Source organism: Phocoena sinus, chromosome 8 (assembly GCF_008692025.1).
Source record: "Phocoena sinus isolate mPhoSin1 chromosome 8, mPhoSin1.pri, whole genome shotgun sequence".
Lineage (NCBI taxonomy): Eukaryota > Metazoa > Chordata > Mammalia > Artiodactyla > Phocoenidae > Phocoena > Phocoena sinus.
Window position 1 is genome coordinate 39,604,847 of NC_045770.1, and position 144,179 is coordinate 39,749,025.

The 144,179-nt window shown below is 40.5% G+C and overlaps 3 protein-coding genes and 1 pseudogene across 4 annotated transcripts; 2 read left to right on the top strand and 2 right to left on the bottom strand.

Annotated features, from left to right (window-relative positions):
* Positions 1–25,352: 25,352 nt before the first annotated feature.
* On the bottom strand, positions 25,353–31,475 carry ANKRD49 (ankyrin repeat domain 49). 2 transcript variants are annotated; one of them, XM_032641994.1, is made up of 3 exons: positions 31,404–31,475; positions 28,585–28,939; positions 25,353–27,204 (listed from the first exon to the last, which is right to left on the bottom strand). In XM_032641994.1, the coding sequence occupies exons 2-3, from the start codon at positions 28,840–28,842 to the stop codon at positions 26,743–26,745; spliced, it is 720 nt and encodes a 239-aa protein (XP_032497885.1). In that variant the 5' UTR covers positions 28,843–28,939; positions 31,404–31,475; the 3' UTR covers positions 25,353–26,742. The 2 variants fall into 2 exon arrangements, with proteins under 2 accessions (XP_032497885.1, XP_032497887.1); XM_032641996.1 differs by lacking the exon at positions 31,404–31,475 and adding an exon at positions 30,796–31,168.
* Positions 31,476–31,581: 106 nt separating this feature from the next.
* On the top strand, positions 31,582–104,297 carry MRE11 (MRE11 homolog, double strand break repair nuclease). Its single transcript, XM_032640991.1, has 20 exons — positions 31,582–31,687; positions 32,419–32,536; positions 35,270–35,402; positions 39,575–39,735; positions 46,953–47,040; positions 48,358–48,499; positions 51,109–51,223; positions 55,226–55,411; positions 55,899–56,070; positions 65,570–65,650; positions 68,771–68,897; positions 71,453–71,553; positions 72,790–72,963; positions 78,728–78,784; positions 85,801–86,020; positions 86,934–87,017; positions 95,121–95,179; positions 97,034–97,102; positions 101,352–101,430; positions 103,535–104,297. Exons 2-18 carry the CDS (start codon positions 32,517–32,519, stop codon positions 97,094–97,096), a joined length of 1,983 nt encoding a protein of 660 aa, XP_032496882.1. The 5' UTR covers positions 31,582–31,687; positions 32,419–32,516; the 3' UTR covers positions 97,097–97,102; positions 101,352–101,430; positions 103,535–104,297.
* Positions 104,298–114,122: 9,825 nt separating this feature from the next.
* On the bottom strand, positions 114,123–114,601 carry LOC116758635 (annotated as a pseudogene).
* A 12,102-nt stretch (positions 114,602–126,703) lies between these two features.
* On the top strand, positions 126,704–138,576 carry GPR83 (G protein-coupled receptor 83). Its single transcript, XM_032641104.1, has 4 exons — positions 126,704–127,087; positions 131,802–131,927; positions 134,268–134,401; positions 137,896–138,576. The coding sequence occupies exons 1-4, from the start codon at positions 126,722–126,724 to the stop codon at positions 138,518–138,520; spliced, it is 1,251 nt and encodes a 416-aa protein (XP_032496995.1). The 5' UTR covers positions 126,704–126,721; the 3' UTR covers positions 138,521–138,576.
* The last annotated feature ends 5,603 nt before the right edge of the window (positions 138,577–144,179 follow it).

The following is a 144,179-nucleotide window of genomic DNA, read 5'->3' on the forward strand; positions in this document are numbered from 1 at the left end:
ATCTAGGCACACTTACAATAGAAGGACCACAAATCTCACTGTTAAAGAATCTGAAGCCGTAAATCTTTTTACGCGCAGGCTCAGCGGCCATGGCTCAGCGGCCATGGCTCACGGGCCCAGCCACTCCGCGGCATGTGGGATCTTCCCGGACCGGGGCACGAACCCGTGTCCCCTGCATCGGCAGGTGGACTCTCAACCACTGTGCCACCACGGAAGCCCCGTAAATCTTTTTTGAAACTCCCCAGAGTATAAAGAAATAAAGGGTTGCTGGGGAAGGAAGAAAGTAAGGCAGACAGGCAGTCAGAAAGAAAAGAACGAAGGAAGGAAGGAAAGATGAGAAGGAAGAGAGGAAAATGAGAGGGAGTAAGAGAGGGGTGGAGAAGAGAGAGAGAAACAGAGACAGAGAGAGAGAAAGAGAGAGATTAGGAGCTAATCCAAATCTACATTGTTGGGACACAACTAAATCTTAGGCCCAATGACGCTGCACCCTACCCCCATGTCCCTGGATAATTAGTTGGGGTATATTTTTCTTTTTCATTTTCTCTTTACATATTGTAATATTATTTCTTAGGAAATAGATAATACTATTAAATAAGAATATAGAAAGCCCAGTTAGAGTTTCAACACAATCCCAGCTGCAGGGGAAATCCTAATCTCTTTGCCTTTTAGCATTCCGAGAAGCAGTCCTTTCTTTCCCGAGATAATTTTCCTATGTTCTGTTTTGTTTTGAAGATATACATAAAGAACACAAAACTTGGGGGCTTCCCTGGTGGCGCAGTGGTTGAGAGTCCGCCTGCTGATTCAGGAGACACGGGTTCGTGTCCCGGTCTGGGAAGATCCCACATGCCGCGGAGCGGCTGGGCGCGTGAGTCATGGCCACTCAGCCTGCGCAGACGGAGCCTGTGCTCCGCAACGGGAGAGGCCACAACAGTGAGAGGCCCGCGTACCGCAAAAAAAAAAAAAAAAAGAAAGAAAAAAGAACACAAAACTTAAGCACACAGCTCAGTGCTTTTTACATGCAACACACACATACTCTTACTTGTGTAACAACTACCCAGATAAAGATATAAAACACAACAGGATCCTTCATGCTTGTTTCTAGTCAATAGTTCCCAAAGGAAACCACTATTTTTCATAGTTAAATTTATCATTTCTATTGTTTCTGACTTTCATATCATACTTAGAAAATCATACTTCTCCACCCCAATATTTTCTTTAAAATCTGCCCATATTGTCTTCTGTTACTTTTATTGTTTTATTTTATTTATTTTTAAATTGAAGTATAGTTGATTTACAATGTTTCAGTTGTACAGCAAAGTGATTCAGTTATAAAGATATGTGTATATATATGTATATATATATATATACACATATATGTATTTTTTTTCAGGTTCTTCGGAAGCTACTATTTTGACTTCTGTCTCTCTAGGTTAGTTTTACCTGTTTTTCAAAATCTGTACATGGATTCCTCCAGTATGTTCTCTTTTGTGCCTGGCTTCTTTTTGTCATCGTAATGACTGTGAGAGTCATTGGTCTCATATGGTTTATTCTTTTTTGTTTTCTTGTATCTTTCCACTGTATAAATATATTACAATTTATCTAGTCTCCTGTTGATAGACATTTGGGTTGTTTCCATTTTTAGGCTATTTTGAATAAAGCCGTCATAAACATTTTTTTACTGTCCTTTTAAGTGGCATCATCTATTGTACAGGCACCATAAAAAAATATGGGTTTGTATTTAAGAGATATCATTACCATTTACCATCAACAGGGTATCTAAAGAGTAAGAAAACAAAGCTAAAAGTAACTGAGACATGGCAAGAAATAAAATATATAAAATTACCTTGGTGCAGTCAGGGAAGATTATTTCATAGCATTTATTGTGTTTGTCTCATATATACAGCACATATTTACTATATTAAAAAAATTTAATATAGAAAATATAAAAATGAAGATAAAGAAAATATTGCTCCTCCCCCAACTCCATCCCCAGATAACCACTGTTTGTATTTGGGTATTTAACAAATATACAGTATAATATAGTTTATATATATATAGTTTATATATATTGTGTATTGGGCAGAAGTAGAGTAGAAATGAGGAAGGAAATCCTTGAGCACGTGTTTGTAAAGTAACCCTGAAAGCCCAAGTGCAAACAGGGCATCGTTTCTAACGGGTGAATTCTCAGCCATACCCCAGCCACTGCTCCTTTTGTGTGGCATCCTAGTATACATGCAGAAAGGTTGATGGTAAGAATCTGGGGGAGGTTAAGCGTTTAGATTCGTAAGCATTGTAAGTGTTTTACCCCATTTTCAGGTAGTTTGGGGTGTTATATTTCTTGACTAATTGAAGATGTAATCTCTCCAATTTTAGCCACTGGCTCACAACACTGTTTTTTAAGTAGCCAATGATGAGAGAGTTCCATTAACATGGTGATGGCTGGAACTGGCTTACATGTAGGATCTCTTAATGTGTATTAACTAAATGGAAGTTTTTGTATTAAATCTGGAAAAGTTTGGGTTTTGACTCAAGAGATTATTGACTGTTTCACAGTGTAAATATTTTTAAGTAGGGAAGAGACATACCCAGTCAACAAATCTTTGTTGAGCTGACTTGATTTATTTCATTAAATCTGAGAAATAAACTTGAGAACCACGAACTGGAGGAAGTTTTCAGATGAGCTTAAGAGAGGAAGGAGAATGAAACGTGTATAACCAGAATACTAGGAAAAAGAACTTTATAAGTGGGTGAGGGGGTGTAAGTAAATCACAACAGTTATGTATAAAATGAAAAATTTGAAAAATCCAAAGGTCCAAAACATAGAGTAATAAATGCAAAAAAAAATAGTACAAACATATAAAGATTTTTAATATAATTATTCAGTTATATTTTAATGAGTGGGAAATTATATGTTGTGTTATATATATCATACAACGTGATTCAAATATTTCCTATGTATGTAAAGTAAAACATGCATAGGAAAAAAGAATAAAAATATATCAGCATGTTATCAGTGGTTATTTCTAGGAATTGAATTACAGATGGGTTTTTTCCTTTATTTTCCAATTTTTCTATACAGTACATATGTTACTTTTGACAATGGGGGGGAAAGGAAGGTTAGGGGTTTTTTCTCCTTTTTAACCTCTTTTTACCCCAGTAGTATTATAGTACTTGTAAAATGGCCCCCTCCCTTTAAAATCTCTTCATAAATTTCCTGGCTCCTTACTATTTAGTGGACAAATTCTAGAGAAAGGATGAGCTCTACCAAGGCTAGCGTTAAAATGGTTGCCTCTGAGTCAGAGACTTTTCACCTCTGCCATTCATTTACTAACCTTTACTATACCTGTAATTTTTTTAAATGGATGACCAGAATTATATTACAGTGAAAGGTTAACATCTCTAATGTTTTCCTTGAAGTAGACTCAATAAACATGCCTTTGTTTTATCATATTTGACATACTTAATAAAATAAGCTGAAATAGAAGCCCAGTGTACCCTACCTGTGACAACTAAAAATAAGTATATTTTCCTCCATTGTTTTCAGGTGCTTAGCAAACTTTACCAATAGTCTTTCATCGCTTTAGATTAATTTATAGATAGGAACTAATACCAATAATAGGAATTACAGGCTAATATAAGTATTTTTAAACACATCTAAACCGTGAAACAAGCATGGGTTTCTTCTGTTTTTTCAGACCTCAGGAGAAAGTGGTTTCTTCTCAATGGAAAAATTGTTCATCTTATCCTAGAGTAAAGAAATAAGTGAACAAACAAGTAAGTTTTTACTTCGGGGAAATGCTCTTTAATTCCAACCCCGTTTTCATCTAAAATTGATTTAATTTTCTTAACAGTGCTTCATTTCGTAGAGCAGAATATAAAAGCCATACCCATGTGATTCAAGTAACTGGAGAAACCTCGGTCTTCTAGACCCTCATTACTCAGAGTATAGTGTCTGAACGTGCAGCGTCAGCATCACCAGGGAGCTGGTTAGAAATGCAAAATCTCAAATCCCAGCCCAGATCGACGGTATCAGAAACTGCTTTTTGATAAGATACCTATGTGATTTGTAGTCACATTAAAGCCTGAGAAGGGCTGGGCTGGACAGCTTTATTATTATTATTTTGTTGTTGTTACACGCCACAGAATAAGAAGAAAATGATCAAAGTAAATGACTCAATCTTGTTAGCATAATGAAAGCAGGAGATGCCTCATGGTCTCTAACCAAAAACTGTTTTAGAATTTAGAACTACAATTAGATGATCATCTTGTGACTGATAGCGATTGAGCACCTACCGTGCCAGGTACTGTGCTAAGTGCCAGACAAACAGTGGTGAGTAAAAGAGACATGGGTCCTGCCTTCATTGGGTTTCTGACAGTGTTTGAATTAATACTGACCAACTTTTGAGAGTTATCTGTGGGTTTTGTTCATCTGTGATATTGCTGTCTTGCATCTAACTTTCCTAATTGATAATGAGAAATATCTAATTCTCAGTTATCAGCTAATTCTTATGGATTCATCAGTCGCGATTTGTATAGCAGATAGTAGCAGTTTATATGGCAAAATGCAGCTGGTAACTTACAGAGATGAAGCTAAAACATACAACGTCAGTTACATACTATAACATGACCACTGTAAGGGCTTGATGCAGGCTGGAGATAGAGGGCTGAGGGCCGCTAGGAAGGTAGTGTGGATGAGTATCAATGAGTGGGAGCTGTGAATAAGTTTCTCCTAAACCGTATGGGTGAAAGTAATGTAATTATGCTCAAAATCAAACATGTATTTTTTATTATATGCCCCCAATTGATAAATCGGGTAATCTGTTGCACTTCTGTGTCTTCAAATGAAGGTAATTTGTTCTTCAAACCAGTCTTATATTACGGCATTTAGAAAATCATCTCTAAAATAAATTGCTTTGTGAGTTTTCTTGGAATGATGGATTTGCCCACTAGAGTTGGGACCTGACAAATTGGGTGGAAAGCTGAAATAAACAGCCCCCACTGGGCAAGTGTCCCAGACTTGGGTGGAACAACCATTACTTCAGGTCACATCTCTGTGGATTTTGCATGTAGTTGACTCCCAGGTTCCTAACCCTGAATTCCCATGGCCCTGGCATTTGTGCCTGTTTAACCACTACTATTCCACCCTTGTTTTCTGATGAGCGAATTCTCTGCCATGATGGCCCAAAGGTTGAAGCATAGTCTTGGAGTCAGATGGAAACAGGTCTGTAGTTCTGGCCTCACTACCCCCTAGACATGGTATCTTGTGTAATGTAATGTCTCCAAGCCTCAGTTTTCTCACGTGAAAAATGAAGATTGAAACTCTCATCTTATATGACCCTGTGGATTACATAACTACAAAAGACTGCCATGCCTGGCACATGATAAATGGTGGCTACTACTTTATTATTATTAAACCCAGGTCTCTATTACTGGTTCCTTTTTGCTACACGAATCCCCTTAAGTAACAAGTTTTTTGTTTGTTTATTTTTTCACCTTGTGTCCCAGTCTTTAGTGGCTGTATTTTCCTCCTACTGAATCCATATTCTGGAGGCTTCCTCCCTGGGGACCCCCCTCTTTTGAGGCACTTGGGCTGAGCCCTCACGCCATTCCAGATTCACCAGACAGCCCAGTTCCTGTGTACCGTTGGCTCACAGAGTTGGTGGTGCCTCGTGACTTCTACTCACTAGCTGAGTGACTTGGGTAAATTATTCAAACCTTTCTGTGCCTCAGTTCCCTCATCTGTGAAATGAACTGTACTTGTTTCATGTGATTGTTGTAAAGGTTTAATATATAAATATATATGAAGAATCTAGAATATGAAGTGCTATATAGCATTTGCCAGTATGACTAATATCTTGGTTAAGAGGACCCAAGCTTGGCACCTACCCACTTCTTTCCTCTCAGCCCAGGGTTCCCTCCCAATTGTAGAGCTGTTTTCAGGACTTATAGACCCAGTTGTATGTCCGTACACTATCTGGACACTGCTTGTGCTTCCATGTCAGAACCCCTGCCTTCTCCACATCCTACCACAAATATTGCTGGCAGACATCGGCTGGGACAGCGAGGAATGAGTAATAGCTTTTCCCCAAACATAATGTCTGTGAGGAACAGTCTACTGGGGCCAGCCTGGTGGCCTCCTACCTAAAATAGGGTAAAACTAATGGAACCTAGCAAAGTAGTTGCCTTATTCTTCCTGAATTCCCTCGTCTCCCTTTCCTCATTTCCACTAGTAAATGCAGATCATCTGTCTAGAAGAAAGGACAGTGCAAGATTCCTCCCCACTGAGCCTGTGTGCTGGAAGGTCTTCTGTGGATAAAAAGGAAAGGAAAGAGTCAGGAGTATAACTCAAGACTGTGAACTTCTATTGTATCTGTGGGGTAAATTGGTTACTTAAACTATTACTATTTAATAGTAATACAATGAGGCAATGTAGCTAAACTACAAGTAACCTGAGAGAAGCAAGTCAAAAGAAGATTGGCTTTTGACTGAGAGCTGTAAATAAAGCATATACCACTGGTTTATAAACCACTCAGTATCCTCCATGCTTGGGGTGGAAGTCAAGGGTATCCAGGTCTTACTTCGTAGCCCTCCGTGCCTCGAATAGTACTTGGCTTGTGGCAGTAAACTGTTTCTGCTCGGCAATCCTGGCTTCAAGCCTCACACAGGGAGATTCCTTTTAATGCTCCAAATCCCTTCCAGGGCCACTGCCAATATTTTCAAAAGCAAGATAATGATTATTAGCTTCTTCTCTTCTCAGCACAAAATGTTCGTAAAGTATTTACTTGGTGACTATTTTCTTTAGCCATTTGGGTGGAGGTTTATTTGGTTTGATTGATTAAACCACCCAAGGTCTTTAGCCTTTGTTTAATCTGTAATTCTAGCTCATTCATTGAATTATTCCCTATGCAATTTAACCTCTACAGTGTTATTAATTTAACCTGCCCTTAAAGAAATAGATGAAAAGTCAATTAAGAAATACAAATAGCAAGATGCAGAGAAATCAGGAATAAATAATCATTAATATATGGACTTCATCAGGCAACCTTATCTGATTCTGCTTTAACTCCTAGAAGCACAAATATTTCCAAAGATAACATAACCCAAAGTTACCAGAGTAATTCATCCAATAGATCCAACAATCTTCTAAACTAGATGTTGTTTAATCTCCCCCTTGAAAGAAACAGTAAACTCACTGGAAAACAGCATAACAAAATATTTGTAACGTGATGTCTATGCACTGTGCGAGGCAAATTATAGTCCTAAGTCCTGATACCATCAATAAGTATTGGTTTAGTAATGATTTGCACTGGGCTTTTCTCCATATCCTAAAATCACATGTTTAGATTCTGCGAATCAGTTAACAAGCATTTAGTGAAAATCTACTATGTAGAAAACTGTGACCCAAGTCAAACAAAGAAGTGAATTCAGGTAAATGCCATAAGTTGTTTTTCCCATTTCTGAAGCTGCAAATGTCAATGCCCAATATTCTCCACAGATCCAAGTCGGCCCACTGGCATACACACTGACATGATCCCTCCCTAAAGGAGTCTGTACCATGCAATGGGTGGGGGCACAGTCTTTGAGTTCAGAGGAGATCTGGGTTTCAGTCTCTGCTCTACCACCTACCAATTCTATGACTTTGGGCAAGTTATTTAATCCACGATGTCTCAGTTCCCTCATGGGGATGACAATAATATCTACCTTGAAGGATTATTATAGGATTTGGATGAAATGAAATGCTTTGTACTCAATAAATAGTAGCTTTTTTTTTTTTACAGGGACGATGATTTTCCTGTACGAGCATGGACTCAGATTCTATTTCCAGAGGCACAGTCACTGAGCTGACTCACCCGGCTGAATGTCAGTCCTTCCCCCTCCTTCCCGGCTCCTGAACGGAGTGGCTGGAGCTATCTGTCAAGATTTGATACAAATAGATGGAGAGATATACCATGTTCTTGGATGGGAAGAATCAACATTGTGAAAATGACTCTACTACCCAAAGCAATCTACAGATTCAATGCAATCCCTATCAAACTACCACTGGCATTTTTCACAGAACTAGAACAAAAAATTTCGCAATTTGTATGGAAACACAAAAGACCCCGAATAGCCAAAGCAATCTTGAGAACGAAAAAAGGAGCTGGAGGAATCAGGCTCCCTGACTTCAGACTATACTACAAAGCTACAGTAATCAAGACAGTATGGTACTGGCACAAAAACAGAAAGATAGATCAATGGAACAGGATAGAAAGCCCAGAGATAAACCCATGCACATATGGACACCTTATCTTTAATAAAGGTGGCAGGAATGTACAGTGGAGAAAGGACAGCCTCTTCAATAAATGGTGCTGGGAAAACTGGACAGGTACATGTAAAAGTATGAGATTAGATCACTCCCTAACACCATACACAAAAATAAGCTCAAAATGGATTAAAGACCTAAATGTAAGGCCAGAAACTATTAAACTCTTAGAGGAAAACATAGGCAGAACACTCTATGACATAAATCACAGCAAGATCCTTTCTGACCCACCTCCTAGAGTAATGGAAATAAAAACAAAAATAAACAAATGGGACCTAATGAAACTTCAAAGCTTTTGCACAGCAAAGGAAACCATAATCAAGACCAAAAGACAACCCTCAGAATGGGAGAAAATATTTGCAGATGAAGCAACTGACAAAGGATTAATCTCCAAAATTTACAAGCAGCTCATGCAGCTCAATAACAAAAAAACAAACAACCCAATCCAAAAATGGGCAGAAGACCTAAATAGACATTTCTCCAAAGAAGATACACAGAATGCCAACAAACACATGAAAGAATGCTCAACATCATTAATCATTAGAGAAATGCAAATCAAAACTACAATGAGATATCATCTCACACCAGTCAGAATGGCCATCATCAAAAAATCTAGAAACAATAAATGCTGGAGAGGGTGTGGAGAAAAGGGAACACTCTTGCACTGCTGGTGGGAATGTGAATTGGTTCAGCCACTATGGAGAACAGTATGGAGGTTCCTTAAAAAACTACAAATAGAATTACCATATGACCCAGCAATCCCACTACTGGGCATATACCCTGAGAAAACCAAAATTCAAAAAGAGTCATGTACCAAAATGTTCATTGCAGCTCTATTTACAACAGCCCGGAGATGGAAACAACCTAAGCGCCCATCATCGGATGAATGGATAAAGAAGATGTGGCACGTATATACAATGGAATATTACTCAGCCTTAAAAAGAAATGAAATTGAGCTATTTGTAATGAGATGGATAGACCTACAGTCTGTCATTCAGAGTGAAGTAAGTCAGAAAGAAAAAGACAAATACCGTATGCTAACACATATATATGGAATTTAAGGGAAAAAAAAATGTCATGAAGAACCTAGGGGTAAGACAGGAATAAAGACGCAGACCTACTGGAGAACGGACTTGAGGATATGGGGAGGGGGAAGGGTGAGCTGTGACAGGGCGAGAGAGAGTCATGGACATGTACACACTAACAAACGTAGTAAGGTAGATAGCTGGGGGGAAGCAGCCGCAAGGCACAGGATATTAGCTCAGTGCTTTGTGACAGTCTGGAGGGGTGGGATGGGGAGAGTGGGAGGGAGGGAGATGCAAGAGGGAAGACGTATGGGAACATATGTATATATATAACTGATTCACTTTGTTATAAAGCAGAAACTAACACACCATTGTAAAGCAATTATACCCCAATAAAGATGTTTAAAAAATAAAAAAATTAAAAAAAAATAAGATTTGTTTCCTCTCTCTTCTTCAAAGACCTTCAAGGAAGACTCCAAGACTCCTTCTGCCAAGACCTTAGAAAGTTCAAGCTTTTCCTTATATCTAACCCAAATCTTCCCTTACTGATCAAGCCAGTTTCCTTTCCTGCCCCGTCTAGAGATAGAAAAGGGTAACAAACTCTCAGATGTAGGAGTCCACGAACACTTATTCAATACCCCCCGTGTCACCCTGTGAGAAACCAAGTAAATAGATTTAGCTTTGTTCCGCATTGTGGGAAGGTCTGGTAAATGGAAAATGGTTAAAAATCCAGAGGTAGAAAACCCACATCAAATTAAATAGAAGAATTGTACTAGTCTAATCCATTTGGCTCTTTCAGATGCAATCACATTTATGGCTTAATAGAGAAAATACCTGAAATGTAAATGCATATGCCTAGAAATGCATGGAAAAAAAACCCTCAAAGCAAAATGTTGTTATACATAAGTGTTTACTGTACTTGGGGATAGAGGGTGCTGGGAAAAGTAGCATGACTTTGATTTGACAGGATATTTGGATGAAGACATTACGGAAAGTGATATATTCAACTGGAGGAAAAGAGGACCAAAAAGAAGCGTGAATATCCTTTGAAGCAGAGGCTTCTTTAAAGGGAAATTCAACTCTCTCAGCTCTGGGCCAACGCTTTCCAGGAGGAAAAGAAGACAAAGGAGGAAGGGTGTGCAGAATGGGGCCAGAGAGACCTCAATGTTGGCAGCTTAACCTGAAAAGGAAAAGGGCAGCAGGCATAAGAGAGACGCTAAGAGAAAGGAATCAAATCCTTTCTTGAAGCTCGGAATCTTAGAGATTCTTCTTCTCTCTCCACTTCTCATGCCCCCAAACCTCTCCTACTCAAACACCTTTTTAGGTGTGTCTTTATCCTGAATTTGAAAGTTACAAAACCAAGTCTTTACGCTGAAAATTTTAGCCAATGGGATCTGACCTGGTCTATCAGAAGGTCGCCCTTTGAAAATATTTTTGTTTCCCCAGCTGTCTCAGGACTGTGAATAAGGAACATGGGAGCTTGAAAAGCCAGTTTAGAAACATATTGTCTATGCTTCCTTTGTATAAACATGGTCAGGAAGAAAATTTTAAGTAATTAAAATTTATGTTTGGTGACTTCTAAGCTCAGTAATTATCTTTTTTGGGGGAATTATCTTGACATGTCTTTGGTGTCTAGTAAGTTCCTTGTATATTGTAGGTACAAAAACATTTTCGTTGAATGAATTAATGAATAGCAAAAATATCGACACTTGCTGGGAAATATTTCACATTTCTTAAATTTGTACTAAACATAATAAACAAACCAGACTCAATGTTAAGTGTGCATGTGTTCAGGCACATATAGACACAAATGAATGCATCTGAGAGTACACCCTTGAAATTCACTGGGAAAGGAAATGTATAAGAGAACACTAGTGAGCTTCATTAATCAAATTTTTCATGACTACTATAAACTCTGCAGGTTTTAGCCTGAAAAATACAAAAGCCTTTGCAATTCGAAAACATTAAAGTAGTACATTAATGTATTTCCACATGGTCCTCTCTAGAAAATTTTCAAAATGTAGAAATAGCCTTAAACTAAATGGCAAAATGAATGCAATAGTCCCATAATGCATGTCTCATAAACCTACCTCTTCTTTTTAAAAAAGTTGTAAGGAGGGGGAAATCTTCAGGGAACCACTAAGAATATATGAATTGTGATGTTAGCTAAATTCTTACTTATCCAGAAGGCTCCATAGGTGGCCCCAATTCCATTTACACCTGGCAGCAGATCTGATCAGAAAATTGCATTTTTTCCTTTCATCATTTCAGGATGATGAGACCCTGTAGATCCAGGCCCCTGTGCTTGGGGCAGGAATGTGTAAAGCCTCTGAAACCTCTTCTACCTCAAGTTTGAACTTAAACCTGGAGAAGATCGTGACAACTTTGTTGTCACTGAAGAGAATACTATTTGCTACCAGTACAGTTTCAAATCTTTTTTCCTCTAAGAAAACATAATCTTATATTTTAAAGTATATCCCAATGGCTAAGAGCAAAGACATCAGCTTCTGATGAGCCTACGTTCAAGTATCAGTTATTCCACTGGGTGACCTCCCCCAAGCCTCAGCTTCCAGAGCTGCAAAATGGGAATAATAATGACAGGGACAGAGTAGGTGATTAAATAGTTAATCCCACGAAGGGATCATAAGTAAAAAAAAAATGTACGGGAGACCCCTCTAAGTTAAATGATCACGCAAGAAAGCAGGCTTGCTTAACAACAAAACCAAGTGGGCTTGCTTAGCACCAAAACCATGCAACAGAAGCATTAGACGGGTCCCAAAACAATAAAACAGTGGTGGAATGAGACCCACATCCTGTCCAGTGAGGTCAGTAAGTTAATGATTCCTAGGACATGCTTCTCTGTGCACGCTAAAGACAAAAATACAAGGAAAAGGTGACATTAAACTGAAACCTGAGATGATTTGCCATATTTTAGTCTATGTAACTGCCTTTTCGCTTATTTCCCTGTTTGACCACTTGGGGACAAGGAAACTCCTGCCCAGTGTGGAGGAGGAACTGACGATGGAAGCTTGATGTCTACCCTCCCCACTGTTCCTTTGATTATAAAACTGCAGCCCACTAAGTTCTTGGCATGCCACCCCTCTTGCCCACCCACTTGTAAATCTCACAAGTGTCCTATACTAATAAACGCTTTCCTTACCTGTCACTCTGTCTCTCACTGAATTCTTTCTGCACGGAGACAGAAGCTCTACCAAGCTCTATGCTCTACTAAGTCCCAAAACGCATTCTGCAGCTTCAGTAAGAGCACGGGGCTGTTGCAAAGATTGAAAGAGGTAATTTGTAAAAACTTTCATGTCCAGGAGACACGCTGTGAGTGATGGCCAATATAATAAATAAATAAATAAAATTATTAATGATTTCCTCCATCATCATCATCATCGTCATCATTAGAGAGACTCCCTTCACCCACCTACCCCTCCCCTTCTCACTGAACCCATATAGCTCTACGTCAGGAGCCTGGAAGGACTCAAAAACCCAGAGGAGGGAAGCCTTAGAGGCCTGGCAGCCCATTTTCCTTGTTGTCACTGATGCCATTCCCCAGACCCAAGTATGGGGTGCACAGTAACAGTCAGCTGGGACATGTTGGCCATTGCAAGGTCCTCACAGCTCTTATTAACTGTTGTCATACAAGAACAGGTGGGATAGCTCAATCACCTGAGGGTCCCTCACTGAACGGCTTTCTCCTGAGTCCCTTCTTGCTACCCAAATAACAATAGTCTAAAATAAATGTAATGTTCACTGTTAAACATCCTTAAAACCTAACTTCTGGATCTTTTGACATTTGGTTGATATTGTTCAACCCAAACCGAAGAAACTTTTGACCTTTTACCAATTTCATTCAACCAAAGGAGAAGAAAGAGGACGGAAATAAGACCACTGCTCTGGGGTACTTCCATTATTGTCATCATTAGCTCCATCGGAAGTAAAACATGCTATCTTTTAAGTTACTTAACTTCAGAACAAATGCCCCTCAATAGACGGTACGACTGAAACCAGGAGATTGAATTTGACCTTCAAGATCACTGCATTTGACCTTCAAGAAAAAGGTCATTTGCAATCCGGAGAAGAACAATTTCCCTGCACGCATGGAAGCAAAAGCCTATTTGGGATGGGTGAAGGAGCAAACGATAAGTAAAGAAGTGAAGACAATGAATGGGTCAAGCATACTTCCTCCTAACATCTGGGAATAGCTACTATATAAGTCATACAAGCCCCTCAGAGTTTTATGCAGAATTATGGGTGTATGTGACAAGGTGTGTTTTCCAGCAAGAGAGGCCATAGCTTTCTTCTGATATTTAAAAGAGTGTGTCACTGAAAACCTCCTTCTAGAAGGTCCAGTGGCTGACCCGAGCTGCCAGCCCTCTGGGCTAGGCTGGAAGAATGCGGCACCCTCCTTGGGTGCTAGTTTCCTATTTTGGCCAAGGACGTGGGGATTCCAGCCATTAAAAGAAGGAGAAGAAGAAAATGAAAAGAAAAAATATAGTAAGTTTTTGTTTTTCATCAATAGAGCCCTTTAAGACTTAACCTTACAGAATCAATCCTCAGCTTTGAAAGATTTTTCTAGGCTAAAATAGCACCTCCGTGCGACCTCTGGTGGATGTTATTAAAAATGCAGCCCCCCATGCCCCCCAAGCATTCTCCATTTTATATGAAGAATATTTGAAAACACTGCTTAGAAAAATGAATTTTTATATCCATTAAGAATAATACAACATCCAACTAGTGTATAAATCAGCTTTTATGTAATCTCTGAAAACAATGAAGGTGGCCCAAAATATAATAGTATTAACTTAAATATTTTTTTTAATCACCAGGGAAGTAGTATATGTAGATTGTGGTTCAGAGAAGTAATTTAGTAGGTCATTTTGCATCCGTCCATAAAGTTCAAGCTCTAAGACTTTAAACTTTCCTTCAAGACACTATATGATCATATGTATATGTATAACTGATTCACTTTGTTATAAAGCAGAAACTAACATGCCATTGTAAAGCAATTATACTCTAATAAATATGTAAAAAATAAAGGCACTACATGAACAGAATGAGCCGTTTTGTTGGTCTCTCTTTCCGTGAGAATGGGTGACACACGAAGCCCTAAAAGGTGTTTCTATGCTGGTTTTAAAACATAAAGTGGGAAAACATTTTTTAAAAAAGAAAAAAAAAGACTTATTATAAAGCTATAGTAACAAAGACAATGTGGCACCGGTATTGAGATCAGTAAATAGATCAAGAGGACCAAATGAAGAGTGAAGAAATACGAAAAAAAAAAAAAAAAAGTGGGAAAATACACCATGGAGTCTGAAAAGATGTACCTCTGGGCCTGCAGCATCTTCTCTTAGGAATCCTTAGTGAATTGGGGTCCCACCAGACTGTTGTTCAACAGTCCTCCTCAGAAAATGTCAACTTCTCTGAGTATAGGAGTTGTGCCTTACAGTTCTTTTATATCTTCAAGCAACTGCTGGTACCCAAGAGGGTTGCAGTAAAAACCTGATGGTTTGAAAAGCATGAAATAATGCACCTAGCAATCAGAGAAGGAACTATGAAAATGAGGGGCTCCAGCAGTTTCAAAATAACATCTATGAGGGATTCTTGAGAGCACATCTTTTTTCAAATGAACCATCAGTGCAAGCTATCAATGCCCAGGCCATGTAACTCATATACCATGTGTATGTGGGATAAAATCCGTGGCTGCTTTGACCCATTTAAATGACTTAGATTCTTCTGGGTCAGTGATTTGCAAAGTGGGGTCCCTGGACCAGCATCTTCAACATCACCCGGGAACCTGGTAGAAATGCAAATTCTTGGACTCCACCCCAGACCTTTTCCTTTTCTTTTTAAAAATGTATTTATTTATGTTTGGCTGCATTGGGTCTTTGCTGCTGCGTGCAGGTGAGAGGGGGCTACTCTTCATTGTGGTGCGCAGGCTTCCCATGGCGGTGGCTTCTCTTGTTGTGGAGCACAGGCTCTAGGCGTGTGGGCTTCAGTAGTTGTGGCACGCGGGCTCAGTAGTTGTGGCTCATGGGCTCTAGAGCGCAGGCTCAGTAGTTGTGGCGCACGGGCTTAGTTGCTTCGTGGTATGTGGGATCTTCCCGGACCAGGGATCGAACCCGTGTCCCCTGCATTAGCAGGTGGACTCTCAACCACTGCACCACCAGGGAAGCCCCCTCATCATCTTTTAAAGAATAAACCTGAATTGTAGTAGTGAGCCACTAATGGACATAGGACTTTTTCCTGTCCTCTAAACCTGCCCCCACAAGACAACACTGCTATAGTTGAGGATGGATTATTTGTTCTAAGTACTTTAGCTACATTTCTTCTGCTCAACCCAGGGAGCGCTGCATCATTTGAGCCCTTCCATCTCTCTAATCTCTCCTGTCAGCTTCTCTCTCTTGCTCTCTGAGCTCCAGCCACATGGCCCTTCTGTCCATCCCCACATGGAAGCCTTTGAACATTCTATTTTCTCTGCCTGAACTGCCTTTCTCCTAATTTTTTTTCCCCGGGTAACTTCTACCTGAATTTCAGGTCTATGCTGAAATGTCAGTTCTTTAAAGAAACCTTCCTTGGCTCCACAATCTTGAAATGCCCCTGGTTACTTTTTCTCATAGTACTCTCCTCTTTTCTTTCATTTGATTTATTGCAATGTGTGTGCAGTCTCATTTCCTTTATATACAATTATTTGTGTAACTGTTAGTTTACCATATGTCTCCCTTACCAGGCCATACATACCATAAGAGCAGGGATGTTGTCTGTTCAGTTCATTAGAGTCCTAGAACAGAGTTTGACATAATAATGGATGCTCAACAAACGTGTGTTCAAGTGGAACTAAGCATTGTTCAATTAGTGAAAGATTCTTCTATAGGCATGTCTGCGCACGCAGCCTTGTGAACAACAGGGAACCAGTATTTCTAGTCCTAGTGCCCAAAAGCCCAATCCAAGGAGCCATGGAAAACCTAACTAACCAACACAAAGATATGGCAGGTGTCAACTTTTCCTGACTAACCGATAGGGAACACAAGTAAATAAATTTGACTTGTGTGCAGACTGACCCAAATAGGGCAAAAGACCTGCTGCGTATGGCTGTGGGGCTGGTTCGTTCCTGGTCGTGAGACCCAAACACACCCTCAGACGTGAACAAGGCAGAGTTAGATACTTTCTGCATCTTGTTTCCCCTAAATTAGGAGTCATATGAATAAGAGATGAATGAGGGTCAGAATTACTCTAGCTTAACTTTGGTTTACACTTTTTTGGTTAAATCATGATCTTCAGGCAGAAAAAGGGTTTAAGAAATGTGGCTAAGAAAGAAGAAAAGGCTGTAATAGTTCAGAAGAGAGGAAGAGATCACTTGCTCTAAGTTCAAGTCTCTTGACAAATTTCAGCCCTTCTGTTATGAGAATTTACAGAGGAAATCACCAAAGGTTTTGAGGAACTATGAAAAATGAGAGAGTAGTAAAGAGCTAGCATAGGCAAATATTCCCTGCTCCAAGAAAGACAGAAAGAAAGAAAGCAAACAAGCTGGCTAATGACAATTGCTACAATTTATCGAATGCTACCATGCCCTAGGCATCTTACATATATTATCTCTCTTCCTGACAATCAACCTATGGGCAGGTATAATTATTCCTATTTTATAAACGAAAAAGTAACTTCCAGAAATCATAAAAATTAAAAGCATGCCTACCTAACTCTCTCAAATCAAGTTACTAAACTAGACAGATTAGGGAGATGCTGTAACCACAGTGTAGTATGTGCAATTTAGCAAGGCATTTGATAAAGTGCATTTCTCTTTGGCAGAGAGTGCCCATGCCAAAGATGCTGACTGACAGATCAGGGGCTTCTAGAGACTCTACTTGGAACTGTTGGGATCACCATTTAATTTGTTAATTTGAATATAGGAACTTTCAGCAAACTCACCAAATGTGAGAATGGCACAAACCTGGTGAATGGTTTATGTGCTGAATGGCAAACTCAGGACTCAAAGGGCCTTCTACACCTAGAATGAAGTGCTAAAATTCATAGGACGGTATTGTTGGGGATACATATAACGACCTTTATTAGGACCAAACAAGGAATTGCATAAGCATAGGACAGAAAAGGCCTGGGTCAAATGTTTTCAGTTGGACGTGGGGGGGGGGGGGGGGGGGGGGGGGGGGGGGCGCGGGGAAGAGAAACTAAGGATGTCATAGACTGCGTTTGTTATGTGTGTTAATAATATAATGTGTCTGTCTAAACAGCTCATGTAGTTTTAGATCCACCTAATAGAAGTATAATTTTCAGATCAAGGGAGGTTTTAGTCCCACCACATACACTAACCTGATTGTACTGGATTCAGTGATTTAATAAAATGGAGAATACTGGGATAGTTCAGCCAGTGTGGTGAAAGCACTACAAATTATTTTAAAGGTAACACTGAAAAAAGAAAAAAAGAAAGGTAACACGGAGTCTATGAAAGATTTGGTGGGTGCTCAAATAGCCACCACTATATAATTCAAACATGTTTCAGTGGGAAAGCACCACATTTTATCTGTGTATATTTGGGAGCAGATGTGTGATTAGGGAGTAGAAGCTGTACAGAGACTGGGGACCCTTCCAAAAAATAGAGATTGAAGACCTTTCCAAAAAAAAGTTTTGAAAATTGAATGGGTACTTTGTGCAGGTGTAAATATTCTGTCTCTACTTCAGCTGAGGCCAGGAACTCAGGAAGGCTGAGGCAGGAACTCTTTATATGCCCCCCATCCTGACTTTGTGAGCTCCTGAAAGTCTGGACACCTGCCTTAATTCATTACTCATTTCCCAGCAACCAGCCCAATGCCTGACATGCAAAAAGGACTCCATAGCTGTCAAATTGGTGAGCGAATGGTTAATTCCACCTTTTACTCCTACAGTCACAGGGAATACAGAACCTTTAAATTATAGCATCTTTAACAGGAAAATTCCCAGATAGATAGAATTTTAAGTCGGAGTAAGGAATTACTTAAGTATACTGAATACTTATATATAGTGAATTTAGCTGCTCTAGATAAGGTCTCTGCGTGCTGTTGACAATAACAGGAATGAGGTACCATAATCAGGCACGTTGTGGCTGATGCTGAGGGAAGAGGTCCTTTTACCAGGTGGCAGCAGTTCTGTGGCTCCTCGGGGGGTCTCCGTCTCCCAAAAGGAGGGTGCGTGGTCGCTCGAGGAGCGGAAGCTGAGCGGCTTCAGAACAACCCTCGCTCTTCTGTTGTCCTGGCGCAGAGGGAGCCACGGTGCTCTAGAGAGGCAATCAGGGAGGTGCTGCAAAAGGGCTGGGAACGCTTGCCTTCCTCTTTGGCCTATTATTTTCATCTTCATCATTCCTTACCAACTACTGAAGACATGTGGGGCACAAAGGGCTGTGAAACATCTGTAAATTTACGGAACAGTATGGAAGAGCACTTGGACCTAGCGTGGACTCAACCATGTTGGCTGTGACTGTGAACCAGAACTGCTTTTACTTATTTGAATGTTGTTTGTGTGTTTGGCAGGGCAGGGAGGAGACAACAGCAGTGTGTTAAAACGTGGCCCATAATTGTGAGATTCTAAAAGGATCAGGTAATCATAATTTATGAACTGATAATCCAAGAGATGGGGGTTTAAGTGTTTGAAGGATTTCTCCAGCACTGAGTGACGGTAGGCAAGTCACTTCCTTTCCTCTAGAGCAGACCTCAGTTGCCTGGTCTGTAAAATGAAGGAATTGACAAAAATGATCTGCATATTTCCGTGTGTGTATAAAATTTATGTATTTAAAATATAAACTTCATAGTTTTATGATGTGTAAAATTTAAATTTATATATTACATTTTACACATTTTTATAATTTAAACATATTTTTAAATATATTTAAAACTTAAATATATATTATATTTTACACATTTTTATAATTAAGATATAGTTTATAATTTAATATTTTTAGTATCATATGTATGTATATATACACACAAACAGTTTTTTTCAATACCTTCCAGGCCAATGCCACTACCAATTAAGTTGGAGGATACCAGGACTCAGGTAGCCTTTTATGAAGGAGGGCTTGGGGAAATGGACCAGATGCCTTCGGCCACAAAACCATCACCCCTGCCTTTGCCAAAACAGCAGCTCCGCCCCCTCCCTCCAAAACCTTTGCGGCTTCAGCTAGTCTTAGTGCGGTTTCCCCCAGTTCACCTTTCACCGCTTCTCCTCGCCCACGTACCTCCCGCGGGGTCCGAGGCTGAAAGGGAACTCACACTGCTTCCGGGACTCCTGGGGGCCGCGGCCTCCGGTCTCCCCGCGCGCCCCGCATCCCAAGCCTGCGGGCGGCAGAGGCTGCTCGCCGTCGCGGCCCGCCTCGGGCAACGCCACCGCGGTCACCGCCTCCTCCCCCCTCATGCCGCGGGGGTCTTCTTCGCGGCGCGCGGCCGGCTGGCCTTCTCTGCTCCGCCGCAGGCTGCTGGAGAAGGCAAGGAGTCTCCGGTTGCCATGGTGACTGTGGATCCTCCCCGCCCCCGGCCGCCCCCAGCCGCTCCCAGTGGGCTTGTACAGGTGACCCGCGCGCCCAGGAAGGCGCTGGAGTTGGGGAGCTGCAATTACTTACTGACCAAAGCAAAGGACTTTCTTTCCATTTATCTCTCGTTTGTTTGCGACACCAGTTTCGCAAGAGGGGGTTTACTATTCCTTGGTAGGGAAACTGAGATTAAGAAAAGCAGAGGATATCGTCTGAGGTTACACAACTAGAAGTGCCACAGCCGGAATCCGAATTCCGAAAAGTTTGGCCCCAAAGGCTAAAGAATAAATCACCACCTGGAACAAGTAGGGGCGGGAGGAGGGACTGGACAGTGAGTTCAAGGAAAGGTCTCTGGTTTCACGCAGTGCTTTGCTTGTCGTGTCCCGCTCCCTGCTACACTCACATGATCGAATAAATCAATGTTGAGGATTCCCAACTTTTGGATTGTAAGTTGTTGTTGTTCTTATTAATAAACAACTCTTGTAGTGTCTAAGCACTTTTTTTTTTTTTTTTTTTTGCAGTATGTGGGCCTCTCACTGTTGTGGCCTATCCCGTTGCGGAGCACAGGCTCTGGACGCGCAGGCTCAGCGGCCATGGCTCACGGGCCCAGCTGGTCCACGGCATGTGGGATCTTCCCGGACCGGGGCACGAACCCGTGTCCCCTGCATCGGCAGGCGGACTCTCAACCACTGTGCCACCAGGGAAGCCCTAAGCACTTTTGTATTCACAATCTATTTGAATCCATATAAAAACTAATTTTACACATGAGAAAATCAAACTCAGAAAAGTTTAATTTGAATAGCAAATGGGAAAATCTAGGGCTTTATTTGGAGCAAGAGGTTGCTTTTGTTTTGTTTTTGCAGTCTCTTTTTTTGTATAACACTTTGGCCTTATACCATGGATGCAGTATCTTATCTGTCTAAGGATATTAATGATACACTTCATTTCCAATGTTACTTTCTTCTTGTATAATTGTTGCTTCCCCCAAGTTACCTGTTCTGGTTTGTTTTGTTCTCTTAGTAGCTTTCCTCTACCTTCAGGTGATCTTTGACTGTCTTGCCCTATCTAGTAGTGGACATATGACTCTGTGCATACAGGTGGGCTTATCAACTGGGGGTTTCACTGATGGGTGATCTGTCTCGGCTGTTCAGTTGGGGAAGCCCTCATGTTGGTATTTTAAGGTCTTATCTCGTGAACTGCTCTGATTCTCCATGGAGTGACTCCTCCGGTCTCCCTGCTGGAGGGAATTAGTCTGGTACCAGCACCCTGGGAAGTGAGGGGGAAAGGAGAACTGAAGGCTTAATATGTAGAATGTAAGTATTCATGAAATTCCCGTTCCACTATCTGCCTTCAACTGTGCTTTGTACCTTCCATCCAGAGAGCCTGTTTGACTTCCTTCAGTGAATTACCTCCAATTTTCTGCTGGAGTGGAGGGGGGGTCATCCATCTAGCTGCTAGGAATGGGGGATCTGGAAGTATAACTGCTTTATTTTTATTGTGATAAAATGTACATAAAATTTACTCTTTTAACCATTTTTAAGTATACAATTCAGTGGCATTAAGTACATTCATAGTGTTGTACAGCCATCACCACTATCCATTTCCAGAATTTTTTCATTATTCCAAACAGAAATTGTACCCATTAAACAATAATTCTCAATTTCCCCCTCTCTCTGCCCTCTGGTAACCTCTGTTCTATCTTCTGTCTCTGTGAATTTGACTACTTTAGGTACTTCATATAAGTGGAATCATACAATCTTTTCCTTTTGTGTCTGGGTTATTTCATTTAGCATAATGTTTTTAAAGTTCATCCATGTTGTAGCATGAATCAGAATTGCATTCCTTTTTTAAGATTGAATAATATTCCATTGTATGTACATACAGCATCGTGTATATCTGTTCATCTGTTGATGGACGTTTGGGTTGTTTCCACCTTTAGGCAGTTGCAAGTAATGCTGCAATGAACACTGGTGTACAAGTATCAGTTTTGAGTTCCTGCTTTCAGTTCTTTTGAGTATATACCTAGAAATGGAATTACTGGATCATATGGTAGTTCTGTGTTTAATTTTGTGGGGAACCATTAAACTTTTTCAAGTGGCTGCACCACTTTACATTCCCACCAGCAATGCACAAAGGTTCCAATTTCTCTATATCCTTGCCAACACTTGTTACTTTCCTTTTTAAAAATATAACAGCTAGCTATCCTAATGAATGTGAAGTGGTATCTCTTTGTGATTTTGCTTTGCATTTTCCTAATGACTAGTGATTTGAGTATCTTTTCATGTGTTTACGGGTTGTTTGTATATCTTCTTTGGAGAAATGTTTATTCAAGTATTTTATCCATTTTTGAATTGGGTTTTTTGTTGAGTTTTAAGAGTTCTTTGTATATTCTGGATATTAATCCCTTATCAGATATATGATTTATAAATATTTTCTCCCATTTAATGAGTTGCCTTTTCACTTTGTTGATAGTGTCCTTTGATTTTAAAAATGTTTTAATTTTGATGTAGTCCCAGTTATCTAAATTTTTCCTTTAATGCGGTGTTTTTGGTGACATATCCAAGAAATCATTGCCAAATCTAATATCATGAAGATTTTTTCCATTTGTTTTCTTCTAAAAGTTTTATAGTTTTAGCTCTTACATTTAAGTATTTGATCATTTTAATTTTTGTATTAACATTATAGTGTGATGTAGAAGTCCAATTTCATTCTTTTGCACGTGGATACCCAGTTTTCCCAGAACCATTTATTGAAAAAGGCTATTTTTTCCTCCATTGAATTTTCTTGACACTATTGTCAAAAGTATTCAGTGCTCCATAAATGTGAGGGTTTATTTCTGGATTCAAAATTCTGTTCCATTGATATATATGTTTATCCTTATGCCAGTACCACAAGCTTTCTAGTAAGTTTTGAAATAAAAAAGTGTGAGTTCTCCAACTTTGTTTTTTTTTTTCGAGATTGTTTGACGCTTCTGGCTTCTTTGCATTTCCATATGAATTTTAGGTTCAGCTTGTCAATTTTTGTGAAGAAGTTAGCTGGAATTTTGATAGAATTGCATTGAATCTATAGATCAATGTGGGGGGTAGTGCCATCTTAACAATAATAAGTGTTTTGATCCATGAAAATGGGATGTCATTCTGTTTATTTTGTGCTTCTTTAGTTTCTTTCAACAATCTTTTATAGTTCGCAGAGCAAAAGTTTCGTACTTCTTTTGTTAAGTTTATTCCAAAGTACGTTTTTTCTTGTCAATGCTATTATAAATGAAATTGTTTTCTTAGTTTAATTTTCAGTTTGCTCATTGATACTATATAAAACTAAAGTTGATTTTTGTATATTGATCTGGTATCCTGGAGCATTGCTGAACCCATTTATTAGTTCTTATAGTTTTTTCCCAGTGGATTCCTTATGATTTCTCATATACAAGATCATATCACCTGCATATAGAGATACTTTTAGTTCTTTTCCAATCTGGATGTCTTTTCTTTTCTTTTCTTGCCTAATTGCCCTGACTAGAATCTGCAGTAAAATGTTTAATAGAAGTGGTGAGAGCAGACATCCTTGTCTTATTATTATTATTTTTTTGAAAATGTGGCCTGTTTTATTTACTAGGGGAGCATTTGAAACTTTGAAAAAGAACATCCATTTTTTAAAATTAATTTTTATTGGAGTATTGTTGCTTTACAATGTTGTGTTAGCCTCTACTGCACAACAAAATAAATCAGCCATACACATAGAGATATCCCCTCCCTTTTGGACTTCCCTCCCATTTAGGTTACCACAGTGAATTAGGTAGAGTCCCCTGTGCTATACAGTATGTTCCCATCAGTTGTCTATTTTGTACATAGTATCAATATACATAGTATACATAGTATCAATACACAGTATATATGTCAATCCCAGTCTCCCAATTCCTCCCACCCAACCCCTTTCCCCCTTGGTATCCATACATTTGTTCTCTACCTCAGTATCTCTATTTCTGCTTTGCAAATAAGATCATCTACACCATTTTTCTAGATTCCACATATATGTTATTATACAATATTTGCTTTTCTCTTTCTGACTTACTTCACTCTGTATGACACTCTCTAGGTCCATCCACCTCTCTACAAATGACCCAATTTCATTCCTTTTCATGGCTGAGTAATATCCCATTGTATATATGTACCACAGCTCCTTTATCCATTCCTCTGTTGATGGATCCTTGTCTTATTCTTAATCTTAGAGTGAAAGCACTCAGTCTTTCACCACTAAGTATGATGTCAAGTTTTGGGGTTTTTTTAGATGTCCTTTATCAGGCTGAGGAACTTCCTTTCTATTCCTAGTCTGTTGAGAGTTTTTATCATGAAGTTTAGCTGTAACTCTTTGCTTTGTTATTTTAGTGGTTGCATTAGTGTTTATGGTATACAACTTTAACTTTTCATGGGCTACCTTCAAGAGATATTATACCACTTCAGGCGTATTTTAAGAGCATTCCAAGGACTTCCCTGGTGGCACAGTGGTTAAGAATCTGCCTGCCAATGCAGGGGACACGGGTACGATCCCTGGTCCCAGAAGATCCCATGTGCCGTGGAGCAACTAAGCCCATGTGCCACAACTACTGAGCCTGCACGCCACAACTACTGAAGCCTGCATGCCTAGAGCCCGTGCTCCGCAACAAGAGAAGCCACTGCAGTGAGAAGCCTATGCACTGCAATGAAGAGCAGTCCCTGCTCACCGCAACTAGAGAAAGCCCTCACGCATCAACAAAGACTCAATGCCGCCAAAAAAAGAAATTCCATTTCTCTCCTTCCAGCCATTATATAACTGTTGACATATATTTTACTTTTAGATATGTTATAAACTCTGTAAAAATTGTTAATATTTTTCTTTAAACAGTCAATTATCTTTTAAAGATACTAATTTTCCAAATCTGTATCATAATATTTACTTGTAAAATTAATGAGGCCATTTAAGGTACTTTGACAATCACAAACATTTGCAATTATCTTTTCCGTATGACTAATAGTTTTTTTAAACCATCTTAACCATTTTAAAGTGTTGAGTATATTTACATTGCTGTGTAATGGATCTCTAGAACTTTTTCATCTTGCAAAACAGAAACTCTATACCCATGGAACACCAGCTCCCTATTTCTCCCTTCCCCCAGACCCTGGCAACAACCATTCTACTTTCTGTTTCTATGAATTTGAAAATTTTATTTATTTTTTTATTATTATTTTTTAATAGATTTATTTATTTTTGGCTGTGTTGGGTCTTCTGTGCTGCACACGAGCTTTCTGTAGTTGTGGCGAGCGGGGGCTACTCTTCGTTGCAGTGCACGGGCTTCCCATTGCAGTGGCCTCTCTTGTTGTGGAGCATGGGCTCTAGGCGCGTGGGCTTCAGTAGTTGTGGCACACGGGCTCAGTAGTTGTGGCTCACAGGCTCTAGAGCGCAGGCTCAGTAGTTGTGGTGCACGGGCTTAGTTGCTCCGTGGTATGTGGGAATCTTCCCCGGACCAGGGCTTGAACCCGTGTCCCCTGCATCGGCAGGCGGATTCTTAACCACTGCGCCACCAGGGAAGTCCCTATGAATTTGAATATTTTAGATGTCTCATATGAGTGGACTCATACATAATTTGTCTTTTTGTGATTGGCTTATTTTATTTAGCATAATGTTCTCAAGGTTAATCCCTGTTGCAGCATGTGTTAGGATTTCCTTCTTTTTTAAGGCTTAATAATATTCAATTTTCTGTATATACTACATTTTCTCCATTCATCTGTCAGTGGGCTTTTGGGTTGCTTCCATCTCTTAGCTGGAATGAATAAACATGTTATGGATCCAAGGAAGATACACAGGTAAAAAAAGAATTCATGCTTTTTTTTTTTGGTTGTTCAAAATTTTTATTTTTTTTGGAATATTTATATTTATGCTTTTGTCACTATCCACAATGTGGCTTTTAAAAAAGGCCTGAGCCACTTTGCGGTTCTCACCCCAATATAATCATCATCCCCTCATTCTTAGAATCCCTTTTCCCTGTCACTTTGTCTTTGTGTGGCTTGTATAAAATGAGGACCCTGGAAAAGAACATTTCCTGTGAACTTGAGAGTCTAGATGAGCAGTGCCCAGCTCAGCAGGACCAGGGAGGTAAAACTAGCTGGAGAGCAGATACGTTATGATCTGAACCAAGGTATAGTTGTGCGCATGTCTGAAGGGTCGTGCTGACTCACCAGCAGCATAAGGAATATGCAGGTTGACCAGGGTGAGGTAGGATGGTCCACAGGATTGTGTGGATTGTGGGAGGGGGCAGTATATAAAATTCGTGGATTAAACACCTAGCTACTTCCTGAAAATGGCCTAGGTTCTAGAAAACAAAGATCTAGGTGTCTTGATTTTTTTTTAATTTACGGAGATTCAAGACACTAATATGTTCATTCTTACGGTTTACAATGAAAGCAAATGGCTATGGTGATGCAGAGAAGACAGCTGAACTGCACCAGTATATTAAGAGTTTTAAATGAAATTCTGAGTTACCTGACCTTATAAAAATACACATTAATATACTAAATACTGCACAAAGATCTAGGATGGGGGAATATTTAAAAATACATTTCTCTTGGATCAGCACCAAAAATATCATTAGTTTTCTGTACAGCTTGTGACAAGTTTTTCAGTATAGGTAAGTTAAAATGATTTGATAAAAATCACAAACACCACGGAAATCGTTAAAGATATATCCAATCAACTTCCAAATACATTTTGACATCAAGGTCAGGCAATCACTTGGAAGGATATTATCGTGAGTACCACTGAATTACTGTCCTAAGACTTTTGATGTCAACTTTGTATGATGGGGACATTTCACATCTCACACAAAGGAGGCACTGGGACTTAGAAACTTAAGAAAATTATTAGAACCATTAAGACTGAGGTGAAGAATTTGTGCAGCCTTCCACAATTTCAAAGAGGTAGTGATAGATGCTTGTCCTCCTGGCGATGTCAAACGCAGTTTCTTCCAGGTTGTTCTTCAGACCTGCTTTGATGTAGCGGTTCATCAGGAGGAGTTCAAGGGTATCTTTGCTGTCTCTGTTCCCAGCAGCTAGATGTAAGGGGGTCAAGAGGCCTTTTGTTTGGGCGTTGATATCGGCATCATGCTGCAGTAAGAAAGAAGCCACTCTAGTGTTATTCCACTTACAGGCACTGTGCAGGGGTGTCCAGCCATCCACAGTCACCGCATGAACATCTGCCCTGTGTGCAATCAACTCCCGGACCACGTCTAAGTGTCCGCTGTAGGCTGCTCGATGGAGCGGGGTGTACCCATCTTCATCTCGAGTGTTCACGTGGGTGGCCTTTTCTGAAAGCAGTCTTCGCACTGTGGTCAGCTGAGAAGAAAATAGATCTTTTACAAACCCAACTCGAAATGAAACAATAAGCAAAGAAAATTAAACCATCTAGTGTTCGATTTAATTAAGTTAAATAAAAACTTCTTTGTTAGCAGATGACTGTAAAATAAAAAATACGATTTTTTTTGGGGGGGTGGGGAACTGATTTAACAATGAACAAGTCAGTGTTAACTGTAAACTGTTGATTCTAAGAGCATGATTCTCTGAATACCAAACCATACATTTATTCCTCGTCCAATGAAGGCTTATTGTATAAAAGCTATAGTCCTAGATGAATAATACAGGCTAGAATTGTATTAATATTTTATATTTCATCTGTGAAGAAAACATAGTAATGGAACAGACTGATCTTTCTGTAGTAGGATTACCACACCAATATACATACTGTATAAAACTTTAAAAAATACCTACTGTATAGCACAGGGAACTCTACTCAATATTCTGTGATAACCTAAATGAGAAAACAATCTAAAAAAGAATATATGTATAACTGAATCACTCTGCTGTACATCTGAAACCAACACAACATTGTAAATCAACTACACTCCAATTAAAAAAAAAAACTTCTTTTAACAGTAGAATACAATGGTAACAAGGAAGTCGAGATTAAGGAGCGCAATTCCTTCTAACTAAAACAACCTCAGATACATGTTTTCAGGAAGTGATTTTCAGTTTGGTCTGAGGACCTCTGGTGGGATGCAGTCTGCTCTTGGCTTAAAAAGTTATACAAAAATATAAGACCATTTATTAGTTTATTAACAGAGGCATGGGGGAACTTAGTAAAACAAGATACAAATGGCTAAGTGGGAAGAACAGACTTTGGCTGTTAAGCAGGGTCATCCTACTATGGATGATTCTGGGCAAATTAATGTTCCTGAATCTCAACTTCTTAATCTGTAAAAGGGAAGAATATGACATATCTTATAGGGATATATGAGGATTAAATCAATAATGTAGTAAGGCACATGGTACAGTTGGTATTTAATAAATGTTAATTCCCATCCTCTCTTTACTAAATACTTGTCTTTAGGATGACCCTAATGACTTAATATAAATGATTTAAAGATACAGATGATTGCTTGCTCTCTTTATAATTATTCTTAAAGCTCCCCAAAATACCCATGTGACACTTTGTAGCTTACTATGTGTTTTCACATACATTGCCTCTGTATAAAACCCTGTATGAAAGAGGCAGGTATTATGGTGGCCATTTTTACAGATAAGAAAATAGAGGTTCAGAAACAGTAGGCTTTGCCCAAAGTTACAGACTAAAGCAAGATTCAGGACAGGTCTTCTGGCTTCCAGTCTAATACGTTTCCTACTAAATTAAGGTTTCCTCTTTAACTGTTCTTTTTTTACCCGATTTTTTTCAGCAGCCCAAAGAAGCAATTTGCTTGGATCTTTTTCCATTTTTTTTTCTTGCAATTGATACCACTCTTCAGTTTTTTCATCTTGCTCTTCATCTTCATCAGAATTCCCTACCCAGAGACTTTGGGTGCCAGTGGGAATAAGGTGTCCATGTGTTTCTAATAATTCAAGTTGGTTAAAGTGTTCAGAAAAGTCCAAGGAGTTCTCTGGGTCTGGTTTTCCATCATCATTTACTTTCTGTTTTTCCATTTTTACTACTATTCTAAATACAAAGCATTTCAAATGCCACAGTATAAATACTCTTTCCAGAGATGAATTATGTCTGCTTTATTTTATTCATCAAGATCTGAAACACAAACACAAAAATTAGGAGCAAAGTGGTTATTGAGGCTTTATCAATAGCATAGATAAGTCTTGCAAATATACACAAATAAGCCCTGTCTAAACTTTTTTGGTGTTTATTAATACCCTTCACATTCATAAAATATTGGAACTGATAGATTTCAGTTATCTTTATTTTTAATATTGTTTTTCTACCAAGTCAGTGGTTATAACACTATTTTGAATCTATTGGTTCACATACTATATTGTATTATGCTAACAGTGATTAATGCTTGAAGCTTTTAAATTATACCTAATAAAGATAACCACATTCACGATTTTTATAGACTAGACACACAGAAGCTATAAAGCAGGAGCAAAAATTTTTAGTTCCTAAAAAATCTACTTCCAAGAATCAGAGATTCTTAGAGATGGAATAGCCCCCAGAGGACATGTGTCCCAATCTCTCATCAATGCAGATATCTTTATCATGACATCTGTAATAATCAACCTATTTCTACTTTAACAATTTCAGGCTTAGGAAAATTCACTGCTTTAAAACGTAGTCCTATTCATTGACAGATAACTATAGTTCTTAGTTGGGTTCTTGTTTTGAAACGGAACTTTGGCTGTCATTTACTCCTTCATTCAACAAAGATGAATAGAATGCCTGGTATGTGCCAGTCTCTGGGTACTGGGATTCAATAATGAACAAGATCCACGTCTTAACCTCAAGAAGCTTCCTGTCTCGTCAGGGAGATTGGCAAAGACAGTGTTTAAGTGCTATAATAAGACCATATCTAGATATGATGAATATACAGGAAGGTCATAATTAACCCAGTCCTCAGGGAGTAGAGAAGGCTTCCTGAAGGAAATGATATTTATTCTGCTAGGCTGCCATAACAATTTATAAACCAGTATCAGCTTAAAGAGTTATGCAGCAGATTAAACTTTAAACAAAATGAGAATAATAGATATTTTAAAAATATTTCTCAGCTTCCCAACTATACTTGTCGAAATCTTATCAGTCTTTCATGACTCTTCTCAGATGTTGCCTCCTTCATTGTCTTTCTTGAGCCTCCAAATTAGATCTCTCTCTAGTTTCTACTTTTTTTGTGCTACATACCGTTTTATTTCACCACTAATTTTGTTCTTGTTTTAGTCTCTTAAAAGATTGTAATCTTAAGGATAGGGACTATATTTAACTTACATTTATGTCCCACTTATATAAAGCAAACATTAAGAAATATTTGTAGAATTAAAGCCCTATCACTTGATTTTGCTTGGAATGGATTCTGAGAAATTTGAGAGTTAGTCGTGTACCCCTAAGATACTGATTTCTTTCTACCTAATTTTCACGAGCTTTAATTGATACAATCCTAATGCATCAGTAGATTTTATTACTACTGCCAAGAGCATTAAAGTCAAGTTTAAATTTATCCCGCATGACCAGTACCTTCTCTGGACCTGTTACTTTGTTGCACAATGAAAGGATTGTACTAAAGGATTTCCAAAGACTGTCCAACTTTACAGAGTCAATCGAGAGACCCTATCAGAAAGGCTTTATGTTCTAATATTTTCACTTTCCTCAAACTGTTCTCTGAACTTTGCAATACAAAAGTCATCACAAATCTACTCATTAAACACTTTATTAAATACCTTACTGTATAGTTCACCTGTCATTTGTATCAACCACAGTAACATTATAGCACAGATCTTATACCCCCCTTTCCTTTTCATAAAAACTCTTTTTATAATTTAAATTTACTGTTCCAGGTACAATAAATTACATATAAAAATTTCTTAATGGATTTAATTTAGAAAGTCAACCCCAGGTGCATCTCCCTGATTCAGGGCTTAAAAGCCGATCAAGATACCTACTTGATGATACTCCACCAAGAAGAACTAGGGTATGTTTTTTAAAGATCACATTCCATAAGAGATCTAAACTATGTTAACTCTTAACAATTCAGTGACAGGTGGGGCCGTAAACCCCATTTTACAAGTGAAGGCGCTGAGGTTCTGATAGATTAAAACAACTTTCAATGGAACTAAAAGCCCAAATTTTCTAATTCAAAAGTTTCACATTGTTTTTTAATGTACTCTATTTTACTGCTGTCAGCACAAAGCAATGCAGATGTGCTGAACCCGAGATCCAGGCAGACAATAAGGGGACGCAGGGAAAGTCTTGTAAACTGGAGTCCGAATGCTCAATCTCTGGGGAGTGGAGGTGAGGGAGAAGACCACCAGTCCCGGCCCTCCAGCACCGGCTGGTCACTTCCCAGGCCCAGGAGTCGCGTCTGAGGCCTTCCGAACTTCTACGAGCGAAGAAGCCGCTCCAGCCCTACTCAGGACTCACGACGCGGCCCGATTTGCAGGGCTCGGAGGGGTCGACAGGGCACCCGCCCCTTTGGGCCCAGGAGTTCTTAGGTGGCGCCAGGCGACCAGGAAGCGTAGCCCCTGGCCCCGGACGAGAAAGACCTACCCACCTTAGAGAGGGGAAAATCGCCGCCGGAAAGCTCGCTTCCGGGGTTCGTCCCCCGGGCTACTCAGGATTGGCTCCTGTATGAGGGCGGGTCCTCGCTGCAACTTTTCCTGCTACCTTACGGCAGTCGGCAGCCAATGAGAGGAGTTGAAGCACCTACGTCATTTATGAGGTATCGCGAGAGAAGGAGGTGCTTTTTCTCTCCCGCTTAATTCATGTTTATGGCCAAGCTGCTTCTCAGGCGGTGCTGTTGCTTTTCTTCTCAAGAATCTCCCTCCTTCTTCCCGGGTAAAAGACAGCCTCGGGTTCCAGGGTGGGGCTTTGGAGAGTCCAGATGTGGGGTAGTTTAGGAGTCGCTTTCTGTATCTGCAGGATCGCGAGCGGAAGCCCAGAGAGGATTGACTCTGGGCCGGGTAGGCTCGGGAGGAGCCTGGGAGGTTTCCGCGTTCTGGTTTCTGAGGGTCCGGTGGTGCGGGACTGCTGAGGCTTAGAATCCCCACCGAACCAGGAATCCGGACGTGGGAGGGGTCGTTCCGCGGTGGCAGCCGCTCCTCCCCAAAGATCCTGGCCATTTTCCTTAAACCACGTGTTTCTGCTTATTTACACTAGCTTTAAACGTGGACCCCCTATCTTTTCAAAACAAGCCCATTCCTTAAAAAAAAATTTTTGTGTTTAAGCAGGAAATACGGGGTCGCCTCATGCTCCAGAGTAGCCCATGCATGCAACTTAAACATTTCTGCACATCCAGAGTTCGTGTGCTAAACCAGAACTATTGGATGTGACCCTTTTTGCCCGTTCATTTAACAAGCATTAGCTTCCCATGGGGCATAGAAAGGGAAACAGGAGAGGAGCTTAATCATAATGGTGAAACTAGAGTATCACTGGAGATATGTTTTTCTGTTTTGTTTTTAAGCTCTGAAAATAAAAGTATAGTAGGTGCTTAATTGAAAATGAGACACTTCCAAAATTGTCAGTCTGCTTTTTAAAAATGTGTTTTAAATAATATAATTTTGTTTTAGAATTTGGAATCGAGTGAGTTTTCTGACGTGTTTGAGCACAGGACCCAGGGGTACTTCGAGAGAGAAGTGGTCCTGGAGGAGCTGGACTGATCATAGAAATGAGTCCTGCAGATGCTCTGTAAGCACCTGTCTTCCGAAGTCGTCTTTGTTGCTTTAGGTTTCTACAGTCTATCAACTATGATCACCATAAAAGAAAACTTATTTAATAAATTATGAGTAAATAAAGACCTTGCCTCTGAATACAAGTGTTAGTCATCAAAATGAATATTTGGAATGGTTAACATTTCATGCTATATGTTTATTAACTAAAGATAATATGCAGCTATAGATTGGGGTTTTGCAGTAGGTTGGCATATTGCTATATAAGTTTATGTTCTTATGTTTTGTCTTAAACTATTGAAGCTATAAATATGCTTGGACTAAGTCTTACTAGCTAATGCAAGTCTTTTTTTTTCTTAATTAATTTATTTTTGGCTGCGTTGGGTCTTCATTGTTGCGGCGGGCTTTCTCTACCTGCGGTGAGCGGGGTTGCGGTGTGCAGGCTTCTCATTGCGGTGGCTTCTCTTGTTGCAGAGCTCGGGGCTCTAGGCGCGCGGGCTTCAGTAGTTGTGGCTCACGGGCTTAGTTGCTCCGCAGCATGTGGGACCTTCCCGGACCAGGGATCAAACCCGTGTCCCCTGCATTGGCAAGGGGATTCTTAATCACTGAGCCACCAGGGAGGTCCTAATGCAAGTCTTTTAAAGCAGATTTTTTTTTTTTTTTGGTATGCGGGCCTCTCACTGTTGTGGCCTCTTCCGTTGTGAAGCACAGCATGGCTCACGGGCCCAGCTGCTCCACGGCATGTGGGATCTTCCTGGACTGGGGCACGAACCCGTGTCCCCTGCATCAGCAGGCGGACTCTCAACCACTGCGCCACCAGGGAAGCCCTAAAGCAGATTTTTAAAGAAGTAAATTGCTTTATTACTGAATAAATTGCAAATGAATCTGACTAAAATGAAAATAAATAAAAGGACTAGAAAAAGTTATGTGGAAAAAGCTTCAAACTTGGAATCTTTCACCCTTGTTTTAATTTCTTTTTATCTATCTGTCTGTCTATCTATCTATCTAATCTATCTAGGCTGCACTGGGTCTTCGTGGCAGCACGCCCCGTCTTCCTTGCAGTGCACGGGCTTCTCTAGTTGCGGGCTCTAGAGCGCGTGGGTTTAGTAGTTCCGGTATGTGGGCTTAGTTGCGGCATGTGTGGCCTTAGTTCCCCAACCAGGGATTGAAGCCGGGCCCCCTGCATTGGAAGCACAGAGTCTTAACCACTGGACTACCAGAGAAGTCCCCTTAATTTCTTAATTAGCATTGTGTAACCTTGGACAAGTTAGCAAGCCTCTAAACTTTGTCTCCATTTCTTCATTTGTATAATTGGATTACAAATGACTCTCACGGCTTCCCTGGTGGTCGCGCAGTGGTTAGGAATCCGCCTGCCAATGCAGGAGACACGGGTTCGAGCCCTGGTTGGGGAAGATCCCACATGCCACCGAGCAACTAAGCCCGTGCGCCACAACTACTGAGCCTGTGCTCTAGAGCCCGTGAGCCACAACTCCTGAGTGCACGTGCCACAACTACCGAAGCCCCCGTGCCTACACCCCGTGCTCTGCAACAAGAGAAGCCAACGCAATGAGAAGCCCGTGCACCGCAACGAAGAGTAGTCCCTGCTCTCCGCAACTAGAGAAAGCTGGCGCACAGCAACGAAGACCCAACGTGGCCAAAAAAAAAAAAAAAAAAAGACTCTCAGATTAATTCTCATATTTAAGTGAGAGACCTCAAGGGAAAATACCTTACAAATTGCTATGGAAGTCTGGGTAGTAATCTGAAAGTATTCTGACTTACCCGTATGTATATAGCAATCAGAACTGTTCATATCATTTTGAAGTTTATGAAGAGAAATCTTTTCTGGAAAATTCTCTTATGTATAAAGATTTGAATTTTGGAGATATATATATAAATTTTTTTTGAAGTTCGTATGGTTTAGTGAAAACAGCCTGAGTGTTAATACCGGGTTTTAGTTCCATTTCTACCATTTTGTTTCATGATAAATCAGTTAATTTCCCTGTATATAGCTTTCTAGTTTTTCAGAGATAACAATACTTAACCTGTTTACGTGTGGGAGTTGAGATGAGATCAGGGATACCAAAATATTTTAAAGACAATTAAAAGTTATATTAAGTTTAAGAGAGAATTAATAACTATCATATTGCTGCTTCACACGAAAGTACTTTTGAATACTACCAAATTTAAATGGCATTGTAAATTAGTTTTGTTACTTGGCCAAAGTCATTAGTGAAAAACTAACTTTGTATGGAGAGCAAACTTCTTCAGGGGCCTGGATGTAAGTTACTAGTTTATTAGGATAAAAATCTACTTATAAAGTAAGGGGAAGGGCTTTTAAAATTAACCAGTTAATTCTAATTTTCGTGGGAAAGTGCAAAGTAGATAAATAGCAAGTTTAGATACTGGGATCAAATCCTCTTGGATTTTTGCTGTAGAACAGAGCAGGAAAACAACCAAGCTTTCAAATCCAGGTTACATATCAGTTTATGAAACTGGTTGTAATGAGGTTATACATTTCTGAAGCAGTTACAAAACCTTTTAAAAATGTGTGTACATTTGTTCTGCTTTGTATTAGTGGTAAGAAAACTGTGACATTAATGGTCTGTTGAATGCTTCAAATTTTTGGACCTAGTTTAGGGCTAGAAAAATGATTTTACGTCATAACTGCTATTATTTTATAGATTTAGGTTTCAGTTTGCTTGAACATCCTTTTAATGAATTATATTGACATGTTTCTTCTTTTTAAATACAGCGATGATGAAAATACATTTAAAGTCTTAGTTGCAACAGATATTCATCTGGGATTTATGGAAAAAGATGCCGTCAGAGGAAATGATACGTTTGTAACACTTGATGAAATTTTAAGACTTGCCCAGGAAAATGATGTGAGTTTAGTTTGCATTTTTGCGATTTCTACCAAGTTCCCTTACTCAACTTGCTCTTTTTCCTTTTAAAGATAGAGGTTTGTTTTATAGGCCCATGTGCTCACACTGCCTGCTTAAATATCAGTATACTGAAAGCCCAAAGCAGATTTTGTGTGCTTTATTCCCTGAATTCAAGTAGGAGCTACTTTTGTAAATAGTCTGTAAAAATTTACAAATATTTACAGTGTTTACTGAGTGCAGTATCCCGTGGCAGTTTCTATTTGAAATGTAAAGATGACTGTCATAGTTTCTGCTTTCAAAGAACATGCAGCAAGCAAGTCAGTATGTGAGATACGATAAATGTCAAAGATGCTCAGATGCGAGAGCCATAAGATTATAAACAGCATTTCCTGGGAGTTTGGAGGTAGAAGAGATCACATTTAGATGAGGATAGCAAGATGAGGTGAATGAAGTGGCATTTAACTTGGGCTTAGAAGGATGGTAGGCTTTTAATGAGTGAAGAGCAAAGAGAGTGTACACCTCCCGTGAAGCAGTAGGAAGGGCACAGAGGCAAGATGATTGGTCCATTAGGGGTACAGCAGCTGTTTGGCTCACTGGTAGGTCGCGTGTTAGAAAGCGCACTGAAAGACTAGAAATGTGGTTTGAGCTGCATCAAGAGCTTCAATACCAGATTGAGGAGTTTGTACCCCGTTTAATAGAAAGTCTTCTGGCAACAGAGTCCAGCATGAAGGCAAGATAAGTTGGAGGCTTTTTAAAAGTGGTGCCATGGAATGGAAAAGAGGAAGTGAATGCAGGAGATAATACAAAGAGAGGATTTGGATACTTTGGTTAGTCAGTCGTAGGGGGTGGGGATGAGGGAGAAGGGGATGACGGTGACTCTGGAGTGTATTATGTTTGGGTGGATGGTGGTACCAATAATAGAAGTAGGTTTTAAATAAGAAAGATTTCTTCCGTATTTTCATACTTCCTTATAACATCCTTCCTAATGTGGGAAGGTGATGAATTCTGATTGAGACCATTTGAGTTGGAGATTCCAATAGGACATTCAAGGAAACATTCCAGCAGACAGTTGAAATGTCCATCTCGAGCCCAAAAGACAGCTGGGGAATAAATACAAATTCTGGGGACTTGCAAACTTCAACCTTGACTTTTCCTCAGAGTTCTCTTCAGTTTTTCTACAAGTTCTTTGGTTCTTATTCCCAAATGTATACAAGTGGAACCTCTCTACTATTTTCTACCTTCATGTCTGTAAACTTAGTCCAAACCTTTTGTCATATTTTGCTGGACTGCAGTAGCTCCCCTTAGGTATTTTTACTTCCATTCTTTCCCCCTACAGTATTCAGCATAGCAGCCAAAATGAACTTACAAAAATCATGTCAGATCATGTCACTCTGCCGCTTATAATCTAAGTGGCCTTCCACTGAATCTAGAATAAAAATGAAACTACAAGGTTCAGTGTGATCTGGCCCCTGCCAGGAGACTTCATCTCCTTCCACTCTGCCTGGTTGGTTTGTGCTTCATCCATACAGAGATGTTTTTTCTACTCTGGTACCTCTGCATGTGTGGTTCTCTTCCTGCTCAGAGCACCTTGATCTTGCCAGGGTTGACTTCTCAGTTCTCAATTCCAGTTTTACCTTTTTGGGGGAGGTCTTACCTGATGTCTCCAAACACTCTTATCACATTACTCATTTATTTTTTTTTAATAGCACCATCTGAAATAATTTATTGAATTATTTACGTGTGTATTATCTTCTTTACTAGAAGGTGAACTCCATGAGAATGAAAAATCTTTTTTGTTTGCTCATGTGTATCCTAGTACCTAGAAAGGATCTGGCAAGCAGTAGGCACTTTTTTTTTTGCGGTACGAGGGCTTCTCACTGTTGCGGCCTCTCCTGTCGCGGAGCAGAGGTTCCGGACGCGCAGGCTCAGCGGCCATGGCTCACGGGCCCAGCCGCTCCGCGGCATGTGGGATCCTCACGGAGCGGGGCACAAACCCGTGTCCCCTGCATCAGCAGGCGGACTCTCAACCACGTGGGAAGCCCCACACACTTTTTCTGAACCATTTGAGAGTAAATTACATATGTAACCACAGTGCACTTATCAAAACCAGGGAATTATGTTGATTCAGTACGATCATGTAATTCTAAGATGCTGCCAGTTGTCTCGACAAAGTCTGTCATAGCAGTTTGGGGGCAGGTCAGTGGTGTCCAGTTGCCAATCCAGGATTACATTTTGCATTTAGTTGTCATGTCTCTTTAGTATCTTGTAATCTGGGATGTTTCATCTGTCTGCCTTGTCTTTCATGACCCTGACACTTTTGAAGAATCCAGGGTAGTTACTTTTGCAGAATATTCCTCAGTTGGAGATGTCTCACGTTTTCTCATGAGTAGATTCACTTTGGGCAGGAAGACCACAGAAGCAAGTTGTGTTCTCAGTGATCCCTGGAGTCACAAACCAGTTTTTAAAAATATTAAAAAAAAATTTTTTTTTTGTTTGTGGTAAAATACACATACCATAAAACTTACCATCCTAACCATTTTTAAGGGTACAATTGAGTAGTGTTAAGCACATTTGCATGGTTGAGTGACCAACCTCCAGAGCTCTTTTCGTCTGGTAAAAGGGAAACTATATCATTTAAACAACTATTTCTCTTTCCCCTCCCCTGTAAAAATGTTTGTTTGCTTTGTTGTTTTTGTTTTGTTTCTTCTATGCCTTGGATTATGATCATTTTCTCCCTTTACTCAAATCACGTTTAGTTTTGAAGACCTGGCTTAAATCCCACATTTTTATTGAAGTCTCTCTGACTGTTGTCAGGGCAGAAATCTTTTCCTTCTTCCCTTCTAAGTTCCCTGGCTGGTCTAATAATCAAGTTGATGTAAGACAGATTAACAGGGTAAAAATAAATTTCATATGTATGGGAGCCCCACAAAAGTATGAGACTCCTCAGCAGTGAAGTAATTGAGGCTTATCTGCCATCCTGAGCTAAGGAGAAGGGGAAAGGAGTCTGGGGCTTTAAAGGGGAGGAAGGCAATGCACAGGAAGATGAGACGAGCACATGTTTGGTAAACAGGTGTTTGCCATGCCATGCGATGTCTTTCTGATATCAGAAATTGTCTCTAGTAATAGCTCTCTTCCTGGTACATACCCCCTATCCAGATTCTTTTAGGCAGTTTAGAGAGAGGTAAAAAAGCTTTTCCTGACTCTGCTGGGTCTTAATTGCCTTCACCTCAAAACAGTCCCCATTGCCACAGTTGTCCATTTTGTGGTGACATATCCTGCTGCCCTCACTACTGTAGCCCATGGCGATCTGTATTGCTGGGTTCTTTTGTATAATTAAGAACTTAATCAAATTTCTTTAAGTAGATTGTACACTTTTGAAAGTGTGTTGGACTTTCTTTCTGTGTGATTTCCCTTCTCTCTGGTTGTTCCTGAATGTTCTTCCTCGAAATCTCATTTATCCTTCATGGTGCAACTCAGATGCCACCATGTTAGCCCATTCTTCCCAGACGTTGTCCTCAGGTGAATTTCCTCCTCTCAGTTGGAATTAATTGTAATGTCATCTCTACTCCTGGTTTGTCTATATATCTGTTGTAGTGCGCGTCAGAGTCTGACTTACGTTTAGATGCTTAGCAGTTTGTCTCTCCCATTAGATTTTGAACATATTTAGGATAGGGATCGTATTTTACTTATCACACTCAGTATAGGGTATGGCACGCTGTCTCTATTTAATGAGGGCAAGGACATGATATATTTTGTAGATTGCTATTTCCTTAGCTGCCAGTGCCTGTAGGGACTCTAAATAATTGTTGAACGAATCAAGTGAATAATTTGGATTGAATCTGCTATCCCTTCCATAGGTTTTATTAAAGTGCTAAGTTTATGTTTGATTTGGATAACTTTAAAAAAAGAAGTATGATCACTTTGGGTAGTGTGAATTAGAAACTTGGTGTAGTAATTTGAAGATGGCCTTTTTGAAGGTGGTCTAGGAACCTAAGCTGAAGTCATATTAATAACCAGATTGAAAGGCCCTTTAACTAAACAAAATATGAAGCTTTAAATCTCCACACATAATTGTATCTTTTACAAGATTTTTTTTCTATCTCTTTGCGCTATAGTTTTAAAAATTTTATCTATAAAGCATACTAATTTTCACACTATTTTCTGTTGATTAGGTGGATTTCATTTTGTTAGGGGGTGATCTTTTTCATGAAAATAAACCCTCAAGAAAAACAGTACATAACTGCCTTGAGTTATTAAGAAAATATTGCATGGGGGATCGTCCTGTACAGTTTGAAATTATCAGCGATCAGTCGGTCAACTTCGGTTTTAGTAAGTAAGTATATGTAAATGCTTAAATGAATGTTTCCTTATGATATTTCAATATTACATGTATGTATAATATATAATATTTTCTGTATAAGACACATGAACACAGTAACAATTAGCCATTTTACCTTTACTATAAGCTATTTCCTTGGTAAATGTAGTTCTTTGAATTTTCTGTACATTGTTATATTAAATTCTATTTCCCTAATTAATAGTGAGATGAGTAACTTCTCAAATTTTTTTTGTACATTGTATCTCTTCTGTTCATATCCTTTGTCCATTTTAAAAATTGGGATATTTTTGTCTTTTCCTGTTGAATTTGCAGGAGTTATTTCTAGATATTAAGCCTTTGCTAGGCACGTATTTTTTCCCAATCAGTGGATTGTCTTTTGACTTTGTTTACAGGGCCTTTTGATGACAGAAATATTTAATTTTGATGTTCATAGTCAAACACGTTATTTTTCTTCTTTAATATTTGTGCTTTGGGGACTTATTTACAGTATTCACCTAGAACCCCATGTCATAAAGGTACTCTGTTTTTTCTTAAACATCGTACAGGATACCACATTGCATTTAGTTGAAATGGTCTCAAAATCTCCTTTCGCCTATGCCAGTCTTTTCCAGACAGACACTGACACTTTTGAATTGTACTGGTCAGATATTTTGTAGAATGTCTCTCAACTTGGGTTCTTCTCGTGATTAGACTAGGGTTATTGGTTTGGGGGAAAGAATATTCTTTATAGGTGAAGTGCCCTTCTCAGTATGTAAGGAGTACATGCTATCAACATGGCCTGCACTGGTGAGGTTAACCTTGGTCACTTGGTTAAGATGGTGTCTTGCAGGTTTCTCCACTGTCAAGTTACTATTTTTCCCTTTCCATATACTGTTTGTTAGAAGAGAGTAGCTAAGTCCAACCCACACTCGAAGAGAGGGCATTACGTTTCACTTCCTGGAGAGAGCAAAGAGTATCAAAGAATTTATGGGCGTGTTAAAACCACTACAGTAATTGGTAAATATTTTAGGGGAGGCTATGCAACTATTCTGTTTCTCTTTAAAGTTTGTCCAATAATTTTAGCACTCGTCAGTGGCTCTTGCCTACAGCAGTTTTAACTGTGGTGTCCTAATGGTGATTTTCTAAACATTTCCCACATTCTTTCTGCATTTATTAATTGGAATAGTTCTGTAAAGATTTGTCCCTTGTCCCCCATTTGTTTATTTATTTATTCAATTGTCTATATCAGTAGGAATTTATTCAATTGTTTATATCAGTATGAACTCATTTTTTTCCTTTGAATTGTAATTTAATACTATTATAATCTATTTTGTTGCTCAAATAAATTGTTCCAGCTTTAGCCATTGGACACTCTTTCAGACCACCTCTTGGGTCCTTTCAACATGGCGTCATCTTTTTTCCCCCCTTTTTGGCTCTGTAAGATGCTCCAGGCTAATTTTGTATTTTCTTTTCCCTAGCTTTAGACTCATCCATTTCTTCAAGAAGTCTTGGTTCCTTTTGGAAGCTAGAATCTGGATGCTAGTCATGCACATGGCTATTGTCTTGTCACTGCTTCTAGGCTCTCTCAGTGCACAGAGCTTAAATACACACACACACACACACACACACACACACACACACACACACATACACACATGTATACATGTAAATGTAAAATGAATTTAAAAATATATATATATAAAGTAACCCCTGAAAACAGACATAGCTATATTTATTTCTTATCTATTTGTATATATATATTTTAAAAATGAGTTTATATTGGGAGGTAAATTTTTGGAGATATTTTTAGGTAAGAAAATGGCTATTTTTTTTTTTTTTTTTTATGCGTTACGCGGGCCTCTCACTGCTGTGGCCTCTCCCGCTGCGGAGGACAGGCTCCGGACGCGCAGGCCCAGCGGCCATGGCCCACGGGCCCAGCCGCTCCGCGGCACGCGGGATCCTCCCAGACCGGGGCACGAACCCGTGTCCCCTGCATCGGCAGGCGGACTCCCAACCACTGCGCCACCAGGGAAGCCCCGAAAATGGCTATTTTTAACTTCGGATTGATAATTTGGCTGAGTATATAATTGGATTTTAAAAGATTCTTGTAATTTTTAACATATGTCCTTGTTTTTAAGAATTCTGATCAGTCTTTACCCGTCTTCTATTCAAATCTAAAACTTTATTATTTTTAAACTGCTTCACCCACCCCATAGACGTGTTTACCTATTTCTTTACTTACTATTGCTGTTTCTTATGTTTCATTCCTTTTGTCTAGATTCAGTTTCCTTTCTGAAGTACAGTTTTTAGTAGTTTTTCACTGCCTGTCAGTAAACTCTTATTTTTAGGTGCTTTTGAGGAGTCTTGCTATCGTTTTAGTTGCTGGAAAAGCAGTATAACATAGTACTTAAAAGCATGGATTCTGATATAAGACTGTCTGAGGTCAAATCCTGGATTTGCCCTGCCTTAGTTTCATTATTATAAGATGGGAATAGTGCTAATCTTACAGAATTGTTGTTAGGAGTAGTTATTAAGAAAATTGCTTAGAATAATAGCTGGCATAAAGAAAGCACTCAGGTAACCATTAAGTTTTTCTCATTGCCCTTAGCATTTTGCAGTCTTACTGTGACATATTTAGTTGTGGATTTAGTTCTATTTATCCTGTTTGGGCTACATGCATTTCAAACTAAGAATTTTTTTTGCAGCAATTTTGGAAAATTCTTATCCATATGTTTTCTGTTTCCTATTCTTTTTCTTTCTGAAAATTATTTATATTTTACCCACTTTTTAATATTCCCTATAACTTTATCTCTTTGTACTATATTTTGGATAATTTTCCCTCTGGTTTACTAGTTCATGTAAAAAATAGACCAAAAAAAAAAAACCAAAGATAGGGAAACTCTGAGAAAAGAAGACTACTAAGTAGTGACTAGCTCAGTTCAATCCCTATCAAAATTCCAGTGGCATTTTTCACGAAAACAGAACAACCAACAGGTACATGAAAAGGTGCTCAACATCACTAATCATCAGGGAAATGCATATAAAAACCACAATGAGATATCAACTCACTCACACCTGTTAGGATGTCTGTCATCAAAAAGATAAGGGAGAACAAGTGTTGGAGAGGGTGTGGAGAAAAGGGAACCCTTGTGCACTGTTGGCGGGAATGTAAATTTGTGCAGCCACTATGGAGAACACTGTGGAGGTTCCTCCCCAAATTAAAGATAGAATTATTATGTGATCCAGCAATCCTACCTCTGGGTGTATATCCAAAGGAAATGAAAATGGGATCTCAAAGAGGTAATCTGCATTCCCACATTCATTGCAGCATTATTCACAATGGCCAAGATATGGCAACAACATAAGTGTCCATCAGTGGAAGAAGGGATAAAGTTGTGATATATGTATGTGTGTGTGTGTGTGTGTGTGTGTGTGTGTGTGTGCAGATATATATGCACACACAGCCATGTATATATATATATTCAGCCATGAGAAAGGACATTCTTTCATTTGAGACAACATGGATGGACCTTGAGGGCTTTATGCTAAGTAAAATAAATCAGACAAAGAGAAAAATACTGTGTGATATCACTTATACAGTATATGGAATCTGAAAAAGCTGAACTCATATAAATGGAGACTAGAATGGTGGTTACCAGGAGCAGGGAGTTGGGGGGAAAAGGGGAGATGTTGATCAAAAAAATATATAATTTTCAGTTTAAAAATGAATAAGTTCTCAAGATCTAATGTACAGCATAGTGGTTATAGTTAGTAATATTGTATTTTATACTTGAAAGTTTCTAAGAGAGTAGATCTTAAATATTCTCATTACGAAAAAGAAATGGCAGTTATGTGACATGATGCAGCTGTTAAGCTAGGTGTGTGTGAAGCTTAAAGTAGTAAGTAAGCTATAGTGGTTATCATTTTACAAAATATGAGTGTATCAAATCAACACATTGTATACCTTAAAGTCATAAATGTTACATGTCAATTATATCACAATAAAGCTGGAAAAAAGAAAGTATATTATAATGCTACAATAATTTAAAAAGTGGTATGACTCATGAATTGATAGGCAGATAAGTGGAAGAGTATAGAAATTCCAGAAATAGCCACAATACATGTGGGAATTTAGTATTTGATAAAGGTGGTATCTCATATCTCCACAAAAAATATAGCTTATTTAATAAAAGAACTAGAAGAAACTGTTAGACATTTTAAAAAAAGATCTGGATGTGAAAAAGACTTTTCTAAGTGTTAACACAAACCCAGAATCCATAAAAAAAAAAAGATTGATATGTTTGTCTTTGTAAAAGTAAATTTCTGCATGGCAAGAGCCTCCCAAAGCGAAGTCAAAAGTCTGGGTTCAACCAGGAAGAATATTTGCAACTCATGGCAAATTACGGTCTAATTTTCCCAATAGTTAATAGTTAAGTAGTTCTTTCAAGTCAATTAAAAAAAAATCCATGACTTAATAAAAATTAGGTAAAGAATATGGACATAGTTCATAGAAAAGGAAATAAAGTAGCATTTTAACATATTAAAAGAATATGAAAGATGCAAAATGAAGTATACTGATATATTTTTCTCCTATAAGATTGATATAGATCAGTATTTCTCAGTCCTGGGTGCACATTATCATTACCTAAGAATCTTAAAAAATACTGATGCCCAGTCTCCAGGTCATTTAATCTCTCTGAGAGTGTCTTGGACATTGGTGGATCTTCAAATACTCCTAGAAAATTCTAACATGCAGCTAGGGTTTAGAACCACTGGCATAGATTGAAAAAGCTTGATAATGTGTTGTGTTGGCCAAAAAGCGCCTTCGGTTTTTAAGTAAAAATAAAAGACACATTTTTCATTTTCACCAAGAACTTTATTGAACAATGTGTTCACCCTTTTGTTCCACTACCTTCTGCCGTTTTTCAGGCAACTTCATAATTCCATCTTCCCAAAACTTTTTATCTTTTTGAGCAAAGAACTGTTCCAGGTGCCTTTTGCAGTCTCCAGGGAATTGAAATTTTTTCCATTAAGAGAATTTTGTAAAGATCTAAATAAATGGAAATCCAAATATGCAATGTCTAGTGAATATGGCAGATGAATCAGAACTTCCAGCCAAGCTGTAACGGTTTTTGCCTGGTCATCAACATGCGGTCTTGTGTTATCCTGATGGAAGAGTATGCGTTTTCTCTTGACTAATTCTGGATGCTTTTCGTCCAGTGCTGCTTTCAGTTGGTCCAGTTGGGAGTAGTACTTGTTGGAATTAATCGTTTGGTTTTCCAGAAGGAGCTCATAATAGAGGGCTCCCTTCCGATCCCACCATACACACACAACATCACCTTTGGATGAAGACCGGCCTTTGGTGTGGTTGGTGGTGGTTCATTTTGCTTGCCCCACAGTTTCTTCGCTTCCACATTATTGTACATATCCACTTGTCATTGCCCATCACAATTTGTTTTAAAAATGGAACTTTTCATTACATTTAAGTAGAGAATCACATGCAGAAATACGGTCAAGAAGGCTTTTTTCGCTTAACTTATGTGGAACCCAAACATCAAAGCGATGAACATAACCAAGCTGGTGCAAATGATTTTCAATGCTTGTTTTGGATATTTTGAGTATGTTGGCTCTCTCCCACGTGGTATAACGTTGATTGTTCCCAGTTAATGTCTCTATTTAATCGCTCTCAACTTCAACTGGTCTGCCTGACCAGGGAGCATCGTCCAGTGAGAAATCTCCAGCACGAAACATCTCAAACCACTTTTGACATGTTCGATCAATCACAGCACCTTCTCCACACACTGCACAAATCTTTTTTTTGCATTTCGGTTGCGTTTTTACCTTTCTTAAAATAATAAAACATAACATGCCAAAAATGTTGCTTTTTTCCTTCCATCTTCAGTATTAAAATGACTACACAAACCTTCACCAATTTTCATAAGTCTTTTTTTTTTAAATGCCCCCTGATATGACAGCTGTCACATACAATCTAACAAAATTGTTTCAAATGGAGTTAAAGACAACTATGTGCTACTAGAGCCATCTTAGGGAAAAAACTGAATGAGCCTTTTGGCCCACCCAGTATCTTGGTGGAGTAGGGGGAGTTAGTCTCATGGATTGCCATTGTACTATGAGTAAATCATACAACCTCTGTGGAGGGAAATTGGCAGTAGTTATCAAATTTACAGATGCACGCGTTCCTGATGCACGCGTTCCTTTTGACCTGACAGTTTCCTTCTAGATAGTTTCCTATACTCTCGCAAGGGCAACTTTGTACAAGATTACTCACTGTAACAATATTTGTAAAACAAAAGGCTGGAAAGAGTCTAAATGTCCATTGATAGGTAACTACTTAAACACATTATAATAATCCATGCAGTGTCCTGCTAAAAAAATCACAAGGAAGCTCTTTATGTACTGATATGGAATGATTTATAAAGTATGTAAAGTGATAAAGGCAGGGGCCAGAAATCTATATTGTGCTACCATTTGTCTAAGAAGGAAGATGTATTTATTTGCTTTACAGGTATAAGATATTTTTGCACAGATACACTAGAAATTCCTAATGTTATTTGCCTCTGAGAAGAGAATCTTGGTGACTAGGAGCAAGAGTGGGTGGGAAACTTTAAAGTCATCCAAGTAGTAAGTGATAGAGCTGGAGTTTTTTTTTTTTTTTTTTTTTTTTTTTGCGGTACGCAGGCCTCTCACTGTTGTGGCCTCTCCCGTTGCAGAGCACAGGCTCCGGACGCGCAGGCTCAGTGGCCATGGCTCACGGGCCCAGCCGCTCCGCGGCATGTGGGATCTTCCCGGACCGGGGCACGAACCTGTGTCCCCCACATCGGCAGGTGGACTCTCAACCACTGCGCCACCAGGGAAGCCCAGAGCTGGAGTTTTTAATCTAGGTCTTTTGGATTCCACAGTAGATGTATTTCCCCTCCCGCTTCTACAAATAAAAACCTTTTATAAAGGCTTTCAAAATTTTGAAAGCCTATTTCCTGTTAATTATATTTGTATGGTTTTCTTTTAAAGTGTAGTACTTTGAGAACTTTTGAAACTTGAATTGAAATGAACTGCTGCCTAGGATTTTATCTTTTTAAAGCTCCAAACTAGTGGTCATTTGCCAGCTTAGATCATCCAGTTTGCCTATAACTGTATTAATTTTTTGGAGGAGGATAACGGGGAAACAGCTTTTGTCTCTTACAGAAACTTTTCTTTCTTTCTTTTCTTTTAAGGTTTCCATGGGTGAACTACGAAGACAGCAATCTCAACATTTCAATTCCTGTGTTTAGTATTCATGGCAATCATGATGATCCTACGGGGGTAATTATTGGGTTCTTAGTTTGTTGAAATTTTAGAAACGATCAGTTTAGTTTGTCTTTGGAAAGCATTCTTTCACTTCTTCCCAGCAATTTGTAGTCAAATTGAGTCAAAAGTTCAAATTGACTTTTTATCATTCATAGAAGCTTTTATACTGCTTTTCTGATAATTTTTTAAAATCTGGAATAATAATTGGCATGTGACATACACATTTATTTCATAAGTGCCAAGGTTAACAATAAGTAACCAGGAGGAGGAATAAACACCTAACATTTGTATAATGCTTTACAATTTACCAAGGGCTTTTGTATCTCTTATCACATAAATCTCACCTGTAGGAAATGAGGGTTTCATGAACAGTTTTAAATCTAAATTAGAACATCTTATTTTCTGTTTGATATGAAAGTACAGACTGTCCCTAGTTTATGAGGGTTCGACCTTAGATTTTTCAACTCTACAGTGGTGCGAAATGGATATACATTCAGTAGAAGTTGCGCTTTGAAGTTTGAATTTTGAATATCTTTTTTGGGCTAACGATACGTGGGAAGATACTTTCGTGTGATGCTGGGCAAAGGCAGCGAGGCACCCTGATCAGCCACAAGGTCACGAGGGTAAACAGCTGCTACACTTACAGCCATTCTGTACTCATACAGCCATTCTGTTTTTCACTTACAGTACATTATTCAGTATATTACACAAGATACTCCATACTTTATTGTAAAAGTATTTATACCTTTGCCCAACTGTAGGCTAATGTACGTGTTCTGCGCATGTTTAAAGTAAGCTAGGCCAAGCTATAATTTTCGGTAGGTTAGGTGCTTTAACTGCATATTTGACTTAACGGTATTTTCAGTTTACGATGGATTTATTGGGACCTAAACCCATTGTAAGTCGAGGAAGATCTTTAATAATAGGGCTCCTAAAATAATCTCAAAATACCTTTTTGTTTTATCTGGTCATTAATGTATTATAAATCACTACTTAGCTAGTCTTTTTTTTCTCACCTCTTAAGAGATCTGCTTAATGTGACAAGGCACTGATTTCATGGCTGTTTTTTATTTTTTAGTGGACAAGACATCATAAGTTTTGATGAAATGTTAACTTTGCATTTAGCATGTGATTCCAGTCGCAGCGGGTCACTTGTAATAGAAAAAAGACAGCGAATACTTTTACTATTGTAATTTTGTTTTGAGAAGACATTATCCTAATCTAGGTTTTTGTAACTACTATATAAAATATACTTTTAATAAGTAATAATATGATATGCAGATTACTTATTTTTAGATATACATTTATATTATTTGAAAATATTGTCCATAGGCAGACTCGCTCTGCGCCCTGGATATTTTAAGTTGTGCTGGATTTGTAAATCACTTTGGACGTTCAATGTCTGTGGAGAAAATAGACATTAGTCCGGTTTTGCTTCAAAAAGGAAGCACAAAAATTGCTCTATATGGCTTAGGTAAGATGGTTTTATTTTACTATTTATGTCAATAAATGTTTAAATGTTTAAGCAGCTAGGAAATCAAATTCTGGAGTTAACTTTGCTGCTGTTTGGGGAAAAGTGAGGCAAATCTAATTATTCCTTATGGGTGACTTAAAAAAATGATAGAAGGTTTTGGTAGAAATTTTCTAGTATTTTATAAGCACCAATAGTCCTTGATACTTATTTTTAATAGCAGTTTTGGTGAAAAAATATTTTTCCTTTAGTATCTATTTATTGTTTATTTTTTCTTTCTTTTAGACTCAGATAAAAATCCTGAACATTAGCATTTATCGAGTAATTAGAAAAACTGCATTTTGATATCTTGGAAGTCTTTGAAAGTTCTAAAGTTTCACTGCCCAATACAGTAATCATGTAGATACTGGGCACTTGAAATGTGGCTAGATATGCTATAAGTATAACATACACATCAGAGTTCAAAGACTTAGAAAAAAATGTAAAATACCTCCGGTATTTTGGGTTAAATAAAATATCTTAAAATTAATTTCACCTGTTTCTTTTACTTGTTTTAGTATGGCTACTAAAAAATTTAAAATTACATATTTAGCCTGTTTTAGTAGCTCACATGATATTTTTATTAGCGCTAATCTAGAGCTATCATTTACAATGCTCAGAAAATTTCCTTTATCAGCTTCACTATCTTCAACTTATTTAGTGTCCAGTAGGTAAAAGCTTGTTTTTGCTAGGCTTTATTCCATATGAATGGAAAACTATTTTTAGAGTGCATTCAAAGGCTATTTTTTTGTGTTTTCCTTGGATTAAGTTCAGTTTGATTTGTTTTATGGATGCAATAGTTTTATTGATTTTGTAGTGTATAGAGTATTATAAAAATTATACTTCATGTTAAACCAACCTTAAAGTACCGCAAGAGAAATTGAGAAAAAGTTTCACACTGTAGCTTCTACATAGTTTTTTTTATTTTTTGAGTGACTAGTATAATAGAAGCCTTAGAAAATCTTATTTACTTCTTTTCTCTTTGTGTATGTTTTTTAAAGAATAATTATGATGGATGGTTTATTTAAATACTTTCTCTAGGAAGCTTATAGTCTTTGCCCAATTTTCATAATTTCGCCAACAAGTAGAGAAGCATCGTGGTTATCTATATTTTAGAGATATGGAAAATGTGATCAAGGAATTATGTCTGATTTTGCAAGTGATAGAGCAGGAAGTGGAATATGCTTTTTTAAAAAACTACTAACAGGTATTTTAATCACTTTAACGTTAGGGATCATATCTGCAGAAAATGGTTGATCCTCCTACTTTCAGACTAAGGACAGATCCCATTATGCCTCAGTCACTGCCAGAAGCAAACTGCTTCAGACATCCATTTTCTCCCAAACTCTCATCTCATCCTGTTCTGTTTTCCTTAACTGGACTGTCTCTACCCTCCACCCACTCCTCTCACCCCAGCTCTGTATACTCTAGAGCTCTTTTTAGTTAGCAAATTCCCTCATTTCATCAGTCTCTGAATGCTGCCTGTACTCTCTAACCCTCAGTGAAACTGAGTGGCCCCTGAGGTTACTGTGTCCCACGAAGTTCTCTCGTGGCCTCTTATGGGCTTTAGGGCAGAAGGAGTGGAGGGCAAGTCACTGTTCTCCTTGCTTCCTTTCCTGCCTGCAAACACCCTTGAAGCTAATTGCCAACTGGCTAAACTGCCTTCTCCATTCCCTCAATTTTCTTACTTGCCTACCTTCCAATTTTGTCAGTGTTCTCAGTGCTTTGACACCCAAGTAGATCAAGCTTCTAATGCCCTGGATTTTTTTATGTCTTGGCTTTTTTGTTCCAGTTATATGTTCTGCATGCCACCATCTATTTCATTGGCCACACTAGGAATTCTTTTTAGAAGCTAGACCTCTTCTAGCTCTTGTACTTATGTGGTGTTGGCCTTTCTTCCCAGCCCTTCCCTAATCACTCCATAAAGTAGCAACCTTGTCCTCCCAGTGATAATCCCCATCTTAGCATCCTGACTTTTTTCCCTTTTATAATATTTAAAATTCAAATTTTCATGTTTAATTGTTTTTGTCGGCCTCCTTCACTAGACTAAGGTGATCCTTTGGGGAATAGGAAGAGTTATTTAAAAGTCATTAAATTATTAAAAAGCACAGTATTTTTATTTAAAAGCATAATATACATAAGATGATTATTTTTAAATACATTTTTAATCTCATCCCCTGTAATATCTCTTCCTGTGTATTTTACAATGTATATGTTAAATCAAAAGTACATATATACTTAGAATAAATAAAGGGAGAGTGGAAAACAATATTATTAGAAATTTTAATAAGAATTTGAGCATAGAAAACTCAAATTTTTATTCCACATTTTCCAGATCTTGAAAGTATATATGCTTGACCTGGAAAACATTCTTCAAATGCAACTAACTGCTTAGCAGCTGTCAGGCATGAGCCTGGAACATGTTCATTTGTAAATAATGACATCAGATTTCAAATATGTCTCTAATAGGAAAATGAAGTACTCAGAGAAGCACATAATTTAGAAGCAAAACATATTCGTTTTTTAAAACCACGTAAGAAACCACTTTTAAAATAATGTAATATCCATTTCAGGATCCATTCCAGATGAAAGGCTCTACCGAATGTTCGTCAACAAAAAAGTGACAATGTTGAGACCAAAAGAAGATGGGAACTCTTGGTTTAACTTATTTGTGATTCATCAGAACAGGTAAAAGTAGTCTCTGAAAATTTTTGAGTCAAGTATTGACTCAAAATCTCTGTTTCCAAGCTTACCTATTTCAGTAAAATGCTCCTGATGCTTTGAAAGTTGTCAGTGCAGGATCAGGCAGGACTTCGATACGCATTGCGTGACTGCATCTTGAAATTGTTTTCAGTATATATTCATACTTACAAAGAATATTTCTAGCATATGGATAAGAAGAACCATAAAATGAATAATCCTAAATTCAGAAAGAAGTGGAACATTACCAGTGCCCTACCACATGCCCTTCCCTGACCACACCTTTTTCCACAAACTCCAGAGGAAGCACTATCTTCAAGTTTTATTTCATCTGTCCATAGCTTTTCTTTATTGTTTAATCACATACACATCCATTATGAGTATTTTTTATTTAGTTCTGGTATAGCTGGAACACCATACTTCATATTTTGCAGTTGGCTTATCTTCTTCAACATTATGTTACTAAGATTCATCCATTGTGATGCTTAAAAGGGTAATTCATTTTCACTGATGTGTACAGAGTTCAGCTTTCTCTCCTCTTAGTGAGTGTTTTGTGTTTTGTGTTATTTCCAGATTTTTGCTTTTTTAAACCTTCTTGTTAGGAACATTCTTATAGATTTTTCCTGGTACATATATACAAGTGTTTCTCCAGAATATTAAATAGATAAACTATTTGATCAACTTTCTTTTGTTAGTAGTTTTAAGAAATTTAATCTGTTGGCGGGGTGTAGGTTTGATTGAAAGGAATAGAGATTTGAAGAAGCAAGATTTATTATGTGATCATTATAGTAAAAAAAAGTGTGAGATGGTAACAGTGATGGTAGTGAGAATGATATGTAAGGGACAAAGCTGAGAAGTTATTAAGGAAGAATCTAAAGGGGTTTGGGGCCTGATTATATAATTTATTATTTATTGAAGAGATATTTATTGACAGCAGAATACTCTGGTACTTACCCATCACTGGTACTCAGTGAAAGAAAGGCTTTAGGGGGCAATCTTATGTTGCCTTATGTATATTCTCGAATAAACGGTGTGAGTTAAAGGAGGAGCAGTCCAGAGTTTTGATATGTGTGGTCTCCATATAACAAACTGGGAGTTTGTTCCTTCTCTTGCTGAGGGCTTTCCAGTTCTGCTACACTTTGTACTTTCCCAAGGTAGGGATAAGTCAGAAGGAACAATTATCAGCGATTCCAAGCCAGAATGAAAGTTTGGAATGGCAGCACTGGTAAGGGGAATGGGTAGTATAATGTTGGTATGGCTGGTTACTGGTGATGTTAATAATCTTGATCATTCAATTAAGGTGGTGTAGACCAGGTTTCTCCCCTGTAGAGGTCCCATTTTCTACTTTGTAATTAATAAATATTTGGGGAAAAATACATTGAGACTATGTGAACATCCTGTTTCAACTTAAACTTTTGCCCACAAATTTTAGCATCCATTGGTGGATCTTGTTTCCAGCAATTAATACTGTGATGTTGTTTCTGATTTTTTTTCCCCTCATTCTTTTTATAATTATTAATTGAAATTCTTCTGTTAGGAAAATTTGTCCCTTCTCATTTATTTACTTATTCATTCATTCATTTATTTATGTTACTGTGGACTCAAGGATGTTTATTTAATTCTTTGAGTTATAATCCAATCCTTTAATTTTTTGATGTTGTTTTTGTTGCTCAGGTTGTTTCAACTCTGACCATTGGGAGCTTTTTTACATTGGCTTCTATGTCCTTTCAACATGCCCTCTTCCTTTTTGTTTTTTGAGCGACTGTCCTTAACCTTCTAGTACCACAAGATGCTCCTGGCTCATCTTGTATTTTTTTCCTCAAGCCCTGGAATCAACCACTTCTCCAAGGAGCCCTAATTGCTTTTATTGGAGAGTGGTATTTTGAAACCCAGATATGGCCGCTAAATGTGCTTATTGCTACTGTGGGTCTCTTAGCCCTCATGACTAGAGTTAAAGAAATATATGTATATTCACTAATCCATGCATACATGTCTGTATGTATACATGTGTTAAAAAAAAAAACAAACAAGCACGAGTTCATACTGATTCGAATCCAGCCCTACAGGATTCATTTTTGTCTTTCTTATTTGTGACTTCTTTCTCTAACAATTAGAAACCTCGATTGTATTATCTACGGTATGTTTACTTTTTTTTTTTCAATACTGGTTGACATAACAAAGTAATTTCAAAATTGCTGACCCATAGCCCTGTGAGAAACAAATTTGCCAGCTAGAGTACAGTGTTTGTATGTTATTTTAGTCCTTAGCCTTACTATATCTAGTCAAAAACACCACTTTCTAAAGTTACTTCGGTCATTTCCTTTTCCCTTACCCCTTCATTGTGGTTATAATAGTTTTTTTTGTAATGCTGTTAGGTTCATTTATCATCCTCTGCATTCTTAGGTACTTCTTTTGTTACTGTTTTCAGGGTCTTATAAAAAACAGGTTTTCTCATATTAAGCGAGAATTCTTGAGCCTTTTACATTTTACTTTATTTTCCATTTGTTTCTATATGTGGACCAGTTTCTTTCTCTTGCAGCAAAAGAAGGTAAACCCTGAGCAATTTTGTCATGCAAAATATTTCCACAAAGATGTTTTGATCAGCTTCTAGGTCACAAATCAGAGTCAGCCCACCAGCATAATCTTCCCTTTACCAGTGCTCCATTAAAGCATAGTTACATCATGTCGTATTTGAGTTATTCTGCATTTCTTCAGTAATTGTGATAGGATCATAACGTTTTTTACATAAAAATGTTTTTTACATAAATATTCCTAGATACATGAGCTTCTCTGATTTCACTCCCTGCTCTTCCTTGCATTCATTCTGCTTAGCCACGCTGGTCTCCTTGCTGTTCTTCAACTCACTGAATACATTCCCATGTCAGCACCTCTGCCATCAGCTCATCCCTCTGCCTAGGACTTTGTTCCCATGCACACCTGATCCCTCCTCTAAGTTCTCTGCTCATTTGTCTCCTGTCAGAGATGCCTTCCCTGACCACCCTTTGTATAGTAGCCTCCCTTTTCCATGTAATTTTTCCCTTTATTTTTCTTTATAACACCTGTCACTACCTGACAAATTTTATATATATATATATATGTGTGTGTGTGTGTATGTGTATGTGTGTGCATGTGTGTGTGTATGCAGATACGTAAACATATTGTATTATTGCTAATTTCCCCCACAATGAGCAAGGACTTTGTTCATTGCTATGTCTTCAGTATCTAGAAGAGACCTGGGAAACCTGACACATAGTAGACACACAGTAAATATTTGTTCAATGCGTGAATGTCAGTTTGCCTTAAGTGAATGCTAGTTGAAGTATTTGAACACTTTTACTTAAATTCTCAGTGATATAAATCAGTATTAGGGAAAACTTTTTTTGTCTTCCTCTCTTTGGGTTTTCACATATCTTAATAATAGCAGCTAATCTAGGTATAAAATGAGAGTTTGAAAATCACATATTCATACAATATTTTATTTAATATTGAAAACTTATCTCTGTGTAAGACTGACATTCTCATTTTTATAGTCAGTAAAAGAAACATGTTATTAAAAAAATGATGGAACATATTTAGAGTTTTGACTTTATTTTACAAAGCTTAGACTTAACTCACTTCCCATTTTCTGTACTCTGGTATACACTCAGACCAATTTATAGGTTTTTACTATTTTTAGAGCTCATGCTTTTCTGACTTTCCCATAGGGGGAGTTATTCCTCTCTAAAGCCTTTCGTGATCTGCCTGTGTATGTAGAATTGACTGCTTTCTCCTTTGAGGCTTCTACTTGTCTGTGTCCTGCAAGTTTGTAAACCCTTTGAGGGCAGGAATTAGATACTGTCTTTGCATCCCCAATCCCTTGAAAGTTTCTGGCATATAGAAGGGATGTAATAAATCTTTAGTTAATGGAAGATCTATACAGACTTACTTATTATGAAGTTTTTCTGTATCTCTGGACATTTATAATATTTATTTTTAAAAATCTTGGCATAGGAGTAAACACGGAAGTACTAACTTCATTCCAGAACAGTTTTTGGATGACTTCATTGATCTTGTTATCTGGGGCCATGAACATGAGTGTAAAATAGCTCCAACCAAAAATGAACAACAGCTCTTTTACGTATCACAACCTGGAAGCTCAGTGGTCACTTCTCTTTCCCCAGGAGAAGCTGTAAAGAAGTGAGTAATTATTATAGTTTTTAAATCAATTTAAGAAAAATTTGCTATGATAGTCTAACCATCTCATAGGCTCAAGGTACTGATGATGCTGTTATTTATATGATAGATTTATTCATAAAGATTGATCATTCAATACGGTCTTACTGTTTGCCCAGATTTTAAGCTGTTTTCAACAGGAGAAGATCCCAATGGTATTAATGATTTTGCTGCTCATTAGGCCAATTCAAGACTAATGTTTTTATTAATTAAATTTTAAGTTAAAGTGCTGTAGGAAAAATGATGTATGAATGGATTTTATTTTGGGGAAGAAGAATGTTTAAGTTTTTTCCTGGGATACAACATTAAGATTAAATTACTAAAAACACCTTTGAAGGGTGTGATTTTATAAATAATTTGTAGAAATTTAGAAATATGATAGTTTCGACGTGCACATTTTCCTGAGGAAGTTTGCAATGTGACTATGCTTTCATTCCCCTCCTCATTTCAGACACGTTGGTTTGCTGCGTATTAAAGGAAGGAAGATGAACATGCAGAAAATTCCTCTCCGCACAGTGCGGCAGTTCTTCATGGAGGATGTCGTTCTGGCTGATCATCCAGACATTTTTAACCCCGATAATCCTAAAGTAACCCAAGCCATACAAAGCTTCTGCTTGGAGAAGGTAATTCTTATAGATAAAGGTCAGTGAGATCTGCTTTAGTTGAGAGGTTATTTGCCTTGAATTAAATACTTCGGTAGAGTAGAGGGAAGTCATTATATTTGTTACATTCTCATGAAGCCTGTAAGGAACCACTGTTGTTTTATAAATGAGTTCAGTTGTATCAGATTTTTTTCTTTCTTTTTTTTTTTTTATAATAGGGACTTCCCTGGCAGTCCAGTGGTTAAGACTCTGCCTTCCAGCACAGGGGGAGCAGGTTCGATCCCTGGTCAGGGAGCTGAGATTCCCACATCCCTGGTGGCCAAAAAACCAAAAACATAGAACAGAAGCGATATTGTAGCAAATTCAATAAAGACTTTAAGGATGGTCCACATCAAAAAAAAAAAAAATATTCCAGAGGGAGGAATGTTATAAATAGAAGAAACTTTGTTTAATTAAGCCCCTCTCCCAGATCCTTTCCTCCTTCTCAAAAACATATACGTAATCTTTTCTCTCTTTTGATCCTAATTTGATAATTTGTTCATTTTATTAATGAAAGCAGGCAGTGGCTTTGATTGGAGAATGGCAGGATGTTATGGTAGATGAGGAGAGCCTTAGCCTCTCTAATAATCTCCATTACGCTAATAATCTCTATCACACATCCCTTTCACCCTGAAATCTCCCTCCAAATAAAATCTTTTTTTTTTTTTTTTTTTTTAAGACCTTATGTTTTTATTTATTTATTTATTTATTTATTTTTTTTTTTTTAAACATCTTTATTGGGGTATAATTGCTTTACAATGGTGTGTTAGTTTCTGCTTTACAACAAAGTGAATCAGCTATACATATACATATGTTCCCATATGTCTTCCCTCTTGCGTCTCCCTCCCTCCCACTCTCCCCATCCCACCCTTCCAGGCTGTCACAAAGCACCGAGCTAATATCCCTGTGCCTTGCGGCTGCTTCCCCCCAGCTATCTACCTTACTACGTTTGTTAGTGTGTATATGTCCATGACTCTCTCTCGCCCTGTCAAAACTCACCCTTCCCCCTCCCCATATCCTTAAGTCCGTTCTCCAGTAGGTCTGCGTCTTTATTCCTATCTTACCCCTAGGTTCTTCATGACATTTTTTTCCCTTAAATTCCATATATATGTGTTAGCATACGGTATTTGTCTTTTTCTTTCTGACTTACTTCACTCTGTATGACAGATTCTAGGTCTATCCATCTCATTACAAATAGCTCAATTTCATTTCTTTTTAAGGCTGAGTAATATTCCATTGTGTATATGTGCCACATCTTCTTTATCCATTCATCCGATGATGGGCGCTTAGGTTGTTTCCATGTCCTGGCTATTGTAAATAGAGCTGCAATGAACATTTTGGTACATGACTCTCTTTGAATTTTGGTTTTCTCAGGGTATATGCCAAGTAGTGGGATTGCTGGGTCATATGGTAATTCTATTTGTAGTTTTTTAAGGAACCTCCATACTGTTCTCCACAGTGGCTGAACCAATTCACATTCCCACCAGCAGTGCAAGAGTGTCCCCTTTTCTCCACACCCTCTCCAGCATTTATTGTTTCTTGATTTTTTGATGATGGCCATTCTGACTGGTGTGAGATGATATCTCATTGTAGTTTTGATTTGCATTTCTCTAATGATTAATGATGTTGAGCATTCTTTCATGTGTTTGTTGGCATTCTGTATATCTTCTTTGGAGAAATGTCTATTTAGGTCTTCTGCCCATTTTTGGATGGGGTTGTTTGTTTTTTTGTTATTGAGCTGCATGAGCTGCTTGTAAATTTTGGAGATTAATCCTTTGTCATTTGCTTCATTTGCAAATGTTTTCTCCCATTCTGAGGGTTGTCTTTTGGTCTTGGTTATGGTTTCCTTTGCTGTGCAAAAGCTTTGAAGTTTCATTAGGTCCCATTTGTTTATTTTTGTTTTTATTTCCATTACTCTAGGAGGTGGGTCAGAAAGGATCTTGCTGTGATTTATGTCATAGAGTGTTCTTCCTATGTTTTCTTCTAAGAGTTTGATAGTTTCTGGCCTTACATTTAGGTCTTTAATCCATTTTGAGCTTATTTTTGTGTATGGTGTTAGGGAGTGATCTAATCTCATACTTTTACATGTACCTGTCCAGTTTTCCCAGCACCATTTATTGAAGAGGCTGTCCTTTCTCCACTGTACATTCCTGCCTCCTTTATCAAAGATAAGGTGTCCATATGTGCGTGGGTTTATCTCTGGGCTTTCTATCCTGTTCCACTGATCTGTCTTTCTGTTTTTGTGCCAGTACCATACTGTCTTGATTACTGTTGCTTTGTAATATAGTCTGAAGTCAGGGAGCCTTATTCCTCCAGCTCCTTTTTTCGTTCTAAAGATTGCTTTGGCTATTCGGGGTCTTTTGTGTTTCCATACAAATTGCGAAATTTTTTGTTCTAGTTCTGTGAAAAATGCCAGTGGTAGTTTGATAGGGATTGCATTGAATCTGTAGATTGCTTTGGGTAGTAGAGTCATTTTCACAATGTTGATTCTTCCCATCCAAGAACATGGTATATCTCTCCATCTATTTGTATCATCTTTAATTTCTTTCATCAGTGTCTTATAATTTTCTGCATACAGGTCTTTCGTATCCTTAGGTAGGTTTATTCCTAGATATTTTATTCTTTTTGTTGCAATGGTAAATGGGAGTGTTTTCTTGATTTCACTTTCAGATTTTTCATCATTAGTATATAGGAATGCCAGAGATTTCTGTGCATTAATTTTGTATCCTGCTACTTTACCAAATTCATTGATTAGCTCTAGTAGTTTTCTGGTAGCATCTTTAGGATTCTCTATGTATAGTATCATGTCATCTGCAAACAGTGACAGCTTTACTTCTTCTTTTCCGATTTGGATTCCTTTTATTTCCTTTTCTTCTCTGATTGCTGTGGCTAAAACTTCCAAAACTATGTTGAATAAGAGTGGTGAGAGTAGGCAACCTTGTCTTGTTCCTGATCTTAGTGGAAATGCTTTCAGTTTTTCACCATTGAGGATGATGTTTGCTGTGGGCTTGTCATATATGGCTTTTATTATGTTTAGGAAAGTTCCCTCTATGCCTACTTTCTGGAGGGTTTTTATCATAAATCGGTGTTGAATTTTGTCGAAAGCTTTCTCTGCATCTATTGAGATGATCATATGGTTTTTCTCCTTCAATTTGTTAATATAGTTTATCACATTGATAGATTTGCGTATATTGAAGAATCCTTGCATTCCTGGAATAAACCCCACTTGATCATGGTGTATGATCCTTTTAATGTGCTGTTGGATTCTGTTTGCTAGTATTTTGTTGAGGATTTTTGCATCTATGTTCATCAGTGATATTGGCCTGTAGTTTTCTTTCTTTGTGACATCCTTGTCTGGTTTTGGTATCAAGGTGATGGTGGCTTCGTAGAAGGAATTTGGGAGTGTTCCTCCCTCTGCTATATTTTGGAAGAGTTTGAGAAGGATAGGTGTTAGCTCTTCTCTAAACGTTTGATAGAATTCACCTGTGAAGCCATCTGGTCCTGGGCTTTTGTTTGTTGGAAGGTTTTTAATCACAGTTTCAATTTCAGTGCTTGTGATTGGTCTGTTCATATTTTCTATTTCTTCCTGATTCAGTCTTGGCAGGTTGTGCATTTCTAAGAATTTGTCCATTTCTTCCAGATTGTCCATTTTATTGGCATAGAGTTGCTTGTAGTAATCTCTCATGATTTTTTTTATTTCTGCAGTGTCAGTTGTTACTTCTCCTTTTTCATTTCTAATTCTATTGATTTGAGTCTTCTCCCTTTTTTTCTTGATGAGTCTGGCTAGTGGTTTATCTATTTTGTTTATCTTCTCAAAGAACCAGCTTTTAGTTTTATTGATCTTTGCTATTGTTTCCTTCATTTCTTTTTCATTTATTTCTGATCTGATTTTTATGATTTCTTTCCTTCTGCTAGCTTTGGGGTTTTTTTGTTCTTCTTTCTCTAATTGCTTGAGGTGCAAGGTTAGGTTGTTTATTCGAGATGTTTCCTGCTTCTTAAGGTGGGCTTGTATTGCTATAAACTTCCCCCTTAGAACTGCTTTTGCTGCATCCCATAGGTTTTGGGTCGTTGTGTCTCCATTGTCATTTGTTCCTAGGTATTTTTTTATTTCCTCTTTGATTTCTTCAGTGATCACTTCATTATTAAGTAGTGTATTGTTTAGCCTCCATGTGTTTGTATTTTTTACAGATCTTTTCCTGTAATTGATATCTAGTCTCATGGCGTTGTGGTCGGAAAAGATACTTGATACAATTTCAGTTTTCTTAAATTTACCAAGGCTTGATTTGTGACCCAAGATATGATCTATCCTGGAGAATGTTCCATGAGCACTTGAGAAAAATGTGTATTCTGTTGTTTTTGGATGGAGTGTCCTATAAATATCAATTAAGTCCATCTTGTTTAATGTATCATTTAAAGCTTGTGTTTCCTTATTTATTTTCATTTTGGATGATCTGTCCATGGGTGAAAGTGGGGTGTTAAAGTCCCCTACTATGAATGTGTTACTGTTGATCTCCCCTTTTATGGTTGTTAGTATTTGCCTTATGTATTGAGGTGCTCCTATGTTGGGTGCATAAATATTTACAATTGTTATATCTTCTTCTTGGATCGATCCCTTGATCATTATGTAGTGTCCTTCTTTGTCCCTTTTAATAGTCCTTATTTTAAAGTCTATTTTGTCTGATATGAGAATTGCTACTCCAGCTTTCTTTTGGTTTCCATTTGCATGGAATATCTTTTTCCATCCCCTTACTTTCAGTCTGTATGTGTCTCTAGTTCTGAAGTGGGTCTCTTGTAGACAGCATATATAAGGGTCTTGTTTTTGTATCCATTCAGCCAATCTGTGTCTTTTGGTGGGAGCATTTAGTCCATTTACATTTAAGGTAATTATTGATATGTATGTTCCTATTTCCATTTTATATATTGTTTTGGGTTCGCTACTATAGGTCATTTCCTTCTCTTGTGTTTCGTGTCTAGAGAAGTTCCTTTAGCATTTGTTGTAAAGCTGGTTTGGTGGTGCTGAACTCTCTCAGCTTTTGCTTGTCTGTAAAGGTTTTAATTTCTCCATCAAATGTGAATGAGATCCTTGCTGGGTAGAGTAGTCTTGGTTTCAGGCTATTCTCCTTCATCACTTTCAGTATGTCCTGCCACTCCCTTCTGGCTTGTAGGGTTTCTGCTGAGAGATCAGCTGTTAACCTTATGGGGATTCCCTTGTGTGTTATTTGTTGTTTTTCCCTTGCTGCTTTTAATATGCTTTCTTTGTGTTTAATTTTTGACAGTTTGATTAATATGTGTCTTGGCGTGTTTCTCCTTGTATTTATCCTGTATGGGACCCTCTGTGCTTCCTGGACTTGATTAACTATTTCCTTTCCCATATTAGGGAAGTTTTCAACTATAATCTCTTCAAATATTTTCTCAGTCCCTTTCTTTCTTTCTTCTTCTTCTGGAACCCCTATAATTCGAATGTTGGTGCGTTTCATGTTGTCCCAGAGGTCTCTGAGACTGTCCTCAGTTCTTTTCATTCTTTTTTCTTTATTCTGCTCTGCAGTAGTTATTTCCACTACTTTATCTTCCAGGTCACTTATCCGTTCTTCTGCCTCAGTTATTCTGCTATTGATCCTATCTAGAGTGATTTTAATTTCATTTATTGCATTGTTCATCGTTGCTTGTTTCATCTTTAGTTCTTGTAGGTCCTTGTTAACTGTTTCTTGCATTTTGTCCATTCTACTTCCAAGATTTCGGATCATCCTTACTATCATTATTCTGAATTCTTTTTCAGGTAGATTGCCTATTTCCTCTTCATTTGTTAGGTCTGGTGGGTTTTTATCTTGCTCCTTCATCTGCTGTGTGTTTTTCTGTCTTCTCATTTTGCTTATCTTACTGTGTTTGGGGTCTCCTTTTTGCAGGCTGCAGGTTCGTAGTTCCCGTTGTTTTTGATGTCTGTCTCCAGTGGCTAAGGTTGTTTCAGTGGGTTGTGTAGGCTTCCTGGTGGAGGGGACTAGTGCCTGTGTTGTGCTGGATGAGGCTGGATCTTGTCTCTCTAGTGGGCAGGTTCACGTCTGGTGGTGTGTTTTGGGGTGTCTGTGGCCTTATTATGATTTTAGGCAGCCTCTCTGCTAATGGGTGGGGTTGTGTTCCTGTTTTGCTAGTTGTTTGGCATAGGTTGTCCAGCACTGTGGCTTGCTGGTCGTTGAGTGAAGCTGGGTGCTGGTGTTAAGATGGAGGTCTCTGGGAGATTTCCGCTGTTTAATATTATGTGGAGCTGGGAGGTCTCTTGTTGACCAGTGACCTGAAGTTGGCTCTCCTACCTCAGAGGCAGAGCCCTGACTCCTGGCTGGAGCACCAAGAGCCTTTCATCCACACGGCTCAGAATAAAAGGGAGAAAAAGTAGAGAGAATTAGTAGAAGTATGAGGAAAGAAAGAAGGAAAGGAGGAAAGGAAGGAAGGAAGAAAGAAGCAAAGAAGGAAAGAAAGGAGGGAGGGAGGGAGGGAGGGAGGAAGGAAGGAAGGAAGGAGGGAAAGAAGGAAAAAAAGACAGAAAGAAAGATGATACAGTAAAAATAAAATAAAGTATAATATAGTTATTGAATTAAAAAATATTTAGAAAAAAAAAAAGGGACAGATAGAACCTTAGGACAAATGTTGGAAGCAAAGCTATACAGAGAAAATCTTACACAGAAGCATACACATACACCTTCACAAAAAGAGGTAAAGGGGGAAAAATCATAAATCCTGCTCCCTGAGACCACCTCCTCAATTTGGGGTGATTCGTTGTCTAAAGGAGGGAGGGAAGGAAGGAAAGAAAGAACGAAGGTAAAGTATAATAAAGTTATTACAATTAAACTTAATTATTAAGAAAAAGAATTTTTAAAAAAATGTCATGGACGGATAGAGCCCTAGGACAAATGGTGGAAGCTAGAGTATACAGACTAGATGTCACACAGGAGCATACACGTACACCTTCACAAAAAGAGGAAAAGGGAAAAAAATCATAGATTTCGCTCCTAAATTCCACCTCTTCAATTTGGGATCATTCCTTGTCTATTCAGGTATTCCACAGATGCAGGGTATATCAAGTTGATTGTGGAGCTTTAATCCGCTGCTTCTGTGGCTGCTGGGAGAGATTTCCCTTTCTCTTCTTTGTTTTCACAGCTCACAGGAGCTCAGCTTTGGATTTGGCCCTGCCTCTGCGTGTAGGTCGCTGGAGGGCGTCTGTTTTTTCGCTCAGACAGGACGGGGTTAAAGGAGCCGCCGATTCGGGGCCTCCGGCTCACTCAGGCCGGGGGTTGGGGGATGGGGGAAGGAGGGGCACTGCGTGCGGGGCCGGCCTGCGGCGGCAGAGGCAGCGTGACGTTGCGGCAGAGGCCGGCGTGACGTTGCACCAGCCTGAGGCCCGCCGTGCGCTGTCCCGGGGAAGTTGTCCCTGGATCCCGGGAACCTGGCAGTGGCGGGCTGCACAGGCTCCGCGGAAGAGGGGTGTGGAGAGTGACCTGTGCTCGCACACAGGCCCCTTGGTGGCGGCAGCAGCAGCCTTAGCGTCTCCCGCCCGTCTCTGGGGTCCGCGGTTTTAGCCGCGGCTCGCGCCCGTCTCGGGGGCTCGCGCCCTCAGCCGCGGCTCGCGCCCGTCTCTGGGGTTCGCGCTTTTAGCCGCGGCTCGCGCCCGTCTCTGGAGTTCCTTTAAGCAGCGCTCTTAGACCCCTCTCCTCGCGCACCAGGAGACAAAGAGGGAAGAAAAAGTCTCTTGCCTCTTCGGCCGGTGCAGGCTTTTCCCCGAACTCCCTCCCGGCTAGTTGTGGTGCACTAACCCCTTCAGGCTATGTTCAAGCCGCCAACCCCAGTCCTCTCCCTGAGCTCCGTCCAAAACCAAAACCTTAGCCTCAGCTCGCAGCCCCGCCCGCCCCGGTGGGTGAGCAGCAAGCCTCTCGGGTTGGTGAGTGCTGGTCGGCACCGATCTTCTGTGCAGGAATCTCCCCGCTTTGCCCTCCGCACCCGTCGCTGTGCACTACTCCGCGGTCCCGAAACTCCCCCCTCTGCCTCCCGCAGTCTCCGCCCGCGGAGGGGCTTCCTAGTGTGTGGAAACTTTTCCTCCTTCACAGCTCCCTCCCACTGGTGCAGGTGCCGTCCTTATTCTTTTGTCTCTGTTTTTTCTTTTGCCCTACCCAGTTACGTGGGGAGTTTCTTGCCTTTTGGGAGGTCTGAGGTCTTCTGCCAGCCTTCAGTAGGAGTTCTGTAGGAGTTGTTCCACGTGTGGATGTATTTCTGGTGTATCCGTGGGGAGGAAGGCGATCTCCGCGTCTTACTCTTCCGCCATCTTCAAGGTCCCCCCCAAATAAAATCTTAAAATGTGTGCTATCCACCTTGTCACTTCAGTGTAAGTCCCATACCTCCCACCATGCAGATTGCCATCCCTAAACCACTGCGGAAATTCTAGAGCCACTATGAAGTTGGGTGAATGCATTTAATAATATGGAACTTGACAGCTTAATAACATTAATTACTGACACTTATTCAGTTCTTACGCTGTGTAGCCTCTTCTGCTTTGCGTTTTATTCTTTTTTTTTTTTTTTTTTGCGGTACGCGGGCCTCTCAGTGTTGTGGCCTCTCCCGTTGAGGAGCACAGGCTCCGGATGCACAGGCTCAGTGACCATGGCTCACGGGCCCAGCCACTCTGCAGCATGTGGGATCCTCCCGGACCGGGTCACGAACCTGTGTCCCCTGCATCGGCAGGCAGACCCCCAGCCACTGCGCCACCAGGGAAGCCCGCGTTTTATTCTTATAAAAATCATGATAATGATAATTATCACTGATATTCATTGGCGGCGTATATATTCTGGACACTGTTGACAACATTTTGCATTTAATCCACTGAATGATGCTATAGGTAGGTAGAGTCTACCATACACATTTTATAGAAAGAGGAGCTGAACCTTAGATAAAGTAACTCGCCCAGTGTCACGGCTTACTAGCAACATGTAACTCATATAACTGGAAAGTTTAAGAGTTTGCTGGTTTCAGAATGACTAGATCCAGAAGCTCAAATTAAGACTGTAGTTTTCTCTGTTTCTGTGTCTAGTTCTGTGCCACCTAGTCTGATGGTTTCTGTCTTAAGCTTCACTATAAGGAAGGCATTTTCACGTGGTGGCCCACAGACTTACATTGTCCTTACAGCTGAAAGAATCCTTTTTTCCCAGTAGTTCCAAATAAACCCCGAGCATTGAGTTTCTCTGGACTGAGGTCATGTACTTGTCCCTGAACCCAATCTCTGAGGCCAGGGAGAAGGAAAATGAATGGATTTATCTTGGCCTAGTCAGGGAGCCCGGGATCTCTCAATCTTGGCACAATTGACATTTTACTGGGTAACACTTTGTTGTGGGAGCTTGTTCTGTGCATGGTAGGATTTTTACAAGTCCTCTCTGACCTCAACCACTAGATGCCAGCCGGTAGTACCTCTTCCCCCTAGACATGACAATATCTTTATTTTAAGATTGAAGAAATGCTTGAAAATGCAGAACGGGAACGTCTGGGAAATTCTCGACAGCCAGAGAAGCCTCTTATACGACTGCGAGTAAGTCCTCTTCAGATAAATTCAACTTTATTGATTTTCAGAGGAGAGTATTGTACAGTTTACATGGATATTTTGGGAAAAGTACCAAAGAGAGTACGTATACTAAAAAGAGCAGTCATCGTTGGTGGAAAAAATAATAAAGCAGCCAGGATTTGATTTAATCATAGTTGCGTTTTGATAGGTTTGGTTTTTTTCTCTCTATTTTTCTCTTTTTCTAAGTAGTCTATTGTATTTGATGCGTTGGCTGTGCTCTCTGACTTCATCGTTTACTGTTCCCTTCTCTCCCTCCCTTCCAGACACTTGGCCTTCTTGTAATTCCTCAGATGCATCAGACATGCTTTCACCTCCTCCAGATCTGCTCAGATGTCACCTCAGTGGGCCCCAGCCTAATTAAGATTGCAACCCCCATACCCTCTCTCCAACACTCCTGATTTCACTTCCCTTCTCTACTTTTTCTTTTCTTTTCTTCCCACAGCACATCCTCCTAACCTACTACACCCAATTTATTTATTTTGGTTATTGTTTGTCCTTCGTTACAAAACTGTCAGCTCTGTAGAAGCATGGAACTTTGTGAATCTTCTTAACTAATATATCCAAAGATCCCAGAACAGTTCCTGACCATAACAAGTGCTTGATAAATATGTGGAAAGAATTGATAAGTATTTGACAGTATTAGAAAAGTCTAAGAAATTGAAGTGTTTCCTGTGCCTAAAAGCCTGCTTATCTTATCTATCATGATACATACAAACAACAAATAACAACAGACTTTTTTTTTTGCCCCTCTGCCTTTCCCTTCTCCTAGCTCCTGCCCTTTCTGATTTTCTTTCAAAAAAATACATTGTCTATATTGCTCATGTAATACTCTCTTCCTCAATCCACTATAATCAAGGCTCTGACCCCACCATCTAAGGTGGAAAAGATGACCTTCAATTGTCAAATTCAGTAGATTTTTGTCATCTTACTGAATCACTCTTCGGCATTCTCTACTACGAATGACGTTTGTCCCTTCCTGTCTTTCAGTTAGCCCTCTGTTCAGTCTAGGCATATGGTCACCTATAGAATGACAACTCCCCGATTTTTTTTTTTTTTTTTGCGGTACGCGGGCCTCTCACTGTTGTGGCCTCTCCCGTTGCGGAGTACAGGCTCTGGACGTGCAGGCTCAGTGGCCATGGCTCACGGGCCTAGCTGCTCTGCGGCATATGGGATCTTCCTGGACCAGGGCACAAACCCGTGTCCCCTGCATCGGCAGGCGGACTCTCAACCACTGCGCCACCAGGGAAGCCCCCAAAAGAAGCCTTTCTTGACTTCCCTTCAGAGTCGTTCCTTCTTCCTTTGTGTCCTCATTCTACTTTGTACATACTTCATTTTTTTTTTTTTGAGTTTGCCAAGAAAGAGAATGGCTTTATTACATCTCACTATCAGAAGATGTAATAAAATGTTATACGTATATATGTAATAATGTTTTATTAAATATTTTTTTTAAGTTTTTTTTTTTGGCTGCACTGCACGGTGTACATACTCTTACAGCACCATCACATTCTGCTTGCAATTACTTCTTTACATAGTTTATCTTCCCAGTCAGCTTGTGAATTTCTTCACCCCTGGCCCTTAAAAGAGTACCTACACATTGTGGACACTCAGTAAAGTTTGCTTAGTGAATGAGCTTTGCAACTTTTAGGAACAGAAAATTACAAATAAAACTAGGCTGGAGTACAGTTGTTAAAAATGTCTGAAGAGTTTTGGGGAGGCCCAATAGCTTGAGCATTTGGCATTTTCTGTTTTAGAACATGGCAGCAGCTGTAGAGATGGTCTGGGTAACAGAAACATAGTTGCTTCGGGGAAACCACATAGTTCTTTTTATCAGGGCAGAAGGTCCCATGTTCCTCATCTGTGTCTGCCTGATACCATTAGAACCAACCAGACTTGAATTGAAAATTGGCATTCCTTTTTCTAAGCACACTAAATTATTAATTCATTAAGGAAACAAATGAACAAATATTTTCACGTAAGTAGTATTCCAGAAGTACATTGTGTTGGCTAGAGGACGCTTACTGATTCACTAATGCAGTGAGCAAATGTATGTTGAGTACCTTCTTTCTGCATGCTGGTGGGCGGGGAGGAGGGCCACAGTGATGGTAAAATAGACGAGGGTTACAGGAGGTGGAGGTGTGAGGAGAGACAATAAACAAATAGTGAATACATGAACAGACTCTTAGCTAGTGCTAAGTATGATGAAGAGGGTAAGTGGGGTGGAGGTTAGGAGTAATCTGGAAAGGCTGGTGATGTGGTACAATGCTGATTCCCAGAGCATACTTTGAGAACAGCTAGTTTAGGAGAACAATTATATCTCTTGAAAGAGATGTAGTATTTTTCTTTGTAAAGAGCTTGGTACCACCATAGACTTCTTTGGAAAGAGCCTGCCTTGAGAGCAATTATTAGTTCTTTTGTAAATAGAAACAGTTGGCCCTCTGTACCTGCACTTCTGCATCCACGGAGATGGAGGGCTGATTGAACTCCGCCATTTTATATAAGGGACTTGAACATCCACAGATTTTGGTGTTCTTAGGGATCCTGGAACCAATGCCCCGTGAATACTGAGGGATGACTGTACTGTGTTTTGAAGGAAGGTGATCATTTCTCAAAGCTCACAGACTAGCTTCTTTTCTTCCATGGATTTTTCCCAGCATTTATTTTTGTCTAGTGTAAAAGCTTATCCCTACATGATAGACCAATTAACAAATGCATCTAGGGCCAGCATTTTGTTTTGGTAGAGAATCTCCTTCTGTTTTAAAAGTTTAAAAAAATTTGTTTAGAAATTTCACATCCTTTTCAGATGATATTCCTGGTACCTAGACTGCTGGTTTTATCATGGAGAGATATAATTTTCTGACATTGTGGGAATTCTTATTGTATCTTGATTCCATCAAACAATGTTCTGCATAAGTGTAAACCTTTGAAGTTTTATTTTCTCAGTAGAATAAATGGTATAACATCATCATGATCTTTAAAATGAATTGTGGAACATTAACATATTAACTTAAAAGTATTATACATAAACATGAATACTGAAATTGGTGATCTGTTTTTTCATAGCCTTCATAGCTTATTCTGTATTTCCAGGTGGACTATAGTGGAGGCTTTGAACCGTTCAGTGTTCTTCGCTTTAGCCAGAAATTTGTGGACCGGGTAGCTAATCCAAAAGATGTTATCCATTTTTTCAGGCGTAGAGAACAAAAGGAAGACACGGGTAAGCTAGTTATCTTTACAAATTAAAAAATGCTCTTACAGGTTTCACATAAATCAATCTCTAGTAAAAGTATAAAACAATAATGGAAAATGTTTTATTATGATTCTAATATCTCAGACAAATAAACTGATAATTGGAATAATTAAATCTCTTCTAAAAATTAGGTAGAAATCATTTGTAAACTTGTGGATATCAATAAAGAAATGAAGCCTTTTGTAGTTTTTTTAAGACGTGCTGCTGATTAACAACATACTTTAGAGATAAAGTGTTTAAATATCTACTATTTACTATACATTATCAATGTTCAGAGAACATACTCTCAAATTTTGCAGGGCTAAATATTTCAGCTTTACAGTGTACAGTGATTTAAGAAGACTCCAGTCTTTTGAAATAAGAGGTGTCCCAGAAGGTTAAAAAGATATGTACTTAAGGGCTTAAGTTTGATGTTTCTATTGATCAGATAATTAATTTCCAATTAAAGTTCACAAAAACGAATTGCCCTTATTTTAGCATTTATCAAAAACAGGTCATCTGACTGAAGCAGTGCTTCTTCTTAAGAAGTATTGGTCCTTTTAAATACAGAGGCTCATCTCCTTAGAGCTATCGAGTCAGAATTTTCATAGAAAAATATGGCCCTTGTTTACATGTACTCTACCTTGATTTTTATTAACCCCGATTTAATGAGCTTCTGTTTTTCATAGTGAAATTGTGATCACAATGGTGTGTGCTGTTAATTCAGCCTGAAACTGTCATTTGGATATTAAAATGGAGCTCATAGAATACTGTTTTAGGGGGGGAAAATCCATATCAGAGAATATTTTTATGCTATGAATTTTAGCTAGTTACTTACTGATGGTGATTTACTTTAATTGTCCATCCTTATCAATTCCTTGAATTTTTTGGGTGTAGCATTTGTGAGAATGTGGAGTATAGAACCTAGTACTTTATGTTACTTGAGTTTCATCCATTGTCAGTTTTGTTCTCATGATCCCTTTTTTGTTTAAACATTAATTGCTGAATGGAAACGGTGACCTTTTGTATATCTTATCGAAAGCATGAAATTGTTTGTTGTTTTGGCCAGCTCTGCTACTTTAACTACATGTGTGACATCATGCAAATTACTTAATCTCTGATGTTTTGTTTTCTTGTCTACAAAATCAGGATAATAACTGTGCCTGCCTCACAGGATTGTTGTGAGGGTTAGATGATATGCTGTGTGTAAATGGTCTTAACATAGTGTCTGGCGTAGTAGAATATAGTAATCATATTTATGAAGCAATATTAATTCTCCTGTCTTGAAATTCAAAAAAGATTTCTATTCACTTGTCCTTACCACTTTGTAAGAGGCACACTGAACTTTGTGCCTCTTTACCCCCTTAGCCATTGCATAAACTTTTCCCTCTGCCTAAAATACTTTTTCTTTTTCCTTTTTTGCTTAGTAAGTCTTATTCATTCTGCAAGTCTTTTTTTTTTTTTTTAATTTATTTGTTTTTATTTTTGGCTGTGCCAGGTCTTAGTCATGGCACGTGGGGTCTTTGTTGCAGCATGCAGGATCTTCAGTTGCAGCATGCGGACTTCTTAGTTGCAGTGCAAGTCTTGAGTCAAATGATAACTGCGTTTGCTATCTGCATGTTATTTTCAGCCTTCTTTGAAAAGAATTAATTTATTTCTTCTCTGTGTGTCATATTTTCTGTTCTTACCTCTGTTGTAGCACTTACCATCTTGTATTGTAATCATTTGCTATTATGGGCGGCATCCTGTCATTTTATCATTGTGTTTTCCACAGGTCACACACGTGCTAGACAGTTAATATTCATTTCCCTGACAAAGGTTATGAGCAGAGCACCTACTGGACCCTATGCTTTTTGACTTCTTGCCCAGTATTCTTTTTATTCCGTACCTGCTGTTTTTTGAGACAACCATCCTGCCTAGGAATGAAGCAAATGTGCTTTAAACCTACTTCCCATTTGTCTCACAGAATATTAAAAAGATTTGTGTTTAATGGCCAAGATTTAATTAATAATTTTTTCTGTTTCATCAAGGACATTCTTATGTGAAACTGGCTTTTTGTTTTGTCTTGTTTTGAACTGTGAGTACAAAGTGATGACTCTCAGTAGAGCTCAGAGACACTGCCTTGACTCATCCCAAGGAACCGGCAGTTTTACCCACGACTGCTTTTGTATCATCGGTGCAAATGTCAATACGGTGGAAGAGATAAATAACGTCTTAGTATTATTATGAAAGTACGTTTGACCTTAAGCCCCCTGAACCAGTATGGGGGACTCCCAGAGATCTGTGGACCACTCTGTGAGAATAGCTCCAAGAGACATACTACTTGGAGATTTGGAAAAGAAATACAGACTTTGGGGAAATGACTCTAGATATTAGCAAAAATGACACGTTTTTGCCTCAAAATTTACTGGGTTGAGCAAACTGACAGTTGATAAAGTTTAGCCATACCTCCTTCACTGACAGCAACCTTCAGTGAGTTTGGACACTTTAACATTAAAAGAGAAACTGCTACTTTTTTTTTTTCATGGACTTCTTTTTTCTAGGAGAAGAGATCAACTTTGGGAAGTTCATCACAAAACCTTCAGAAGTAACAACTCTAAGGGTAGAAGACCTTGTGAAACAGTATTTTCAAACCGCAGAGAAGGTAATTTCTTAGTTACAGTTCTCAGTGTAGATAATGGCTATCTTACAATAACAGATTTTAATTTAAGATATGTGTAATTGATAGTTTAAACAAAATGAATCCTCAGAATGTCCCCATGAAGTAAGCAGGGTGACAACTACATTCATTTATAGTTATTACGTATCAAGAAAAATAAGTGCTTAATTAATGTCAGTCATTAATATTGTTATTATTGTGTCTATTATTGTCAGTGTTGTTGTCCTCTTTCTTTTTATCGCTACTACCTAAGTCTGAATCCAGGATTTAATTTTCTTGCATCTGGATGTAATTTCAGAGTTACTTTATTAATAAGCCACTGGATGGTGAAGCTATTCTTATTTTTGTGGGTATATGCCACTTTGAGATCCTCTGGTTGTATTAGCTTCCTATAGCTGCTGGAATAAATGTCCACAAACTTAGTGGTTTAAAACAACACAGGTTTATTACCTTACAGTTTTGTAGGTCAGAAACCAGACACTGGTCTCACTGGACAAAAACTTGGTTTTTGTTGGAGGTGTTGTCAAGGCTGTGTTCCTTTCTGGAAGCTGTAGGGAAGATTCCATTTCCTCATCTTCTCCAGCTTCTGGAGGTACCCGTGTTTCTTGGCTCCGGGCCCCCTTCTTCCATCTTCAAAGCAAGCAACGCTGGATCTGTCTGGCCGTCATTTCCCCGGATACTTCTCTGTGACTCCCTTCTTCGGCCTCCCTCTTCTATTTTAAGGATGCTTGTGATTACACTGGGCCCACCTGGATAGTCCCTGATAATCTCCCAGTTTTGTAGCAGCTGGTTAGCAACCTTAATTCCATCTGTAACCTTAATTCTCCTTTGCCATGTAACGTATTCACAGGTCCCAGAGATCAGGATGTGGACATCTTTAGGGGCCATTTTTCTGCCTACCACACTGGTTAACCTGCTCTCTTAGTCATCAGCTGCTATTTCTGGACTCTGTGTCCCAGCCTCTCAGGCCTCTGCATTTTCACAAGTCCTGTACTCTACTCCTGTTTCTTGTTTTTACTTTGCTTTTTCTGGCCCTTAATATTTATCAGTAGGCTTAATTACCATCCATTGATTTATTTTGCTTTGCTGTGTTTTCCTTCCAATAACTAGATGACTTTTTTGTCTTTTTCTCTGGCAAAATTATTCTGTAATTTTCCTTGCTTATACAGAATTGTTTTGTAAGGAAGATGCTGCATCCAGTGATGTATATGTCTCTTACAGAACGTGCAGCTCTCACTTCTAACAGAAAGGGGAATGGGTGAAGCAGTACAAGAATTTGTGGACAAAGAAGAAAAAGATGCCATAGAGGAATTAGTGAAATATCAGTTGGAAAAAACACAGCGATTTCTTAAAGAACGTCATACTGATGCCGTAGAAGATAAAATCGATGAAGAGGTGAGTAACTGATTTGGGGTGGAAAATCTATTATTTAGATAGTCTCTCCTTAAGAGTAGCTCTAAGTTTCTTTCTGGTAAATCACTAACTTCACGATTTGTTTAGTTTCCTCGTCTATAAAATTGAGATCATAAAGTGAGGATTAAATTAGAAAATGTCTAATAAATGTCTAGAACACAGTCTCAAATATGATTGATACCCAGTGAATGTTAGTTTTGTTGCCCATAGCTAGTATCTTCTCTTAAAGATCATGAAAGTGCTTTAAAATGAACCTCATAGGGTGAAAATGTCTGCTTATCTCAATTTTTTATTAAGTTTTGATTGAGATTTTGAATTTCATCTAGGAAATGCAGTCCCTCTGAGCATAAAAGCAGAGGAAAAGCTCTTTAGATTTGACTACATAAAATTTTTAAATGTTTGCATGTCAAATTGTCGAAAAACAAAATGAGAAGGTATTGACATGGAGAAAATATTCGTATGTGGGCAGAGCAAAAGGTTAATATTCTTACTACATTAAAGGGCTCTTATGAATCTTAAGAAGAATATTAAACATTTCAATAGAATAATGAACAGAGGACCTGAATAGGTGGTTCACAAAAGAAATATAAATGGCTAATAGGCATATGAAACCGGTATTTAACCTAGGATAATCAAAGAAGCTCAAATTAAATGTATTTTTTATCTATCAAAGTGGCAACAATTTGAGAAAGATACTTAGTACTCTGCTGGTAAGAGTATCAGAGTTTGAACAGCTGCAATGAAAAGCATTTTTGCCTTCTTAAGCATGTCAAGAAGCTTAAGATTTGTCCTTTAACTCAGCCCTGGGAGATTTTCCTAAGACAATAATGAGATAGAGATTTAGAATGGGGAGTAATTTATGTCAGTGTTATCTGCAGTGGGGAAAAGTTGGAGATGTTTTGGTAAAATAAATGTTGGCACATACACAGTATGGAATACTATGCAGCTATTAAAAATTACACTTTTGAAGAACATGCAAAAGTATTTTCAGTGTTAAGTGGGAAAAGAATTCCAAAGTGGTAAAACTATGCACAATGTCATCCCAGTTATTTTTATTTTATATGTGAGTGGGTGCATGTATGCAAAGAATGGAAGAAGATATTCCAAACATTATCAGTGGTTATGCTCAGGTAGTGGGATTATAAGGGATCATTTCCTGTATTTTCCAAATTCCCTCTGAACAGAAGAACACAATGTTATTTTTAAAACTCATTCCCTTTTACTTTTATTTTTGTGCTTTTAGTCATTTAACATGATTCTTTTAAAGCCTTACGGTGTCAACTAATGTACAACCAGTAATATTAAATGCCAGATACTTTGACAGGGAAGGCAGATAATCCACACTCTAAAACTACTTGCTCTGTGGCTCTGGATGTGTTAGATTCATAAATTTTTAGCAAGGGTGGATTTGTCAGTCAAGTGCCATAAATATAACATGACCATACCCCCTAAATGTAAAATGCAAAACTGCAAAACTCCTAGGAGATAACGTAGGAGAAAACCTAGATGACCTTGTATATGGTGATGACTTTTTAGATTCAACATCAAAAGCACGATTCATGAAACAAGTAATTGATAAACTAGACTACATTGAAATTAAAAACTTTTGCTCTGCAAAAGATAACGTGAAGAGAATGAGAAGACACGCCACAGACTGGGAGAAGATAGTTGCAAAAGACAAATCTGATGAGGGATTATTATCTAAAATATACAAAAACTCTTAAAATTCAACAGTAAGAAAATTTAATAATCCAGTTAAAAAATGGGCAAAAGACCTTACCAGACCAAGGAAGGTAGTCAGTTGGCAACTAAGCATATGAAAAGATGTTCGACATCTTATGTCATTAGGGAAATGCAAATTAAAGCAAGGAGATATGCCACTACACACCTGTCAGAGCGGCCAAATTCCAGAACACCGACAACACCACATGCTGGTGAGGATGTGCTGCGGCAGGAACTCTTAGATTGCGAGTGGGAATGCAAAATGGTGCAGTCACTTTGAAAGGCAGTTTGTCAGTGTCTTATAAAAGTAAACATACTCTTCCCATACTCTCCAGCAGTCGTGCTCCTAGGTATCTACCCAAAGGAGTTGAAAACTTATGTCTAAACAAACACCTGCACATGGTATTTATAGCAGCTTTATTCATAATTGCCAAAACTTGGAAGCAACAAAGATGTACTTCAGTAGGTAAATGAATAAACTGTGGAACATCTAGACAAGGGAATATTATTCTGTGCTAAAAAGAAATGACCTATCAAGCCATTAAAAGACATGGAGGAACCTTAAGTGACTATTACCAACTGAAAGAAGCCAATCTGAAAAAGTAACTTAATGTATGATTCCTGCTATGTAACATTCTAGAAAAAGTAAAACTATGGACATAGTACAGAAATCACTGGTTGTCAGTGGTTGGGCAGAGATGGGATAAGGGGATGAAAAGGTGGATTCACAGAGGATTTTTAGAACAGTAAAACTACTCTGTATCAAACTGTAATGGTGGGTTATACATGTATACATGTCATTATACATTTGTCCAAACTCATAGAATGTACACCACCAAGAGTGAACCTTAAGGAGTTTAGGTGATATGGAGTATGGAGTGTCAGTATCGGTTCATCAGTTATAACAACTGTACAGTTCTGGTGGGGGATGTTGATATTAATAGGGGAGGCTGTGCATGTATGGGACAGGGCTATATGGGAAATCTCTGTGCCTTCCTTTTAATTTTGCTGTGAACCCAAGCTGCTCTAAAAAAGTAAATAAATAAAACAAACAAACCCTCCTTCCCACCCTCCACTCCCCAAAATGATCATCCACACCTGGAGTGACATCATGACTTTTGAGAGAGAGAGAGAGTGTGTGTGGGTGTGTGGGGGTGTGTGTCTGTAGCATGGTGGCTAAGAGTATGGACTATAGACCAGATGACCTTACTCGCTATGGAACCGTCAGTGAAGTATTTAACCTCTCTGTGCCTCAGTTTCCTCATCTATGAAATGGGGATAATAGAACCTCATTCAAGGTTGTTGTGAGGATTAAAAGAATACATGTAAGCCCTCAGTACGCTGACACATAATGCCTGCTCGGTATTTTTACTCTGATGCTCATTTCTCTTCTGTGAATGACTCAGTGCTTTTGATATATCACATGCCACCTCGAGCACTGTTACATGCTGTGCCGTCTTTTAAAAAAAATATTATTCCTGTATTCTTCCCCTTCTACTGAATCTTAACAAACATGCTGCTATTTCTTTCAACAAAACTCTGGAGCCTAGATCCTATTTCCCTTTCGCTGTTATTCTGTTTCTTTTTTCCTCTTTTATAGCAGAATTGCTTCACAGAGTTTTCTGTATTTGCTGCCCAGATTCTTCGCCTTCATTTTTCTCTTAAATCCATCTATTCAGGGGTTTCGACCCCCTCTTTCCAGTGAATTTACTCTTGTCAAAGCACCAGTGACCTCCAGTGCTAAATCCATTGTCCGTTCTCCATCTTAAATCTCACTTGACCTCTTCTTAAAACCTTTTTTCCACTGGCTTTTAGGGCTCCACACTCTTCTGGTTTTCTTCCCAGCTCATTGTCTGTGTATTCTCAGTCTCTGTTGATTCCTCTCACCTCTCCAGCCTCTTAAGTTGGAGTCTCCAGAACTCAGTCCTTGGACCTCTTCTTCATCTACATATTCCTTTTGTATTCTCACCCAGCTTCCTGGCTTTAAATACTGTCATCCGGTGATGACTTTTCAAAAGTCTAGCCCAAACCTCTCCTCTCAACTCAAGACTTATGTAGCCAACACCCTGCTAGACCTTCCACTCAGATGTTTAATAGACCTCTCCAACTTCCAACATTCCCAGTCTGAATTGATGAACCTTAGCCCCTGCTCTACCTGTAGGGTTCTAGTGGAAGCATTATTCTTTCATTTGCTCAAGCGGTAAACCTTGAAGTTATCCTTGACTCCTCTTTTTCTGTCACCTATATCCTGTCTGGAAATCCTTTAACTCTACCTTCAGAATATATACAGAATGTGACTATTTCTCACCACCTTCATCTCTATCAGTGGTCCAAGGCCTGGCCATTTCTCACCTAGATTACTCCTGTTGCCTCCAAACTGGTCTCCCTGTTTCTGCCTGTGCTTTTCCTCCACACTCTGTTCTGTCCTCAGCTCAGCTGAGCTGTTGGTGATCCTAACATAGTTTAGGTGAAGTCACTCCTGCCTAAAAACAAAAGTCCTTACAGTTGCTCCCAAGGCCTTACTCAATGTGGTTTCTGTTACTTCTTCATCCTCATGTCTGCTCCAGCCCAGCGACCTCCTTGCTGTTTCTTAAACATACCATGCTTCTGCCCCGGTGCCTTTGCATATATTCTTTCCTTTGACTGGAATGATTTTCCCCAGTTATTTTCAAGGTTCATTCCCTATCTTTTAAAATCTTTGCTACCTTCTTGCTTTGCTACTTTCTCCGTGAGGCCTTTGATGATCATCCTGTAGCCTCTCCTCGGCACTGTCTGTCCCTCTTCCTGCATTACTTTTCTCTGAGCACTTAACACCTTTTGCAAAGATTTCACAGGTTCACATATTTGAAAGGACTCATAAGACTCCACTGAACATACTCACTTAAAGTTTTTATTTAAAGGCAACTGATAACGGTACAGCAAGAGAAGGAGTATAGGCAGGCATTAGGGATCTGAGAGATACCAGGCGTCTGTTTCTCATGTCCTTATATGCACACAGCAAACCCGGGACAGAGCACCAAGATCTGTGCAGAAGTTTCCAGGGAGTCTTTTATGCCTCTCTGGTCGCATAATCAAACCACGCTGTCTAACTGCTCATGCGGGTTGAAATCCATCAGTAAATAATTTGGCCCTGGGAATGCCAGAGGCTCCTCAGAGGTAAGGATGGAGCTTTCTCAGTCTAGCTGTAAATTAACTTGATCCTGTACACTTTGTAAAATACAACATAATTTTTTATTTTGTTTCTTATTTTGTAACACACACACACACACACACACACACACACGCACACTGATTGTAAGCTCCATGGAGGGCAGAATTCTTGACCATTTTGTTCATTATTGTATTCTCAGTTCCTACAATAGCACCTGGCACATAGCTTGGCTCAGTAAATATGTGCCGAGTAAATTATTAAATAAATGGAGTTTCTTTCTAGCTACATAACTATATTATAAGAGCTGTATAGCTATATAACTATATTATAAGGAACTAGTGAAAAAGGAAGCTTTGTATCCTTCATGGCACCAGGACCAGGGTTGGCAGACAGCAAACATTTGGTGGTTGACTGTTAGCAAAATGGATCTTCAGGGGCCCACCCACTTCAGATACCATTTCAGAGAGCCTCCTGGATGACTTGCAGCCAGGTGCCCAAGAATGATTTGAGCAGTGTAATAATTCAAGCCTATTAAAAGAGAGGTTTTTGTTTTTAGCTCTTTTACTGAACTATAACACCCATAGGACATTAGAATTTTTTCCTTTGCAGTCCGACAGGCTGTTTCTCAATGACTTGGAGCATTTGGTCAGCAGGTAATATCATTTTGCTTAGGGCCAGTTTTTCTTAGAGTACATTTCTGAATTTTTAATGTAAGTCACTGGGGGAATATGACTTCTTTAATCTTGTGTGAAACAAAACTATACTTGAATTTCTGAATTTTATGTTGTAATGGAAAACATAAGTTAATCAGTTTTATATTTACATAACAGACATGTTTGTAACATTTTTGTGATTTATTCTGTTACAATCCAGGTACGTCGTTTCAGAGAAAGCAGACAGAAGAATGAAGAAGATGATGAAGTCCGAGAGGTAATTTTTCTGAAAATTCCTTTATTATATGTCAGCTTGTTAAATCAGAATAACTAGTAGGTTTATTTAGAGTAGTCAGTCCACAGGATCTCTTTTGGGTGGATAGGACTGAGCAGGGGTTGGCTGAGGACCGCTGCCTTTGACTTATTCCAATTCGGCCTACGAGTATTCGGCTTGCTGATATTCTCTTTTTTTTTTCCTTTTGCTCTTGTCGAAAACTTACTTAATTGCTCATATGTGTGTGTGGTGGGTGCAGGCATGGAGGGGAGGCGCAGGAATAGTAGCCCGAAGAGCTCTTTTTAATGAAAATAATTCCCAGCTGCTATTATAAAATAATGTAAACTTTAAACATAGAATTGCCACATGATCTTGTGATTCCACTTCTGAGTATTTACCCAAAAAAATTGAAAGCAGGGACTCGAACATGTATTTGTACACCAATGTTCATAACATTATTTACAATAGCTCACAGGTAGTAACGATCCAAAGTCTATCAAAAGATGAATGGGTAAACAAGATGTGATACATACATCCATTGGAATATTCTTTAGCCTTAAAAGGAATGAAATTGAAGTATAGAATGGAACATACTATATCATGGATAAACCTTCAAAACATTATACTAAGTGAAGTAAGTCAGACATAAAAGAACAAATACTATGTGATTCCACTTACATGAGATACCTAGAGTAGTCAAATTCATACAGACAGAAAGTAGAAGAGTGATTATCGGGGTTTGGGGGAGGTGGTTAGGGAATGAAGGGTTATTTAGTGGGTATGGAGTTTCAGTTTGGGATTATGAAAAAGTTGTGGCAATGGATGATGGCAGTGGTTGTACAACAATGTGAATGTACTTAATGCCACTGAAATACACACTTAAAAATGGTTAAAATGGTAAATTTTTATGTTACGTATATATTACTACAAAAAAGTGCAATAATACTAGGGTAGTGTATTTTTAAATCTCGCAAAAAGTATATGGAAACATTGTCTTGCCATTGGCCCTATGCCTCCACTCATGAGCTAAATTCATAGAAGTAATGTAGTTCAAAGATATCAGTAAAGTCCGCAGTCTGTTGTACAGAAAGATGAAGTATTATCTGAGTATAATGTTTGAGATGCTAAAGTGAAGATGTAGTATTTAGACAAAGGCGAAGTATGAAATTTGGCAATGATGATAATTCATTCAAAGAAGTAATAATCATAAAAAGGCATGTGTGTTTTAAATTTTGCTAGATTCTGCCAAATCACTCCAAATATGTTACACCAGTTCCTCTCCCGACCGATAGTATTAGGGAGTGCTTATTTCCCTGCATCCTTCCGGCCATGACATATTACTACATCTTTTGATCTTTACAAATCTAAGTGGTGAGAAATTATTTCTTACTGTTGCTTTTAACTCATACTACTTGTATTACTAGTGAGTCTGAGTAATTTTTATGTTTATAAGTTATATGAAACACCTGATCATGTTCTTTGCATAGAATATTTTTTTCTTTTGCCTAGGGCATTGGTCTTTCTCTAATTGGTTTATAAGAGCACTCGTTTTGTTATATAAAAGAAGTATCCACTTGTTCCTGAGAGTTTTTTGTTTGTTTGTTTAAATCCAGAATGGATAATGAATTAAGAGCTTTGTTGGCATCTGTGAAGATAAGCATGCAGGGTTCTTCCTCCTGTGTTCTGTTAATATGGTGAATTATATTATTTTCTATCCTATTTTTGACCCAACCTTAGTATCACTTTGTGAAGCCCCTGATAATAGGTGTACTGGTTTTTCCATGCGCCCCGGGATTCCTTTTGTTTGCTTTGATATTCATGAGTAAGATACTGTAATTTTCCTTTTGTACATGCAGTCCTTTGTCAGTTTTCAGTACCATGTTATGCTGGCTTTATAAAAACCAGCTGAAAGCTTTCTTTCTTTATGCTCTGTTCCTATTGAAATAGCCATGGAATCATCTATTCTTTGAAGATTTGGCAGAATTTACCTGTGAAACTTTCTGGTTGCGATCCTTTTCGGGAGCGTAGTTCTTTTAAGAATTTTCTCAAAATGTTGTTAATTAGTCTGTTGAGACTGTCTGTCTTTTTTTGATTCAGTTTAGGTCATTTATTTTCCAAATTACTTAGAATTGAGCAAAGTGTTTTACCACAATTCTTTTAATTTTCCTTACATCTTTTTTTCCCTCCATTCTCCTTTCTTTGCTTTAATTTAACAATTCATTTTAAAATTGTTCCATGTGTTCTGATATGCAGTATTTTTATTATCATTTTCTAGGTATTCTACAATTTTTGTTTTGTTTTGCAGTTTGGAGTCCAGGCTTTTGTCTTATTAATTTCTAATTTTATTGCATTGTGATTAGAAAGTATGATAATATTCTTTTTACTATTTAGGATTGATGTTTTTCTTAGCATCCCATTATATATCGGTTAAAACATTTCATGGGGTCTTGAAAAGAAGTATATTGTTTATTTTCAGAGTACAGAGTTCAACATGTATCAGCTAGATCTACCTTATTATGTAATTTAGGTTTCCGTTTTTCTTTTAAATACATATATTTTTTATTTTATTTTATAAATTTATTTTTGGCTGCATTGGGTCTTCGTTGCTGTGCGCGGGCTTTCTCTAGTTGCAGCGAGCGGGGGCTACTCTTCCTTGTGGTGCGCGGGCTTTTCATTGTGGTGGCTTCTCTTGTTGTGGAGCACAGGCTCTAGGCGCACGGGCTTCAGTGCTTGTGGCACGTGGGCTCAGTAGTTGTGGCTCATGGGCTCTAGAGTGCAGGCTCAGTAGTTGTGGTGCACGGGCTTAGTTGCTCCGCGGCATGTGGGATCTTCCCGGACCAGGGCTTAAACCCGTGTCCCCTGCATTGGCAGGCAGATTCTTAACCACTGTGCCACCAGGGAAGTCCCTGTATATATATTTTTTAATGTAGAGCTGGTTCTTGTTATTCATGGTAGTTGTGTTCTGTAAAGTCACTGTAAACACTGAGTGAACACTGAACTGTTGCTCCGAGGGGAAATATAGGAATAGGTTCCTGCCAGCCACTGGTTACAACATTTTTGTTAACTGATTAATACATAACCCTTTCCATGTGTGTTTCTGTTTTAAGACCTTACTCAATATATATCATTGATTCATTAGCATTGAACTTGTGGCCCATTCAGTGCATGCCTTAATGAAGCATATATGACACATGTGTTTCCTCCATAAGGCACATCACAGCTTCTTGCACTTAAGAACCCTAGACAGCGCTTCAGCACTACACTGGGGGGCGTTTTAAAAGTAAAATCCCCAGCTGAAAGCACAAAATTGTGAACACGGCACTAAACGTACTGTGAAAAGGATACTCGTTTAAAGAAGGCTCAGTGTCGCCTCGTTCGACCTCATCTGGGAAGGTGTGTGTCAGGCGATTCAGAATTTGCACCTCTCTGCACGTGTCCATGAATGATCACAAACGCATCAGGAGTTAGAAATAAATTTTGGCAAGTAGGTGAATTTGCATATACGGAGTCTGAAAATTATGAGGACTGACTGTACTTCATCTGGGACAAGAAAGATGAATTGAAATCTTTTTCAACTATTTTTTCTTTGTATCTTTTTGGTTGTATTCCCTAAAGTTTTGTTCTTTTGGAGTTGTAATGCCATGTTGAGCCGTTCCCGTAGTGACTTAGCTGTTGTTTCACTTCAGCAAGTTCATCAGCGTGAAGCTGGGTTACCTCCGCCTCTCCCCACCCGCTGCACTCCTGCTTCTGCCCTGCCTGCTGTGTGCTTATCTCCTCATCTAGCCCTGTCTCTCCATATTTCATGGCACCACACAGAGCTTAGAAAAGCTCTAGATGCCTATTCTTAGACCCAGAACTAGTCATTCCAAGCAAGAGAGACTGTTGTCATGGCCTCTTGGCACGGGTAGATCAATTTTGGAGCTCTCTACACTGTCTGAAACTCTTCTCAACTTTCTCCCTTAGCCAGGCCAAATATTCACTATACCCATTAACTCTTTCTCCTAGGTTTTGTGTTTTGTGGGTGGAGCAATTTTCTAATTTTATTCAAAAAGGTATTTAAAAAATTTTTGTTCTCCTTGTTACATTTTGATAGGTTTAAAGGAAGAGATCAGGGCAGTATTGCTCTTATTCTGTTTTTAATCAGAAAATCTATATTCATTTCAGAGTTAGGATATTTCATTAAGTCTCAAACTTGTCTTTTCTAGACAGTTTCTTATCAAATTAAAATTTATTAAGTTAAAATCTTGGCCCTCACATTTTTATTATTTTCCAGGCGTTCAATTGTTTTGTTCTACCTAATTCTTTTTACTATATATTTGTAAGAGATTATTGCTTGTGTTTTTCTGATTACAAAAGTAATATTTTAGAAAACGTACATTGTAGCAAATTTGAAATATTCAATAATAATGAAGAAAACAAAAAGCACCCTAAAATTTCATCACCCAGAGATAGCAGCTATTTTTGGTGAGTTTTTTTCTTTTTTCTTTTCTTTTTTTTTAGTTTCATGAAAAAAGGAATCACTATCTTTTATTTAAATCCATACACCTAAAACAAATATCATATAATATCGCTTATATGTGGAATCTAGAAAAATGGTACAGGTGAACTTATTTGCAAAGCAGAAATAGAGACATAGATGTAGAGAACAAACATATGGATACCAAGGGGGGGAAGGGAGAGTGAGATGAATTGGGAGATTAGGATTGACATATATACACCACTATATATAAAATAGATAACTAATGAAAACCTACTGTATAACACAGGGAGCTCTACTCAATGCTCTTTGGTGACCTAAATGGGAAGGAAATCTAAAACAGAGGGGATATATGTATATGTATAACTGATTCACTTTGCTGTACAGCAGAAACTAACACAACATTGTAAAGCAACTATACTCCAACAAAAATTAATTTAAAAATATAAATCCATACACCTATTCTCAGTCTTCATCTGGGTTGAACTCTCAGCATCTTTTAAAATAAAACTATTTTTCAAAAAAAAATTAAGAAAACAAGTCCATTTATAAGAACATCAAAAAGAGTAAAATACCTAGGAATAAACCCAATAAATGAAACATAAGACTTGCACAATAAAAATCATAAAATGTTGCTGAAAGTAATTTTTAAAGTCCTAAAAAAAAAGTACTAAATAAATGAAATGATATCCCATGTTCATGAATTGGAAGACTTAGTACTGTTTAGATGACAGTAATCCCCAAACCCCATCTGCCTTTTTTTTTTTTTGGCAGAAATTGACAAACTGATCCTAAAGCAATGGTAATTAAAACAGTGTGGTACTGGGATAAGGCTAGACAAGTAGATCCATGAAACAGAATCAAGAATCCAGAAATAAACTCTGACATTTATGGTTAATTGGTTTTCCAGAAGGGTGCCAAGATAATTCAATGGGGGAAAGAACAGTCTTTTCAACAAATGGTGTAGGGACAACTGGATATCCATATGCAAAAGAGGCTGGATCCTTATATCACACAGTATAAAAAAATTAGCTCAAAATGGATCAAAGAAAGGAAAAAAAAGGATCAAAGACCTAAATATACGCATTAAAACCATAAAACTCTTAGAAGAAAATATAAGAGTGGATCTTTGTGACTCTGGATTAGGCAATGGCTTCTTAGATATGACACCAAAAGCTCAAGCAACAAAAGAAAAAATAAACTGGAATTCATCAAAACTTAAAAACTTTTGTGCATCAAAGGACACCATCAAAAAGGGAACAGACAACCCAAGAAACGGAGAAAATATCTGCAAATCATATATCTGATAAGGGTTCGATATTCAGAACAAATAGAGAACACTTATAACCCAACAATAAAAAGACAAATAGCCCACTTCAAAAATGGGCAAACTATTTGAATAGACATTTCTCCTAAAAGATACACAAATGAAAAGATGCTCAACATGATTAGCCACGAAGGAAATGCAAACCAAACCCACACTAATACACCACTTCGTATCCATTTGATCTTTTGTTGGGTCTTCATTGCCGCATGTGGATTTTCTCTAGTTGCATCAAGCAGGGACTACTCTTCACTGTTGTGCGCAGGCTTCTCATTGTGGTGGCTTCTCTTGTTATGGAGAACAGGCTCTAGGTGCGTGGGCTCCAATAGTTGTGGTGAGTGGGCTTCAGTAGTTGTGGCTCATGGGCTTAGTTGCTCCGCAGCATGTGGGATCTTCCAGGGCTTGAACCCGTGTCCCCTGCATTGGCAGGCAGAATCTTAACCACTGCGCCACCAGGGAAGTCCACATCCATGTGATCTTGATGCTTGGAACATTCTTTTTGGGTGGCATGGGGTTCATGACACAAGATTATTTTTCTTTCTCTGTAGATTCAGTTACTTTAATTGGTTCTTCACTAGAGAAACAAGAATCTCATAATTGGTTCTCATTACTTGCTTGTAAAGCTCCTTCTGCCGTGCCTCTAGATTCCGCCATTCTTCCTCGGAGAAATAAACGGCCACATCCTTGTAAGTCAGAGGTAACGGAGCTGGCTCGGCCATGGGCCCTTGCGGTCCCACCAGGCCCCGGACGGGGTTACGGCCAAGCCACGTGTCCCGGCTGCCCACGGCAGCCTCCAGCTCCCCACTGACCTCCAGTTTTTTTTTCTTATTATTTATCAAGAGCCCATTGTACAAAGTAGCTCAAATGATGACAGTCTCTTACAAATGGCGGTGTTGCGTTAGGGGCGGTTGCCAACATTCCTCCCAGTTCTGAAACTTTTGATTCTGTGAAATTTTATGGTTCCCGATACACATTTTCAAAAGGTCTCATTTTACAGGTATCGGTAGTATTGTAAATTGATCTAACAAATCGTAGGCACTGAATTTGATTGATGGGGGAGGGAGCTTCTCCTGTTTTACATGTTTTAGCATGATTAGTGAAAAATAATAGTTTAGACAGTTTGGCAATTTGAAATGTCCATCTGAGTGACTGGATTAATGACTTTTAAGCTGCTGCATTGTCTACTGATGTGTATTTTCCTCTTGTCATCCCTCTTAGGCCATGAGTAGGGCCAGAGCCCTCAGATCTCAGTCAGAGGAAGCTGCTTCCGCCTTTAGTGCTGATGACCTTATGAGTATAGATTGGGCAGAACAGATGGCTGATGACTCTGATGACAGCATCACAGCAGCAGCCAACAAAGGAAGAGGCCAAGGAAGAGGCCGGAGAGGAGGAAGAGGGCAGAATCCAGTGTCAAGAGGAGGATCTCAGAGAGGAAGAGGTTAGCACTGAGTCTTTCTTACACAGTCACACTTGGCAGTTGTGTGGGAAATTCAGAATTGTGTTCATATTGGCAGAATTGAGTTACACAGTCCTTTAAAAATTTATTTTTACAATGCATTAAAATGGTCTTTAATGTAGTTCCAACATGTACATTTCACGTAAATAAATTCTGAATGGCCACATGCACATATAGTTTGAATAGTTCTTAACACGTTCTTTTTTTAAAGAATTCCATAGTGCCTCTCACACATTGGAAACATTTAATAGACATGTTTACTCTCCCATGTACAAAGTAATAGTGAGGCAAACACTTAAGGAAAATGTCTAGCTAATGCCCACTAACAGCAGGAAGAAAACTCCAGATTATAAAAATTATTATTTTTGAAAACTGCCCCTACACAATTTGATTTTTTAAAGCAATCATTAAATTAATTGCCATCATTGTGTCTAATGTGATACTATTGTCATTGAATAGGCCAAATAATAGAAGATAGTCATCCAGTGACTTCCTGATGCATTATAGAAATCCATCCCTAGGAAGAGTTTTAAATTATTTTTCTATTAACTATTTATCTGTCGGAATTTTAAGCTGTTAAAGTAGGTAGTACTTTAGTTAAAAATCTCCCAGGAGAGAAATCCCCATCTTCTAGTGATAAATGTTTTCATTATCCTTACATTTATAAATTTTTTCCTTACATTGTAATTGGAACAATATGAACCAAGTGCGGCCTAAGAATAGTCTCTGAAAATTGATTGATCAGACGCTAGATGTTTCTTCTTATATATATCTTTGACATTTTACACATAGACTATGTTTTGACATAACTTTATTTAGTGGTGTTTTTTTAAAAAAACCAAAAAAACCTTAGCCACTGATGGACTGGTATACTGACCGCTCATTATTCTAACAGCAGGCGCTGCTCTGGAGACTTCTACTCGAGGCAGAAGTTCAAAGGCCACTATGTCAACATCTAGAAATATGTCTATTATAGATGGTGAGTATAGACTGCAAAAGATCACCTAGCAGGTACTTATAAATTCCAACACAGGAAGACTCAGGAAAGCCCATGAGTAAACCTTACTGGTTTGTGTTGAATCACAGGATAAATTATGCTGATTTAAAAGACCTTTGCCATTCATGGAGGCTATTGAAGAGGGTGGGCTCTAAAAATTAATTTTTATATCCCACTTTAGACAAATTTGGTTATTTCCCTTTTATAGTGGGATCACTAGGACGTGGAAAAGGCAGTTGGTCAGCGTATCAACAATGATTAAGAGAGAAGGAACTGCTCCTTAATGTACTGTAAACTTTCTTTCCTCATGCTGCTTTTGTCCATCTCTACTGTTAGTATAGAGTCATGTGAGCTGCATTTAAGGGAAGTTATAGTTAGGATTCTTTGAATTGATTTTGTGTATGTTGCTGTGGTCTAAAAATTAGCCTCAAACTAAGGGAACCTATTTTTATAAACTATTTTAGTAATAATTTAATATAGAAATTTAATAAACTATTTTTAATATTACAGTTTATGAGATCAGAGGAAGTTGTAAGTCAGATCTGTGTTGTAAGTTGTAAGTCAGATTTAAAATATATGTTAAAATAGGTGGTGATATATTTTTCTCCCTACCATTCAGAGTATATCCATATGTATTTTATTTATATTATCTTATTATTTGAGATTAAATTTTGACAGATTGGAGAGTTGGATTAAATCTCACAAGATGAAATTTATCAAGGGTAAATATAAACTGTATTTATGTCCAAAAGAACAGCTGCACAGAGAAGTATATGATATTAGTAGGGAACCAAGTAAGAAAGACTTAGGTCACTAAGGTTGTGCAGGTTGATCTAACTGTCCAAATCTAATGGTGCCTTAAGCACTATTAATAGAAGTAATGCTTCTTGGCAGCAAGGAAGTTCTCCCTCGTACTGATTGGATGTATCATGCCAAGAATACTGTGCTCATCTTTTGAAACCGTATTCCAAGAAAGATGTCAACTTTATATGATCATTCAGAAGAGAAACCATATAATATAAAAAATTTGATAGAAGGAACTTGTGATATCTAACCTGGGAAAAATTCAAGTCTTTACAGAAATTAAGTTCTGTTATATCAAAGATCGGATAGATTTGATTTGTATAGTTCTAAAGACAGTGGTTTTAAATCCATTTTAAGTTATGGATTCTGAAAGCTATGTCTCCTATCTTTAAATAAGTACCCATATGCAATTGCGTGCCATTTCAAAGGGCTCAGGGACCCCCATGAAGCCTATCCATGGGCTCCAGGTTAAGAACTTCCAACCCAATGAGGATAGATGGAAAAGCTAATCACACACAGATTTAAGTTTATTATGTGATAAAGTGGACCTGGAAGGCTTAAGAACAATTTCACCTACTCCCTCTTTTATAGATGAGGGAATTGAGCTAAGTAATTTGCCCTAGATTGATAAAACCACTAATAGTACTAATAATAGCTAATACTTATGTGACGATTACTGCAGGCCTCTCAACAGCTCAGTGGGATAGGCACTTATTATTTCTCTGTTTTACAGAAAAGGGATCTGAGGCTTTGAAAAAAGACAGGCAACTTACCCAAGGTCTCACAACTAGTAAATTCTAGAACTTGAGTTGATCCCACATTCTCTGACCTTCAGAATGAGTAGGTAACCACTCTACTGTTAGTTTCCAGAGCAAGAGAAGATTAGAGGTTGAGCTACTGGCTCTCAGTAGAGAAGTCTTTGCATTATACGGAATAATCTATCAACCAACATAAAGATGGTGTAAGGTGCCTCAGAAGGAAGTGAGTTGTGACTCCATCAGAGGAAATTTTCAATATTTTCTGGATGGCAGTTGACATTGGAGAAAGGATAAAAACATCAGCTCTATTAAATGATTCTTAAAGAACCTTCTTATCAAAAGTTCTGCTGTTATTTTATTGTTGTTGTTTTGTTTTGTTTTTTTGCGGTACGCGGGCCTCTCACTGTTGTGGCCTCTCCCGTTGCGGAGCACAGGCTCCGGACGCACAGGCTCAGCGGCCATGGCTCACGGGCCCAGCCGCTCCGCGGCATGTGGGATCTTCCCAGACCGGGGCACGAACCCGCGTCCCCTGCATCGGCAGGCGGACTCTCAACCACTGTGCCACCAAGGAAGCTCCATGCTGCTGTGTTTTTATTGAAGGATTATTCAGTACTTGAGTAGGGCCAGCTGAGATCCTTATCTTTTGACTTTAGAAGTTTATTGTCTCTGTTGCCGTTTAGAAAATGGCATTTAGAAAGATGCTGTGACATTCTTGGAAGATGTAAGATAAAAGCAGAGAAGGGAAAAGGAAGTGAAAAAAGGCAGCACAGTAAACGATCTGGGATGAGTTCAACGTGTAAAAAGCTTTGTGACTTTGGACAAGTCACTCACTCTCCTAGTTTGTTTACGTGTGCATTGGGAATAATCTTGCCATATTGGATTACTCTGGGGATTAAAAGCAAAAAGCCTTGGAATTCCCTGGGGGTCCAGTGGTTAGGACTCCACCAAGGGCCCGGCTTCAATCCCTGGCTGGGGAACTAAGATCCTGCAGGCCTCTCAGTACAGCCAAAAAAAAAAAAAAAAAAGGAAAGCCAAAAGCCTGGCACATAGTAGGCTTTTGTGAAATGTTTATATATATATATATATTATAAAAAAAGAGAAAACAGAGGGAGTTAGAAAAGGGTTGTGAGTAAAATATGAACATGTCCATGTTAAACTACCAAAAGTTGGTCAGCGTGCAACACACAGGCATAGACTTTGTAAATTACCTGCCTTTACCTTAGCCCAAACTGCCTTTTCTCATCATGGCTTTGTTGTTCTATGTGAAACTTTCCTTGACACCAGTGGGCAGAATTAATCAGTCAGATTGAGTCTTCAGGTTTCCATTGTTGTCATTAAGAAATCAGCTATTGGGCTTGCCTGGTGGCACAGTGGTTGAGAGTCTGCCTGCCGATGCAGGGGACACGGGTTCGTGCCCCGGTCTGGGAAGATCCCACATGCTGCGGAGCGGCTGGGCCCGTGAGCCATGGCCGCTGAGCCTGCGCGTCTGGAGCCTGTGCTCCGCAGCGGGAGAGGCCACAACAGTGAGAGGCCCACGTACCGCAAAAAAAAAAAGAAATCAGCTCTTAGTTTAGCTTGTTGCTTTATTTAAAGTAGTCTGTTTCTCCTCCGGCTGGCCGTCTCTGGTGTTCTGTACTTTCACTATGATGAATCTAGATATGGGATTCTTTTTATCCTGCTTAGGATTTATGGGGTTTCATGAAACTGTGAATTGGTGCCTTTTATCATTTCTAGAAATCCTTTGCTCTTATCCCTTCAGATATTACCTCTGTGCTATTCTTTTTCTTTCCTTCTAAGACTTCAATTAAATAAATGTATGACCTATTCACTGTGTCCTCCCACTGGAGGAGGAGTACTAACTTCCCAGAGTAGTTTTAAGTGTTAAATGAGCTATGCATAACCATTACTGAGCACAGCACTTAGAAAGAATCCAATAAATGACTGCTGCTGTTAGTATTAGTGACAGTGTTTACAATTAACTCATGATAATGGATGTTTCTATAAATCAGTCTAAATTTGTCTTTTATGCAGTTGATTTGGTCCAATGGTTTTGCAGTTTAACTCCAACATGGGCCTTTTTTTGAAAAACGGAACTGACTTTTTAATATGGTCTCTGACAAAATAACCATGGAGTACTAACTATAGTTACTATAAGTTTGGGATAAAAGCAACTTTCCCTAACACGATACACAAAAATAAGCTCAAAATGGATTAAAGACCTAAATGTAAGGCCAGAAACTATCAAACTCTTACAGGAAAACATAGGCAGAACACTCTATGACATAAATCACAGCAAGATCCTTTTTGACCCACCTCCTAGAGTAATGGAAATAAAAACAAAAATAAACAAATGGGACCTAATGAAACTGCAAAGCTTTTGCACAGTAAAGGAAACCATAAACAAGACCAAAAGACAACCCTCAGAATGGGAGAAAATACTTGCAAATGAAGCAACTGACAAAGGATTAATCTCCAAAATTTATAAGCAGCTCATGCAGCTCAATAACAGAAAAACAAACAACCCAATCCAAAAATGGGCAGAAGACCTAAATAGACATTTCTCCAAAGAAGAAATACAGACTGCCAACAAACACATGAAAGAATACTCAACATCATTAATCATTAGAGAAATGCAAATCAAAACTACAATGAGATATCATCTCACACCAGTCAGAATGGCCATCATCAAAAAATCTGCAAACAGGGCTTCCCTGGTGGCGCAGTGGTTGAGAGTCCGCCTGCCGATGCAGGGGACCCGGGTTCGTGCCCCAGTCCGGGAAGATCCCACATGCCGCGGAGCGGCTGGGCCCGTGAGCCATGGCCGCTGGGCCTGTGCGTCCGGAGCCTGTGCTCCACAACGGGAGAGGCCACAACAGTGAGAGGCCCACGTATCGCAAAAAAAAAAAAAAAAAAAAAAAAAATCTGCAAACAATAAATGCTGGTGGAGAGGGTGTGGAGAAAAGGGAACCCTCTTGCACTGCTGGTGGGAATGTGAATTGGTACAGCCACTATGGAGAACAGTATGGAGGTTCCTTAAAAAACTACAAATAGAATTACCATATGACCCAGCAATCCCACTACTGGGCATATACCCTGAGAAAACCATAATTCAAAAAGAGTCATGTACCAAAATGTTCATTGCAGCTCTATTTACAATAGCCCGGAGATGGAAACAACCTAAGTGTCCACATCGGATGAATGGATAAAGAAGATGTGGCACGTATATACAATGGAATATTACTCAGCCATAAAAAGAAACGAAATTGAGCTATTTGTAATGAGGTGGATAGACCTAGAGTCTGTCCTACAGAGTGAAGTAAGTCAGAAAGAGAAAGACAAATACCGTATGCTAACACATATATATGGAATTTAAGGAAAAAAAAATGTCATGAAGAACCTAGGGGTAAGACAGGAATAAAGACACAGACCTACTAGAGAATGGACTTGAGGATATGGGGAGGGGGAAGGGTAAGCTGTGACAAAGCGAGATAGAGGCATGGACATATATACACTACCAAACGTAAGGTAGATAGCTAGTGGGAAGCAGCTGCATAGCACAGGGAGATCAGCTTTGTGACCGCCCGGAGGGGTGGGATAGGGAGGGTGGGAGGGAGGGAGACGCAAGAGGGAAGAGATGGGAACATATGTATATGTATAACTGATTCACTTTGTTATAAAGCAGAAACTAACACACCATTGTAAAGCAATTATGTTCCAATAAAGATGTAAATAAATAAATAAAAGCAATGAAAAAATTTTTTTAAAAATGAAGCTTGGTCACAAAAAAAAAAAGCAACTTTAAACTATAGCTTCTACGTTCGTATTGTAAATGGAGGAATGAAGAGATAAATAAAGGTTCAATCCTATTATAACAAGCTCCATGGAGTGTAAAGATTTGTACAATAGTCCTGGAGTTTTATTGGGAAAGGTAGATGTTACACTTATAGCCAGCAGCGGTTGTGAATGAGAGTTATCAGCCCAGACTTTTCCACTGAAGTTTGTCTGCAGAGGATAGGGACTAAGTTAATAAAAGAAGCCTCTGTCTTTGCATTTAATTTATACCATGGTTACCACTGCTGCTACTCCATCCACTATTACTAGCGAAATCATTTGAATACCTACTACATCTAGGTGCTTGCCAAAACAATTTACATTAACTACCTCTTTTTATCCTGTCCACAATTTTCAGCATGAAGTATCAGTAACACTGTTTTATAGGTGGGGAAACCGAGACTTGAAGAAGCCAAGGAACTTGGCCACAGTCACCCAGCTAGTGAGTCCACATGGCTCTAACTCTAAAACCAGAGCTTTTAACCCCCAATACTGTATATACTGCCTTCCTAACAGAACCAAGTGCTTAATTTTCTGATAATGTTAATTTATCACACAAATATTTATTGGGGATAAAAAGAAAGGAAGGCTCTTGTTTCTTCCAGGAGCCGAGAGTTTGAGGGGTCAATTAGTGAATAACGATTGAGCAGAAATAGTTTTTGAAAGAGTCATGATTGCTGGCCTTTGCATTCAGTTGCCCTCTCCAGCCTTTTTCTTTTTTTTTTTTTGCGGTACGCGGGCCTCTCACTGTCGTGGCCTCTCCCGTTGCGGAGCGCAGGCTCAGCGGCCATGGCTCACGGGCCCAGCCGCTCCGCGACACGTGGGATCTTCCCGGACCGGAGTACGAACCCGTGTCCCCTGCATCGGCAGGTGGACTCTCAACCACTGCGCCACCAGGGAAGCCCTCTCCAGCCTTTTGAGTAGAGTAGGATGTGAGGCTAGTAGTGATTGAGTACGGTGGGTAAGAAACTCTGCTTCTGCCTTTCCTTTCTCTCAGGTAGACATCCTAAGATTGGGGATAGAACCTGGAATAGGAAAAAATGTGTAAATCATAAATTTAGGCTAGGTGGAAAGATTCCTGAGTTTTCTGACTAGGAGAATTTGGACTTTGTAGGTGTTCTTTGAGCATTTGACTTCTTCAAGTCCTCTGTCTTTTTATCTCCTCTTGCTCTGTTGTTTAGTTTGGGGGTTATCTTGGGGGAAACTTTTTTTTTTTTGTATTAGGAAACTGGTAAGGCATAGGAAGAAAATTAAACCTCTAATTGGGTCTTTAAAGTTTATTCTAGGTTTTTAATAATCTGCACTTAATTCCAGTGGGGGGTGTGGGGGGGGGGTTACCCACACCACCAAGCCGTCCTCAGACACCTGGCTGGGTGTCCTGCAAAGTCAACTCAATTCTGACACTACCTGCCCAGAGATGGCATCAGATCCCACAGGGGAAGGACTCAGTTCCAGAAGACTGCCCCCCTCTACTTCAGATGCAGTCACAAGTCCAGGTTGTTATCTGTACTTCTGACTAATAGGCTATCAATCAGAGGTCCCCTGACTCCCTCCTTGGATCAACTAACTTGCTAGAGTGGCTCACCGAACTCAGGAAACTAGTTTACTCACTAGATTACTGGTTATACAAAAGATATGAAAGATATGAATCAATAGCCAGATGAGGAGATGTATAGGGGCGAAGTCCAGAACAGAGGAGCTTCTGTCCTCATCGAGTTTGGGGTCCAAGCATGCTGGCATGTGGAAGCATCTTGATTCACCGCCTGGAAGCTCTCTGAACCCCCTTCCTTTTGGGTTTTTATGGAGGCCTCGCTACATAGGAATGATTGATTAAATCATTGGCTGTTGGTGATTGATTCAACCTCTAGCTCCTCTTCCCTCCCCAGAAATCGGGGATGGGACTGAAAGTTCAAACCCTCTATTCCTGGTTGGTTCCCCTGGTAACCAGCCTCCCTCCTCAGTTGTGGTCCCAAAGTTATCTCATTAACATAACGAAAAGCACCTTGATGGCTCTCATTGCTTTATGAAATTAGGGTTTTAGGGGCTCTCTGCCAGAAATGTGGATGAAGACCAAATGTATATTTCTTACTGTAAAATCAAAATATTATAGTTTTGGTCTCAGGAAAAATAAAAATGAACTAAACTTCATGTTTCTAACCAAGTTTACAAAGCTGAAATGTAAGGATTCATAGGAAGGTTATCATGGAATGAAAGATAGGCTGTTTTCTAGCATTCCCTCTGGACTATTCTTAGGTACTGAATATTTCTAACAAAAGTAGAGGAGAATAAGGAAGCGCTTACTGGAACCATGTGGCTCCCACAGGGAAAAGAGATTGCCAACTATGAGAGAAGGCAGACCTGAGGAGGGTTACTTTCACTGTATTTGGAGTTCAGTCCATTAGGTGATCAGATTTTATCCTTCAGGTATTTTTTCTATAAAATATTTTTAGTGTAGGTGTATTTATGAACACTGCTTACTACTTTATTTGAGTAAACCGGGAAATCATATGAGGACTGGTAATTAGACATATAATTCCATCTCCCGATTTTAAAGCATATTAAGTGGTTTTATAATCAGTCATCATGGATTTTTGCAGATAGGACTTAGGAAACCTTCAGCTAAAGAAGTGTGCAAATTTTTCTAAGCTTTTTTAAGAATAACATAATGGATGTTTCATCTTTTTCATTATAGCCTTTAAAGCTGCAAGACAGCAGCCCTCCCAAAATGTTGCTACTAAGAATTATTCAGAGGTAAGAAAAAAAGTTTTCTAATTGTGTACCAATTTATGTTTCCTACATTATGATTGTCAATTCTTTGGTCTACAAAGTAAATAAAAGAAGAAAAAATGTGGAACATTAAAACTGCAGAGAACTTTACTGATTATCTAGACTGAGGGCTTCTAGGGTTTCTGCGCGGGAGGAAGGTTTCTCTTTTTCTTTCTTTAATAATGGATCACATGATTGGACACCCATAAATGTATGTACCCAGTAATATTTTTAAGGATAATAATGTTGAACCAAAAGAGTCCATGCATGGAAAACTATGATTGAAGATGGGCGTTCAGTGCGTAGAGAGGTCTTATTTATTGCTGGCTTCCTTTTGTTACTTACACTCTCATAATACTCTGACTTGTGTCTTAATGGCTGAAGCCAGACTCAAGACAAGCTACAAGGTCTGAGTCTACGGACCTCTGTGTTCAACTCTAGATTTAACATGAAACTTCTGCTCTTCCTTTGGATTCCAAGAAGAGTCCAGAATGGGCTTGATTCTCCTGTTACCTCTCTTTCAAAACACATGTGTCTTACTTCCCAGGCACCATCCCTGGCCTCTACCTACTAGATGCCTGGGGTGTCCCCCCCTAGTTATGATAATCAAAATGTCTCTAGACATGTCCAGATGTTTCTGGGATGGGGGGGCGTTTAAAAAATCACACCTAGTTGAGAATCGTTGCTCTATATCATACTGCCCCACTAGCATTTTCTCAAATTTCACTCCTTGATTTCTTGAGTATGTAACACAATTGACCACCTCCTCTTCCAGAAGACTTCTCTGTTTTTTGTTTTTTCCTCTCTTATTATTATACAATTATATATGGGTACACTGGTGCTAACTTTTATCCTGAGCTCCATTTCATTATTCCTATTCAACTGTTGCCTGCTATCGCTTCAAGATCATATCTGAAAACAAATTATCATCATGTCCACAAGGTAGCTTCCCTTCTAGATTTTTCTTTTATAATGCAAGAACATGAGTTCAGAAAGAGCAAGTCATGGTAACTTTTTCTTTCATGTTTTTGATTGAGGTGACATAGTGGTAGATCAGGGGAATGCTGAAGGCATTTGATCCCTTCAAGGCACTTAAGACAATCTCCTGATAGTTTCATGGACAAAATGCAGAAATATTGGCTGGATTCATAGCCATTTAAAAACTTCATTTAATGGTCTTTGATTAATAGTTCAATGTCAGCCTTGGGTGGGGGTGGGTCTCAAGTGCTGCTTTTTTCACTGTTTTGTCTTTGGCTTTATCAGTTGGATGAAGACATGGCAAATGTGTGTATTAAGTGTCAAGATAACACAAAATGTAGAGGAGTAGGTAGTAATTTGGATGATAGTATCAAGAATCACAAGTATCTTTCTTGGGGCTTAAAAGCAGCAAGTGGTATTTAACAGGGATAAATGTAACAGAAAAACAGATATCCGGTACTTCCCACACAGTCTTATACCTCATTTAAAATTGGAGATGAAACACCGATGGCCTAGTTCCTCATTAGAACCCAAGAAAATCACAGGGCACTGTCCGCACATGACCCAATGTGAGTCATTCACCAGTCTGAGTGCATGTTCCTATAGGTACCCAGGCTGCCGTGGTAGTAGGAGAGAAGTGAGCTCACACATGTTGTATTAAAAAACATTTGTAAATGAAGAGTGACATCAGTGGGGAGGTTAGGCAGAGCTTTCGTTTTTATGGTTATTGCTTACATGGTATCTGCCTCCTTTTTTATAACTTTTTATAAAAATATATATTTTTGGACATTAGTTAATGCATTTTTATTCAGATTTTCCATTCCCACAAAGACTATTTGCTGTTGTGTTTCTCCCCCTTAGGTGATTGTGGTAGATGAGTCAGATACCGAAGAAGACATTTTTCCTACCACTTTCCAAAGCTGATCAAAGGTCGGTGCAGTGACTTCCTGCAAAAGGAACATCTGAAAAAATTAAAAATTATCCAGAATTCAACATACATACTTCTCTATGCTACAGAAGTCTGATTTGTTAAAAAAAAATTTTATTTATGTATGTATGTATGTATGGCTGTGTCGGGTCTTCATTCCTGCACACAGGCTTTGTCTAGTTGCTGCAAACGGGGGCTACTCTTCATTGTGGTGTGTGGGCTTCTCATTGCGGTGGCTTTTCTTATTACGGGCTCTAGGCGTGCAGGCTTCAGTAGTTGTGGCTCGCAGGCTCAGTAGTTGCGGCACACGGGCTTAGTTGCTCTGTGGCATGTGGGATCTTCCCAGACCAGGGTTCAAACCCACGTCCCCTGCATTGGCAGGCAGATCTTAACCATTGCGCCACCAGGGAAGCCCTGGAAGTCTAACAGATTTATTTCAGCTAGTCACGTATGTTCAAAAGTGAAAAATAGACCAAGGGGTAGTTCGTGGAGTCAATGCAGCATTATTACAAGTATTTTCACTGAAAATTTGAATAACTTGTCATTCATTTCCTTTTGCCTTATTACCCAGTGATTTTCTTGCTGGAGTACTATGTCCTTTCCAATGAACAGAAATAGCTTTGTATTTTGTTAATATTCTGTTTCAGCTTTCAGCACTTCCTGTGTGTCAGGTACCATTCTGAGCCTTTGCCTATGAATTAGCTTATTTGCTGGTCACAGTCACTCCAGGAGGTAAATGTACTTATAACTCTATTTTCCCCCTTTTACCTTTGAAGAAAGTGAGGCGTGGTAGTCTACGTAACTTACCTAAGGTCACACAGCCAGTCACGGAGCCAAGCATTCTGCTCCAGGACTCGTCTCTGCTGTTGCCGCTGCTGCTTCTTTTCATTTTTTAAAAAATTTTATTGAAGTATAGTTGATTTACAATGTTGTGTTAATCTCTGCTGTACAGCAAAGTGAATCTGTTGTACATATACATATTCTTTTTCATATTCTTTTCCATTATGGTTTATCACAGGATACTGAATATGGTTCCCTATGCTATGCAGTAGGACCTTGTTGTTGATCCATCCTGTGTATCAATATAATAACTTGCATCTGCTAACCCCAAACTCCCACTCCATCCCTCCCCCACCTGCCTCCCCCTTGGCAGCTACAAGTCTGTCCTCTATGTCTGTGAGTTTGTTTCTGTTTTGTAGATAAGTTCATTTGTGTCGTATTTTAGATTCCACATGTAAGTGATAGCATGTGATATCTGTCTTTCTCTTTCTGACTTACTTCGCTTAGTATGATCATCTCTAGGTCCATCCTCTGCTGTTGCTTCTTCACATAATAGATTAAGCTCTCAGACCTCTGTGCATGTAATAAGAATCATTTAATTGATGAGAGGAGATTTAGAAACGAACATTTTGGCAAGAAATCTGAAATCATCCTTGGCAGATTTGTGTTCGTGATGACAGCCACGGGGTGACGCAGTTTATGCTGTCTTTGAAGAATTGTTTAGTAATGGCATGGTTTGTATAGGTATTTCACTCATGATTTAAAGTATTTAAGCTCTACCACTTACTGAGTGTGGACGTTGTGCAAGTTTTGTTGACTTCTGTGCCTCAGTGTCCTCATTTGTAAGATGAAGATAATAATATTTACCTCAAAGTGTTGTTATGAGGCTTTAAAGTGAGTTAATATTTGTGAAGTGCTAAGTACAGCACTTAACACATAGTAACACCTCTAGAAGGGCTTTTTGAAGAAATAACAGGCTAGGGAAATAGAACAAGAATAATGGAAAGAATGGTAAGCAGTAACAGCACTAATATTCTGGTAGTTGACTTTAAAAAGGAAAGAACTTCCAGCTGTAAAACTCCTTTCTGCTGGATGGGCAGTGGAAATCCACCCACTTTCCCCTGGAAAAACTGCACCAAACTCTACATGGTTGTACTGGGGACAAAAGGACCCTTCCAGATTTGATAGAGCTGGTGGCAACCTTCCCCTCCCTGCCGACCTTAAAGCAGTGAGCAAGAGAAGACCTGGCCCCATCAGGCCAGGTAGAGGAGGAGAGATGGAGGGGATTCTATTAAACCTTGCAGCGCGGGGAGCCAACATTTTGGGGGCACCTTTTATGTAGGCCAATTTAACATGTTCTCTTATGCTTGTGATGCTGTTACAACTGACATAATTGGCTGAACATCTCTAGGTAGGAATTCTGACTTGTGCCTCCAAATTATATCTGTACAAAAATGGAGAAGACTTACAGCTCCTGGCACTCAATGTAATACACCCTGTCTGCCTTATTTTTGAGCCATCCACAAGAAACTAATCAATTAACATTTTTTGACATCCAGGACAAGAGTCCATTTATTTGACCCAGTAGTCAAAACTGTATAACTATTCTTCTCTTCCTGCCACTGCTCTCTGAGGATAGGGGACCTCTCATAGACTGGATCTGTAGGTGTGTGAGGTCCTCTGGTGCAGAACTGGGGGCTCCTGCTATGATCAAATGAGCCAGCATCTGGTATAGAATGCCTGGCTTGTTTCTGGACACCACTGGTTGTTTGTCTGGGGAGACATCAGCAAGCAGAGTCAGGCCTCAGTGGGTGCTTCTTCCTATAACCCCCCTCTTTCCCCAGCTCTCACCTGCGGTGGCTAGCCTTGGCACTGTGGCTTCATGCTTTTGATCTGCTTCTTCCTATCACAGATGATGGAAACAAGTCAACAATGATCAGTTCCTGCTTAGGTCAAGTACAGAGAGTTGGGGACTTCCCAGGTAGATTGGTTGATAAATTCCTTGATCCTCTACCTCCAAAGCTATGTTGCTCTTCAAGTTTGCTCGGCAAATCCTCCTGTCCTTTACTTTTGTGCCTAAGAGCCTGTGGATTTTTCTGTTTCCTTCTGATGCATAGACCTCTTGACTCTCAACAATTTGTCCAGACAAGCCCTTTGCTATAGTAACATCCCAAAGCATGGTAATAAATTGTTGGCTAAGAGTTCACAGACACTGCTTTTATTTAAGACAGGAGCCGGCAGACTTTTTTCTTAAAGGGCCAGGTAGTAAATGTTTTAGGCTTTGCAGGCCAAGAGGCAAAACTGGGGATATTATGTAGGTGCTTATATAACCATTTAAATATACCCATTTCAAAATGTGAAGACCATTCTTAGCTCACAGGCTGTAAGGAACAGGTAGGCTGGATTTGGTGTGCTAGCCAAGTTTGCTGGCCCCTGTCCTAAGATGACCTAAAATTTCTGTTAGTAGAAATACATAGGAATATGAGTTGCATTGCTACAAGTTAAGCTTCATAAAAGAAGATTTCTGATTATCTTGCTTACTGATGTTTCCCAGGGCCTATCATAGTACCTGGCAGGGGTCAAGCACTAAGTAAATATTTGTTTTTCGGACTGGACACAAATAATATTAACAGTGAGACAACCCTAGAAAGCGGTGAGCCTTTCCTAAGATCCTTTTATCCTGTTATAGAAACGTAACTGAGATTTGATTTAAAATATTTCAGTATTGCCATAATTTTCAGGAGTAGAGGGTGGTAGTAGGTACATGTTAATATATGCTAAGAACTATGATGTCAGCAAACATCTGTGGCGTGCTTCATGTGTGTCAGGCACTGAGCAAAGTGTTTAAGTATATAAACACATTTAATCTTTAAAAAAATCTTATCGGGCTTCCCTGGTGGCACAGTGGTTGAGAATCTGCCTGCTAACGCAAGGGACACGGGTTTGAGCCCTGGTCTGGGAGGATCCCACATGCCGTGGAGCAACTAGGCCCGTGAGCCACAACTACTGAGCCTGCGCGTCTGGAGCTTGTGCTCCGCAACAAGAGAGGCCGCAATAGTGAGAGGCCCGCGCACCGCGATGAAGAGCGGCCCCCGCTAGCCACAACTAGAGAAAGCCCTCGCATAGAAACGAAGACCCAACACAGCAAAAATAAATTAATTAATAAACTCCTACCCCCAACATCTAAAAAAAAGATTTAAAAAAAAAATTCTTATCATCCTCGTTTTACAGGTGAGGAAATTGTGGCACAGGGAGGCTAAGCTGCTTGAAGCCATGTGGCTCCTAAATGGCAGAACTGGAATTCAGACCCTGAATTTCATTGCCACTAAGCTTCTACTGCCTCTAATGTAGCTCGAAGGGAATGTGTTATTTTTATTCATGGCTGCTACTAAAATGAAAAACTTAGCTCGAAAGCCTTCTGTGATGAATTCTTTGGTTCATTTTCTCTGTTTTGCTCACATTTTGCCTCAGGTGGTTGAGCACTTCATCATCGAGCAAACGCACGTCCCGGGGCCAAATCGCTAAAGGGGTTGATTTTGAATCAGATGAGGTAATAACGTAATACGTTAAGTCTTAAATGATTCTTAAATGTTTATAAAATCTGAATAGGGACTGCTAAGCTAGTTGCCGAAAATTATTTCTAAAAATAGTTTCATTGATCACCTTCCTTTGAACCATAGTTAATACTGAGTCAATGAGTGGCCTCTGTTGAGTGCTCATCGATGGAAATACCTCAGATGTAAAAGGCCTGCAGATCCTTAACATATAATATCACTCAGCTCTTACTTAACTTGCCCAGTTAACAGTAGGATCAGAATCGTTTTTTCAGCTTCTGTTGTTTATGTTTGGAGAAATAGTGGTGATGATATCGTGGAAGCCTTTAATGTTGCTTTACAACAGAATGTTTATTAAATGTTCACTGTATGCTCTCCACACTTCCTGTATATTTAAGGCGGTACATAGTGGTGTTTTAACATAAAACTTACCATCTTAACCAGTTTTAAGTGTACAGGTAGTTCACTAGTATTAAGTATATTTACACTGTTGTACAACAGTCTCCAGAACCTTTTCATGTTCCCAAACCAAAAATCTATACCCATTGAACCACATCTCCTCATTTTCCCCTCTCCTCAGCCCCTGGCAAGGGGCTCTTCTACTTTGTGCATTATGATTTTGACTACTCTGATACTTCATATAAGTGGAATTATACAGCATTTGTCTTTCTGTGCCTGTCTTATTTCACTGAGCATAGTGTCCTCCAGGTTCATCCCTGTTGTACCACATGACTCACACCTTTGGTTTTTGAGCTTCACCTGCTGCCGTCATGTTCTCTGTGTCCCAGCTCTGGTTTTGAAACAGCTTGAAGAGAAGACGCCCCAGAACTCAGGCTGCAAAGAAAAATGGCACCCTGAGCTCAGTCTGCCTATTAAATACTATCATGTTGCCTCCAGGAGAGAAGTGGGCAGTTGTTGACCCGTTTATTAATTCCAAAGCATCTAGATATACATGTGGTTATATGTTACTTACAGAAATTCATATAGTTCATGTTAGCTCCAAAGGAGAACTATTAGCAAATTCTCTACTCTAGTTTGGATTTATCTCTGGTTTATCAACAAGTTCTGCCTTTTATGGTAGCAGAAAGTGAATCAATAAGAGAGAGCGAATTTGTGTTTCTCAAGGCATCCATATCTCACTAGAGATAGCTAATTTAGCGAACACTGGAACATGTTAATATCACCAGCAGAGCCTAACACCAAATAATTATCCCTTTTTATTAATGTCTTAAAGGAAACATAAATCAAAACTTTACAAATTTGCTTTCTCTTTTGAATAGTTATAGAATGTATATCATTGATTTTATGTTAACCTCATCAAATTATGTATTTGGGGCTTATCGAAGGTTTAGTTTTCATTCTCTCTAATTAAATTCTTAGTTAACATCTGATATTCCTGCCTGTTCTTACTATGCATATAATCTACGTCCCAGCAGTCTTTGAAACTAAATAGTTCCTCTACTTATTTTTCCAAAAAACATATTTGAAAGATTGCTTTCCTAGGTTGTTTCTTGTACCAGTCTGAGAGTAGCTGTCTATTTCTAGCATTAAATGGGTAATGGAAATAAAAATTACAGCTATTTCTGAGTTAGGTCATGTGGCTTCATTATTTTTTTGGCTCTGAATTTCCAGAGCATCAGATACACCAGTTATAAAATGTAAGTGGAAAAAAAAAAAAAAAAACCTATTTAGAAACCTAATAGAAATGACTTGAAGAGGGTTTTTTTTGTTGTTTTTTTGTCTTGCCCATGCCTTATTTGCTTTTATTAAGGTGAATAATTGAGAGAAATATATATGATATATATTGTGGGCTTATATATATACACACATATAGAGCAGGATAAATTTTTATTTTTAATGCTTGCTAAGAATTTAGTTGGACTTTCATTGTTTTAACAATGAAATAGCTACTAAGGAAGGGAGGAAGAGAAAAAAATTGACAAACTATTCATATTTATAAAGGAAATAGAAAAATGAAAGTCTACCCCATGTGAAAGGAGGAAATGGCTCTTACTGGTATTGTTTTGCCCATAAGAACTTCTGTCTTGTTTCAGTGAAGCGTGGAACAGTCACTAATTTTACATTTGGATGTCATTCCAGGATGATGATGATGATCCTTTTATGAACCTTAGTTCTGCAAGAAGGAACAGAAGATAATATATTTAATGGCAGTTTGAAGTTTTCAAGATTCAGGAAAAATCGAAACGTTGCAAACTACGAGTTTACCAGTTGAAGATTTTTTGAGTATTGCTGTTAACTGAAGAATTTGAATGAGTCTTACTTAACAGAGAAACTAATGTATAAAAATTTATGTTTTTGAATATCATTTCCTGAACATGACTTCATTATTTGAGAAACTTCCCAGCTCAAGGGCGTATAGAATAGCATTGGTTTTCCTTATTTTTTAATCTGGTTGTTAACATTACCTGTTCTATAAATGCTCCATAAAACTTAGAATGTTGTTTTTCTGACATACATCAGTATATGTCTTACCGAGTGAGAGCTTTGCTTAAATACAGTCTTGAGTAAGGACTAAAATAAATCTACCATTGTACATTTCTGCTTTATAATCGAAGACTGTGCCAGTATTTTAAGGTTATTATATTTAGCCAAAGTTGAGGAAGAGAGCTTATAGAATCTAGCCCTTTTTATAATTTTCGTAATTTCTAGACATCCTGGATTTCCTGCAGGTAAAACAATTTATATGAAACGGTGCCTAAGCTCACTGTTACTCAGTATATGTTCTTTTTCTAATGCTTGTGATAGTATCAGCCAGAAACTTTGAATGATTACATATACCCTATACTTTGAATAATTAGATATGTTTGTATCAAAAAATAAAGTCTGTCACAATTGTTTTTTATTCCAGTTGTAGCAAAGATTCCAGAGGATTATGTTCCCATTGAATGGTGGTAATTTTCTCCATTATTTTCTATTATTAATGGTTCTCTCTCTCTCTCTCTCTCTCTCTCTCTCTCTCTCTCTCTCTCTCTCTCTCCCCCCCCCCACCTGTTTCTAGGAGGAAAGTGTTAAAATAATTTAACCATATCTTCTTAGAAGCTATTGAAGAGTTTTGTTTTGTTTTGTTTTAGATAGAGTGGTCACTTGAACCTTATGGTTATATTAGATAAACATTGAAATATAACTTCTGTGGAATATCAGTGCCAAGGTTTCTCATTAATATTTTATCTTAACATTGAGCATGGGCAATTCCAAAATCTTAGAGAAGCAGCTCCTGTTACATTTTCTTACGTGTATTCGGGGGACCTAAGGATTTGACCTCTTCAGATTTAAGTTCAATAATCCCATTCTCCTTTTTAAGACTCTGTTTAAAGACTCCCTGAGAGTATTCCTTCTTTTCATCTAACAGTGCAGCTATATATTCAAGACTCCTTAAGGAAGTTATAGATCTTGGTGGTACAACAGCCTGACATTTCTTTATATGTAGAAACAAACGCTAGACTGAGTGATGTTCCTGATTATTGGCATATTCATACCTAGAATGTGTCAAACTATAAAAGACAGCATTTGCTTAGTGGCTGCCTCTATATCATAGCCCTTTTAATGGGTCTAAGTCAAGAATTGCGATTAGCCGTAGTTTCTTTAAAAATGTTTTCTGTGCCTCACTTGAGCATAAGGATTATTTTAGCAGGTTGCATTAACTCAGCAGAAGGCCTTGTCCTGTGAAAGATTCTCAGACACATCTGCTCCCATCTTTAATATTCCCAGTATTTGAATGAAGCAAAGATGAAATCATGAGTAAGAGTTGCTCTCCATGGTGGGATGGAAGCTGGTTTGGGTGGCTGTCTGGGAAGACTCAGCCAATGGCTCTTCTCACCTGCCAGTGAGATGTCACCTGCTGGGGTGAGGGTCATAGTGAGGGAGATGGTCACTAATGCGTCCTGACAGGTTCCTGAGAAAAAAAGAGTAAGGCTTTCTCCCTTTCTACAAACTGCTCTACGGTATGAAAGAGGTTCTAAATGTGATTCTGTTAGCTCCTAGGAGAAGTGATTCCATGGCAGTGAGAGAGGGTGAAACTCTCAGCCAATTCAGGTCATTTTGCGAATAACGTGTGTCACCTCCTGGAAATACAGTAAATAGGAAAGAAAAACCTTTTTGATGAATATTGCTGCATAGTTAAATATGCCACATATCCTTGATATTCTGTATTGATGCAGTGAAGTCTAGGGTTTTTTGGACAGTTCTCAGACATGTTGGGATAGGTGTGTAGCGGTGATTTCCAGATGACTGCAGAGCCCCTACAGTTCCTCGAGGCTGAGACAGGGCCTCAGTGAAAACGTTCTGAGGGAAAAAATCCTTCCATCGTTTACCAAAGAATATCCCTCTTTCTGACATTTTGTTGTGTATCAAAGATACAATAGTGCGTTTACAATTCTAGGAAATAAAACTGGTACTTAGAAAAATTCAAGCATTTAGGCATACGACTTTCAATTTGGGTACAAATTGGACATTTTTCCCCTAAACTTTTAAAATTATGACCTGCAATAACAGAAAAGTCATGTGCTTTAACAAATAATGATAAAGTGAGCCTCATGGCATTCTCTACACAGGTCAGGAAATAGAACTTGACCAATGCCTCAGAAGCCCACCAGTGTTCTCTCCTGGAAACACGCCTTGACTCCTGCAATTCAGAAGTTCTTACTTTTGCCACAAGGTGGTGCTTCCAAATCTAAACTTAAGCCAGTGTAGTTTTGCAGTAAATTTGGAACCTGTGCATACTAAACTATGCTAAAACTAAGCTAAATTAGAAAGTTAGCTTTCTAATTTTATGTGTAAATTGTTTGACATATTTCACCTGGCTCAGCCTGTTGAAATTGCCAGGAAATTGCCCGTAAAATTGATAAATTTTACATGTAAAGGGTCAAGAAGAAAACGTTTTATGTTTTAATAAACAAAGAGGAAAAACTCTTTATTAGAAAAATGGAATAAAAATGTCTCCCATTGTAAAAGTTTTCTGTTGAAATGTACTATATTTAAAAATAGCGGGACTTCCCTGGTGGCACAGTGGTTAAGAATACGCCTGCCCATGAAGGGGACATGGGTTCGATCCCTGGTCCACTCTCTTCCGCCTCTCTTCTGCGAAGATCCCACATACTGCGGGGCAACGAAGCCCGTGTGCCACAACTACTGAGCCCACGTGCCACAACTGAAGCCCGCAGTGCCTAGAGCCTGTGCTCCGCAACAAGAGAAGCCACTGCAGTGAGAAGCCCTCGCACCACAGCAAAGAGTAGCCCCCGCTCCACACAACTAGAGAAAGCCCACGCACAGCAACGAAGACCCAACATGGCCAAAAATAAATTAATTAATTAAATTTAATAAAAATAACTATCCCCCAATGTAACCTGATGTCCTCTTTTGTATCTCATACATTTAATTCACAGTATTTTGTGGCTTTTTAAAGCTAACTACCATTAAGGTTATTATAAAAGATTTTATAGAATGAAGAGTTGGTTTTTTGAGTCCAAAGAGCTTCCATATTTTGAATGAGAAATGTCCATATTTCATCATTTGCTTATCTCATTTTCTGTTAATAGTCTGAACTTAATGTTTAATAGCTAGGTCTGAAAATACTAGTGATTTAGCTTAGCCTCTTAAGAAGTCAGTTCACGTAGCTTGCTATTGCCATGACTGATAACTAGATCTGATTTTAGCTGTTTAAATCGTAAAGGAAATGCATATTTATTCTTCAAAATTCAGACATTGAAATTTTATCAAAACGTGTGTATTTCCCTATAATCCTCTCCCCAGACACAACCTCTCAACAATGATGTATATATTTCTCCAGTTATTTTCGGCATGACTACTAACAAAAATTGTTGAATTAGAACCCCAAATTGTATAGTCAAATATTTTAGTCTTTGTATCAAGGTATATGTTCACCTTGATACTTTTCTTGACATCCTGATTTTTCCATATCTTCTTTATCAAACTCTTTTATTTAAACCATCATTGCCTGTTTTAAGAGGTAATTGTACTGCTTTCTGATGTGTAATTTAAATGTTATCACTCAATAATAATTTGGGTCAAATAAAAGAATATTTAATCTGTGTGCCTTGATGTCGTAAGTGGTAAAGTGAGATTCAAAGGGCTCTTGGCTGGTGATTGCACGTAATAGTTGATTAAATGAAAGAAGCACAATGGATATTAGGCTGGTTGGCCCAGGCCACGCTCTCTTCTGCCTGTCAGAGCCGCTAGGCAGTGCTGATGGTTCACGCACAGCTACCTAACACTAGTGCTTGAGTACCCTTGATCACAGTGCCTGTTTTAATTTCAAGAGTTTCATGTTTGTCTTGTTTAATAATCAGTATTTTCTCCACTGTAAGCTTATAAAACTAACTTCAGCCTACCTATGATTGCATTTGAACTGATTGCGGGGTGTATCTGGACTTTGCGCAAATGCTGCTAGAGGCAAAAAGCCACTGCCTAATGGAATAAGAGGTGCAATTGCACATCTGTTGGTTTTTTGTGGGGTTTTTTTTTTTTGTCTGTTGGTCTTAATAGTCCAGAAATAGGACTTGTGAAATGACGTCTATCCATTCATCATAGACATATCTGAAAACGCCCAGTGGTTGATCATCCCAGTCTTGATTTCTGAACTTTTTAGTAGTGCTTTAAAACCAGGTCATGTTTTTTAAACTTTTAATTTTGAAATAATAACAAATTTATGGAAAATGTGTAAGAATAATAGAGTACTTTTTACCTTTTACGCAGAGTCACCAATTTTTAACATTTCATCATTTAAAAAGTTATTCTCTGTGTATGTTCCACACATATATATTCATATACAAGCAGGAACATGCACACTTACATAGACTTTTTTTTCAATCTTTTGAGAGTAGGTTGCAAGGGGTAATGCTCCTTTACCCCTTATTATTTTCTTCAATGTATATTCATGTGTCCTCAAATCTTACTCCCTTCCCTGTTGCCCCATCCCTTTCTCCTCTTTCTGCTCTATCCATTGTAGGTAAACAGTTTCATTCTTGTTTATCCTTTCTGCATTTCTTTTTGCTAAAAGTGGATATGTGTATTTTTAATTTCCCCATTTTTCTTATACAAAAATTTGTACGCTATATATATTCTCACTCTGAACAATATATCCTAGAAATTATTCCCTACAATTTTATACAGGTCTTTTCTGTTTTTCATAGCTACACAGTCCTCCATTGAATTTAAATACCATGGTTTATTCTATCATTCTCCTACATATGGGTATTTAAGTAGTTCCAATATTTACAATATATAAATAATGCTGCAATATTAACCTTATTAGTATTTTCATATTTTTGGAAGTTTATCTTCAGAGTAAATTCCTAGAAGGTGGGATTGCTTGGTAAAAGGGTGAATGCATATGTAGTTTTGCTAAATACTGCCAAATTCCCTCCAGAGAGTTTGCATCGTTTTGTATTTCTGCCAACAATGTGTAAGACTGCCTATTTCTCCATATCCTCACCATCAGAATTTATTGTCAAGCTTTTGATTTTTTGCCAATCTAGTGGATGATAATCTCCATGTAGTTTTAGTTTTCATTTCTGTTATGAATGAAGTTGAACTTGTATGTGTAAGGGCCATTTTTGGTGCATTGCTTGTTCATGTATTTTGTCCATTTTTCTAGGATTTTTAGTTCCCCTCAAATTAATTTTTTAAAAACTTTTATATTAAGGATATTGACCCTTTGTCTATAATGTATTGCAAAATTTGTTTTCTTGCTCTCCTTTTGTGCTCTTATAGTTTCATTTCTTTCACATTTACATCTCTGATCCATTTAGAGTTTACTCTTGTGTAAAGTTGTGAGAAATGGATTTAATTTTATCTTTTACAAATGACTATCCAGTTGTCTTTGCATCATTTATTAAAGCGGCCTCTTTGCCCCATCAGTGTGCTAGATTTTCATATGTAGTGTGGTCTATTTCTGGACTTTCTATTCCATTCCATTAGTCTGTCTCTTCATGCATTGATAGCACGAAGTTTAAATATGAAGGCTGTGTAGTATGGTATAATGTCTGATAGGGCTAATCACCCCTCATAGCTTTTCATTTTCAATGTTTTCTTAGCTATCCTTTTATGTTTGTTTTTCCAAATGAACTTAAGTATCAATTTTGCAGCTTCAGCAACAAAAAAATTTGTTGTTTTTTTTTTTTGGAGGAATTGCATTAAATTTATAAATTAGGAAGAACTGACTGGATGTCAAGTCTACTTTATATGTTTCAGAAATGTTCTAAATGTTCTTCATAGAGGTTTTGAACGCTACTAAAATTTAATCTTAAGTATTGTCTTTTGTGCTGCTATTGTGATTGTAGTTTTTCTCTTCCATTATATCTTTTTTAAAAAATTTTATTAATTTTATTTATTTTTGGCTGCATTGAGTCCTTATTGCTGTGCGCGGGCTTTCTCTAATTGCAACAAGCAGGGGCTACTCTTCGTTGCGGTGGCTTCTCTTGTTGTGGAGCATGGGCTCTAGGCACGCAGGTTTCAGTAGTTGTGGCATTCAGGCTCAGTAGTTGTGGCTTGTGGACTCTAGAGTGGGTTCAGTAGTTGTGGTGCATGGGCTTAGTTGCTCCACAGCATGTGGGATCTTCCCTGAACAGGGCTGGAAACTGTGTCCCCTGCATTGGCAGGAGGATTCTTAACCACTGTGCCACTAAGGAAGCCCTTCCATTATATCTTATAACTGGTTATTTTTATATATGAAAGCTATTCGTTTTTGCATGATAATTTTATATCCTGCTAACTTGCTGAATTCTGTCATTTAAATTTGTTTTATCTTTGATGCGCTAGGATTTTCCAGGTGTAATTTTATGTGACCCACCAATAAAGATATTTTTGCTTCTTGTTTCAATTCTTATGCCTTTAATTTTTTCTCTTATCTTAGTGCATTGGCCTCCACCTCCATGTTAATATATCAAAAAAACTGGCAAAGTGCAGACAGGGAATGTAAAGTTTTTTCTATACACTTTGGTGGAATGTTACCAAAGTTAAAAAACTGTAACTAGAAATAGCTCGGAAAATTCTTCTCCAGGCAAATTTTATATATTTACCAAATAATAACTTCATTCAAATGGAATTATATGATGTGTACCTTATTGTGTATGACTTCTTTCTCACAGTGTGATGTCTGAGATCATTCATGTTGTATCATGACTCTGTACTTTTTCATTGCTTATAGCAGTTTCCACTCTCACCAGTCCATATCCTTGCAAAATATTTGGTATTTTCAGTCTTTTTAATTTTAGTCATACTGATGGATATGTAATAGTATCTTCTTGTGGTTTTATTTTCATTTCTCTGATGACTAGTGATGTTAAGGAACATTTCGTATTTTTTGTGCAAATTTTGATGTCATCTTTTGGGATATATGTATTCAGATATTTTGCCCATTTTTGAATGGGTTGTCTGCCTTTTTCTTACTGATTTCTGGGAGATATATTTTATACAATTCCTTTGTTGAGTATATGTATTGCAAAATCTTCTCCAGTGGCTTACCTTTTTGTTCTGTAAATGATGTGTTGTTGAACAGAAGTTTTTAATTTCAACAAAGGTCAATTTGTCAATGATTAATGTTTCTGTGTTCTGTTTGAGAAAACCATGCTCTATCCTAAGATCATAAAGAGATTCTTCTGTGTTATGTCCCAGAAGCTTATCTGATTTGCCTTTCACATTTAACTCTGCAGTCCAGCTGGGAGTTGATTTTTATGTGTGGTCTGAGATAGGAATCATGTTTCATTCTATTCCACATGGAGATGCACTGGCCTCAGCACCATTTGTTGAAATGACAGTCCCTTACCCCTGCTCCGCAGAGCTATCTTAGTCATTAATTAACAGACCATATATATACAGATCAATTTCTGAAATCTTTATTCTGTTCCATTGCTCTATTTGGAATTAATTGCTATAGTTTTTTAATGAGTTTTATAATAAGAACAAGTCTTCCATCTTTGTTTTTTTTCCCCAAGGTTTTCTTGGTAATTCTTGGCTCTAAAAATTTTCAAGTAAATTTTGTAATTATATATACTGCTTGTGAGCTAATATAAGGTCTTAACAAAAATACCTGTGTGGTTTCAGTTTGGTTAAATTTTTTTTTTATTGAAGTATAGTTGATTTACAGTGCTGTGTTAATTTCTGTTGTACAGCAAAGTGATTCAGCTATGTATGTGTATGTATATATATATATATATATACACATTTTTTTAATATAAATTTATTTATTTTTGGCTGTGTTGGGTCTTTGTTGCTGTGCGTGGGCTTTCTCTAGTTGCAGCAAGTGAGGACTACTCTTCATTGCGGTGCGTGGGCCTCTCACTGTGGTGGCTTCTCTCGTTGCGGAGCACGGGCTCTAGGCACGGAGGTTTCAGTAGTTGTGGCATGCGGGCTCAGTAGTTGTGGCTCACGGGCTCTAGAGTGCAGGCTCAGTAGTTGTGGCACACAGGCTTAGTTGCTCCACGGCATGAGGGATCTTCCTGGACCAGGGCTCAAACCCGTGTCCCCTGCGTTGGCAGGCGGATTCTTAACCACTGTGCCACCAGGGAAGTCTCTACATTCTTTTTTAATATTTTTTTCCATTATGGTTTATCTCAGGATATTGAATATAGTTCCCTGTGCTACATAGTTGGTTATAATTCTTAACTGTTGTCAATTGCAGTTGATTTAATTTAAACCTTGATCTTATTCCCAGGCTTGGCTAGATATTTCCTTTGATAGTCAAACCGATTTTGGTTGCCAAAGCTAAAGTTTGCTGGCTGAGATTAGGAAAATACCCTGTTCTTGCTGGTATCTTCCTGTTTCCTACCTGAAACGTTATCAACCTCATTTACCTGGCCTAATGTGCCTTTGCCCATTGGTGGCATAGCCCAGTCAAGAGAGGGTAATAATGTTTCTTATGCCCCCACCTCACCCACCTTCTTTTCCTCCAACTTGTTTAAAGCATGTGCTGTTTTTCCCTCCTCTCCTGAAACGCTTCCTACACTTACAAAACAGTCAATCCGGGCTTTCTTCCAGTTCTGATCTTCACTACCCAACCCCCTCTGCCACTCCACCCACTAGTTTCCTTCCATCTTCATTTCCACCTCCTAATACGCATCTCCTTATATTCTGCAGGGGTCCCTTCTCCTCATCAGATGCAGCAGGTGCTACTAAGGGAATGAGGAAAGGAGGAAAATGAGGCAGAGAACTGTTCATTGAGTTGCTCTTGCATGCCAGGCCCAGGTGTATATACACATTGTCATTATTTAATTCTCATAACACTACATAGTAGGCGTTATTACCCTTTTTTAAATAGCTGAAAATCACACAACTAATAAATGTAGGGCTGAGATTTAAATCTAATTCTATCTGAATCCAAATCTCATTCTTTCCACATGACCACACTGCCTTCCATGAACTGAGGCATGTTCTGACTTGCAGCTTAAAACAGTCTCAAATCCTAATGCATCTTTGAACAGAGACTATACAGAAAAGAAGGGCAAAGTCCAAAGCAGAATGTGAGCTAGATCTCAAGTTGGTGACTGGCCCAGATGGGGTGAACACCCAGAGGAGAGCTTTCCCTTGGAGAGAGACATTTCAGGTGGTTACAGGGATTCATATTAAACAATGAGCAGTAAATATGGGTGACTCACTGACCCAAGTTCTTATGAATATTGAAAAGTAAATGGTTTCCAGTTGGTCCAGATAAAATCTGTAATAGATGATAGACAGACAGACAGAGAATGGGTGACCACTGGGATTCTCAGGATTGATTCAGTTAGGTTTAATGTGTCCATCAACTAAAAACTTGTTTAATAGTAATTTCCCACAGGAGGTTTTTCTATTTTGGGGTTTTTTTCTCCAAATCATATTTATTATTTTTTCTCTGATTATTTAAAAAAACTATAGGAAAACTAAAAAGTACTAAACAACACAAAGAAAAAATATATATATATAATTAATATAGTAAATGTATATGTATTTGTGAATATAGCTGCTTTGTTTCTTTAAGATAAATTCTTAGACGTGAACTTTTTGGACGTCAAGTGTGGGTCATATTTTAAACACTTGGTAAAAACCTACAAATTCCCTTGTTGAATGGCCAGAGGACATGAATTTTAAAATGACAGACTGGAAATGCAAATAGCTAATAAGCCCAGGACTTTATTAGTAATTAAATTAACTTAAGGGACATACCATTTTTAACTATTGAAATAGAAGCTTTTCATTCATGCGATTTTTTTTTTTTTTTTTTACTTCAGAACAGGTTTAATTACTCCAGTTAAGGATAGAGAGATAGCACCTAGAGTAGTGCTCCCAGCCTTGAGGTTTCAGTAGAACACTGACTTTCATTAAGGAAAATAGACCAAATATTGCTAATACAGAGCCACTGCGTTTCTCAGGCACGTCAATTAGGAAAGCTCCTCCTTGAAAACGGATGAATAGTTCTCAGAGAAAGGAGGAGCCATTATTCCTCCGAACCACCCATGGACATTCCAGAGAAGAGGCAGATAGAGAGTTAGATTCTAGAAGAGATGGCAGCAAGGAGCTAGGCCCTTATGCAGGTGGCGGTGGCCAGCAGAGATGGTGCAATGAGCCCCAGGCCTCCCTGGTCCTAGGAGAACACTCTGGACCAGAGGTCTGTGAGAAGAGGCCAGGTAATGCCACCAGTCTTCACAGACAGACAGCCCTCCTCTGGACTGTAGTGCAGCTAAGGCTCCTCTTCCTCATACCAGCACTGTTCACTGAAGTCAAGGGAAAAGGCTGCAAACTCTCTAGTGGCTGAAACCACAGTCTGAGCCATGGGTTGTGTTACAGGTGTTGGTGAGGCCAAAACTCCCACGAACTGAATCTGGGGCCACGTGGCATGCTCAAAACGCTCTGGTGGGTCCCGTCCCTCTGGGTCCTCCAGATCTGGATGGCATCCTTGTGGGGGAGGATTTAGGCTCAGACTGGCCCACTGGCCATGAACTCCACCAGCTGCTGAGAGAAGAAATGCCCTCCACGTTCTTGGTACAACTTCTGGCAATCTTCGCTTCTCCACAGAAATTCTCTCATTTGTACAGCGAGGAACTTGTTGCTCTGAATCGGCTGATGAGCAGCCTCCAGAATCAGTGGGTGAACACCTGCAGGCTTGAGCGGGGCCAGAGTGAGGTGGAGAGCATGAGGGCTCCGCAAGATCGAGGTCATCTGTCTCCTGCCATCAGAGAGCCTGATAAGAGACCCATCAGGGCTGCACTCCCCACCCTTCCTACTCTGGAGCCCTCATTCATTCGATATTGAGTGCCAGTGATGCGTCGGACACTGAGCAAAGGCAAAAAACAAAAACAAACAAAAAGCAATAAAACCCCAAATAAAAACAACCCACCATAGACATGACCTCATGGGACATTTAGTCTAAAATACGTATACCATTTATTGAATTCTGTTTGCCAGGACTGTGCTAGGCACTTTATAAACATTACATCTGATCACCACAAAACTCTGTGGTAGTTATTGTTACCGACCGAATGAGGAAACAGATGTTCAGAGACTGACTCACATGTCACATGGCTACACAGGCTGAGGATTGAATCTCAACCTTGGCTGACTCCAAAGAGCTCACCATCAGCTTCTGGATGAAGAGGATTCTTTCAGAATGCATTTCAAAAAATCAGTTCAGGACTTCCCCGGTGGCTCAGTGGTTGAGAGTCCGCCTGCCGATGCAGGGGACACGGGTTCGTGCCCCGGTCCGGGAAGATCCCACATGCCGCGGAGCGGCTGGGCCCGTGAGCCATGGCCGCTGAGCCTGCACATCCGGAGCCTGTGCTCCACAGCGGGAGAGGCCACAACAGTGAGAGGCCCGTGTACCGCAAAAAAAAAAAAAAAAAAAAAAAATCAATTCAATGACTGGGTGTTGGTTAGGGTGCAGGGAAGTGGTGTTCTCATGTTGCTCATGGGAGTATAAATGGATATATCTTTCCTGCAAAGCAATCTGGCAAGATTATCATAAGCCTTGAAGAGTTTTCATCTTTACCTGAAATTCCATTTTTTGCATTCTATCCCAAGGAGAGAATCAGAAATGTGATCAAAGATTTATGTACAGACATACCTCAGAAACATTGCAGATTCAGCTCCAGACCACCGCAATAAAACAAATATAATAAAGTGAGTCACATGAATGTTTTTGTTTTCCCAGTGCACGTAAAAGTTATGTTTCCACTATAATGTGATCTATTAAGTGTGCAATAACATTATGTCTAAAAAAGAGTACATTCCTTCATTTGCTGACTGACCAGGTGGTGGCTGCAGAAGGGTGGGGTGACTGTGGTAATTTCTTAAAATAAGACGACAGTGAATTTTGCCCCATCGATTGACTCTTCCTTTCAGGAACAATTTCTTTTTAGCATGCAGTACCATTTGATAGCATTTAGCCCACATAGAAGTTCTTTCAAAATTAGAGTCAGTCTTTTCAAACCCTGACGCTGCTTTATCAGCTAAGCTGATTTAATATTCTAAATCCTCTGTTGTCATTTCAACAATCTTTCCGGCAGCCTCACCGGAAGTAGATTCCATCTCAAAACACTTTCTTTGCTCACCCATAGGAAGCAACTCCTCATCCGTTAAAGTTGTATCATGAGATTGCAGCAGTTCAGTCACATCTTCAGGCTCCACTTCTAGTTGTCTTTTGCTATTTCCAACACATCTGTGGTTACATCTGCCACCGAAGTCCTGAATCCCTCAAAGTCATCCATGAAGGTTGGAACCAACTTCTTCCAAACTCCTGTTAATGTTGATATTTTGGCTTCTTCCCATGCATCATGAATGTTCTCAATGGCATCTAGAATGGTGTATCCTTTCCAGAAGGTTTTCAACCGACTTTGCCCAGATCCATCAGAGGAATCACTGTCTATGCCAGCTGTAGTTTTACAAAATGTGTTTCTTAAGTAATAAGACTTGAAAGTCGAAATTACTCCTTGATCCATGGGCTGCAGAACGGATGTTGTGTTAGCAGCATGAAAACAACACTTATCTCTTTGTACATCTTCGTCAGAGCTCTTGAGTGGCCAGGTGCATTGTCAATGAGCAGTAATCTTTTTTTCTAAGCAGTAGGTCTCAACAGTAGGCTTAAAACATTCAGTAAACCATGTTGTAAACAGATGTGCTGTCATCCAGGCCTTGTTCTCCCATTTCTAGAGCACAGGCAGAGTAGATTTAGCATAATTCTTAAGGGCTCTGGGATTTTTGGAATGGTAAATGAGCACTGGCTTCACCTTCAAGTCACCAGCTGCATTAGTGCCTAACAGAGAGTCAGCCTGTTCTTTGAAGCTTTAAAGCCAGGCATTGACTTCTCTCTAGCTATGAAAGCCCTAGATGGCATCTTCTTCCAATATTAGGCTGTTTCATCTACATTGAAAATCTGCTATTGAGTGGAGCTGCCTTCACTAATTATCTCAGCTAGATCTTCTGGATAACTGGCTGCTGCTTCTACATCAGCACTTGCTGCTTCACCTTGCACTTTTATATTATGGAGATGACTTCTTTCCTTAAACCTCATGAACCAACCTCTGCTATCAAACTTTTCTTCTACAGCTTCCTCACATCTCTCAGCCTTCAGAGAATGGAAAAGAGTTAGGCCTTGCTCTGGATTAGGCTTTGGCTTAAGAGAATGTGGGAGCTGGTTTGATCTTCTATCCAGACCACTGAAACGTTCTCCATATCAGCAATAGGCTATTTCTCTTATCATCTGTGTGTTCACTGGAGTAGCGCTTTTAATTTCCTTCAAGAACTTTTCCTTTGCAGTCACCACTTAGCTAACAGGTTGGTGCAGGAGGCCTAGCTTTCAGCCTATCTTGGCTTTCAACATGCCTCCCTCACTAAGCTTAATTATTTCTAGCTTTTAATTTAAAGAAAGACGTGTGACTCTTCCCTGCGCTTGAACACTTAGAGGCCATTTTAGGGGTATTAATTGGCCTAATTTCAATATTGTTGTATCTCAGGGAATAGGGAGGCCTGAGGAGAGGCAGAGAGATGGGGAATGGCTGGTTGGTGGAGCAGTCAGAGCATGCATATTTATCAATAAAGTTTGCCATCTTATGTGGGCATGGTTTGCAGCACCCCAAAACAATGACGATAGTAACACCAAAGATCACTGACCACAGATCACCATAACAAGTGTAATAACAATGAAAAAGTTTGAAATGTTGTGAGAGTTACCAAAATGTAACACAGAGACAGAAAGTGAACAAATGCTATTGGAAAAACGGCACCGATAGACTTGCTTGACACAGCATTGCTACAAACCTTCAGTTTGTAAAAAACACAGTATCTGCCAAGTGCAATAAACGAAATGCAATAAAATGAGGTATGCTTGTACAACAGCTTGAATATTTGATAATAAAAAAATGAGTATATATATAATATACTCTAACAATACATATTATTATAATTTATAATAATATATGTAACTGTATAGAGAGTATATATACAATTATATATTATTTAATGTATCAAATTAAATGATATAATGTCTGGAACTTGCTCCAAAATAATCTGGACCAGGGGAGGAGAAACAGATTGAAGCTGGGTGATGGATACATTTGTTTATTATGTCATATTTCTATATAAAAAGGCTTAAGATATTTATAATGAAAGATGATTCCATCAAGCATTATTTATTACAGTGAAAAATATGCCAGGAGACAAAATATACAGCCGTTAAAAGGGATGTTTTTGAGAAAAATGTAGTAACATGAAAAATGCTCTCAGAATGATGTAATCAGGGCACAAAACTGATAAAATTTCATTTCAACTATGTGAAAAATGGAAAGGAAACACACCAAAATGTTAATAGCAGGATTATGGTGATTTTTATTTTCTTATTTATGTTCTTTTGTATTATTTTACGAATACCATTTATACTCAGAAAAAAAAAAAAGTAATGTACTGAAGAAAAAAGTCAATCTTTACCTCTAACAGGTCCCTTACTATTGTCACTGTCGGAGATGGGTCACTGGTCTAATTAGCCATCTGAGCCCATGTGACCTGAGTGGTAGTTTTTGGTTATGTGTAAAGGAGGTTGTTGGAGAGGAAATAAAACAGCTGGCTTTGTCATTTATACCCTATGTTTCTGCAGGACACAGCCAGTTGTGTTTATGAGAGATATTTCCATTGTCAAGGAGTGACACTCAAATTAACAGCTCTGCTTTAGTTCTGTAAGTGTTTTGGAATTTTTTGTCTTTAGAAACATTCCATTGATGTTTTCATATATACATTCATTAAGTATTTAGTAAGAGCCTGCTCTGTGCCAGGCACCATGCTAGGTTTGGTTTAAAATATGAAAAGAGCAGAGTGCCCGCACTGAAGGAAGTTCAGTCTAATAGGAGAAACTGGTGGAGACAGTTATATCGTATAGAAAAGGCTGAGGTAGAGGTAAGCTCAGGCTGAACTGTCAAACCCAGAAGTCACTTGCTGCTAAGATCTTTTACTTAGCAATTAAACTTTTGGTATAGTATAAATGGTATGGTCTTTTTCGTCACACAATTTAGATTAGATATTATTACTCTGCCCTTAATTTCAGGCTTTTATGATATTCCTAATGTGATTTTTTAAAATAGTCTGACTGGTTGGCCAGGATCTGACCTTTACATTCCAATCTTACATGTTTACTCCACTGCAAATAGTATTTTTTTCCTCAGAGAAGTATGACCATCATATTTCAAACACCACAACCTTCCTTGGTTCCCTTGCCTGCAAGCTGAATTTTTGACTGTAATGTGTCTTTATTATAGCATGAACTTTATAAAATAGAAGTCAGGGTAAAATTAATATGAGAAAAGGTGGCGTTTTTTATTCTGGCACTCAAAACCAATGGCTTCAATTGGTAATTCAAAAAAAAAAAGTCTTACGGAAGCATTTTTCAAGAGTGTAAGATGATCAGTGAAAGCTATTGCTTATATCCTGCAAAAATGAGTTGCAGGTCTGGTGATGCTTTCTAGAAATAGCATTAACAAAATTTTTATTTGGTATTGCTATAAAAAAAACCCCACTGGGGCTTCCCTGGTGGCGCAGTGGTTGGGAGTCCGCCTGCCGATGCAGGGGACACGGGTTCGTATCCAGATCCGGGAAGATCCCACATGCCGCGGAGCGGCTGGGCCCGTGAGCCATGGCCGCTGAGCCTGCGCGTCCGGAGCCTGTGCTCCGCAACGGGAGAGGCCACAACAGTGAGAGGCCCATATACCGCAAAAAAAAAAAAAAAAACCCCACTAATCATCATTCCTCCCTCTATAAAATGCAATATTAATCACATGGCTTAAATATCATGCTTAATTATTCTCTTTCACTTTCGGAGGATCTGATTTGAAACAAAGCACACAGCAGGAATTAAAGAGAAGGAGGAAAAAATCGCTCAAGAGCAATTAAGAGCATAGAATTAGAGCCGGTGCTAAGAAATATGACTCAACCCGTAGGATTACAGAAAATCTCCTTGTAACATTAGTTCCATGGCTCTACCCATAGAACTATATTTTCTTCTCTTTGCCTCCTCAGAGATTGACTGAAGAAATCATTTTAAGTGGTTAACCAGCAATAGAACCAGAAAATACAGTTATTTTCTCAGAAGGCAGATTTTACATTGAGTTTAGAGGATGCAGTTTGTATAATTTTAAACGATTAAAATGTAGATATGTCCCTGGACCCTACTAGATAGAAAAAGGAGTATTCAGAAAAATTAAGATTTGCATCCTGGGTTGTCTAATTCCATGTTCAAAGCCTCTGTCACAGTCCTGGCCATTTCCCCTGTCTGGGTACTGGGCTAGGCTCTAGGAGGTAAGAAGATAAGAACAAGATCAATCTTAGCCTGGAAGAGCTGACAGTTTATTTGGAAAGACAGATAAATTGCAAACTGACTGCCACAAGGGAAAGGTAACCTCAGAAAACAGCTCACATGGTATGGGAGCAGTTTTATTTATTTATTTATTTTTTCAATCAGATTTTTGCTAGTTTATATTTTTTTTGTCACTGAAATCATTAAAACAATTTTTAAAACATCTTTATTGGAGTATAATTGCTTTACAGTGGTGTGTTAGTTTCTGCTCTATAACAAAGTGAATCAGCTATACACATACATATATCCCCATATCTCCTCCCTCTTGTGTCTCCCTCCCACCCTCCCTATCCCACCCCTCTAGGTGGTCACAAAGCACCGAGCTGATCTCCCTGTGCTATGCAGCTGCTTCCCACTAGCTATCTATTTTGCATTTGGTAGTGTATATGTGTCCATGCCACTCTCTCACTTCGTCCCAGCTTACCCTTCCCCCTCCCCTTAAATGAGAGATTTGGGGGCACTGACTCTGCTTGTTCTGGGGTTGTGGCCACCAAGGGTGTCTGAGAATATTCACAGGAGAGAGAGCAATTGAGCTGGGTCTTGAAGAAGTAAGAGGAGCCTTTCTGGCCCGGGGGGTGGGAGAGGGGATGAGTCTAGACAGAGAAATAGCAGCATCTTCAAATAGACAGCACCAAAAAATTGCTGGGTTGTGACAAGACCCCAAGATTCTAACCCTAGCAAATGGGTGAACAAGAAAAGGGGCTAATATAAGAAAATGAGGGAAGAGTGGGATATGGTGAGTTTAGTTTGTAGCTGGTTGAATTTTAAGTATTCCAGGTGGAAATGTCCAACCGACAGTTGAATATATAACGTTGATCTGGAGCGTTCAAAGAGGTAGTAAGTAGAGGTACAATTTGGAGTGATTGGTGGGTGATGATGGTTCAACCAGTAGAGATGGCTGAGATCACCCAGGGGGACATTTAATTCAAGAGGAGGAGATAGTGAAGGATGGCACCCTAGATAACCAACACTAACGAGCGGTCCTGTGGGGGTTACAACAAATGCTACTATTTATCTACATCATGGGTTAAATGGGCTATTATGAGTTGGTCTAATACCCATGCCACCATTTATAAAGATTCCTATGTAAAAGTGCAGAGTGAGTTCAAGCAACTTACAAAAAAATTGGACCACAACCTGTAAGTTGCTTGTGTGTACTTCCTTTTACTTATCCTAAATATACCATTTTACTCCATGGCTCCAGTGTCCTGGAACTTGGAAAGGAATTCCAGCCAACCATTTCCTGGAAACTAATGACCTGCCCACATGCTTTATGTCTGTATTCCATTTGAGACTATCTTCAGCCGTAGCTTATATTTTAGCCCTACTTGGTTCATTTGTAGCTCAAGAAAGATGACATCCAACTTTTGCCATTAAAACAAACTCCGTGTGACTGTCATGTACTGGCAATGGTGCTACGAGCCCTTTCTTTCCCTCTGCCACTGTGATTGTCACCAGAGAAGGACTGTGGGAGTGGCGACTTTTTAAATCAAGTAGGGCTTTTCAGGAAACAATATTGGTGTTCAGTGAGCAATTGCTCGTGGTGCCAGGAATCTTGGTGTGGTGAGACTCTCAGAAACACCTTTCTAAGAGCTCTGTGTGATATTGTTATTCTATAATTCTTTGTCTAGTTTTTGTTAAAAATACTCGTGAAATGATTTGCTTTTTTAATTTTTTGTTTCAAGTCCATTTGAAAGAGTTAAACACTAAACTCCGCTCTCTGGTTTCTTTAACACGTATGACTATTATTAGGGAGAGAAATATAATTACTATTTGGCACTGAAGGGGTTCAGATTGAGCATCCCTGAAATATGCCACTTTGGCTTATGGACTAGTTTGAGCTGAAGTCAATTCAGGCCCAAAAGATTCAGGAAGAGCTGTTGCTGTTACCGTTGTTTTACCTCCCCCTTAACTGCCTAAAAGAATTTAGACAGAGGGTCTGGTCCAGGAAGAGAATTATCACCAGAGATAACTACAGAGAGTGTGGGCTACACGTGGAAACCTGGGGGAATCCAGCAGGACCTATCTGTTCAACATCCTCTCTGTTCCACTGTCTCTGCACGGCATGGCAAACATTTGTTTACCAGACATTGGTTCTTCCCATTTTCCTGTGAATTGTCTTCCTTCCCTTTGGAACCACAGACCCCTACTGCCTTCTTCTTAGTTCAGAATATGGCATCTCAGCCTCAACTGCCTGACTTTCAGGGAGCCTCTCACTGTCTGTTGGGATCCCATATGTAGGTAATTAAATTTGTTTTTCTTTCGTTAATCTGCCTTTTGTTAATTTAGTTACTAGGCCAGCCAAAAGAACCTAGATGGATAGAAGAAAATTTTTTCTCCCCAACAGCACATACTGACTCTACACGGCGTCTTTGGTTCTATTCAGATGGGACAAAAGAAGGAGCTGCTTCATTCTGGAAGCTCTGTGTCTTCCAAATCTCTTTAGTTACTGCAGTAGTAATGCTACAGAACTGAGAAAGCCTCTGAGGGAGGAACTTCTCTTAATAAATTAGTCTTAATGTGAGGGGGTGAGGGGTGAGAGATGTTCTTTCATTAAGCACTAGGCTGTTCCAGCAGTTCAGGGTAAGTCGAGGATGGTGGTGCTTGGCTGGAAACTCAGGAGGCCCAGGCCTGGCTGAGCAGAGAGCCAAATGCCTGGAGAAGAAGAGGAAGATTCTAGAATTTATACCTACCCTTGTATATTGTGAGTACCCCCGACCCCTTCAGGGCATACCAGTCCAACTTCCACCTCCAATCTGAGGGCCTTCTCTGGCCTCTGGAGCCCCCTTCAGCTACCTACTTGGCAAGCAGGAAGTGAAGGAGAATTACCACATCCCTGGGAGCGGCGTTCAACCAGTGATTGGCAGGAGGTGGTATGTAGATACCCCAGCTCCCTCACCTGGCTTGGACAGCTGACGTGTATGCTTTATACTGGCTTTCCAGCAGGATTAAGCTCAGTGGCCCACAGTGGTAGCTGGTCTGACAGTACGTTCTTTGTCAGCCACCTTCCCTTCCTTGTCTCACTTCTCCTCTTGCCCTACCCATGTTTGCTTTCACTTCCCCAATAATCCCTTGCACTGGAAACTTTGGCTTAGGATTTACTTCTGTGGAAAGGTGAGAACTAAAATATGTCACCTCGTCTTTCAGAGAGAAAGTTTCAAGCCCCTGGCACAAACGCCGTCACACCTACAAGGTGGGCATGGTGAGCAGGAAATCAACGTGAAGGCATGAGGTGCATCCAGATTAGTGTGAGGTCCAGAGCACCAAGCAGGGTACTTAGACGACAGAGCTTGGAAGGACACTGCTTACCCTGGGTTTCTTTCTCTGTGCTTGATGCTGAGAAGCCCTCTTCTGCGCATACATTCTTTCTCAACACTGGGATTAATTCGACTAACAAGGGTTCCGTTTTCTAAATCACCGTCACATTCCAGACTTGCCTCCCTGAGATGCTGCCAAGTCATCCTGATGGAGCACCCTGTCCACCCAATGTCTTGAGTTATATGTTCACGGGCAGTATCTTGGTTTCTTTCCTGTAGCTAAATATCTATGATTTCATGCACCTGGCACCCTTGTCCCTTCTCCTAGGATCAGTCACATAATCCTCTATTCCAACCACAGGATTCTGTGAGACCCACCAGGTCCAGCAGTAGAATCGAAGGACATCTGCTCGTCACCTTCTCCTCCCAGACACAGCTGTTTAACAAAGGAATGTAAGGTGATGAACTGGAGACAAGAGCGGACGTCTTTGAACTTCTGATAATGGAGAAAGGTAGGCTAAAAGCTCTGGGAGGGGCTGAGGTCCATGGAGGATCTTGGGTGTTTTTTAGTGTTTGACTTCGAACACACCGAGAACTTGGCAATCATCCCTGCTTCCTCCCTCCAATCTCTGTCACCCTGCTCCTCCCGTTGTCGACACCTGGATCCAAGTCTCCCCTCTGTTCCTGGATCACTTGAACAGCCTTCAAACCTCCTGCCTCAAGCCCCAGCGCCTCTATTCTCCCGTTGCTAGACTGTTCTTTCTAAAATGCAGAGCTGATCTTCTCAGTCTCTACTTATAGCCCTTCTGTGAATTCCTGTAGCTCTCTGGAAATCATTCAAATCTTGATGAGGATTTCAAAACGGATGAGACACTTCTTGTTTGGGTCCCTGTCTACCTCCCCAGCCCTCTCTCTCCACTCAACTCTTTGAACAAAAAAACATGTGTTGCCTGCCATTTCCGCAAACAAAGACTGTTGCCCGCCATCAAGCCATCTCCCACTGCAAACCAACCGGAGTGCACCCTGAGGAGAATTCAGGATGGAGAAAAAGAGGACACTGGCCCTAGATAGTTAAGGTGTATGTCAAAGGAATGATTTCAATGAGCCCAGACTCTTGCATCTTCCCATACATAGAAAAACAATAAGTTCATTAACTTGAGATGTGTGGGGTTTTTTATTAGCAGTCATCTTTTGGTGTTTGTTTGTTTTTATTTTAACAAGAACTTCTCTATATTGTGGATCCTCCCTTACCTCTCTGGAACAGTTCCTCAGAGCGATCTGAGAGGCTATCTCCTGGGCTATAATCTTGAGTGTGGTCCCTGAATAAAACATAACTGGCAACTTCTAGGGTGTACGTTTTTCTTCAGTCGATCGCTCTTTGCGTAACACGCTCTAGCTCTTTCCACTCCTGTAGTTGTCGAATGAGCTGTACTCACATTCATCTCGGTACCTTTGCATGTGCCATGATTCCCTCCTTATGGAATTCTCCATCTTCTTCCCTCTGCCTCCTCCTCTGGGACCTAATATCTCTTGCTGGTCCCTTAGGACTGAGCTGAAGTGTCACTTTCTCTGGGAAGACTTCCCTGATTCCCTCTCACCTAGACAAGTGCACCTGGTACTTTAGTACGGTGACACTTATCAAACTGTTTTCTAATTGCTTATTGACCTGTGTCCCTGGAGCTCAACGGGGTGTAGAAGCTGATGTCTAACTTTCCTGGAAAATTTCCAAAGTGAAAGGTGGCTAGGCTTCCCCTCAAGGCCCAGTGAGAAAAGAGGACTTTGGTGGGAGGGGTCTATTCTCCAGGGTTTAGGTGGGACAAAGGTGCAGGATTTCTCCTGAACCAAGTACCTCAGAAGGTACCTGGGCTTGAGTTATTTGATGGAGTCCCAGCCTAAGGGCACTGCTCAGCAGGGTGTAATGACAAGAAAAAGTCTACATGGCGTTTGCCAATAGGACGGGTGAGGGGGCAGTTATAAGCAGTCGACCAGTTACTGTATATAGCACCCGAGAGTAATGTGGTGGGAGATCCCTACCCAGGTCTCTGAAAACCTCACTTACAGGAAAAAGGAAAACTTTCCACCAGGGCCAGAAAAGTTAAATACTCAGGATTTCACAGTGAGGATGTGATAAAACTGGAATTTGACTCTGATTCCATGGGATCTGGTGAGACAGATGGCAGGCCAGGGGTGACTGGGAGAGACATCACAGTGGGGAGAGAAAGAACAGGTCAGCAAGATATCAAGATTTCCTGGAGGAGCAGGTGGGGAGCAGAAAACAACATGGGTAACATCCCTTACAGATACAGCTTCAAAAACTCCCAGGGCAGAAAACTCAGTTACCCAGGAAGTGGGCACAGAGCTATTGATCTCCTTTGATTCCTGGATCACGTCAGGAGAACTGCTTTGAAGTGTTTCCTTGAAAAACTAAGCCCCCACCCCCCACCCCGCAACACACACACACACATATTGAGTCTTAGTGAAGGGAAGGAAACAAAACCTGGCCAGCCTCCCAGGACATCTGCAGTCTGATCACTGAAGGCGCCTGGAGAAAGCCTACATCGATTGCCTTGCTCACCTTGTGCCAGAACTGCCAGGCCCCAGTGACCCACCTCAACCTGAAACCTGCCAAGCCTGACGCTCAGACTGGACCAGAGTCGCCCCGCGCGGAACAAGGGGTTGCCTGGAGAGGGACGGCCCCAGTCCCTGCCGCGCGCCCCCCCCCCCGAAACCCCAACCGCCCCGGGGCGCCTTCCGCCGGCTCCCCTTCCGATGGCGAGGCTTAAGCAGAAAGCAGGCGGATGAGTGTTTTTAGGGAAACAGCCCTGACGCCTGGCTGGAGTTTTATTTCTAGAGCGAGAGGGGGCTGGGGCCGGGGGTGGGGAAGCCCGCCGAGCCGGAGCGCGTCACGGTCGCCCGGAGAGACGCCGCGCCGCCCGATAGGCAGAGGCACTCGCTCGCCCGCAGCCGGGTGGCGCAGCGGAGACACAAAAGTGCGGCCGGCGGCCCGGAGCGCGCCGATCGCGGGCGAGAGGCCGGCGGGGAGTGGGCGCCGGCCGGGCGCTGCGAGGCCGGGAGTCCCTGCGCACACAGCCCCGAGCGCTCCTCTCCCCGCGCCCGAGCGCACGTGCGCGGCCTGGTGGGACGTCCCGCCCGCCCCGTCCCGTCCCGGGCGCGGAGGCTCCTGCAAAGATGACCCCTCGGTGCGTGCTGCTCTTCCTCCTCGCAGTGGCGCGAGCCGCGGAAGAGCACCGCCCGGAGGCGGCCCTGGTGGGGCCCAACGCCTCGCACTTCTTCTCCTGGAACAACTATACCTTCTCCGACTGGCAGAACTTCGTGGGCCGGAAGCGCTACGGAGCCGAATCCCAGAACCCCACGGTGAAAGCCCTGCTCATCATGGCTTACTCCTTCATCATCATCTTCTCGCTCTTTGGCAACGTCCTGGTCTGTCATGTCATCTTCAAGAACCAGCGGATGCACTCGGCCACCAGCCTCTTCATCGTCAACCTGGCCGTCGCCGACATAATGATCACGCTCCTCAACACCCCCTTCACTTTGGTGAGACCGCGAGGGCTGGGCTGGCGCTCCGCTCTCTCCTCTCTCCGTCCTCCTCTCTCTTGCTGTCTCGATGTCTCTCTTATTTCCGTTTCTGTCTCTCTCTGCGTCCCTCTCCCTCTCTCCACCCGATTTCTCCTCATTTCCCTGCCGGTCCCCCTCTTCTGCCTGTCTTCCTGTCTTCATCTTTCTTAGTCTCCTCTCTCTTGCCCTCTCATCTCTCATTTCTCGTCTCTCAACACTCTCCTCTGTTGGTCTGTCTCTTAGTGTGTCTGTCTCTGTCATTCTTTGTTTGTCTTTCTGCCTGTCTCTCGGGGGTCTGTCTCTCTTCTCTCTCTCGGTGTCTTCATCTTTTTTTCCTCTCTGCGACTCTGTCTTTCTCTGTCTCTGTCTCTCATCTTCTAAGCCAGCGCTTCTACAGCTCATGGCATTGGGGTCAATGAATCGAGTGTCTGCAGCCAGCTGTGAATAAATGACCATTTCCTGTTCAATGTCACTGAGCATGAATCTGCTTGACGATGGTGCAGTAAATCAAAGCCCCTTGAAATTCCAGCATAGATTGTTAGGTCAATTACCCCCCGCCACCCCGCCTCCCAACCGGAGTACAGCCCATTAAATGCCCCAGCATGGGGTGCTGCTTTGCACCAAGCTGAAATATCAAACAGTTGCTAGTTGTTAATGGAACCATGAGTGAATTTTCCTAAACCACTTATTTAAATTGCATTTGCTTTCTGTGGTTTGACAGCAAAGTCTGTGTGTGAAGACTGTGTTGTGGAAGAGATGAGGGTTAGGTGGGCTTGGGCCCCAGAGCTGGGGGCATTCGCGCAAGGGTGGTGGGTGAGCCCCCCTTCTTGCTCCCACGACCTCCACCGAGCCCTGACTGCTGGGCCTTAGGGGTGTCACTTCTCTCCCTCCGTGACTTGGGACTGTGATGCTCATGGATGAGTGAGACTGGGAGGGCTATGACCAAGTAATCATGACAGTTACACCTTGTATTTCTGCAGCATGAGTTACATTTTTCCAATTTCTGGAATAGTCTTTTTGATACTTGAGTTATTACCAAACCATATCTGTTCATATCTCTTTCTCTCTATCTCTTTCTCTTTCTTACACACACACGCACACACACACTTGACCAGAAATAACAGACAAGCAAAAAGAAGAGGGTGAACTCCCACAAGCCTATCCACCTGTGAATGTCCTTCCAACCCTATGTTTAAAAACTACATTTTCTCTCGTCCTCACTTATGAGAACTTCACTCACATTTTGCAGATAAGGAAACTAAGGCACAGAGAGGTTCAATGTCTTGTCCAAGGTCATATGGCTAGTAATTGGCAGAACCAGGATGAGAATTACTTCCCCTGTCTCAAGTGCAGCCAGAGGTCTGTCCACTAAGCCACTCACCTGGGACCTAGCGGGCAAGGCACCCTTGGACCACTAATCCAAACCATGGACTTCTCCTGCTCTCCTTCCTGCCTACATTTAACAGATTCCTGGTCACTCAGGATGTTCTGACTAGTCAAGGACGAAGGGACTTCTAGATACCCCCCTGCCCGCCCACCCCCCCCCCCAACACACATACACACACACTCCCCCCCTTCTGCCTTAAAGCACAGGACAATGCATCTCTGGCTCCTCCTGGATCCCCCTTGGCTTCTGACTTGACAATCTGCAGTGCTGGGGTTGGACTGGGCCACCCAGGATGGGAACTGGGAAGCCCCAGGGTATGGCCCTATGCTGCTGCCCAGAACAGGATGCATGGCTGGATCTGCGGCAGACACAGGGCAGGTGGGGAGGGAGGCCAGGCTGCGGCTGAGAGCTGACAGCCCCTACCCGGAGGATGTCCTGCAAGAGAGGAGATGTCAGCGTCCTGAGAACCCAGCCCCCGCTCCCGCTTGATCCAAAGCAGCTTGGCCTTCAACCTGACCCACGCAACCACCCCAATCCAAATTCCGGTCAGAGCTTCCAAGGCTCTTGCAACCAGGGTCGGGTCTTCTAAGCCCTCAGCCAGGCTCCTTGAAGGGGTAAGATGTCCTGCCCTTGGCTGGTTGGTGACGATATCCTTCCTCCCTGGTCTCCCTTTCTGTCCACTTTACACTCTACGTCGGCATGAAGTCCAGCTCTGGTCATTGAGAGAAAAGCAAACAGTTATTCACAACTCCCACGGCAGAGCCGTACACAGAATGTGGTGGAGCCTGGAGAAGGTGATCGTTTACTTTGACCTGCCAGAGTCCCACGAGAGGGTCAAAGGAGACTTTTCAGGGCATGTGGCATTTCGAAGGGGCCAGGATAAGTAGGCATTTCCCAGGCCTAGATGAACGTTCATTGCAGACAGAGGGACCCGGGCGAACAAAGGCAAGGGTGTCCAGGTTCACGGTGTGTTGAGGGAACGCTGAGCGGTTCACTGTAGCTGGAGCAGCAGAGGCAAGAAGGCCAGCGGAGGAGGCAGCAGGGCAGGGGGAAGCAGAGGTGGCCGGAAGGGAAGGCTGGGGCAGGGCTGTGAGCGGGCCTGGGCGCTCGTAAGGCATCTGGCTGTCTCTTGAAGGCCATGATGATTCTAAGCAGGCATCTGATTTTTGATTAAGAAAATGCTGTCAGCAGCGTGAAGGCTGAATTACAGGGGGACAGACTAGAGGACAAGGAAAGCCGTCTGGAGGCTATCATGGTCCAGGTGAGAGATGACGGGGGATTCCACTCGGGCCATGGCCTTGGGACTGAAGAAGTGGGGATGGATTTGAAAACCCTTCGAGGTAGCACTGGTCAGCTTTGGTGATTCATTGATTGTGGGAGGCGAGAAGTAGGAGTAGCTAAGGATTTCCTGCTCTGTAATGTTTCTGGGCTGCTCCGCCCTGCCTATTCCAGAGAGAATAGTGTCCATGGTCTGCTGTCCCAGGTTCATGATCAGACCAGACTTGTCCCTCGTGACTCTCATCCACACATTCCAGCCAAACAGTCCCAACCCTTGTTCCCCAAACAGGTCCTGGGATTTCTGACCTAGTGCCAAGCCCTTTGTTCTTATCTCCCCATGGGCAAGTCCTACCTATTCTTTAACGTTCATCTCAAATGCCTAGTATGTTATAATAATGGCAGTTAATAGTGTTAAGTACTTGCTATGTACTAGGCACTGTCGTACCTGCTTTACCTGTGTTATCTGCCTTACATGTGTTTGAGTTTCATAACAATCGTGTGAACAAGGGTTAGCCCCATTTTACAGATGAGGAAAATGAGGTTCATTGGGCCTAAGTGCCTTGCCCAAGGTGGCAGCTATCACTAGCAAATACTCTGCTGTAAATCACTACGCAATATTCTTCCTCTCGAGCTGACCTGCTCTATTTCTTTCGGTGTCTTCTCTCGTTCTCTCTGCCTCGGTGCACTCCCACCCCGCCTGGTGGCCCTTTATCTGGGCCTTCTGTAGGGCACTGACTACTTTCTGTCTTGCATCTGAGATACCTGAGTCCTCCTCTGCCCACATTGGAAGCTTCTTGATCAGAATCAAGGCCTGATCTCTCTTGGGCGTGGGGCATCACTCACAGGAACTCAGGAGCTGAGTGAGTGAGCAAATAGCCATGGAGGATGTGGAGTGAGGCCTAAGTCTGCTCCCTGGACCCTACATGCCCTGGGAGCTTGTCTTGTCTGCCTGCCCAGACCCTGGTCCCTGCTCTCACCTCTGCAGGCCCCTGGGACTCCTTTCCAGATGACATGTTGCAGGCCTGCTTAGCTAGGGTTCCAGAGCACAGCCCACATGCTGTGTTGTGACTCTTCAGATATGTCTCCTCCATGAGTCTGAACTCATATGAGCCTAAAATGAATTTTACTGTTACCATAAAAATGGCTACTATTTATTTCTAATCATATCTTTCTAGCAATCTGCCAGACGTGTTCCACACTTTGTAGCCTTTTTAAAGTTATTTTATTTTTTAATTTTTTATTTACTTATTTATTTTTTATTAGGTAGTTTTTTGTGTGTTTTGGCTGCGTTGGGTCTTCGTTGCTGCGCGTGGGCCTTCTCTAGTTGCGGTGAGCGGGGGCTACTCTATGTTGCTGTGCACAGGCTTCTCACTGCGGTGGCTTCTCTTGTTGCGGAGCACAGGCTCTAGGCGCACAGGCTTCAGTAGTTGTGGCACGCGGGCTCAGTAGTTGTGGCACGCAGGCTCTAGAGTGCAGGCTCAGTAGTTGTTGGCACACAGGTTTAGTTGCTCCGCGGCATGTGGGATCTTCCTGGACCAGGGCTTGAACCCGTGTCCCCTGCATTGGCAGGCGGATTCTTGACCACTGTGCCACCAGGGAAGTCCCTGTAGCCATTTTCTTTTTTAAAAGTTGATCCCTACAATAAGATACAAAGTAGAGATTTTTAAGCCTTTTTTGTTGTTGTTGTTAATGAGTAAACTGAGGTTCAGAGAGGTTACCTACCTTGCCAAAGGTTACACAGCTAGAAAAGATTAGAGGTGGGAAATCTAACTCCAGAGCCCATGTCCTTCCCACGCTGTCCTGGCACTGAACAGGGCCCAGCCATAACGGCAGGGTCAGGGTTTGTTGAACTGAATGACAGAGAAGGAGTCATGCTGGAGATAAGCACGCGTGACCCACAGTCCAGCAGCACAGAGGAAGAAGGAGGAGGGGGAGAAGGCTCCTGTGGGATGCTCCTCAGAGACCACAGGGAGCGAGCGTCAGTGTCAAGGCCTGTCTGTCTCCTGACGTTTGTGGGCTCGTCTCCAGGTCCGCTTTGTGAACAGCACCTGGGTGTTCGGAAAAGGCATGTGCCACGTCAGCCGCTTCGCCCAGTACTGTTCCCTGCACGTCTCAGCCCTGACGCTGACAGCCATCGCCGTGGACCGCCACCAGGTGAGGGCACCCACCCGCCGACGCCCTGTCCTTCCCTCCCCGGCTTTGCTTTCCAGGGGGCTGAAGGCAGTGTTTTAGCCCATGTTTCAGTGAGCACATTTGTGTTCTTATTGACCGCTCTGAGCATTAAATTAGGCATATAGCCGCTAAAGTGGGGCTAAAATAGGCATATAGCTCCCTTTGTGCTAGGGGCTGCAAAATATTATTCCACGTTTGTTGCTCCAGTGAAGACTCGCTGCTGGCATTTTGTGTGTCAGAAATGAACGAGTTTGTTTTGGGGGGATTGAAAAGCAGATCTGGAAAATCACAGATGAAAAGAGAGTGGCAAATGCAGGTCCGAGGCAAGGCTCCTGGCTGGGATATGAGATGGATATTTCTGGACCCAGGTTGTTGAAGAGGTAAATAAGCTGGAGGGGGACGGGCAGGTGGCAGGCGCAGGTGTCGGGTTGGGTAGGGAGGCCCAGCTCACTGTCCCGCTCCATCGGATTCACATGGGTCAACATGGTGAAGGGAGCTGGAAAGGACCTGAGGGTGCCCGTGGCCTCTGACTGAGGCTTCTACTCCCTTTATCAACCTGAACCACGATGGCGTGTGAGGGGCAAGGATGGCAAAGTCCAGAATGGAGATGTGCTGGGCAGCTTCTAAAGCCTAGTCCGTTCCTCCCATAAAACCTTAAAAAATTGGGAGCAGACTTTGGGAGGACACAGCAGAAGGTCCAGTGTGTCCTGGGATGGCGTCCTGAGACAATGGTAGCTCTTTATGACCTCTCTTTCTGACCCGACTCACCTATCCCCAAATGGCTTTTTCAAGAAATAATGATTCTAATCTTGCAACCCAAGTGTTCATCAACAGGTGAATAGGTAAAGAAGATGTGGTATATGTGTATAATGGAATACTACTCAGCCATAAAAAAGAATGAAATTTTTGCCATGGATGGATTTGGAAGGCATTATACTAAGTGAAATAAATCAGCCGGAGAAAGACAAATACTGTGTGATACCGCTTATATGTGGAATCTAAAACAATACAACAAACTAGTGAATATAACAAAAAAGAAGGAGACCCACAGATACAGAGAACAAACCAGTGGTTACCAGTGGGGAGGGAATGGGGGAGGGGCAATATAGGGGTAGGAGATTAAGAGGTACAAACTATAGCTTATTATAAAATAAGCTACAAGGATATGTTGTCCAACATGGGGAATGTAGCCAATATTTTATAATAACTATAAATGGAGGATAACCTTTAAAAACTGTGAATCACTATATTGTACACCTGCAATTTATACATTACACATCAACTATACTTCAATAAAAAAAAGAGGAAGAATGATTCTAATCTTAAAATGAGGATGCTGTTAAATTCCCAAGTCTTTACTTAAACATTTTAGGAGAATTGATTGGCATACAGTAGCAATCAATTCCAAGATGCTTTTCAGCCCAAAGCCTCTAACAATGGTTTAATTTGGGGCTTGGGAAAGCTGAAATTGCCCCACTGCAACTTTAGAAATGGCTTTCAGAGACAATGTGGTGAACCCCCAAATAAAGGGCAATGCAGGTTCCCATGGTAAGTGGTGAGAGTCTCCTCCCGACCTGTGTCGCCTTCAGACCCCTCGGAGCCCTTTGTAACTTAAAGGATCTGGAATCACTGGCAGATGAGATGAGATCGGAGGTGCCACGGCTGCTTCTGTGCCAGCCTCGCTGTGGGTGTCATGGGAACAGACCTCCCCCTTCACCGCTCCCCCATCCTCTCACTGCAGTCGGCTTCTGCCATGCATGACCTGCAAGAGGCATTTTTTAAAAATTAATTAATTTATTTATTTTTGGCTGCGTTGGGTCTTCCTTGCTGTGTGCGGGCTTTCTCTAGCTGCGGCGAGCGGGGGCTTCTCTTCGTTGCGGTGCATGGGCTCTAGTTGTGCGGGCTTCAGTAGTTGCAGCACGCGGGCTCAGTAGTTGTGGCTCGCAGGCTCTAGAGTGCAGGCTCAGTAGTTGTGGCGCACGGGCTTCGTTGCTCCGCGGCACGTGGGATCTTCCCGGACCAGGGCTCGAACCCATGTCCCCTGCATTGTCAGGTGGATTCTTAACCACTGCGCCACCAGGGAAGTCCTGCAAGGGGCATTTGAACTGCCTGGAGTCTCTGAGTCTAGATGACACCCTCTCTGTACCCCCGTGGGCTGGACGGTGTGGTGGTGCAGCTCAGGGGCTCGATAATGAGTTAAGGGGTGCTTGACTCTAAGTAGGACCTACCTGCCTCATTGTGACAAGTGAGCTGCATCGTCTGTATTTCTTAGTTGCTTCAAACTGTCTTCAGCCAGTGATGCCCAATTTGCTTGTCTTCCAGGTCATCATGTATCCGTTAAAACCCCGGATCTCAATCACAAAAGGTGTCATCTACATCGCAGTCATCTGGACCATGGCGACGTTCTTTTCACTTCCACACGCTATCTGCCAGAAATTATTTACCTTCAAGTACAGGTGAGATGAGCTAGTGGGGAGCAGCCTGGGGATCCGGAGAACCTTGACAGAGGGAAATCTGAGCCCCCTCTGAATCTCAGAGTTAACCAGTACCTGCTGCGCTGAGCTGTTCTCTCTGTCTCCTTCCCATCCTGTTGCTTCCAGGCCCGTGCATATCCTCTGCACTTTTTCTGCTTTTTCTCATCTTTTCTTCACAACACTTGTAGCTTCCTCTTTAGTCTCTGTCCCTTTGTCTGTAAGGTCAAGGCAATTAGCAATCAGCTTCTGCCACTGGGAACAGGTACTAACCCAGACTGAGATTCAGAGTCACCCAGGCCCTGTTTAAAACGGTGATGTTTAAATTCTCTCCCACAACCTACAAACATGTATATCTCTAAGTGTCTCAGGCAGGATGCTCTACGCCCCTCCCCACTACCTCCCTTCTATCATATGCTTTGTCCTGTGCTCTCACAGAATGGAAAGCACTCAGTGTCTTGAAATTTAAACACTCGTGCGTGCTGCCAGTCAGTTAAAGGTGATCTCCCCTGTTAGCCTGTGAGGTTGGGGGGAGCTGGCGCCATTTCTGATTTTGCCATCTTGGTGTCCCTAGCATCTATATTACTGTCTCACATCACGAGCTCTCTGTACGTAGTTACTGAATGAATGAATGAGCTTAGAGTGATTTTCATCAGTTCATTGTTGTTTCAGCTGAAGTTCCGTAGAAACAGATCCTGAGATAAAGGAAGGTACATGTGCCTGGGAATTTTAAGAAAGTGCTCCCGGGGTAATGGGTAAGGCAGTGGAGAAGCTGGACAGCAAATGGGGAGAGACCAAGGGAGGGTGTGGTTTGCAGGGGGAGCTCTGGAGCAGCCTGCTAACACAGAGTTTGCCTGCTTTGAGCCAAGGTGGCTGGGCTTTTGTATTCCAGGCCTTCCTGGGGGAAATGGAGATACGTGGCCACTTCTGGCTCGTAATGGATCTGTGGAAAGTATCTCCAGTGGCCTTCGGGTAGTCCTAGGCCCCTAGAAGATCACGGCTGACAGCTGTGTCTTGTCGGGTGGGCCGGAGCTGGGGGGCCTGGTGCTCCAGACCAGTAAAGGGGATCTAGGGGGTGCACTGCTGGCAGGTCTTACCATGTGCTGCCTCGCCTGAGACATACATACAGTCCTGTGACATAGTGGGGTCCAAAGAACAAGCTCTGAAGGCCGATTTCAACTAATTTATAAAGTCTCTGTCCCCGAATTCTAGGCTATCGAATGAATCACATACCCACCCCTTCCCAGCATTCAGACTCCTGAACTGCCTTCATATATGGAAGGCTATTTCTTTTTTCTGCTAACAAAAGCAAAGAGAGTTTTCTTTCTTTCACTAGTGATGGCCAGCTGCACCTATAACAACATCAACAAGCTACATGGTATGATGGAAAAAAAAGTAGCAATTTTGAGTTGCTGCTCAGAGATGTCACAGTACGAAAACCCTGCTCGCACCCAGAGTCTGGACATTTAGATAAAGACCGGAGCTTAGGATTCCTGCCACAAGTTCCCGCCTTGCTTTTCCCGGGGCATCTTTTTTTTCTATTTTAATTATTTTTATTTATTTACTTATTTGGCTGCGTTGGGTCTTCGTTGCGGTGCACGTACTTCTCGTTGAGGTGGCTTCTCTTGTTGCGGAACACAGGCTCTAGGCACGCAGGCTTCAGTAGTTGTGGCATGCGGGCTCAGTAGTTGTGGCTCGTGGGCTCTAGAGCGCAGGCTCAGTAGTTGTGGCGCTCGGCTTAGCTGTTCCGCGGCATGTGGCATCTTCCCGGACCAGGGCTCAAACCCGTGTCCCCTGCATTGGCAGGCGGATTCTCAACCACTGTGCCACCAGGGAAGCCCATCGGGGAATCTTTTAAAATGACCACTTGTGAAAAATTAGTGACCTCTGCCTCAACCACCTTATAAGTAACAGGTGTTTGCTACCCTGGTCTCTCTTTCTCCTGCTCACCTGTGACCTGGGAGGGAGGACTGCCCTTCTCCTAGCTCACGGTGCCCCCATTCTGGGATGTAAGTAATAGTCTTGTGGCTTCCTTTGTGTGAGTGTATTGAAACTGCGCCTTCAATCAAAACAGCCCCTGGGTTTTCGCTTCTGCAAAGTGGAAGGAAGCTGCCGAGGGAGCTCCCTGCCACCTCATTCAGCAAATCATAATCTGCATATTCTTAACCCACCAGCTCTGGCTTTCCCAACATACACAGATGTCCCTAAAAATTTTCAAGAGGACTGGGTACATTCCAGAGAAAATAAGTACTTTTTGTCTGAGTGGCTAAAGGTGTATGAGTTCAGGCACTGCCACTCACATTCTCAAGACGCATTTCTTTGCCCCATTCCTTGGATCCCCTCTGGAATGGGAGTAGGTAGTACAATGGGAAATTCCAAGATTTCCTGAGTCCATCATGCTCCCAGGATGAGTTAATTCTAAGACTAGGAACACCACTGTTGCATTCATTCATTGAACAAATATTTATTGGGTGTCTATTCTGGGCTAGGAATAATACAAAGTAAAGAGGACACAGAGGGATCTAGGTGTATTTCTCTTTTTTGAAAATTGAAGTACAGTTGATTTACAATGTTGTGTTAGTTTCAGGTGTACAGCGGAGTGATTCAGTTATATATATATATATATGAGTGTGTGCGTGTGTGTATATATATATATATTCTTTTTCAGATTCCTGTTGATTATCTATTTTATATATTGTAGTGTGTATATATTAATCCCAAACTCCCAGTTTATCCCTCCCCCCCGACCTTTCCCCTTTGGTAACCATAAGTTCGTTTTCTATGTCTGCGGGTCTATTTCTATTTTGTATATAAGTTCGTTTGTATCTTTTTTTTTTAGACTCTACGTGTAAAGCAATATCATATGATATTTGTCTTTCTCTGTCTGGCTTTCTTCACTTAGTATGACCATCTCTAGGTCCATCCGTGCTGCAAATGGCATTATTTCTTTCTTTTTTTTTTTTTTTTTTGCGGTACGCGGGCCTCTCACCGTTGTGGCCTCTCCCGTTGCGGAGCACAGGCTACGGACGCGCAGGCTCAGCGGCCATGGCTCACGGGCCCAGCTGCTCCGCGGCATGTGGGATCCTCCCGGACCGGGGCACGAACCCGTGTCCCCTGCATCCGCAGGTGGACTCTCAACCACTGCGCCACCAGGGAAGCCCATTATTTCATTTTCTTATGGCTAAGTAATATTCCATTGTATATATGTGCCACGTCTTCTTTATCCATTCATTTGTCGATGGACATTCAGGTGTATCTCTTACCTGTATAGAACGCCCAGCCTAGTGGGAGAGCTGAAAACGTAATCAGATAATTAGGCTGCTCATCACATGTGCTGTAACAGACGGATGCACCAGGAGCCCAGTGGAGGGAGAGGCCAGTGGTTCCTGGGATGGGGCTTTTCCACGCTGATTTCACACCTTCCTTCTCTATCCCTCTCCCTCTCTGTCTGTCTCTGTCTCTCTCTCCCCTGCCCCCAGTGAGGACACTGTCCGCTCCCTGTGCCTGCCAGACTTCCCTGAGCCAGCCGACCTCTTCTGGAAGTACCTGGACTTGACCACGTTCATCCTGCTTTACATTCTCCCCCTCCTCCTCATATCCGTGGCCTACGCCCGTGTGGCCAAGAAGCTGTGGTTGTGCAACACCATTGGGGATGTGACCACGGAGCAATACCTGGCCCTGCGGCGCAAGAAGAAGAAAACCATCAAGATGCTGATGCTGGTGGTAGTCCTGTTTGCCCTCTGCTGGTTCCCCCTCAACTGCTACGTCCTCCTCCTGTCCAGCAAGGTCATCCACACCAGTAATGCCCTCTACTTTGCCTTCCACTGGATCGCCATGAGCAGCACCTGTTACAACCCCTTCATCTACTGCTGGCTCAATGAGAACTTCAGGGTCGCACTGAAGGCATTACTGCGCGTGTGCCAGAGGTCACCCAAGCCTCGGGAGGAGCGGCCGCCCTTCCCGGTCCCTTCCTTCAGGGTGGCCTGGACAGAGAAAAGCAGCGGCCGCAGCGCTCCACTAGCCCACAGCCTCCTGCCCCCCTCGCAGCTGCAGTCTGGGAAGACAGACCTGTCGTCCGTGGAGCCTGTCGTGGCAGTGACCTAGAGGAGGAGAGCAGGAAGTGGGGGGGGCGGGGCTCTGTCTCCAGATGAGGCTGGGAAAGGGCCTGAGGGAGGACAAAGCCTGGAAAACAGCCTGTCCTCACACCTCTTCACATGCTGGAAGCAGTTCCTGAAGAAGCCCAAGGACGTTTGAGTGCCTAGGCAACTCTCCCCAGGCTCCTCGACCCGTTAGATGGGAAAACGAAAAGACAACACCCAGCTTGACACGTGTTTGTGAACTCCTGTCTGAGACATGCTGGTCCCCTGAGCCAGGGGACCCAGAACGGCTTCAGCCCCCGTGGGGGCTGAGTCAGTCAACTGCCTACACCTGTCAGGCAGCTGCCTTACAGCCCTCCCACCACTGAGCACCCACGAAGGACCCTGGAGTCAGACGTGCACAGTGGCTGACCCAGATGCACAGCTGTGCTTGAGAAAGGCCCGTCGGCCAGTGAAAGGTCAGCGAGCCGGAGCCGGCGTGGAGGTGTGTATGCCTTGCTTTCTGAAGTCGCTGGAGCTGGCTGAGTCCCGGTTCTGTGGCGGCCCAACACATGACAAGAAAAGACCGACTGGGTTCCTTAATATAAAGAGGAATTACTGAGTTTCCTTAAAACAAAGAAACACTATTATGGAAACTTTGGAACATTCAGAGAAGCACGAAGAAGAAAATAAAAATCACCCCCTTCTCCCTCCAACTTCTGATAAGTTTTGTCAAAATACTGTGGCTTTCTTTGCAGCTTCTTTTCGTGTGTGTGTGTGTGTGTGTGTGTGTGTGTGTGTGTGTGTGTGTCTATGATTTTCACTTCATGCTGAATTACACTTCTCCATTTAGAAGTAAGCAAGAAACTGGGCATAGCCGAGAACTCCTGAACCCCTCTCCCGGGAATAGTGTCCACCAGAAGACTTCGAAGATGAGGTGTGAGAAGAGCCCAAGGGAAACACCGTCCCAGAGCGGACAGACTGCCTTCGTCCCACAGCCAGTGGTGGCAAGGGTCCGGCTGAAGGACCTCTCCTCGGAGGGTGGCCATCGTGATGAACCGGGAATAAAACTCATCCGGGAGGCATAATTCCTCCTCTCCTGCCAGCACACAGAACAAGAGGTGGTGAAATACTGCCCTGCTTTTGCAGGAGATGAGGGAGCAGGCTTTCCAACATGCTGGAAATACCCGTGCTTAGACACCTCATCCTCCCAAGCTGTCTAGTCAGGCCATTTCTCCTCCATGTCATCTGAATACTAAGGCTTCTTCACACCAGTTCTCATAAGACGACTCACTGTCAACATCACTCACGTGTCACTTATCAAACCCTATGGCATCGTGATGGTCCTTAGTGACTCAACTTGCCAGAGAAATCTCATTCCAAAGACAGTGAGTGTTTTCATCACCTTCCATCTGGCCCTGAGTGACTCACTGGGTCACCCGGAAGAGAGACGCATCGGGCAGAAGAGAGCTTCATTCATCAGCCCTAAACAACTGTCGCTCTCACACTGGTTTGAGGTTTATTTCTAGCACCAGAGAGATCCTGAAAGCAAAGCATGGTCATGGAGCTAAGAGGGAAACTGAGGCTCAGGGAGAAGGGGTTTGTCTAAGGTTCACTTAGATCTTTTGGCTGTTAATTGAACCTGAACTTGGTCATATCATCTGCTTCTCTGTAAGGAACCATGGGGGTTCATTATCCTATTCTCTCTATTTACGAGGATGTTTGAAATTTTTCAAGACGTAAAGTTTAAAAAATAATCTTCTGAACAGTGGATAGAAAAGTGACTTTCATGGGACACAGAGAGCCTTTTAAGCCCATAGGGATCCCCAGGTGGATTTTTTTTCAGACCAAGTGGCTCCCAGGCCTGTGTGTATTGTCTCTTAATGCTGCCATGGAAATTCTTACCAGAAAGAGAACAGGTGACAGGGTTACAGAAAATTTGTCCTGCTCTGAAATCACGGGGAAGGCTTCACTTTGTTCCTTCCTCTCTGAGGGCATCTAGAAATTCTGCCAAGTCCCAGAGGAGGCTCTTCTCTTGCAGAAGACCCTCCCCACTGATGGCTCATGAAGTCTGGGTCTCCTGTCAGCTCCCTGTCTCCCCCCACCCCACGTTCCCTGTGTGCCTCAGAGCAGAAGTGATTTGTGTTTGTGAATGTGACATGTGTAAAACTGGAATCTTCCCGCTGTGCCGTCACGAGGACTTGACTGTAAATTGCTCCCGTCTCAATAAAATACATAGTGGGTGTGTGGCCTGTGCTTCCTGGATTTGTGATTAGGCCACAGCTGATGACCTTTAAAGCGGGGATCCGTGAGGATTAGATGAAGAGAGCGTGGAGAGCCTCGGCCCTCACCTCTACATTTCACAGCTGCATAAAAGCTCAAACAGAGTGGGTAAATAGTCCGTTGAAAACCTCTGGTTAGTGCCTTCTTCCACGGGGCTGGCTGCCGAGGCCCCTCTTTTGTGAAATCTGTGAAATGAATCTGTGCTGAGTTATTTAAGCCGGGACTCCATCTGTTCCTTGGTGATTCAGGAGGAGGCGAAGCTGCCGCTCCCACGCGCAGGGTGCAGTGGGTACCACGTTCCTGTTCACAGGGTTTCTGCCCCCCTGGACCTGGGCTCCCCTTGTCCCACCAGCTAAGCTGGGTAGGAGCCTCTATAAGCGGCTCTTTGCAGGAAACCGCCCTCGACAGGAAGCCCCTTTTCTTGTCGCTTTAGCGAAGCTACATTGTAACTGACCCTTCGACCAGGCAGCCGCATGCTCTGCTCATCTCTGGCCCAAGCTCACCTTTCACATCTTTTGATCACACAGTACCTTGCCTAACGTGTGGGTTCTTTTTGTAGATCAAAGAAGTAGAAACGAAGAACAAGTACTTAACAGATGACCAGATCTCTTCCCTAGCTTCCCCTTCAGTAATCTCGTGAACAAGATAACATCTAGAGGAAGGTCAGGAGGGGTTGATGTCCACGACTCTGACCCCCTATCTCAATGATTAACTGAGGTTACTTCCCTGTTTCCCTTTAAATCTTTCATGGCCAAGCAGAGTCTTTGGAGGTGGTTTCTGGGGACACTGAGTGTACCATCTCCCCAGATTGCCGGCATTCTGATTAAAAGCATCTTTCCTTTCTACCAACAGTTGTCTCTCTCCCTCTCTCTCTCTCTCATATTGACTTTTTTATTTTTTTTTTGGCGGTACGCGGGCCTCTCACTGTTGTGGCCTCTCCCGTTGCGGAGCACAGGCTCCGGACGCGCAGGCTCAGCAGCCATGGCTCACGGGCCCAGCTGCTCCGCGGCATGTGGGATCTTCCCGGACCCGGGCACGAACCTGTGTCCCCCGCATCGGCAGGCAGACTCTCAACCACTGCGCCACCAGGGAAGCCCTCGTATAGACTTTTGAGTGGTGAGCAGACAGACCTGATTCGGTAACACCTCCACTGCATACATAATTACCCCGATGCCCTCCAGAGCCCAGGAAATCAATGTTAAATAATTACACAGTAGGGAATTTACTGTGCCTAGGGGAACATTTGAAAGAAAATGAAAGGCAATGGAGAAAAGAGGGGAACTAGGATCTGCTGACACCTACATGAGACACTGTGCTAACTGAGTCCGTGAGCTCATTCTCCCTCAGTATTTCTCCAAGGTGAGCATTATTATTTCTACACTGCAGATGAAGAAACTGAGGCTCAGGTAAAGTTCCCAAAGCCTAATCTTGAGATGAGGTTCTGAGAAGCCTTGTAGGAAAGAACCTTAATTTGTTTTTAATCTGATGTTCTATGAATTTCCTTGATTACGGGGCACTGTTGACTGTCCCCAAACCAGTGCTTGAGTTACATGCTTAGGGAAATGCTTGACTACATGGGTTCCAGGGCCCCTTGCAGCTCCATGGTCAGTGAATCCATGCTTCTAGAACAAGTAGAATCTCATGCTGCCTTGTGGGCTCACCTCTGGCTAGAAGCGTCTTCCCAACAAGCTGTTAGCGATGCCTGAGCGGCCAGTGCCCTGCTTGACCAACTATGTCAGGTTGCCAAGGTTAACAGCTGTCTCACAGCTGGCCAGGGCCTCCGGATCCCCAGACAACACAGGCAGAACTTGGCTAAACCCTCACTGCTCCAAGCTGGTTGGGATGTGCCTCCAGGGCCCCTAGGGTGATGGAAGCTATGCCAGAGTGCCTGGGGCCAGGGAAGACTGGCGGTCTTGCAGTATCCAATGGGGAAACATGCTTGTCCTAGAGTGTTGCCCCAAGACGGTAGAAGATGCTCCCAGTGCTGTGGGATCAGGTTGTCAGCATCCTGCTTTGGCATCTCTGTGTACCCTCCCCACACCCTCACCCCAGTGCCTTCGCCCCTGCCATTCTCTCTCCTTTCAAGGTGTAGTTAGGGAAAGAACAAATACAATACATGCAATGCTGGAGGCATTTGGGGAAAAGAATAACCAGTGATATTTAATGCGAGAAAGCCCTGGGGTTCAGGTTTTAGAGCCTCTCTTGCTGAGAATAAGCTATTTGCTGCTTCATGGTGACAAAGTGCTTGATGTTAACAGCTCCTCCTTGCCTCCTGTTTTTAACCTAGCGGGGACCCTGTCCTCACACTGGTCATGAATTTAAGTTGCTCAGCGTCGACATGAGGAAGGCAAAGGAATCATGAACACAGGGTTCAGGATGTTGATTACGTCATGCGGAGAAGGGGTAGGGGTTGGCACGTAGGGCGATGGGAACTGTTACCGCGTCCAAGCTCGCTCTGCTCGCCGCACGACAGACCAATGAATCGGGAGACAAGGTGCTGAGGCAAGGAGTACGACTTTATTAGGAAAGCTGGCACACCGAGAAGATGGTGGGACTAAAGTCTCAAAATAACCATCTTATCGGGATTTGGATGCCAACTTCTTTTATAGCACAGAGAGGGGGAGGAGATGAGGAAGTAAAGTAAAAAGGCCATACTTTTTGCAAATATCTCCTGGAATGGCCGGCCTCCGGGAGGGGATGTGTTAATTTCTTCTTTCTTGCAGCCATCCACAGGTGGAACAGGGTGGGGATGTTTCCCTGAACAAAGGCACTTCAGTTTGACATTCAAGCAGAAGGGCAGCGTTCCCTGAGGCAGGCCATTATGTATAGACAGTATCCTTTTAGTGAACAAAAGCAACGGGTAGCAAAGGTTAAAGCAAAAGAAACAGCTCCAACATGTAGTCTGATTTGGCTTTTCCCTGTTACAGAACCACCTGGCTGTAAATCATTGTCAAGGTTCTAGCTTTCGTTTGGGGCAGTGGGTTCTTACTACCTGATTAAAAATCATGAATCACATAACTAACCAAATAGCTAAAAGCAGATGGACCAACATTAAGAGTGTGCCATAAGCCAAGGATTATAATTCATCCAATTCTGTGCCTCTGCAGTCTATACACAAACAAGCAGTGAGCCAACAGAAATGGAACCTAGAGGTCCAAGGCTTCACTTTTCTTCCCTGCATCCTTCCAATCTAGTTACATCTATATTTGTATTATTAGAATATGCAAATAGAGTTCACAGCTGAGACAAGTAGGATATGACAATTATATTTCTTTTTTAAAAACAATCTTTTTTTTTTGGATTTAAAACTTGCCTCTATTTCTTTGCTTTTGTTTTCTATATCACAATCGCTACTTCTGTCCCAATTTTTCAAAATAGTTAAGACCCCTTTGTGAGGTGACCAC

Excerpts from the sequence above, each read along its gene's own strand:
- ANKRD49 (XM_032641994.1), bottom strand. The coding sequence starts at position 28,842 with ATGGAAAAACAGAAAGTAAATGATGATGGAAAACCAGACCCAGAGAAC. Across the intron at positions 27,205-28,584 it reads GGGCTGCTGAAAAAAATCGG|CTGACCACAGTGCGAAGACT; the intron begins GTAAAAAAAGAA and ends TTTTCTTCTCAG.
- MRE11 (XM_032640991.1), top strand. The coding sequence starts at position 32,517 with ATGAGTCCTGCAGATGCTCT. Across the intron at positions 87,018-95,120 it reads AAATATGTCTATTATAGATG|CCTTTAAAGCTGCAAGACAG; the intron begins GTGAGTATAGAC and ends TTTTCATTATAG. Across the intron at positions 95,180-97,033 it reads CTACTAAGAATTATTCAGAG|GTGATTGTGGTAGATGAGTC; the intron begins GTAAGAAAAAAA and ends TCTCCCCCTTAG.
- GPR83 (XM_032641104.1), top strand. The coding sequence starts at position 126,722 with ATGACCCCTCGGTGCGTGCTGCTCTTCCTCCTCGCAGTGGCGCGAGCC. Across the intron at positions 127,088-131,801 it reads TCAACACCCCCTTCACTTTG|GTCCGCTTTGTGAACAGCAC; the intron begins GTGAGACCGCGA and ends GCTCGTCTCCAG. Across the intron at positions 134,402-137,895 it reads TTATTTACCTTCAAGTACAG|TGAGGACACTGTCCGCTCCC; the intron begins GTGAGATGAGCT and ends CCCTGCCCCCAG.